This window comes from Mus caroli, unplaced genomic scaffold (genome assembly GCF_978045245.1).
Source record: "Mus caroli unplaced genomic scaffold, Mus_caroli_1 scaffold_15, whole genome shotgun sequence".
In the NCBI taxonomy this organism is placed as follows: Eukaryota; Metazoa; Chordata; class Mammalia; order Rodentia; family Muridae; genus Mus; species Mus caroli.
The window spans coordinates 70,423,902-70,568,080 of NW_028227270.1; the positions used below are offsets into that span (position 1 = coordinate 70,423,902).

Sequence of the window (144,179 nt, forward strand, 5' to 3'; positions counted from 1 at the left end):
CATTGAGGTTGGCTGAGGCAACATAGTAGGTGCTAAAAGGTCCTAGGATCAGTGACAAGAGTGATACATACCCCTACTTCCACTCTTATGAACTAGCCTGCCAAATCCTAAGCCAACAATTGTTACATATATGAATATGACCTAGTGCAGGCCCTTACATATACCAAGATTGCTGCTCCAGTCTCTGTGACCACCCAGTCCACAGCCATGACTAATTGATCCAGAGCTATGCTCTCCTGGTGCCTTTGACCCCGCCCCCTCTCTCATAGTTGCTAACCCACCATTTCCATGGGATTTCCTCAGCTCCAAGGGGAGGAATCTGATGGAAACCTTCAATTTGGGCCATCTCTGTGCCTAATCTTTGGCTGTGGGTCTCTGCATCCTTGCCCAAAGCCTGCAAGGGTCAGCTTCTCTGATGACAATTGAACCAGTCCATGAAAATAGCTGAATATCATTCAGATTCATTTCCCTGATTTGGGGGAGGGGTGTAGTGATATTTTGTTTTACCCTAGGACTCTGGGCTATGCAGCGTCTGGTTCCTGTTCATCTAGAGAGTTTAAGACGTAGGCTGTGATCATGGCATGGAGATTGCCAGGGTAGCCGGTCAGGTAGAACATGATAACTATCAGCATATGCCAATTGACTAAGTGGGTGTATGTCTAGTAAGACCTCATACCTAGCATTGTATGTTAAATGGTGGCCAGAGAGGGAACTGATTCAGCAAGGTCTGGTTCATAAACGGTAAGTGCAGAGGTGGCTTAGGATGACCCTCAGTGCCTATAAATAGCCTGGGATATATGGCAGCAATGTGCTTGTGGGTATCCAGTGGGAGGAACAACAACTAGTGTATTTTGGGCTACAGCAATGGGGGAAGAGAAGTCCAGCACTGCCTGGTACCTAGCAGTATATTTGGGGATTTCATGGCAGGGGGATGGGGCATCTGGCAAATCCTGATATATAGCAGTGTATGAGAGATGGTTGTCTCTCAGGATAGCTCACAACCTGAGGTTGGGTGGTCTCAGGGCTGTGTGTGGTTCCCTGAATATGTTTCTAGAAGCATATTCTGACCTTGAGGACCCCGACTGTCCAGTGCCAATGCCCTCTTCTACCCTGGGTCTGTGGATTGCCAGGGCTACCATGAACTGGACAAGGTTTCTCTGGCCCACACAGCAGGAGGCTGTCTTTGTGATGAAAAGCAGGGGGGCTTTAAACTTCATGCATTCACAACCAAAGTTTTGAACCAAAAAAAATTTCACAGGACCCAAATAATTGTCTATAATTGTAATACAGGTGTGTCAATCAATTATTTATTATTAAATAAACCGTCGATGTATTTTCAATCAATAATGAATGCACATTGCCTTATTATTTGTTAAAGACAAAAACTCTCTTCAGACAAATGAGATGCATATACTTACTCATTTTTACATAAATCACTAAACCTTGGATGAACGTTTGACTTGGATCCTTGATAGCTACAGTTTTACAGATGGTGAGTCTATGAGGGTGTCCGGTCAGGGTCTGATGCTGTGCCAGGCATCAGGGAGGGTTCAAGCAGAGCCTGGTACCTCTAAGTATATAATGGGTGGTAATGAGGGGAGGGATGCTGAGACTTAGGGTCATAAAGTAGGTTGGGAATGTGGTATAAAAGGGCCAGATAGCTTGCATTGTGTGTGGTTTATCACTTGAGGGAGTTTTACAGGAGGCCTGACACTTGTAGATTTGGAAGGGAGGGCAATAGTTCTGAGTCTAGCTAGCATGGCCTACAAAATAAACAGTTGTTGGGTTAGTGTTACAATGATGATGTTCAAGAGGACCTTGTTCCTAGCACAATATGTGGGTAGTGTCCAGTAGGGCAAGAGAACAATGTATGGAGGGTTGACAAATGTTGTCCAGCAGAGCCCAGTTTATAACAATGTGTATGAGGTGGCAGAGATCAGGGGGAAGTATCCAGAAGAACCCGATTCCTAGCAATGTTTGTGTGTGTGTGTGTGTGTGTGTGTGTGTGTGTGTGTGTGTGTGTGTTTGTGTGTGTGTGTATTGCTGTCTTGATACCTACTGTGTCCCTGGAACATGGCAGAGGACTACCTACCAGCGGTGGTAATGCCTAAGAGTAAATGATGTTTAGGGACAGAATCGGATCTGCAACAGGATCTGATACTGAGTACTGGTTGGAGTTTGCAGAGTCCACGGAGGTTGAGCCCAGCAAGGCCCACCAAACATGTGGCTTTGGCTTCAGCAGAAGGTTATATCTTGAAAAGTCTGCTATCTAACAGTGTACATGTGGTAAGCTGACTACATGGCCTGACACCTAGATGTGTGTATGTGGCAATGGCCCCTGTTGTCCAGCTAGGCATGATGCCTAGTGGTCTATGTGCGATGACAGAAGAGGTGAACATGTGTCTAGAAGGCCATGATATCTAGCAATGTATGTGAAATGGCAGCCTGGGCCTGTCCTCCAGCAAAGCCCGGGAGGGCATCAGGAGGGAATCCAGCATGGCTTGAATAAAACCAGTGAAGCTTGAGTGGCAATGAAGAAGGACCATCTACACACATAATATGTGTGTTTGTGGGAGGGTGTAGGTCAGTGGACCTAGCAAATGGTTGTGTGTGTACAGCTCCAGAATATTGTGCAAATTCACACTTAGACCTGGTGGTCCTGGACAGCATGGAGGGATGTCAGGCATGGGATGATTTCTAGTAGGTATTGTGGTGGTGATGGAGGCTGCTAAAGGGACTGACAGCCAGGTGAGTCTGTAATGAGGTAGCATTTTGTGCACTGGGTTAAGTTACTCTCTGTCCTTCATCACCTGCCTAGGGCATTCTCTGATTGGCTTTAAGAAAGCCTATATCTTTGAAGAATACATATGGTGGCACATCTGGACAGAGAAAGGAACAGTAGGAAGAATTCAGAGGTGGAAAGAATTTGCCAGATAGACATGCAGGGAGTCAGATGTACTGAGAGGTTATGGAACCCGTGGGAGATGTCAATTAGAATAAATGGGTTAATGAAGTTAGACATGCTTGTTGTGGGGTAGGAAGCTAAAGCATAAGCTACAATAAATAAATATAAGTCTCCACATCATTATTTAGGAGTTGGGGGGTTGAGACAGTCCCTGGTTCTGTGAAGTATCTCAGGAAATAGCAGTGAGTACAGGCTGCAGGTTTGGTTGCCACAGGACCTGATACATAACAATGCATAGAGAGTGTCTTCAAAAGGGAGATGGTCATCTATGAAGTCCTTATATCTACCAGTACCTGCAGAATGGGTAGAACGACAGTGAGTCTGATACCTAGAATGTTATGTGGGGGTGAGGTGTGTAACATTACTCAATATCCAGCTTTTTTGTGAATTGCAGGGGATGCCCAGCTGGCCCCAATATGTTTCATCCTCTACCACAATATATCCCACACGTACTGCTATGTAACAGGCCCGCATGGATGCTCTCAGACGACTACTGTTTCACTGCACTGCTAAGAGTCCATGCCTGTGCCTTGGAGGCCTGGATCCTACAGGTTGGTATGTGGTACTGATATGGAGGTATCCATCAGAGTCTGATAAAATACCAGACTGCTGGCTGCCCCCAGTGGTGTACATAATAGGTCCTGATTTCTAATAAATTATGTGTGTTGTGGGCTTGTGGAAGCTAGGATAATATATGTAGCAACAAGATGGCAGGGCATACATGGGCAAGATGGTTTGCTATCATATATGGGATGGAAGGAGTTTTGCAGCTAATGAACAGGATGTGGGAAGGGTGTTTTGGAGGGACAGTATGGAATAGTTTCCAATTTTCCCTAGAGAAGCTGTTTTTTGATAGTGTGGAGTCTGTTGTGCATTTTTGCAACTCCCATGTCTCTAGGGTGGGGTCAGCTTCATTTCCCCTACAATTCCCAAGTAGCTGGCCTCCTGGGCAGGTGAATTCAGTTCAGGGAATCAGATTTTATGGAGGTTGCTTTACCAATTATATATCTTTCATTTCATTCTTGAGGGAGGAGTGAAGCTAGCCTCTGCCTCTCTTGTAACATGCAATGAGACTGGACATCATGAAAGGGGAGTTTGGGAGGTGGGAGCTGTCCTTGCTGGATCATTCTACCAAAGATGTGATGTTGGAAATAGCATTTCTGTGACTGTTTACTGAATAGTAAATAAGGAAGGCCAAGAGGTGCTCTAACACATGGTGGGTGCTTTCCTCTGGAGAATATGAGGGAGATGAACCTGCAGACTATCTACCTGAGGATGCATGAAGGGCAGCCAGTACACCCTGCTCTTAGCTGCTCTGGGAGATATGATGACACACAGCTGTTGCATCAGGCTCTGCACTCATGCAAATGCTGATTATTCCTGTCTCCAATTAGTGTCAAAGGCTTTACCTTGATTACCTGCAAGCCTGATTTTATTCTTAACTTTCATGGGAAGAGCAAAGGCCTCAACTTGCCTGTCCCTCATCTTCATGAGCAGAGGCCTGGGAATTCTAGTTGGGAGGCAGCAATGAAGCCAGGCTGTTAGCCATGCAGGAAGTGTGCTAGTGTGGGGATCACCATGCCTCTGGTCAGGGCATCCTGTTTGACCTCTGGACCTGAAATATCACACAGCTCTGTGGAAAACCTAGCTTCCTGCCCTGGGCTGACCAGGCACCCACAGGTCAGTTCTGGGCAGGAGGAATGATGCTCTGGAGGAGTCTGGTTTTCCTTCCTGTGCCACATTTATCAAAAGAAACCAGGTCCAGAGCAGGGGAAGGACCCACCAAGGGTCAGGTCTGTATCTAGCTTGCTGTAGCAGAGTTGTCTCCCCCTGACTTCCTCATCTAAAAGTGTGGCAGTGGATTCCAAACCAGTACTTAGTGCTGCCAATGCCATGGGTGCCAGAGGTCTGATTGCCTGGGCACCAGGAAGTTCTTCCCTCACATGATGCAAATGACAACAACATCAAGGTGGTATTGTTTCCAGGTCCATCTCTCCTGATTCACCAGGCTCCTGCACATTAGCAAAGAGTTCATATTTCTCCTATCTGTTAAAGAAAATGACAGGCAGAACCCAGTCTCATAGTAATTCCCTCCCCCTTCCCAGTGCACACAGTTGAGGCCTACTCTCTGCCCTCACAGAAGTCAGTCTGAGACCGTGATGGTCTGGAGATCCCACACTAGAGCCCCTGACTAAGTGCCAGGTGTGTTAGAGAGTCTTTCCTCAGAGCCCGTAGGCTAAGAGATGCCTGGGAAGGAATTCTATTTATGGATATTGCTGGATTCCTAAAATCTAGGGTTAAACCTATTGAAAACAGACTTGGATTAACTTGTGTCACCCCATTTTTATCAGCAAGTATCTGAAAATCCTGAGGACATAATGACAGTTCCTGCTGCTGCTGATATTGCATACAAATTAACTCAACTGTGTGCCCAGAGCAAAGGGTCATGCAGAAATGTATACCAGCTTGAAGGGAGCTAAAGTTCCATCCAACAATGGGAATACTCCTCTGGTAACTATCATTGCATCTTGTGATCTCAAATTATGCAGTGTGTGTATGTGTGTGTGTGTGTGTGTGTGTGTGTGTGTGTGTGTGTGTGTGTAGCACTTTATGCCCTAGCCAGCACTATTTCAGAGAACAATGTACCTGCCATATTTAATAGCCCTGATGGTGAGGCCTTCTGACCAGCTTTGTTCCATTAAGTTTTTTGATTTTTGTTTTTTGGTCTCTGTTTTTGAGTTTTTCTTTTAGTCTTAGACCTTGCTCTACCCTTTCCCCAAGCAGCAGGTGGCGATAAGTGACAGAGTGACACTAGCCAAAGATGGCAATGAGGTTTAGACCTGGTGCTGACACAAGATGTAAGTAAGGCAATAGAAGGGGAAGAAAAAAAATTGAGAAGAACCTCTAGGGGTGCTGGGGCACGAGCAGAATAAGGCAGACATCTGAGAAGTCTTCTGTAAGGACAGCTCTGCTCCTCTCTAACACTGAGCTGCAGCAAGGAGGGAAGCCTCAGAACATAGTGTGTGAAAATGGAGGGGAGCAACCTCTGTTATAAGATGGATTCCGGGCAGCTGGGGGTGTTTCTCAGTGGAGGAACAGAGTTTGGTTGTCCTGAGGATCATGTGACAGTGTCCAGTACGTTGTGTAACCCAGGGGGAGATGAAAGGACCTCCCAGAGTGAAAGGAAGCTACAAGGAGCTTCCACTGAGGACAGAAGATGAGCATCCACACCAGGCTTCCTAGTGAGGTGAGTCCTTCACCGTGCCTTCTCATCTTGTCTGAATCACTTTGGTTGGGTCATAGGCACTGAGCCTCTCTTCCCACTGACTGGCTACTGTAGTCCTCGGGGCTGTAAGAGTCTGGGTTCTGTACGTGTGTGTCTGTACATGTGAAAGTCAGAGGACAAACTGTGGGGTCAGTTCTATCCTTCCACCATGTGGGCTTGACACATAAAATTTGGGTCATCTGCTCTGGTGGTAAACAGCTCTACCCTCTGAAGCAGCTCTTTTCTGTTTGTCTGGTTTTGTTGACAGGGTTAACAGTGGCTTTGTGTAATTCACTGGGAAGTGTTCCTTCTTTTTTATTTTATGGAATTCTTGTAGGATCATTGGTGTTCTTCAAAACATTTTATCCAGAGTATTTCTTGTCTTAGGAATTTGGTTAATTTGTATTTGTTTATTAATCTTTCAACTTCATGCCTGTTACTGAACATTTTATATGTATTTTAAAATTTGCCCATTTCTCTCTGATTCACAATAGATTTCTGTATAAGTTTCCTATACATATTCCATAGATTATAAGATCTGTTCTAATGGATATCAGAGCCTTGCTGTATCTGCAACAGTGTTTCCTCCAAGTGTCTCTAGTTTTACTCTGTATTTTCTCTTTTGCTTAGTTTTGGGAATGCCTCCTCCGTTTCCTCCAAGGGTCATGTGTTTTGTTTTGTTATGTTTTTTTTTTTTTGCTTTATTCATTGTATGTTATGGTCTGTTTCGTAATGTTCATCTCTCTCCTTCAGTGTGTTTTGTCAGCTACTGCTTTGGGGTTTTGTTGCTGTTATTTTCCATGACCCAGATGCACACAGTGCTACCATCTTACCACTCTCTCACTTTTCCATGTGAGAACTTAGAGCAATAATCTTCCTCTCAGACCTGCTTATCTTGTATGTAATATTATGGTTTTCATCTCAGTGTTTTGTCAGCTGGTGATAGAGAGGAAATTGTCAAGCAACTTGCAGGCAAATGAAGAAGAGCAGGCAACAAGGAAGCTAACACGGAAGCCAGGTCCTTCAAAAGTGTGACCCTTTCAGATCATCTCCTCATCTTCAGGACACTTGACAAAGGCAGCTTTCCAGAGCCGTGCCACCTCAACAAGGAGGTGTAGGCCACTTTCAGAATCCAGGAAAGGGGTGAGAAAAATGACTCAGTCCCAGCACTCAGAAGGCAGAGTCAGGTGGATTTCTGAGTTCGAGGCCAGCCTGGTCTACAAAGTGAGTTTCAGGACATCCAGAGCTACACAGAGAAACCCTGTCTCGTAAAAACAACAACAACAAAAAAAAAAAAACCAAAAAAACCAAAAAAACAAGAATGATAATGGTGCTGGGCAGTGGTCGCACACGCCTTTAATCCTAGCACTTGGGAGGCAAGGCAGGCAGAGTTCTGAGTTCAAGGCCAGCCTGGTCTACAAGTGAGTTCCAGGGCAGCCAGGGCTATACAGAGAAACCTTTCTCAAGAAAGAGTGAGAGAGAGAGAGAGAGAAAGAATGGTAATGGTCATTGTAAATGGCACATATATTTAAAGAAAATGAAAATTCAATATACTATTTTAAGATTCAACATATTGATAGATTTTAAGTTTTTAACTTTTTCCTCCTTGACTTTAACAACTATAAATAATAAAGGGTCAAAATAAACCTATTGTGAGGGATGTACTAGTTAAAATCTTGTGATAAAATGTGAGAACCTATGAGACTGGAGAGGTGGCTCAATACTGCCTTGGACCAGAGTTCAATTGTCAGCACTCACATGGTGGCACTCAGCCTTGTGTAGGTCAATTTCCGGGGGCGGGGGGAACTTTGCATAGCATAATTTCCAGACAAGATGTACAACCACAAAAGGGCTTACACCCAGAATATGTGTTTCTATAAATCTATGAAAAGAAAGGCAGTTCAAAGAGTGGGAGAATAGCTCACTTGCATGAAATGAAAAGAAATATGAGCAAGGACCAAACATACTAAAGTCCTTAACCCCATTGGCTGATACTACAGTTAACTGAAATGAGTGAATTTTGGAAAGGAGGCCTGAAGGGGCCAAACAATTAACCAGTGTCCATGCCAGTGGAAACTCTGTACAGTTAAGCTGGAGCCTCAGAAGCACACAAGTTATTAATCGCAACATGCAGGGAAGAAGTGGGTTCCAGGACAGTCAGAGCAGTTGAACAGGGGAATGTGAACATCTGTCAACTTTGGAATGAGTAGGGAAATCTGGGTACCTTAAAACAACGTGAAACTACTTAATATTAATCATTCAGATATGTTTCTACTGAACAAGTGCTACAATGCTAACTAGAAGATGCCAGACAGAGAAGAGACACAATATGATTGAGTCAGACTGCTAAGTTGAGCAGTACAAGCTCAGGGTATTAGGATTCTACTTAAATGTGAGGAAGAAGTCTCTAAAGCATGGTGACATCCTTGGGGGGGGGCGGAGGAGGTGTGATGACAGAGGAGCACATTGGATTTGAGGGGCTGACAGGACCCTGCATATTCACCCTGGGTCTTGGGCATGTGTTTGTTTTATACTAATGAATTGACATCACATGTTTTGCTATACTTATGTTATTTTACACTAAAAACAAATATATGAAAAAAAGGCAAAAGAAATAGTGGAGATGAGATATGGTGAAGCAGTGGGGGATGAAAAATGGATTGTTTCATTCAGGGCTTGGCAAGCGGGATGAAGAATTGAAAAAAATATGATTTAACTTTGGTACCTGGTATCTGTCTAAAAATTTGTCCATTTCATCCAGGTTTTCCAGTTTTGTTGAGTATAGCCTTTTGTAGAAGGATCTGATGGTGTTTTGGATTTCTTCAGGATCTGTTGTTATGTCTCCCTTTTCATTTCTGATTTTGTTAATTAGGATGTTGTCCCTGTGCCCTCTAGTGAGTCTAGCCAAGGGTTTATCTATCTTGTTGATTTTCTCAAAGAACCAACTCCGCGTTTGGTTAATTGTTAATGATCTAAACAGTCCCATATCCCCTAAAGAAATAGAAGCAGTCATTAATAGACTCCCAGTCAAAAAAAGCCCAGGACCAGATGGGTTTAGTGTAGAGTTCTATCAGACCTTCAAAGAAGTTCTAATTCCAGTTCTGCACAAACTATTCCACAAATTTGTAGTAGAAGGAACTCTACCCAACTCATTCTATGAAGCCACAATTACTCTGATACCTAAACCACAGAAAGATCCAACAAATATAGAGAACTTCAGACCAATTTCCCTTATGAATATAGATGCAAAAATCCTCAATAAAATTCTTGCTAACCGAATCCAAGAACACATTAAAGCAATCATCCATCCTGACCAAGTAGGTTTTATTCCAGGGATGCAGGGATGGTTTAATATACGGAAATCCATCAACGTAAACATTATATAAACAATCTCAAAGACAAAAACCCCATGATCATCTCGTTAGATGCAGAAAAAGCATTTGACAAGATCCAACACCCATTCATGATAAAGGTCTTGGAAAGATCAGGAATTCAAGGCCCATACCTAACCATGATAAAAGCAATCTACAACAAACCAGTAGCCAACATCAAAGTAAATGGTGAGAAGCTTGAAGCAATTCCTCTAACATCAGGGACTAGACAAGGTTGGCCACTTTCCCCATACCTATTCAATATTGTACTTGAAGTCCTAGCCAGAGCAATTCGACAACAAAAGGAGATCAAGGGGATACAAACTGGAAAAGATGAAGTCAAAATATCACTTTTTGCAGATGATATGATAGTATATATAAGTGACCCTAAAAATTCCACCAGAGAACTCCTAAACCTGATAAACAGCTTCGGTGAAGTAGCTGGATATAAAATTAATTCAAACAAGTCAATGGCCTTTCTCTACACAAAGAATAAACAGGCTGAGAAAGAAATTAGGGAAACAACACCCTTCTCAATAGTCACAAATAATATAAAATACCTTGGCGTGAATCTAACTAAGGAAGTGAAAGATCTGTATGATAAAAACTTCAAGCCTCTGAAGAAAGAAATTAAAGAAGATCTCAGAAGATGGAAAGATCTCCCATGCTCATGGATTGGCAGGATCAACATTGTAAAGATGGCTATCTTGCAAAAAGCAATCTACAGATTCAATGCAATCCCCATCAAAATTCCAACTCAATTCTTCAAGGAATTGGAAGGGCAATCTGCAAATTCATCTGGAATAACAAAAAACCTAGGATAGCAAAAACTCTTCTCAAGGATAAAAGAACCTCTGGTGGAATCACCATGCCGGACCTAAAGCTGTATGTACTACAGAGCAATTGTGATAAAAACTGCATGGTACTGGTACAGTGACAGACAAGTAGACCAATGGAATAGAATTGAAGACCCAGAAATGAACCCACACAGCTACGGTCACTTGATCTTCGACAAGGGAGCTAAAACCATCCAGTGGAAGAAAGACAGCATTTTCAACAAATGGTGGTGGCACAACTGGTTGTTATCATGTAGAAGAATGCGAATCGATTCATTCCTATCTCCTTGTACTAAGGTCAAATCTAAGTGGATCAAGGAATTTCACATAAAACCAGAGACACTGAAATTTATAGAGGAGAAAGTGGAAAAAAGCCTTGAAGATATGGGCACAGGGGAAAAATTCCTGAACAGAACAGCAATGGCTTGCACGGTAAGATCAAGAATTGATAAATGGGACCTCATGAAACTGCAAAGCTTCTGCAAGGCAAAAGACACCGTCAATAAGACAAAAAGACCACCAACAGATTGGGAAAGGATCTTTACCTATCCTAAATCAGATAGGGGACTAATATCCAATAAATATAAAGAACTCAAGAAGGTGGACTCCAGAAAATCAAATAACCCCATTAAAAATGGGGCTCAGAACTCAACAAAGAATTCTCACCTGAGGAATACCGAATGGCTGAGAAGCACCTGAAAAAATGTTCCACATCCTTAATCATTAGGGAAATGCAAATCAAAACAACCCTGAGATTCCACCTCACACCAGTCAGAATGGCTAAGATCAAAAATTCAGGTGACAGCAGATGCTAGCGAGGATGTGGAGAAAGAGGAACACTCCTCCATTGTTGGTGGAATTGCAAACCTGTACAACCACTCTGGAAATCAGTCTGGCGGTCCCTCAGAAAATTGGACATAGTACTACCGGAGGATCCAGCAATACCTCTCCTGGGCCTATATCCAGAAGATGTCCCAACCGGTAAGAAGGACACATGCTCCACTATGTTCATAGCAGCCTTATTTATAATAGCCAGAAGCTGGAAAGAACCCAGATGCCCCTCAACAGAGGAATGGATACAGAAAATGTGGTACACTTACACAATGGAGTACTACTCAGCTATTAAAAAGAATGAATTTATGAAATTCCTATGCAAATGGATGGACCTGGAGGGCATCATCCTGAGTGAGGTAACCCAATCACAAAGGAACTCACACAATATGTACTCACTGATAAGTGGATATTAGCCCAAAACTTAGGATACCCAAGATATATAATACAATCTGCTAAACACATGACACTCAAGAAGAATGAAGACCAAAGTGGGGTCACTACACACCTTCTTAGAATTGGGAACAAAACATCCATGGAAGGAGTTACAGAAACAAAGATTGGAGCTGTGACGAAAGGATGGAACATTTAGAGACTGTCATACCCAGGGATCCATCCCATAATCAGCTTCCAAACGCTGACACCATTGCATACACTAGCAAGATTTTGCTGAAAGGACCCTGATATAGCTGTCTCTTGTGAGACTATGCCGGGGCCTAGCAAACACAGAAGTGGATGTTCACAGTCAGCTATTGGATCACAGGGCTCCCAATGGAGGAGCTTGGGAAAGTACCCAAGGAGCTAAAGGGACCTGCAACCCTATAAGTGGTACAACATTATGAACTAACCAGTACCCCGGATCTCTTGACTCCAGCTGCATATGTATCAAAAGATGGCCTAGTCAGCCATCACCGGAAAGAGAGGCCCATTGGACACACAAACTTTATATGCCCCAGTACAGGGGAAAGCCAGGGCAAAAAAAAAAAAAAAAAAAAAAAAGGGAATGGGTGGGTGGGGAAATGGGGGAGAGGGGGGAGGGTATGGGGGACTTTTGGGATAGCATTGGAAATGTAATTGAGGAAAATACATAATAAAATATATTAAAAGAAAAAGAAAAAAATATGGGAGAAAAGAGGCATGGTTAAAGTTTGATAAACAATGGATGCAGACAGTGCCTTTGGTCTCCTCACAGCTTGAAGGATTGTAAGGTAGGAATGTAGATTTCTAATTTACCTGCATAGAAACCTTCCAGGAAACAATCTACAAGCTGTGAGACATTGTCTACACCAGAGTGGCACTGGTACAGCATCATGTGAGCTGTGTGTCCTCATATCAGCAAGGTGATGGCCTGGGCAGGATGGATCCAGGTCTTCAGGGAGGACACTGAGTGGACTCAATGGGATGTCTCTGGTTTCTCTGCAGGCTTTGCTGTGTTACTGGGCAGGCCTGTGTGACATGGCCCTCAGTCTCAGTTACTTTTTTCAGGATGATATTTTCTAGTTCCATTCACTTGCATGCAAAACTCATAAAGTCTTCATTCTTTTTTCTTTTTTGGTTTTTTGAGACAGGGTTTCTCTGTATAACCCTGGCTGTCCTGGAACTCACTTTGTAGACCAGGTTGGCCTCGAACTCAGAAATCCGCCTGCCTCTGCCTCCCAAGTGCTGGGATTAAAGGCGTGCGCCACCACGCCCGGCCTAATGTCCTCATTCTTAATAGCTGAATAATAGTCCATTGTGTAAACGAACCATATTTTCTGTACGTATTTTTCCATTGTGGGACATGTGGGTTGTTTCCAGCTTCTGAATATCACAAACAAGGCTGCTATGAACATAGTGGAACAGGTGTCCCTGTGGCATGATGAGGAATCTTTAGGTATATTCCCAAGTGTGGTATAGCTGGGTCTTCAGGAAGATCTATTTCCAATTCTCTGAGGAGCCTCCAGATTGATTTGCAGACTGGTCTACCAGTTTGCAATCCCAACAGCAATGGTGGAGAGTTTGACTTTCTCCACATTCTCCCCAACATGTGCTGTCACCTGAGTTTATGATCTTAGCCATTCTGATTGGTGTAAGGCAGAATCTCAGGATCATTTTGATTTGCATTTCCCTGATTACTACGGACTTTGAATATTTCTTTACATGCTTCTCGGCTATTCCAGGTTCCTCTGTTGTGAATTCTGTTTAGCTCCATGTCCTATTTTTTGATTAGGTTGTTTGCATTTTTAGAGGTTAGCTTCTTGAGTTCTTTATATATTTTAGATATTAGCCGTCTATCAGATTTGGGGTCAGTGAGGATTTTTTTCCCAATCTGTATGTTGTAAATTTGTTGTATTGGCTATGTCCTTTGCTTTACATAAGCTTTTCAGTTTCATGAGGTTTTGTTTATCAATTTTTGACCTCAGAGTTGTGTTTAGGAAAATTTGCCCCATGCCAATGAATCCAAGGCTCTTTTCCACTTTCTCTTCTATTAGAGTCAGTGTGTCTTGTTTTATGTTGAGGTCCTTGATCCAGTTGGATTTGAGCTTTTTGCAAGATGATAAATATGGATCTGTTATCATTTTTTCTACATATCAGCTGTCACTTAATTTATCACCATTTACTGAAGATGCTTTCTTTTTTCCATTGTATATTTTTGGCTTCTTTGTCAAACATGAAGTATCCATAAGTGTGTGAGTTTATTTCTGTGTCTTCAATTCTATTACTTTGAACCATCTGCCTGTCTCTATTGCGGTTATTCTCACTATTGCTTTGTGGTATAGATTGAGGACAGGGATGGTGATTCCCCTAGACGTTCTTTTATTGTTAAGAATTGTTTAAGTTCGATGACACCATTGCATACACTAGCAAGACTTTGCTGAAAGGACCCTGATATAGCTGTCTCTTGTGAGACTATGCCAGTGCCTGGCAAACACAGAAGTGAATGCTCACAGTCAGCTAGTGGATGGATCACAGGGCCCCCAATGGCGGAGCTGGAGAAAGTACCCAAGGAGCTGAAGGGATCCGCAACCCTATGGGTGGAACAACATTATGAACTAACCAGTACCCCGGAGCTCTTGACTCTAGCTCCATAAGTATCAAAAGCTGGCCTAGTCGGCCATCACTGGAAAGAGAGGCCCATTGGACTTGCAAACTTTATATGCCCCAGTACAGGGAAATGCCAGGGCCAAAAAATATGGGAATGGGTGGGTAGGGAAGTGGGGTCGGGAGGGTATGGGGGACTTTTGGGATAGCATTGGAAATGTAATTTGAGGAAAAGATGTAATAAAAAAATATATAAAAAGAATTGTTTAAGTTATACTTGTTTTTTGTTTTTGTATTTCCATATCAAATTGAGAATTGCTCTTTCCATGTCTGTGAAGAACTGTGTTGGAATATTGATGGCTATTGCATTGAATCTGTGGATTGTTTTTGGTAGAATGGCCATTTTAACTGTTAATCTTACCAGTCCATTAGCATGGAATATCAATCCGTTTTCTGAGGTTTTCTTTGATTTCTTTTTTGAGAGACTTCAAGTTCTTGTCATATAGATATTTCCCCTGTTTGATTAGTGTTACTCCAAGATATTTTATAGTATTTGTGACTATTATAAAGTATGTTGTTTCCCTAATTTCTTTCTCAGTTCTTTTATCATTGGTATAAATGTTAAGTTACTGATTCAAGTTAATTTTATATGCAGCCATTTTGCTGAAGATGTTTCTCAGGTGTAGAAGTTTATTGGTAGAATTTTTTGGGTTGCTTATATATTCTATCTTGTCATCTGCAAATAATGATACCTTGACATTTTCCTTGCCATTTTTTATCCCCTTGATATCCTTTTCTTGTCTTATTACTCTAGCTACAACTTCAAGAACTATATTGAATAGATACAAGGAGAGTGGTCAGCCATGTCTCATTCCTGATTTTAGTGGAATTTCTTCAAGTATCTCTCCATTTAATTTGATGTTGGCTGTTGGTTTGCTGTATATTGATTTTATTATATTTAGGTATAGACCATGCATTTCTGATCTTTCTAGTACTTTTAATATGAAGAGGTATTGTATTTTGTCAAATGCTTTTTCTGCATTGAATTAGATGATAATGTGATTTTTTTCCTTTTGTGTTTGTTTATATAATGGATTACATTAATGGATTTTTGTATATTGAACCAACCTTGCATCTCTAGAATGAAGCCTGTTTGTTTGTGGTGAATGATGGTTCTCATGTGTTCTTGAACTCAGTTTTCTAGAATTATTTGAGTATGTTTGAATCAATATTCATAAGCAAAACTGTTCTCCTTCTTTGTGGGATCTTTGTGTGGTTTGGCTATCATAGTAAATGTGGCTTCATAGAATAAATTAAGTAGTGTTCCTTCGGTTTCTATTTTATGGAAGAGTTGGAGGAGTGTTGGTATGTAGCTCTGCTTGTAAGGTACAGTAAAATTCTCTGCTGAAGCATCTGCGCATTTTAATTTATTAATTTAGGAGGTTTTTAATGACTTGTTCTGTTTCTTTAGGGGATATGGGACTGACTAGGTAGTTTACCTGCTTTTGACTTACTGTGTCGTCATTTTCATTGTACTCTAGGAAGTCTTTCAGTTCTTTCTTTATTTCTTCCCTAACAAGTTATCATTGAGTAGAGAGTTGTTCACTTTCCATGGCTATGTGGGTTTTCTGTGTTTTTATTGTTAATGAGGCCTAGACTTAGTCTGAGGTGATCTGATAGGATGCATTGGATTATTTCAATCTTCTTGTATCTCTTGAGACTTGTTTTGTGAGGGTTTTTATATGGTCAATTTTGGAGAAGGTGCCATGAGGCACTGAGAAGAAGGTATATTTATTATTTCCTGCTGGCAGTTAATATATATGAGTTGGCAATGGGGGAGAAGAAGGCTGAGACTTAGAGCTGCAAATTTGGATGACAGTGGGAATTGAAGTGCATCCTGTAGGGTGTGATAGCTAGCATTGTATGTGGGTTGTCACTTGAGGGATTTGTTCAGGAGGACTGACACCTGTAAGTTTAAAATGAAGAGCAACTGTGCTGAGTCCAGCTAGCATGGCGTAAAGAATAAATATTTTTTTGGGACAGTGTTGCAGGGACCATGTTCAAGAGCACCGTATTCCTAGCACAGTGTGTGGGGTAGTATTCAGTAAATCAAGGTCACAAAGTATGGAGGATGGACAAAATTTGTGCAGTAGAGCTCACTGCATAACAGTGAGTATGTGGTGGCAGAGATCAGGGAAAGGTGTCCAGGAGGACATGATTCCTAGCAGTCTTTGTGGAGTGTGTGTGTCTGTGTGTGCATGCATGCACACATGCACTGTTGGCCTGATATCGTCTAATGTGTACCTGGGACTTGTTGGAGGATTATTAGCAGAGGCTGATACCTAAGAGAGAATGTTGGTTAGGGATAAACATGCAACAGGACCTGATACCAAGTAGTATATTTGAGTACACAGCCTCCAGGGAAGGGGTGCCCAGCAAGTCCTGCCAAACACCTGTGGCATTGGCATAAGCACAGGGGAATATCTTGCAAGGTCTGCTTCTAACAGTATTGTGGAGTAGGAAGACTACATGCCCTGACACCTAGATGTGTGTATGTGGCAATGGCCCTTGTGTGTCCAGCGGCGCATGATGCCTAGTGGTCTTTGTAGGGGGGGGCAGAAGAGAAGACTCTGACATGTAGCATTGTATGTGAAATGTGGGCCTGGGGGTGTAGTCCTGCAAAGCCTGATATGTATAAATTTTAACAGGAGGGCATCACCTACACCACTTTAGTTTAGATGACAATGATGATGGTCTATCAACAAACACAATATGTGTGGTTTAAGAAAGGGGGTAGTTCAGTGGGGCCTGGTACTTAGTTGTGTATGTATGGCTCCAGAAGTTTGTGCAGCCTGACCTTACACTGAGACCCATGATGCTGGACAGTATGGAGGGAGTGTCGGGCTGGGGATGTTTTTTAGCAGGGGTGTTGGTAGTGATGGAGTCTGACACCCAACTAGGTCTCTAATGGGGTAGCATTTTTGCACTGTGGTAGGTTATCTCTGTCCTTCCTCACCTTCTAAAGCTACTCTGATTAGCTTTAAAAAAGACCAACAGGTCTATATCTGTACAGAATATGGAAGATGGGTCTTCTGTTCCAAGAGAAGAACTGTTGGAAGAATTGAGAGATGGGAGAGATTCACCAGCCAGGCATGCAGGAAATAAGATGTACTGAGTATGAGTTTATGAGACACGTAGCAAATGTGAATTAGAACAAAGGGGTTAATGAAGTTATACATGCTTGTTGTGGGGTAGCAAGGTAAGGGCTTAGGGACAATAAATTAAGGTAAGTCATCATGTTATTATTCAGGAGCTGGTGGTTCAAGACATTCCTGCAATAGTTCTGTGAAGTTGTTCAGGAAACAACAGTGAGTATAGTCTGGGGTTGGGTTGCCACAGGCCTGATACATAACAGTGCCTATGGAGTGTCATCAGAGTAGGGGGAGGTTATTTAACAAGACCTGTTATCTCTCTAGCAGTGCCTGCAGAATGGGGAGGACAGAGGGCATGGTACCTAGAAGTTTATGTGCTGGAGAGCTGTGTAACAGTACTCAATAGCCAGCTTCTTTCTGGATTGCAGTGGTGCCCAGCTGGCCCTGCTATGATTCCCGTTCATCCACAGTAAATGCCACATGTGCTGCTGTGGAACAGGCTTTCCAGGATGCCCTCCCAGGGATACTGTTTCATTACACTGGAAGAGTCTGTGCCATGGAGGCCTGCAATCTAAAAGTGGATATGTGGTGCTGACATGCTGGTGTCTGTCAGAGTTTGTTGAATCACTAGGCTGCTGGCTGCCCCCAGTGATGTGTGTAACAGGGCCTGATTTATAGCATGTTATGGGGCATGTACGTATAATATGGTGGATGCAAGTACAGTTAGGCAGGGCATATCAGGGCCAGATTATTTAGTGTGCAGGAAAACAGCAGTTTTGCAGGTAATGATCTAGAAGTGGGAAAGGGGTTTTGGAGGGGCAGGATGGGGTAGTTAGCTGTTTTCCCTAAATAAGCTGTTCTATACAGATTGGGTCTGTTGTCTCTTTTTGCAATAACCAGTTATCTGGGATAGGGTCAGTTGCATTTCTTCTGTAATCCCCAAACATCAGGCTTCCTGGACATGTCAGACCAGTTTAGGGAGTCAGCTTTCATGGAGGTCCATTTAAGAATTACATATCTTTCTTTTCACTAGGGAGGGAGGAATGAAGCTAGCCTCTCCTCTCCCCTAATATGCAGAGAGACCAGACATAGTGAAAGGGGGAGTTTGGGAGTGAGAGCTGCCCTGGCTGAATCATTCTATCATACATCTGACTTGAGAAAAAGCATACTTGTACTAGGTTGTTGACTAGTATCTAACAAAGAACAGGGAGTCTTTGACAAGTGGTGGGTACTTTCCTCGCGAGCATGGCAGGGAGGGGAGCCTGCAGAGAGGTCTTAGCTGTTCTGGGAGATGTGATGGCACAAACAGCTGTTGCAGCAGGCTATGCACTTATCCAAATGCTGATTATTCTCAGCTCCTAGGAGGTGTCAATGCTACATCTCAGGTCCCTGCAAGCCCAATATTTCCTTACATTTCCTGGGAGAAAAAGAGGTCTCAATCTTCCTGTTCTTCATTGTCATGAGCAGAAGGGTGGGAAGTCCAGCTGGGAGGCTGCAGTGGACCCAGGCTGTAACCCATGCTCTTCTGCACTGCAGTGGATGCCTGCTGTAGGCTGTGTCCTCCTGGGCTGCATGGAGCCCTACTCTAAACCAAACCCTCATGGGCTGCAGTGGAGACCACGTGTAAGCCGTGCTGTCCTGGGTTTCACAGGTGTCCCTGCTGGATCCTCCTCCACTGTGAACTGAGCCTAGGACAGCCTAAGGAGAGAGTTTGCTCTCCAGTCTCAGAGGGACCAAGGTCTGCCAACGAGAACAGGAAGAGCATACATTCATGGGGAGAAGATGTCAGTGGGCAATGTTGTTATCCCTCCATCTTCATGGACTTCTCGAATTTATCAGAGTTCCTCTGGAGCCAGGAAGTAGAGCACACCCTGGATTATCACACCTAGAAATTTAGTAACATTTTCCTGACCAACCTCTTTTGTAAATACACTTGTGCTCTTATGAACAAAGGTATGGCCTCTGTGAGTTCATTGTCAATGATGTAGATATCTGTCTTCATGAAGTGAAATATGAAGAAGAGACTTGAAGTGTACTCATGAAGGCAGCACTTTGCCTCTGGTCATACTTATCCTCAGGGAGTCCTGTTTGTCCTTTGGACCTGAAATTTATCATAGCTCTGGGGGAACTCTAGCTCTCTGTTCTGGATTGTCCAGGAGCCCAAAGACCAGTCCTGGTCAAGAACCTGGTCTTCCTAACTTTGCCACATTTATCAAAAGTAACCAAATCTGGAAAAGTACTCACCCCAGGTCTCTTAAATTTCAAGTCTCCTGTAGGAGATTCATCTCACTCCTGAGTTCATGGTGCATTAATGTGGCTGTGGATTCCAAACCAGCATCTAGTGCTGCCAATTTCAGGGGCACCAGAGTTCTGCTTACCATGGCAGCAGGAGCCTCTGCTCTTACATGTTGCAATACTCTGGTATACAGCAACATCCAGGTAGGTCTGCTTCCAGCTCCATCTCTCCTGGTATAACTCAGGTTCCTGCACAGTCACAAAGAGATCATAATCCACCCAACTCTCAATTAAAGGGAAAGACAGGAAGACACAGGACTCCTAGTAATTCCCCTCTTTCCAAAACAAGACACATTGGAGGCATAATCTCTGCTCTGACAGAAGTCACTCCGAGACTGTGATGGTCTGGGGTTCCCATACTCAGAGCACCAGGCTAAGAACCAGGTCTGTTAGAGAGCCTTTCCTTAGAATCCATAGTCTCCAATTTGCCTGGGAAGGAATTCTATATTTGCATCTTCCTGGGTTTCTAAAATTGAGGGGTACACCTATTGAAAGCAGAGTTGGACTTCATGTGTGACCCCAGGCATATAAGCAGTTATCAGCTAATCCTGGAGACAAAGTGACAGCTCCTGCTGCTTTTGATAGTGTATACACATTAACTCCACTCTTTGTCCAGACCTAAGTATCATGCAGAAAGTTATGCCAGCCTGAAGGGTGCTCCAGTCCATCCAAGAACAGGAATGAAATGTATATTGCTCCTTCCTAGTTACTCTCATTGCATCTTGGGATCCTAAAATGTATGGTGTGTGTGTGTGTGTGTGTGTGTGTGTGTGTGTGTGTGTGCAGTGACCCTGGTGATAATGATTTCTGGACAGCTTTGTCCCTTCAAGTGTGGTTTTGTTCTTCTTCCTGTTCTTCATCTCCTTCTCATTATCCTTTTCTTCATACTCCTTTTTCTTATTTTTCTTCTCCTCCGTTTTTGAGATTGTACTACATCCTTCTGTGCATGAAGGGGCTCGAACAGTTAGAGTGACACTAGCCAAAGATGGCAGTGAGATTTAGACCTGGTGACACAAGAAGAATGCAACTAAGGCAAAACAGGATAAAAAAATTGAAAGCAAATTCAAGAAAAACTTTAGGGATACTGGTGAAAGAGTAGGGTATGTTTGAAGCAACCTATCAGAAGTGATTATTTCTGTGATATCATTTCTCCAGGGAGCACCTGGGTGTCCTCACCATAAGCATCATGCACGATATGCAGTTCACTCAAGTGGCAGGAGATGTGTTGAGGGGATTCCTGGGGCAGCTGGTCACTCAGATAAATTGAGGACTTTCCAGGTGCACAAGCAAGTAACACTGGTTGGCATCATGATTCTCTGAATCCTGGTCTGGCTCCATTGCCACACCCACTCCAGTAGAGTGTGCATGACAAGTCCAAAAGCTTGACCTTAGTCCTGAGATAAAAAGTTTTACAGAAACTGGTCTCGTGGAGAGTCTTTGTCATTCCATAACAGGGATGTGGTCCAGATATGTCCTGGCGATAGTCGATGATAGGCTTAGAGTGCTTTCTTTCAGTATTGTTTTATTATAGGTGCCCCCAAGTAATGATTTGACTTATTCAGACAAAATGCCTTCAGTGTTGAAAGAGATAGTGAAACAAATCAGGCATTGCAGTTTACTGGGTAAGAGTAGAAATCTCAGGGCAAGTTCTACAAAGTAAATTTAGAATAACAGCCCAGTCACTCTCATATGCAGGAATTTACAATGGTCTAGGCTTAGGGGGTTGTGGTTTAAGGAGGAATTAGAGTATTGCATTATTCATGAAAAGTTTAGCAAGAGCAGAAGCCCCCTGTTGGTGGCTTATACAATAGACTAGAATTGTGACTAGGTTATGAAATCCTCACCAGGCTCCTAGAATAGCTGACTTTAGATAGGGCCGCTTTTTATCTCAATTGTAATCACAGCCTGGTTCCTGTCAGTCTTTATGTATGCATTACTCTGTTTTGTGTAAGGAAACATTATGCATCAGATGAACTCAATGTATCACGTAACTTCCTTGTTTTCTTCTGTAATATAATTCTGATGCTCACTTTGAAAAATTACGTTCAGTTCCAACACTCTCTGGTGTTCGTGTCTGTTTGTCACTCACCAACTCCTTTCAAACCTGAGTACAAGCAACCGGATTCCTCCAGAGGGCCGAGGACCGGACTGAGCCAGCTTGTGGCACTCCATGACAGGTCAGGGCCCTTCTTTTCTCCAGGCCTTCTGTACAGTACCAAATGATGTTTCCTCATCTGTATTAAGCAATTTCATTTCAGGAATGTCTTGAGATGAATCTGCAGTTTGATGGTAGGGAGCTTGTAGGGAGCCAATCTACAATGGATACCCCATGGAAAGAGCAAGGTAGAAAAGATAATAATCAGAATCCTCATAGTGAGTGGAAAGAGGAATAATGGCTAACTTCCCACCTACCAAGGGGTTGGAGAAAGGAAAGTCTGCACTGACTGCTCAGCCTAAGGTTTACTCTAACTCCAAGTGTAACTTTCTTCTGGATGAGTTTAAGTGCAAACATTCTCCTGAGGTCATCCTGTGTGTGGCATTGCCATATTTTGGCATCACCTTGGTAAGGATGGGTGGTCCATGTGGAAGCTGAAGACTGCTACCCTAAAGAACTCCCAGATCTCCATGGGTTGCAACCTCATCACTGCCTTGTCCGAGCTCCTGGAAAAACTGAGGAGTTACATATACCACCAGGTGGAGTACACTGATAGATAGCACTTGCATTGCTAGTTGACAGGCCTTGCTTTACAACTTGTGCACTGTGTCAAATACATTCCTAAGTACTGGGCCATGAATGACTCCCTACCAATACTTTGCCAGTATTCTCTGCAATCAACAATAGCAGCTTCATTTCTGGGTTCAGGCCTTCCAAGGGTGAGAGATTGTCTTTCTGCTGAGTCTCGACTGACATATGGAGCATGAATCATTTACATAACAGACAATGGAGTCAGGCATCACAGAACAACAAGACTGCTTTAAGAGTTATATATCTGGGAAAGGGTCTTTCAAAGTGTGGGCAAAGCCTTCAATCAAGGCAACATTATCATGTGAAAATCTCTGGATTAAAATTATCCATCACTAAAGCAGTGCAATGAATGATCAGAAAAGGCAGTGGAAAATAACATTTAATTTTGAGACACTTTGAGAGCAAAATCAAGTATGACAAGCCATGACTATTTAATGATAAATCTTTGGAGTTCACTTGTTAATGGTATTAGCACACATGGCATGGCAGGCATTAAGAGCCCCCTCTCTGAGGCAAAGCCCAGTACACACTGTAGACATAGACACTGTTTAAATGTGTCACACTTTTTCTTTTATACTGTGAGTTTTTTGAAAACAGGAATTCCTTCAGTCTTGTTGCCCTCCGGACCCAGTAGGTGATCCCTAGTGAAAGGTAAAGGATCACTGACTGAATACATAACTGAAGGCTTTTGTACTCAGGGATGACCCACAGCTGAGAGTAAACTGAAAATCTGCTCTTCAGAAATAGGTCTGTATTTCGGGACCTGAGAAAGGAAATGCAATAGTGAGCCAGCTCTCCTGTGGCCAGAGGCAATGGGATGGGGAGGTGCATCCTAGCTGGCACAGTCCTGGAAAGGAAGCACAGAGCATGCAAAGCCTCTCTCCTTAACCCTGCTGTAATAAGACTGTCTGCTTGTGGTAGGGACATTTACCTTCTCATGTGCATACAGGAGTCACATGACCTCAGTATGACCAATCAGGAGAGTCCTGGTTCGCTAGCCAGTCTGATTGGCCAAGTTCTGGACATGTGACCAATTAGGTCTTGACCAGGAGTTACAGTTGGTGCGTGGTTGTTGAGACAGTTGCTAACTGACCTGTTCTAACTGAGGTTAAGTTTTCACTCCGGGGTTACAGAGGCAGAGACAGTGTGCTCAAGCATCATTTCAGGAGAGCTGCTCCTGTCTACTCCCCCAGCACCCAGGTACAGCCTAGTTTTTCTTTTTTTTTGTTTTTTTGTTTTGTTTTGTTTTTCGAGACAGGGTTTTTCTGTGTAGCCCTGGCTGTCCTGGAACTCACTCTGTAGACCAGGCTGGCCCCGAACTCAGAAATCCGCCTGCCTCTGCCTCCCGAGTGCTGGGATTAAAGGTGTGTGCCACCAACGCCCGGCTTTTTAAATGTGTAGACCAGGCTGTCCTCGAACTCCAGATCCTCCTGACTCTGCCTCCTTCAGCAAATCCTACCCGCCTGCGCCACCAGTACCGGCTAGTTTTTCTAGTCCTGCTAATGATGTTATTCCCTAACCTGCCTTCTCACCTTGTCAGAACCACTTTGGTTGTGTAGTAGGCACTGAACCTTTCTTTGCACTGCCTGGCTATTGGAGTCCTTGGGGCTGCAGAATATAGATTCTGAACCTCCCAAGACTCTGTGCAGCACTCCCTGGACAGTTCGTGGTGGCTGAGACAAGCAAGCTCCTGTCTAGCACAAATCCTGTGGACCATCACAGGGAAGCAGAGCCTTGCCCCTCTTTCCTGTCCCCCTTTTATGTCCAGGATCCACCAACACGGGCACATTATGAATAGAAATGAGAACAAGCACAGTTGTCTTCAGAGACTTGGCTTGTCACATGAAGCATTATCCTTAGTTCTACCTATTTTGTGGAAACGACACTTTTCATTCTTTCTTTTTGTTTGTTTGTTGGTTTTCAAGAGAGGGTTTACTCTATGTAGTCCTGGTTGTCCTGGAACTCACTCTGTAGGCTGGCCTTGAACTCAGAAATATGCCTGCCTCTGCCTCCCAGGTGCAATCAGATTAAAGACATATGCCACCACACCTGGCTGACACTTTTTATTCTTAAGGCTAGGTCCTTTTTTTATCTCGTACACTCTTCACATGATTTTATTTATGGATTTGTGTATTTCAGACTCACCTTATATTCGTTAATGAACTGACATTCATGAACATGAGCTTATAAATGTGTTGTTTATCGTGAAGTATCACAGACTCTCGTTAAGGTTTGTTACATCTTTTACATGAAAATATTGGTAATAGTGTTTGGTTTACTCTGGTTTTAATTGTTTGTGTGTGTCTGCCCACATGGGAAGGACAGAGGACAAATTGTGAGGCCAGTTCTCTCATTCCACCATGTGGGCTCCAGAAACAAAACTTGGATCATCTGGTCTGGTTGTAAGCAGCTCTATGCATGGAAGCAGCAATCGTTCGGTTTGTCTGGTTTTGGTTACAGGGTAACATTGGCTTTCTGGAACACAGTGGAAAGTGTCCCTTCCCTTTTATTTCATGGAATTATCTTAGGAACATTGGTGTTCTTTAAAAGTCTGATAGAATTCATTTATGAATATGTCAAACCTTGGATTTTGTTGATTTTTTCCAGTTAATGTTTTAATTTTATTGCTTGTTATTGATCTATTCAAGCATTTTATATGTATTTTGAAATTTGCCCATTTATTCATGTTTCAAAATTGGTTGCAGTATAGGTTTCCTATATCTGTTTCAAAGATTTTTAGATATGTTCTAATGGTTCTTTTTTTTTTCTTTTTAATATCTATACATTTTTTTTGTGGTGAGTTAGTACACTGTTGCTGTCCTCAGACACACCAGAAGAGGGCATCAGATCCCATTACAGGTGGTTGTGAGCTACCATGTGGTTGCTGGGAATTAAACTCTGGACCTCTCAAAGATCAGTCAGTGCTCTTAAAGCCCAAGCCATCTCTCCAGCCCTGTTCTAAAGGTTGTTAGAGCCTTGCTGTATCTGCTACTGTATCACAGTCATTTGTCTCTAGTTTTACTCTGTATCTTCTCTCCTTAGATTTGGGAATGCTTCCTCAGTTTCTCTCCTTTCCAAGGACGTGGATGTTTTTTTCAATGTTCATTATTTTCTGTTTAGTAAGTCTCAGCTCTCATTTTCAGCCTGTTTTATCAGCTACTGGTTTGGGGTTGTGTTTGTTGCTCTTTTCCTTTTTTTTTTTTTTTAATCTTAAAAATTTTTATGACTTGAATGTGTTATATACATTAAACATATAAATAATGAGTATTTTAGAGAATCAAATATAAAAATTTTGTTCAACTTTTATATTCATAGCCTTCCTTCCCCTAAAAATATCATTGATGAACATCTAATACTGCCCGTATCTGAGGATCCTATATCTAATGTTGAATACTAAATGGTTTCAAAACATACAAAATATTCCTTAGGAATTAAGCATAGTATAAGAGCATAAAATATGAAAAATGAATCATTAAAAATATATTCAAAAGTCTTTATATGATACCACCTGACATAGGTATTGAAAACACACTATATGTCTGTGTACAGAGTCTAACTATAAGTTTACTTTAAAAAGATTATTAGTGTTTCTAGGAGAGAAATTATTTCATCAGTAAACGTTGTTTAAAAATTTTAAAATGGAAAAAAGACTTTGATGTTAAACATTAAGCAAATGCTAATTTCAAGCACAGTGATCAAAAATTACCAATAATAATTCCATGATGTTTGTAAAACATGATTTTAATATTTCCAACTGTTAATATTCCACAAATAGAATAATTATTTTAAGATATATTTCACTATGTCTCCCTTTTCATTTCTGATTTTATTAATTTGGATTCTGTCTCTGTGCCCTCTGGTTAGTCTGGCTAAGAGTTTATCTATGTTGTTGATTTTTTCAAAGAACCACCTCCTGGTTTCATTGATTGTTGTAAAGTTCTCTTTGTTTCTTTTTGGTTGATTTCAGCCCTGAGTTTGACTATTTTCTGCCATCGACTCCTCTTGGGTGTATTTGCTTCTGTTTGTTCTAGAGCTTTCTGGTGTGCTGTCAAGCTGCTAGTGTAAGCTCTCTCCAGTTTCTTTTGTGAGGCACTCAGAGCGTTGAGTTTTCCTCTTAGGAAAGCTTTCATTGTGTCCTATAAGTTTGGGTATGATGTGTCTTCATTTTCTCTGCATTCTAAAAAGATTTTAATTTTTTCTTTATTTCTTCCTTGACCAAGTTGTTATTGAATTGAGTGTTGTCCATGTGTATGTATGTTTTCCATTGTTTTTGTTGGTAATTAAGACCAATAGGACCTCCTGGGTATACTTAGGACATCAGTCTTGATGGGCTTGCCCTCAAGAGTCTGTGTGTGTACCAAGCCAGCACGCTGTCCGCTAGGCCAAGCTGTGTGGCAGTGTCAATGGGATTTCTAGTAATGTCAGGTAGCTAGCACTGTGTGTGGAGTGGTATCCTCAGGGAAGATGTGTTTAGGAGGGCCTAGACACCTGAATGCTATGTGGGAAGGTGGCTTTAGTTGTCCATCCTTGCCTGAATGGACATCCTTGCCTGTAAATAGCACTGTGTGTGTGGGCACCCAGCATGGAGTGATAAAAGCAGTGTATTTAGGGCTGTGGGAAAGGGGAAAGGCGAGTGCAGCAGGATCTAGGGCCTAGCAGTAGTTTGTGATAGTGGAGGGGATGTCCTAGAGGGCTTCAAACCTCAGTGTGTGTCATGTGGATGGTGGAGAGTGTCCAGAAGGATCTCAATATGGCACTATATGTGGGGCTTCAGCAGGGGACAAGCTGTAGGGCCTGATTGCTTGCTTGTGTTTTTCAGATAGCAGCAGGGAGTTGGTGTGGTCCAGTAGCATCTGACATCTGCTATAGTAAGTGGTGTAGCCACTCTGGTGTGTTGTCCTTTGAGTCCTGACACCTTAAACATCACATGGGTTCTAGATGAGTGTGTCCAATCCTGTCTGAAAATTATCATTGTATTTGGGGCAGCAGCATGGGAGAGTGGATAATATAAACTTCTAGGTATCAATCCTTGTTGACACCTCCCTCACAGATACACCATATACACTGGAAGCTATCAACGTCAGCTGCATATACCTGGATGAATACAACCTTCCATAACTCAGGACCTAATGGGCCCTACCCCCAAAAAACTGGTAGATTGCATGCCCTGCTGACCTACACTTAGAGCCCTATATATACTGTCATAAAACTGATGCTGCTGGAACCCTAGCCGCACTATTGGGTATTGGGTTTTATATCCGATCCTTCTGGACACATTCCCTCCCTGACCCCATCACTCATAAAGATGCTGATATGTTTCAGTCTATGCTGGTAAATCCACTGTACCTCACTCCACATACAATACTAAGTCTTATACCCTGTGAGACCCCCCCTACCTCACATACATTGCTAGGTATCAGACCCTGATGTTCCTAACCTCCTGTGTTCACAGCTAAGATTTGGACTTGTTAGGAATTCAACTACCAAACTCAAGGCACTCTGAAGAATCAGGAGCCTCCTGCCACCACCGTGCTGTGTAAGTGTCAGGTCCTACTGGACATACCCATTACACAAAGTGTGGAGGGACAGGACCTAGGGAGGCATGCTCCACTTTACCCAGTCATTTCCTTCTGCACACATTGTCAAGCCATGGTGGACACTGCCCTGCTGTTTTCCCATAGGAACTCTAGGTATCCAGCCTTTGCCCAGCTGCCCAGCTTGTCCCATGTACACTAGTATATCAGAGCCTATTGGATTCCCTTGATCCCTGTAGCTAACTAACATCCTCTGCCATTTCTCAGAACATACTGGGAATCCTGATGCACACTTCCATCCTCTGCTACTTTACTGTTGTGTTTCAGGATTTGTTATGCATCTTCTGACAAGCCTTCCCTCCTTCTTTCATAGTTCCATTCCTAGCAGCATAGGGGAGCAGCATCCTCATGGTATCATAGCTAGCAGCGTTTGTGTTTGTTTGTGTGTGTGTTGGCAGGTTTACGCTGCTGGTCCTCCATTGCACAATTATTAGGCTGAACAGTCATGTCTTCTCTTTTCCTCCTGAAGCTGCAACAAAATTCCTGAACAGTATGGGAAAGTGTTTCAGCTGAGCCTTGAGAGATGAACGTACCTTGGCACCTGTCCCCTGGATGGGACAACTTGAGGAATGACCATCCATATTCCCGTTCCCTACCCCGGACACTGTTAATGTGCATATGAGGGGAAAGTCCACCACCAACTCTCTATCCCTAAAGGGATTTCACTGTCCTGAAGTAGGCACAACTGAGTAGGCCCAGCAGGTCATGTCACTGATGTAGAAGAAATTTAGAGAGCAGCATGGCAGATGCCTGTTGTGTGGACTACACTGATTGTCTAAATGCAAGACAAACACCAAGGGTCCTCCTGGTAGTGAGTGAAAGAGAAACTAAGCAGAGATGAGACAGAGGAGAGGAGAAAGATTTATTACCTGAAGGGGATGAGGAGAGCATTGGCATCCTATTTGGGAAGCCACATCCTGCTCCAGCAGGATGAGCCTGTGCATATGGGTAGAAGTGTGGGTCTATCCCTGCATATGCTCCCTGCAGGAAGACACTAGTGTCCTGAGCATGCTCAGTATAGGAGTTCACTAAACTCCTAAGCATGCACCACACTCCTGGGCATATTCAATTTATGTTCATGGAGCACATACCCTAAAAACATAAATGACAGACATTACCTTTTAGCAGATTACAGAAGGTGCCTTCCTTGCAGTGTGTCTAAGAATACCACAGACCATAGCTAAGAACACCACAATGAACACTGAGACTTGTTGCCAGTTCCTGGGCACAGGGCACACATGGACCCGTTTGAAGTTTGAAGTTGTTTCTTATAGACTTCATGTTCAAGTAATGTTGGGAATCTATGTACAATTCACTCAGTGTAAGCAGCAGTCACTGATCAAAACACTACAGCATTATATAGTTGCTTGCCCTTTTGGCCTTCTGGCCTCATCTCCTTCCTATAAGCCAGTGGTTTCCAAATTTCCTGACTCTGCAAGATTTTGATACAGTTCCTTATGATATGGTGACACTTCAACCATAAAATTACTTCATTGCAACCTCCAACCTGTAAATATTGTAATGTTATGAATCATCATGTAAATATCTGATATGCAGGATATCTGATCTACAATCTCCAAAGTGGTTATGACCCTCAGGTTAAGAATTACCAGTAAAAGCATCTCTGGCAGGGATATCAGCTTGGCCCTGAAACATGAGAGGGCCTCATGTCTGCCGCAGACCCAGTGCCGCAGACCCTCTGGGTCCCTGTGTCTGTGTGGAAAGAGTCTCTCGAGCAGATGGACAAAGAGTAGGATTTATTGACAAACAGACACACACAGGAGAGGTTGTGTAGAATCTGAATGTAATCTCTATTTGAGCATTAGACTATTTTATATTACAGCGAATTATCAGGAGCTACAAATCACAATAAGACAAGGTACACTGAAATTTACCAGATACAAAAGAAAGGAATTTGCAGGAACTAGATAAATGTTTACAATAGAGATTAACAGCCCTGCCTAGGATCAGCCTAATGCCAGGCAAGAATTTCACACTTTAGTGTTAATAGCACCAGGGGGTTTTAACTCTTGACAGGCCTCAAGAATAATGTAGTGTCACAGACTCCTAAATTCCTAGGCCTTGCTAAATCTTATCTTGTCTTGAGAATCTCCATTATCAGGAGAGTATATCACCTAGCTCTTGCCATGGAATGTAGCCTGTAGTAAAGATTTTTATCTCAGTGAGATTCTCAGGCTCTTTCTGCAGACCAATTTAGCTAATTGCTCTGTCTATTGTAATGCTTAATTAGTTACTGAATAGGTTAAACTCCCTTGCTGTAATCTGGGATCTTGGAACACTAGGAGAGGCTTTAGCTATGTCAGAATTCAATCTTAAAAGGCACCTATAATAAGGTAATACTAAATAGAGAGCACGTGGATCCATACACTACACTAACGCGGGAGTGGAAAATTAATTTTATGGGTTAGGGGGAATGCCAGACTCCAGGAGGGAATTTCCATGAAACTCTTTTCCTTGTGGGCAGCTTCCAAGTTTCTGCTTGTCAAACTGACCCAACTGGAGAGCTGGCTTTCACCAGACTTCAGGAGGGAGCTTCCGTGAAACTCTTTTTTTCCTCATGAGCAGCTTTTAGGCATCCCTGCCTGACAGGCTGACTCGACCGGAGTGCCGTGGCACATGTCCAATGGTTGAGCACATCCCCATGCCTCAAGGCTCCATTCTCTGTGATGAGCCATCTACACTGCTGAAGTGTGTTGGAACAGGGACAATCCCAAGTCTACTTCCTCCTTTTCCCAGGGTGGATCCTCCATTCTTGTGGTGGACAGATTGTGTTTAGAGGACATTAACCAGCCTGTGTACTCAGGCTTTCCTTAGGTAAGACACACTGTTCTTATGTTAGATAGGAGGCTAGTTCCAGGATGGCGCTACAAAAAAGGCCCCTGAATAGAACCTAAATGGAAATAGTTGGGCCTGCTCAGGGCCTTCAGAACAGGACATAAATTAGGGGTTTCAGTCCACTGATGGCCAAGATTGAATGACAGTGCAGTGTTAGACCCCAGGTTCATTAGCTCGTGTCAAAACAGGATGCAAAAAATGGTGATGGACAGCCTCAGTACCCCTCAGGTGCTTTCTGGTTCCCCTTTCCTCCAATGAACTTTTCACCTATGGGTATATTTAGACCCTTGCGCATAGTTTTGTTATCTATCTACATCTATATCTATATCTGTATCTGTATCTGTATCTACATCTACATCTATCTATATCTATCTGGCTCTTTTTTGGGCAGGTCCAGTCAAGAGAAGAGAGGTCCTGGCGCGACACTACAGGGCTGAGGAGGATGGTATGTGTTGATGAACCAAAAGAAACACACACAGCCTTGAGTCTTGTTGAAGCAGACACTCAGTTTAATGATATCAGCCTCTCAGTTATATAACTTCATAACATTGGGGGATTTTTGGTGGGGTAAGATGATGTAGGAGGCAGGGGAAGGATGATGGAGGGTATGGAGTGACTGACAGGGCCAATGGCATAACTCTACATCAACAATGGTAGGCCAGAGGCATCACCAAAGAGGTCTTGCTGAGTCATCACCATATGGAAGTAAGTGAGACAGGTCTCAAAATTCGAGCCAGGCTCGAAGTTTGTCCTCAAGGCCCAAACCAGGACCAAAATGGGGCCTAACAATATATATGACATTATAGAACAGATTTAATTCATGGTAAAATGTGCTTTCAAAAGACGAACACCCCTGTCCTTCATGTGCCCACTCTGAGAAAGGCCCAGGAAAAGGGTACAGTGACAGGAGAGGTGTGAGTTCATTCTGCTAGGCCCACTTGTTTTGTTTTGTTTTGTTTTTTAATTCTTTATTAGATATTTTCTTTATTTACATTTCAAATTTTATCCCCTTTCCTCATTTCCCCTCTGAAAAACCCTCTATCCCCCCCCCACCACCACTAACCCACCCACTCCTGCTTCTCTGTCCTGGCATTACCATACACTGGGGAATCAAGCTGTCATAGGATCAAGGGCCTCTCCTCTCATTGATGTCCCACCAGGCCATCCTCTACTACATATGTAACTGGAGCCATGGGTACCCTTTGGTTGGTGGTTTAGTCCCTGGGAGTTCTGGTGATAGTGGTTGGTTCATATTGTTGTTTCTCCTATGGGGCTGCAAACCCCTTTAGCTCTTTTGGTCCTTTCTCTGGCTCCTCCACTGGGGACCCTATGCTCAGTCCAGTGGATGGCTGTGACCATTCACTTCTTTGTCAGGCACTAGCAGAGCCTCTCAGGAGACAGCTATATCAGGGTCCTGTCAGCAAGCACTCGTTGGAATCCACAATAGTGTCTGGGTTTGGTGACTCTATATGGGATGGATCCCCAATGAGACAGTCTCTGGATGGCCTTTCCTTCAGTTTCTGTTCTCTGCTTTGTCTCAGTATCTCCTCCCACTGGTATTTTGATCCCCTTCTAAGAAGGATTGAAGTATCCACACTTTGGTCTTCCTTGTTTTTGAGCTTCATGTGATCTGTGGATTGTATCTTGGGTGTTCTGAATTCTGGGGTAATATCCACTTATCAGTGAGTGCATACTGTCATGGACCACCCCAGCTGTGTATGGGGGTCCCTGGGATGTGGGTTCTCAAGGCCACATGGGTAAGGATTAGGTGGTGACAAACAGAAACAAACACAGAGGCAGTTTGAATCTGAGCGTACATTGCAGCTCTTTAGCAGGGAATTTTATACATTAAAAACCAAACATTACATCTCTTAGAAACTGTATCGAGTGAAACAATCACAAATACCAAAAAAATAATTTGGAATATTATAGCACAAAAATATCTCTTAGAAACTGTATCCAGTGAAACAATCTCAAACAGAACAAGTAACATCATTATTAATTTTAATCATCAAACTATAACAATTCTAAAAGGATGTATTCAGTGGAGGCAGTCGTCCAAGGCTAGTGGCATATTTCCATGAGCAGGTTAAGAAATCTTTAAAGGTCAGCGCTCTTTACCGCTGAGATAACCTTCCAGCCCTATATTGTCAATTATTATTTAACAACTAACCTCTGAATTTTTATAAACCTTCAACGCATAAATTTAAAATATTTTAATTCTTTCTAATTAAGGCTTTTTTTTTCTTTTTTTTTTTTTTTTTTACCATATACCAAAATCCACCCCTGATGACACATGAGTAGCCATGTGAAATTTTATTGTTGGGAAAGATTTTTTTATTTTTATTTTATTTTTTCTCTTAATTTTTTAAAAAACAATTCATACTGCAAACAGATATTCTCCCATTTTGAGTAGAAATCTAGAGTTTAGATTGACAAAGTATCCAGACACTGAGTCCTGGAACTGCCATAGAGAGGAGGTTTGTAAGAATGATGAACTTCTAAGTTGGATGCTTTACAACCTAGTCATGAACAGTCCAAGAAGAGAAAAGGTATTGGGCAGAATGAGAAGTGATCTATAATAAATAATAATTATTAGGAGAGCTATCAGAACTGAACAATATATGTACATTTTAGAAATCTTGCTTACTGTTATGTACAGTGTATGATAGGATATTGAGTGGAATTTATTTTATATTTTTTATTAGGTATTTTCTTCATTTACATTTCAAATGCTATCCCAAAATTCCCCCATACCACCCACCTCATTCCATAACCCACCGACTCCCACTTCTTTGCCCTGGCGTTCCCCTGTACTTGGGAATATAAAGTTGGCAAGACCAAGGGGCCTCACTTCCCAATGATGGCCGACTAGGTCATCTTCTGCTACATATGCAGCTAGAGACAGGAGGTCTGGGGGTACTGGTTAGTTCATATTGTTGTTCCACCTATAGAGTTGCAGACCCCTTTAGCTCCTTGAGTACATTCTCTAGCTCCTCCATTGGGGGCCCTGTGTTCCATCCAATAACTGACTGTGAGCATTCACTTCTGTGTTTGCCAGGCACTGACATCACCTCACAAGAGACAGCTATATCAGGGTCCTTTCAGCAAAATCTTGCTGGTATATGCAATGGTGTCAGTGTTTGGAGGCTGATTATGGGATGGATCCCTGGGTATGGCAGTTTCTAGATGGTCCAGGCTTTTGTCTCAGCTCCAAACTTTGTCTCTGTAACGCCTTCCATGGGTGTTTTGTTCCCAATTCAAAGAAGGGGCAAAGTGTCCAGACTTTGGTCTTCGTTCTTCTTGAGTTTCATGTGTTTTGCAAATTGTTGTCTTGTATCTTGCGTATTCTAAGATTCTGGGCTAATATCCACTTATCAGTGAGTACATATCATGAGAGTTCTTTTGTGATTGGGTTACCTCACTCAGGATGATGCCCTCCAGGTTCATCCATTTGCCTAGGAATTTCATAAATTCATTGTTTTTAATAGCTGAGTACTACTCCATTGTGTAAATGTACCACATTTTCTGTATCCATTCCTTTGTTGAGGGGCATCTGGGTTCCTTCCAACTTCTGGCTATTATAAATAAGGCTGCTATGAACATAGTGGAGCATGTGTCCTTCTTACCGGTTGGAACATCTTCTGGATATAGGCCCAGGAGAGGTATTGTGGGATCCTCCAGTAGTACTATATCCAATTTTCTGAGGAACTGCCAGACTGATTTCCAGAGTGGTTGTACAAGCTTGCAATCCCACCAACAATGGAGGAGTATTCCTCTTTCTCCACATCCTCACCAGCATCTGCTGTCACCTGAATTTTTTATCTTAGCCATTCTGACTAATATTATTTGGGGATTTGATGTTAGAAGGGTGGGGTATCTAACAAATCCTTATATATGACAGTGTACGAGAGATGGTGGTCTACCAGGATATCTTATAACTTGAGTATGGGTGAGCTCAGGGCTGTGTTTGTCTTCCTGAGACATTTACCTAGTACCATATTCTGACTTTGGGAACCCTGGGACCTCAGTGCCCATGATCTTTTAGTGGTTAGGATCACCCAGGCCATCATGAGATTATCAAGGATTCTCAGTGACCAACACAGCAGGAGGCTGTCAGTCTTTGTGGTGAAGAGCAAGGGTCCTTTAAACTTCATCCATTCATGACCAAAGTTTTCAATTGAGAACATTTTCACAGGAACCAAACTGTGTCTCTATTTGTAATACTGATGTGTCCATCAAATATTTACTTCAAATAATCCTTCATTTGTTTGAAAACAGTATTGTGTGCATATTGCTTTACTATTTGTTAAAGATGAAAACCATCTTCACACAAGTGAGATGCATACTCTGATTCATTTTTACATAAACAATGAAATGTTGGATGAATGTTTGACAAGGATCCTTGATACCTACAAGTTTATAGATGGTGAAGCTATGCTGGTATCCAGTCAGGGTCTGAGGCTGTGCCAGGCATGGTCTGACACCTGTTAGTATATACATTGTAGCAGTGAGTGGCAGCTGAGATTTAGGGTTATATAGTAGGATGGCAGTTGTGGTAGAAGGGTGTCCAGTAGGGCCTGATACCTTGAATTATATGTAGGTTGTCAGTTGACACAGTTGTCTAGGAGGCCTGACACCTGTAATTTTAGAAAGGATGGCAAAAGTGCTAAGTCTAGTTAGTATGGCTTTAAAACAAATATTTTGTTGTCAGTGTTGTAGGGACCATGTTCAAGAAAACCTTGCTCCTATCACAGGATGCTGGGTAGTGTCCAATAGGGCAAGGTAACATTGTATGGAGGGTTGATAAAGGTTGTCCAAGAGAGTCCAGTGCATAACAATGTGTATGTGGTGACAGAGACAGGGGAAGTATCCAGGAGGACCTGATTCCTAGCAGTCTTTGTGTGTGTGTGTGTGTGTACTGTTGTCATGTAACCTAATGTGTACCTGAAACATGGCAGAGGACTGCCATCATGGGAAAACACATAAGAGTAAATGTTGGTTTGGGATGAAGGAGGGAGAGGACCTGATACCAAGAGGTATGTTTGAATTTGCAGAGTCTAGGGATAGTGAGCCCAGCAAGGCCAGCCAAATACATGTGGCTTTGGGTTCAACAGAGGAGGATATCTTGCGAGGTCTGCTTCTAACAGTGTTTTTCGGTAAGAGTACTACATGGCCTGATACCTAGATGTGTATATGTGGCCATAACCCCCATTGTTCAGTTGGGCATGATGCTTAGTGATCTATGTGGGGTGCAAGAAGAACATTTGTGTAGAAGGCTCTAATACCTGTCATTGTATTTGAAATGACAGCCTGGAATTGTTGTCCAACAAAGCCTGATTTCTAACAATTTTGGTTGGATGGCAGTACATGGCTGGCCAGCAGTAGTACATGGGAGGCCAGTGTAGTTTGGGTGGCAATGGTGAGGATCTAACACCAAAGACCATATGTTTTGTTTGTTAGAGGGCATAGATCACTGGAGCCTAGCACATAGTTGTGTATGTCCGGCTCTAGAGTATTGTGCAACCCATCCTTACACTTAGACCCCGTGGTGATGGACAGCATGGAGGGGTTGTCAGGCAGGGGATGATTTCCAGCAGGGGTTGTGGTGGTGATGGGGTCTGCTAGAGGGACTGACACCCTCTTGGGACTTTACTGGAGTAGCATTTCTGTGCACTGAGTGTAGGTTATCTCTGTCCTCCTTACTAGCCTAAGGCATTCTCTGGCTTTAATAAAGTGCTGCAAGGCTATATCTGTGCAGAATACAGATGGTGGAACTTATGGGATGAGAGAGAAACTGTGGGAAGAAATGTGAGGTGGGAGGGATTTTCCAGCCAGAAATGCAGGAAGTCAGATGTACTGAACATGAGCTTATGAGACATGTGAATTAGAATAAATGGGTTAATGAAGTTATACATGCTTGTTGTGGTGTAGCAAGATAAGGCCCAAGCTACAATAAACAAATATAAGTTTCTGTGTCATTATTCATTAGCTAGAGGTTTGAGAGTCCAGTGAGAGTTCTTCGAAGAAGTTCAGCAATTATCAGTGAGTGCAGGATCAGGGGTGGCTTGCCACGCATTAGTGCCAGTCGAGTGTTTTCAAAAGGAATGTGGTTATACCAGAGCTGTTCATTAACAGTGCCTGCAGAATGTGTAGAAGACCAGAGGGTCTGATAGCTAGATGCTTATGTGAGGTGTGAGGTGTGTAACAATACTCTATATCCAGCTTTTTTTTTTTTTTTTGGATTGCAGGGGGGACAAGTTGAACCTCAAATGTTTCATACTCAACGCAGCACATCAATCATATACTGCTATGTAACAGGCCCTCCTGGATGCCATCAGCCTGGCACTGTTTTACTACACTGTAAGAGTCTGTGTCTGTGCCATGGAGGCATGTCAGTATGTGGTACTGATATGGAGGTGTCCATGAGAGTCTGATGAAATACCTGGCTGCTGGCTGCCCCCAGTGGTGTGTGTAATAGGTCCTGATTTCTAATAAATTCTGTGGGTGGGGCGTGTGGATGCTTAGGATAGTATAAGCTGCTACAAGATGGCAGGGCATATAAGACTGAGATGATTTAGCTAGCACACAAAGCAGGAGTTTTGCAGCTAATGTTCATTAATTGGGAAAAGGGTTTTGCAGGGGCAGTATGGGGTAGTTACCAATTTTCTCTAGATAATGTTTTTGAAAGTGTGAGCTCTGTTGTGCATTTTTGCAAACACCAGTTTTCAGTGGTGGGGTCAGCTCTATTTCCCCTGCAATCCTTAAACAGCTGGCTTCCTGGACATGTGAGCTCAGTTTATGGAACCTGCTTTCGTGGAGATTCTTTTAAGAATCATCTACCTTGGCAGGAAGTGTGGCCCAGGCCTTTAATCCCAGCACTTGGGAGGCAGAGGAAGGCAGATTTCTGAATTCAAGGCCAGCCTGGTCTACAGAGTGAGTTCCAGGACAGCCAGGGGTATACAGAGAAACCCTGCCTTGAAAAACAAAACAACAAAAAAGAATCACACACCTTCTTTTTTCTCTCAGGAGAGTGGAATGAAGTCAACCTCTGCTTTACTCTCATATTCTATGAGTCTGGATGTCATGAATGAGGAGGTTGGGAGGTGAGTGCTGGCCTGGCTGGAGCATCTGCCATAGATGGGATTTGGGAAACAGCATTCCTGTGACTTGTTTGCTGACTAGTAACTAAAAAAGACCAGGAGGCTCTTTGATAAGTGGTGGGTGCTGTCCTTGGGTGCGTTCAGGGAGAGGAGCTTGTAGAGAAGTTGTTTATATGGGAAGCATGAAGGACAGCCACTACACCCTGCTGTCAGCTGCTCTGCTAGATGTGGTGGGCTAAACATCTGTTGCAGCAGGCTATGCACTCATCCAAATGCTGATTATTCCTGTCTCTAAGTTGGTGTCAAATAAGAATCCTATTCCCTGCAAGCCCGAGTTTATTGTAACTGGCATGGGAAGAGGACAGGCCTTCTCTTGGCTGTCCCTCATCTTCATGAGCAGAGGCCTGGGAAGTCCAGCTGGGAGGCTGCAGTGGAGCCAGGCTGTCAGCCATGCTTGAAGTGTACTAGTGTAGGGATCACCATGCCTCTGGTCACCCTCATCTCATGTCTTCTGGACCTGAAAGCTGGCATATCTCTGTGTAAACCGCAGCTCTCAGCCCTGGGTTGGCAGGGTCCCACTGTCCTGTGCTTGGCATGATCATCAGTGCTCTGGAAGAGGCTGCTCTTCCTTTCTCTGCCAAATTTATCAAAAGCAACCAGGTTCAGGGAAGGGGAAGCACTCACCCAGGGTCTCTTTAATTCCAGGTCTGTATCTAGCCTCCTGTAGCAGACTCATCTCCCTCCTGACTTCCTCATCTAAAAGTGTGGCTGTGGATTCGAATCCAGCCTTCCGTGCTGGTTATGCCAGGTGTGCCAGAGATTTGCTTGCCAAGGGACCAGGAGGCTCTGCTCTTACATGTTGCAAAATGCTACTATACAACAGCATCCAGGTGCTATTGCTTCCAGGTTCATGTCTCCTGATGAATCCCAGGCTTTTGCACACAAGCAAAGAATTCATATTTCTCTCAACAATTGATTAAAGAGTAGTAGAGGAAGAACCAGGTCTCCTAGTAATCCCCACTTCTCAACATAGACACATTGGACACCTATTCTCTGCTATGAAAGGCAGGCTGACACTGTGATGGTCTGGAGATCCCACACTCAGAGCCCCAGGCTATGAGTCAGGCCTGTTAGAGAGTCTTTCCTCAGAGTCCACAGAGAAGGAGATGCCTGGGTGGGCATTTTATCTAAGTATCTTTCTGGGTACCTAAAAACCAGGGCAAGTCTTTTGAAAACAGTCTTTGATTACCTTGTGTGATCCCAGGTTTATATGTGGATATAAGAAACTCCTGAGGACATAGTGACAGGTCCTGCTGCACTGGTTAGTGCATACACATTAACTCTACTGTGTTCCCAGGCCTGAGGGTCAGACAGAAAGTTATGCCAGCCTGGAGGGAATTCCAGATGCATCCCCCAATAGGAACAAAGTGTTTATTGCTCCTGACTGAGAAGTGCCATTGCATCTTGGTTCTTGAATTATGCAAGGTGCATGTGCGTGTGGTTGTGTGTGTGTGTGTGTGTGTGTGTGTGTGTGTGTGTGTGTGTGTGTGTAAAACACTTTAGCTCTTTCAGAGCATTATCTCAGGGGACAGTGTGTCTGACATTTTCTTTTTTTTTTCTTTATATTTTTTTATTGCGTATTTTCCTCAATTACATTTCCAATGCTATCCCAAAAGCCCCCCATATCCTCCCCCCCCACTTCCCTACCCACCCATTCCCATTTTTTTTTTTTTTGGCCCTGGCGTTCCCCTGTACTGGGGCATACAAAGTTTGTGCGTCCAATGGGCCTCTCTTTCCAGTGATGGCTGACTAGGCCATCTTTTGATACATATGCAGCTAGAGTCAAGAGCTGCGGATGTGAGGGCAATCTGGTTGCAACATCGCCAGGGTTGATTTGGCTGATCTGGCTGGGTAAGCGGGTGTCCTCCTCCACCCTCACAGCTCCATGTGCATCCCTCCCGAAGCTGCACATTCAGTCTAAGAGGACAACCTTCCCCGAATAGAGGAGGACCAGTTTTTGGTCAAGGGTATAGGAGTAGCTGCGCTCCCCTGCTAGAGCCTCCAAACAAGCTCTCAAGGTATCTGACATTTTCAATTACCCTGGTGGTGAGGATTTCTGGAGAGCTTTGTTCTATTCAGTTTTTGGTTTCTGTCCTTTTTTTTTGGTGGGGGAGGGGCTCTAGGGTTGTTCTCAATGGAGGAACAGACTTTGCCCTGAGGTTCATGTGACACTGTCCTTTATGTTCTGTGAACCCACGTGGTGATGGAACAACCTCCCAAAGAGGTGGGCTGAAAGGAGCTACCACTAAGAGGAAAAAAGATGAGCATCCACAACAGGCTTGCTAGTGAGGTGGGTCCCTTACCATGCCTTCTCATCTTGTCTGAATCACTTAGGTTGGGTCCTAGGCACTGACTCTCTCTCCCCACTGTTTGGCTAATGGACGCCTTGGTGCTACAAGAGTCTGGATTCTGAACCTCCCAGGACCCTGTGCAGCACTCCCTGGACAGTGTGTAGTGATTGAGACACACAGACCCCAGGCCAGCACATGCCCTATGGAACACCCTAGAGAAGCAGAACTCTCCCCTCTTTCATGTCCTCTTATTTCCAGGCTCTGCCAAACATGCACATTCTGCATAGGAGAAAAGACACAGCACATTTGTCCTTAGGGACTTGGCTTGTCACATGGAGCAGTATCCGTACTTCCATCTACTTTCTGGAAAAAGACAAAACGACATTCTTAAGGCTACACACTTTTTTTGTCTTGATTATACTTCACATGTTTTTATGTAAGAATCTGTGTATTTAAGCCTCATTCTATATTCATGAATGAAGTGATCTTGATCATGAATATGATTTTTTTAAATGTGTGTTGAACTATCGTGAAGTATCAAGCAGTCCTGTTAGGTTTTCACATTTTTACATGGAAATTTTGACATAGTATTTGGTTATTGTAGTTTTAATTGCATATGTGTGTCTGCACACATGTGAAAATCAGAGGACAAATCGTGAGGCAGATCTCTCAATCCACCATGTGGGCTTGAGAAATAAAACTTGGGTCATCAGGTCTGGTGGTAACCAACTCTATCCATTGAAGGTCCACCTATTTTCACTTTATCTGATCTTGGTTACAGGGTAACATTGGATTTCTGGGACACATTGGGAAGTGTCTCTTCCCTTCCATTTTATGTAATTATTTTAGGAACTTTGGTGTTCTTTAAACACCTGGGAGTTTTCATTCAAGAGTATTTGTGGTCTTGGGCACTTTGTTGATTTGTATTTGTTTATTAATATTTCTTCATTGCCTTTTTCTCATCTATTCAGGCATTTTATATGTAATTGGAAATTTACCCATTTCTCCCTCATTCACAAGGGATTGTGTCATAGGTTTGCTCTATCTATTCTATAGTTTCTTAGATCTGTTCTAATGGTTCTTAGAGCCTTATTGTATCTGCTACAGTATTTCTTCCAAGTATCTATAGTTTTATTCGCTATCATCTCATTTTAGTTGTGGTAATTCTTCCTTAGTTTCACATGATTTTCCAAGGACCATGCATTTTTTCATTGTTCATTTTGGTCTGTTTGGTTAGGTTCTGCTACTGCTTTAGGGTTTTTTGTTTTGTTTTGTTTTGTTTTTGCTGTTATTTTTCTATGACCCTGAAGTGCACCATGGAACCATCTCAACTCCCTCTCACTTTTCCATGTATTTTCGAAATGAGAGCAGTAAATCCTGTTTCGTGACCTGTTTCTCTTGTGAGAAATATCATGGTTTTCATCTCAGTGTTTTGTCAGCTGGTGTTAGGATGGAAATTGTCAAGCAACATTCAGGCAAATATACAGAGCAGGCAACAATGAAGCTAACATGTAGGTCCTCCAAAAGTGTGCCCCTTTCAGATCATCTCATCTTCATGACCCTTGATGAAGGCTACTTTCCTGAGCTGTCGAATCTCAACAAGTAGGTGTAGGCCACTTTCAGAAGACAGGAAGGGGATAAGAAAAATGACTAAGTGAACTTGACTGAGATAGGCATCCAAATATAATGAAGCTGTTCCACATAATCAAAACCAGAAACCATATCTTTATGGTGCTGGAACAGGCTGCCGAGGGAGATCTGCTGAACCACACTGAGAAATAGGCTGTGTACAGGTGGAACAGTCATAGCACTTCCTCGCACCGATGATGTGTTCTGTTCACTAACCAATGAGAAGAGCGTTGCACACAGCAACATCACATTGTGTGAATTTGGCCTGGATATTAAGTGTCCTGTGGAGAGAAGTTCAAGTTCTGTGGTGGGAGAGTGTGGTGTGGTGAGGCCAGGTTACCAGCATATTTTGTGTGGCAGGGAAGAGCTTGCCAGCTGGAATTGATCATAGCTCTCTGTTGGCCGGTGCAGTTGCATGTGAAATACAACAGGGCCTAATAACCGAGATACTTATATATGTATTGAGCATGCACCTCCCTCCCTGTTAACACCCTATAGATATTTGCTAGCTCAAGACATGTAGGACACTCAATAGATTTCTAGATAAAAGTCCTGGCTGGACAGTATCTCTTCTTCTGTGGCATGTACAATGCCAGGTACCAGAACCTGCTAGACAACCCCCTGATGATAGTGTCACCTGAAATACAGGGATAGGTGTCAGGTCCTGCTGGACATTCCTCCTCCTGTAATGACCCACATATCATGGTAGAGTAAGGTCCTGCTGGACACCTCCTGCCCTGACATATTAAAAGAAGTAAAAGTTTACCAGATTAGGTGTCAATAGCATTTCTTCCCCTGGGGAGAATTAATATCTACCCTCCTTCCTCAGCTCCCAGTGACACACGCAGACAGCATCAAGTCTGGGAACCAATGAGTGTATAGGGTTCACTTAAAGAGCTTAGGGTGGTGGTTACCCACAGAGGTGTGGGTGTTTCCTCCTGCAAAACTGCACCAGAAAAGTTAGTACCCAGTGAGTTTGATGTCTTCTACGTACATCTATGTAAGTTGGAGTTCCCCTCCCCTAGTCTTCCCTGGGATATACACTTCAGACCCTCTGCAAGGCCATGTGCAACTAGGAAGGAGTTGCCTACAGCATTAATGGGTGGCAGTAAGGACTTCCTTCCTGGTTTGCACATTCACCTCTTGTATTTGTACACCAATCTGTTAGAGGGAAATAAAGGAAAGGTATACACACACACACACATACACACACACACCACAATACACATACACAAATACACCTATCACACAAATATACACTACACATAGATGACAGAGCACATAGAAGTTCTTCTCTATTTCTATGTACAAGGGTTTTACTGCAATGCTTTTGACCCAGTTTTGTCCCAAAGCCCATATCACACCAGGGAATGGAGTTTCAGTGTGAAGTGGGCTGGAACAGGGATAGCACATGTCCATCCCAATAGCAGATCTTATAGGAAAATTGCGGAGAGGAAATCTCTGAGAAGTGAGCAAAGTAGCTGGTTAGCTGTTCAATATGCAGCAGTCAGTTGTTTTTCTGTATAGCAGAGAGAACTCTTAGTTAATGTTATTTGACCATCTATTTTTACTTTCCAAAGCATTGTTTGTTTTGTTTTGTTTGTAAGTTTTTCATACAATATTTTATTCATATTCTTTCCCTTCCTACTCCTTTTCCCAGAATTCTCCCTCACTACACATTTACTTATATATTTTTACCTTAAGGAACACAAAACAAATCCACATAAATTATAGTGGTCTAGTGGCCATATTTCTAAAATATATCTTGCATTTAGAAAAATATATAATGCAAGTCGGAAACCCTACAAAGTTTTACAATATTATGAAAAGATACATCTAATAGTTCTAAACATAGAGCTAGCATGAGCCAGGCATAGTGGCACACGCCTTTAATCCCAGAACTTGGGAAGCAGAGGCTGGCAGATTTCTGAGTTCGAGGCCAACCTGGCCTACAAAGTGAGTTCCAGGACAACAACAACAACAAAAAAAATACTTTTAAACTTAAAATAGTAGCATCATGTTCATCTTTAAAAAGAATCAAGTTTGGTGCTGGAGAGATGGCTCAGTGGTTAAGAGCACTGACTTCTCTTCCAAAGTTCCTGAGTTAAAATCCCTGCAACCGCATGGTGGCCCACAACCCTCCATGACAAGATCTGATGCCCTCTTTTGGAATGTCTGAAGACAGCTACAGTATACTTACATATAAAAACAGAAATCTTTGAAAAAAAATCAGTTTTGTAGTGATACTGGTTATTGTAAGTGATACACACTGTAATGTAATGAAAACGAGAATTCAATATACTATTAAAAGATTCAAAATAATCATGAAAAATTTAAGTTTTTTTTCTCCTTAGAATTTGACAGCTATGCAAAAATAAAGGGGAAAATGAAATTCTTTTGAGGAATGAACTAGTTAAAGTCATTTCTTACAATATTAGGACATATGGGACTGGAGAGGTGGCTCAGTAGTTAAAAGCACAGGCTGCCTTGGACAGGACCAAGGTTCAATTACCTGCACTCACATGGTGGTACACAGCCACCTGTAACCCAATTTCCAGGGGATAGGATAATTTCCTGCAAAGATATACAACCAATGAAGGGCTCACAGCCAAAATATATGCTCCTCTAAACTGCAGAGAAAGACTGCTGGGAAATTGGGAGAGTGCTCAAGGCTCAGCATATGTAATAAATCACAAATATAAACAGTCCCCAAACATACTAAAAGTTTCTAACCCCACTGGCTAATGCTAGTTACTGAAGTGAGTGGACTTGGGAAAACAGGCTTCAAAGGAACAGAGACTAAGCCCAGCCATGTGCCAGAGGAAGCCCCTGTACTCCTGAGCTGGAGCCCAAGGAGTACACAAGCTATTAATACCAACATGCATGGAGGAACCTTCCCCTGCTCCATCACTGTAGGACAGAAACAGCTCTGCTCAAAAGCAGGAATGTGAACCAGGTGTCATTTCCTTTCTGGGAAGGAGCCATGAGCACAGAAGGATGAGCTCGAGAAAGAAAAAGATTTTTTGTCGGAAAAACCGAAGTTTATTACCAGGAGGCACAGGGGAAACGATGACTGGGCAGATGGGGCATCTTTTAGAACCTTCTGGTGTGTGGAGGCATGGGTGGCCTGAGCCACCTGCTCCTTGACCTTATTCTGGTCTACTGGGTTTCAGAGGCTCTCTGGCCAGCAACACCTGATTGCCACTGGATTCCAGTTCTCCTTGATATTGACTGGATGGTTCTCTTTGGAATTTATACGGCAGCCAACACCCATTCCTTTCATTGTACTTTGAAGTGGGTCAAAGGCTTTATGGGTAAAACCAGCCTCCTCTTTGTCTCCAATTTGTGTGTATCTGAAGGAACGTTGGTGTCCCTCAGGACTTCTATGTGAACAGTGCCCTAATCCAAACTTGATCCTAATTTTGCCAGGTGTACAGGCTCTCTGGACAGCAAGGTCTGGCTTATGCTTGTCTCCAGTTACCCTGTACCTACATGGATTTTCATTCCCTTTGGGAGAAGGTAACAGCTTAAAGGCCATTTCTTTCTTCACTTGCTTTGGATGTTGTTCATAGGCTCTCTGGGCATCAACTCCTGAGTGCACTTTGTCTCTACGTTTCATGTATGTAAATGGACGGTTGTGCTCCTCTGAGCTGGCATGGCCACAGCTCATCCTGCTTGCTGCTCTGTTATGGTGTGTGTTATACAGACTCTCAGAGGTCTGGGATGAGGAACCCAGCTTGGATCTCAGTGATTCCACTTTACCCCACTCTTTTACCTTTGATTGCTTCCCTTCAGTGTTCTCTAAGATCTGGGACAGAATATTTGCTAGGTATGTAATTTCACCTAGCATTTGGTAGATGGACTCTTTTGTTGTTACAACCTTCTGTGTCTGCTCAGTAGCTGGTGGGGAGCTAGAATTCTTCAGAATATCCTGCTGTCCCTTGCATTTTGTGCTAAGGTTTCGACACAGGAAAGCATTACTTAGGATTTTCTTCAGAGAGGTCTTAGACATAGCCTCTCCTTTTTCTGGTATCCAAGTCTTGGCTGTATCCTGGAGCTCGGTGGAGCTCGGGATGGAATGTCTTACTCTCACATGCCTTTCTCCCTGACGTATGCTTGTAGATCTTAGAGTGCTCTGCCTCTCTTCATGGAAGTGAAACCCATTGAGATCTAGCACTTTGTTCTGATCCTTTGGAACACTGATGTTGCTCTTCTGTGTTGCATGCTTGGCCATTTTGGGATCAGTACTTGGCGTCAGACTGCCTTTTCCAATGCCTCGGATGGTCCTGATCTGTTGGGGATTTGCTGCCTGGAAGTAGGAAGTAGGTCTCTGAACACTCAGGTATCTCAGCAATGGATCTGGATGGGACTTTGTGGCCCCATGGCTGGAAGCAGGTGGAGGGGCTCTTTGGTTGTCCTGAGCCTCTGCAGTTGAGTGTATAAACTCACCTCTCTCTACCCTCACAGCAGATCCAGTTTTCATCCTTGTCCCTCCTGGATCCTGGTGATACAACTTTTCCAGGACCCTGGGAGCCTTGGAATCACAGATGGGTGAGGCGGGATACACAACCTGGGGGAGGTTTGAGGCTGGAACTCCAGGTGGGGTCAGATTCCTTGCCACAAGCATCTGCAGATTGGGTCTCCTGTGTTTCAGTGGAAGGTCTGTGATGTGTGATGCTGGCTTAATTTTGGTCTTTGCCTCAAGCAGGGAATAGTGCTCAGCTGGTTTCATGTAGGGCCACTTTTCTGTCCTCAGTGCAGTCAGGTTTCCTGGGTCTCAGCTCCTTCCCAGGGCTGCTTCTTGCAGTGCCAGGCACCTTTTGTGCCCCAACACCAAGGTCCTTTTTGATGGTGTTATGCACATCACATTTTGCTATGTTCTTCTTTAAGGGCAGCCCTGTAGGCACAGGCCCCTTCCATTTCCTGCATTTGTAGGGTTTGGCTTTGAAGATGGAGGGCTGGGCAGTCTGAGAGAGTTGAGGCCTATTCTTGCAGCAATGAACCGTGGTAGATGGGAAATGTCCCTGAACCTTGGTTGGTTTCCTGTAGGGGAGGAATCTGAATGTGGTTCCTTGTTGTTCTTTCCAATTTGTTGCATTTTGGTTACTCCCTCGCTCCTTGTGGTTGCTGAATGCTCCGGCCATGCTCAGGATGGATGGTGGCTGGCCCAATAGCTTTAGAATAGAGAAAGCCCTTGGGCAAGTTCTCAGCGGGCTTGCTAAAAACATTTTAAAGTTTTTGATCATCATAACCTTTGGTGTCTTTTGAATACAGTCCATGTTTTGCAGGCAGGCTTCCAGCTGGTAGGCTTGCCTGTAACCTTTTCTCACTGGTAGGACATGACACTACATCGGCCCTACTTTTGAAACAAGGAGGTGGCTGTTTTGGACTAGATCTTGGGAGGATTTTATTTTCTTGGATTTGTTTCTCACCTACCAAGTTTGGTGTCACAAGTTGGTGAGGTAAGGGCTGATACTGGGAATGCTGTGGAAGTCCTTTAGCCTGGGATGGAGCTTCGTGTGTTTGTTTTGGAGTGGATCTTGGGAGGATTTTGTTTTCTTGGATTGGTTTCTCACCTACCAGGTTTGGTGTCACAAGTTGGTGAGGTAATGGCTGATACTGGGAATGCTGTGGAAGTCCTTTAGCCTGGGATGGAGCTTCGTGTGTTTGTTTTGGAGTGGATCTTGGGAGGATTTTGTTTTCTTGGATTGGTTTCTCACCTCACAAGTTTGGTGTCACAAGTTGGTGAGGTAATGTCTGATACTGGGAATGCTGTGGAAGTCCTTTAGCCTGGGATGGAGCTTCGTGTGTTTGTTTTGGAGTGGATCTTGGGAGGATTTTGTTTTCTGGGATTGGTTTCTCACCTTCCAGGTTTGGTGTCACAAGTTGGTGAGGTAATGGCTGATACTGGGAATGCTGTGGAAGTCCTTTAGCCTGGGATGGAGCTTCGTGTGTTTGTTTTGGAGTGGATCTTGGGAGGATTTTGTTTTCTGGGATTGGTTTCTCACCTTCCAGGTTTGGTGTCACAAGTTGGTGAGGTAATGGCTGATACTGGGAATGCTGTGGAAGTCCTTTAGCCTGGGATGGAGCTTCGTGTGTTTGTTTTGGAGTGGATCTTGGGAGGATTTTGTTTTCTTGGATTGGTTTCTCACCTCCCAAGTTTGGTGTCACAATTTGGTGAGGTAATGGCTGATACTGGGAATGCTGTGGAAGTTCTTTAGCCTGGGATGGAGCTTCCTCAGGGTCACTGTCATCACTAAACCTCACAGATTTACGTCTTCTCAAGGAAGGGCTTCTGAGCTCATGGGCAGTAGCCACAACTGATTCAGAGTCAGTAGAGAAAGTACCCCAGAGAAATGGACTGAGATTGTTTTGTGAAGGATGCTCTAGGACCCTGAGATAAGAGGACAGCTGTGAGAGCGGAAGAGCATCCATGTTCAGTCTGAGGTTCACAAAGGGTTGTGGTGTGACGTCCAGGTAACATTGCTTGTTGGGACTGCCAAAGACAGGAGGCAAAAGCATCAGCCCCAATCAGAGGATCAAGAGGCCCATCCGTCTCTGTAAATATGGCACCTCCATCGCCTACATATCCTATGCCCCTTAGTCTCACATCCAAGAAGATGCCTTCGAATCCCACCCTGCATAGCATATTCAGAATGAAGATGCCCAGACCCTGAGCCCACATCAGGTATGAAAATTCCATAGGACAAAGATTCTTACATTTCCATATGTTGTGATAGAGTCTTGGTCTCTTCCTTCTCTTTTCCTCCATCCGTACAACCTGGAGATAATTAAGTAGGATCAGGATGAGGAATGAGAACACACAGGAGTGAGGCAACCTCTTGTGACTCCCCATGCTAGGACTCTAGTGCTCAAGCACCATAACACAAGGACAGAGAACTGAACCTGAGCAAGGGGAATGGAGGGGCCTCATCTCTCCATGTACACTTTTCTTGCCCCTACCTCAACCTTTATAATTTCACTTACAACATTGTAATAGCCACAGGATCTGAAAGAGAAATGCATTTGAGAGGTTGAAGCTACCTGCTGTCAGGTGAACGTGAGTCCCCCCCATCCAGGGTCACAGCATCACTCTAGTGCCTTGAAAAACACTCCCATGTGTAGCACCCATCCCAGGCCAACCACAGCTCCTTTCTATCCCAAAACCTGGGGGTTCCATGATTTTCCTTTCCAGAAGCCGCCACGTCTTTCTTGCGTACCATGTCCTCTTCACTAAAGGCTAGGCCAGAGGGAATGTCTCTCCTCAGGAAAGCATAAGCCTACCTTTTCTAGGAGCAGTTTTCTTACTGGTCTTCTTCTGCCCCCTCTTCACATCCTGCCAGTTAGAAACAACACACATGAGCTGGAGACCTTTCTTCCTTCTTCTGGTAGACAAGCTTCCTGCTCTCTTTGGTCCTCAAATACATGAAATCTGCATTTTCCAGGAAGTGTTCTCTCATCCATCCTTGACTCACTCATACTGTGCATAAACACATTTCCTTGTCATCTTGTTGGAAAAACAAAATAAGGCACTGTCCATGCCACAGTTACCACAGATGTCCACAGTTAGTGTTCATCCCACAAGCACCTACCCAAGGCTGAGCTCTGCAGCTGTGTCTGGGATGTCAGGTGATACCTGCTTTCTCAGAGCTGAGGAGACTGAAGCCCTGACCTGAGGCCCTTGGTCTCATCACCTGCTTCACATCAGCTCAGTACAATCAAAAGAAGCGCCTGAACAGAGTTCTGATGATCTCCTCTGAGCTTCTCCTGTCCCCCCCCCCCCCAACTCTGAAATGCAGTCTGTTCATGGAGCCTCACTCATCCTTAGTGGCCTCTCTGTCACCATGTACAGGTGGTCTGTCAGCTTCCTGAAGACACCTCAGGACCACTCTCACCTCTGACCTGCCTGTCAATCCCATCAGACTCTTTCTAGAGATTTCCTCTTAATGTCTGTAGCTAAACATAAGCTACTTTCTTTGTCTTTCTTCCAATCTTCTCCACCCTTTTCCTTCCACCCATTCTATCCCCTAACAGTTGATAGTAAAGGGGAGAAAACCATAGAGGGGAAATGGATAGTCATTATTAGAATACTTTCTGCTGATTGTGGGGCGGGGGTTGAGTTCCTTGGGGATATTTCATCTTCACTGTCAATATATCCTATTTCTATTTCTTCTTGTCTTCTGTCCACATAACTGCTGATCAAAGTACAAACACAAGCAAGCAATAAAAACCAACATCAAAGACAACCCACCATGTCTCCCAGGAACTAGCATTTATGTAGTCTCTGAAACATCCCCAGAATCACTAAAGCTACCAGAACAGAGAAACTATCATCTTCTAGCAAAATCGTGCCCTGTCTTGAACATCAGGCAAGTCATACTCAGCTGCTGTGGATATTTTGAAGCAGCCCCATTCTCATATCTGATACTAAAACAAAAGATTATATTCTGTTACTTTTTTTTTTTTTAAATGTCACTAAACCAGCTTTCCTAGAAAACGTGAAAGCAACGGCCATGAACAACAGACTGCTGCTCCAGTGTGTGTGAACTAAGGTTCTCCTCACCTGTGGTTTGTCCCATATATTCTCAGATGCTGGTGACACTGGGTACTCCTTCAGGAAGGGGATAAGTAGGAAAAAGAGCCCAACTCCACACATAAAGCCAATGGTCATGTCCATTGCTATGTCCATGGAGCTGGGGCTCATCCATGAATCAATAATGCTATTCATCAGAGAGAGAAAATTCTCCATCTTCTGAATCGCAATGCAGCTCTCAGGCTACTGAGTCCTTGAGTGCAGTGTGAGATGTGTCAGGATGGCTCAGGGCACATCACACAGGTGTGGCCTCTTCATCACAAAGGGCTGCTGGCAGTAGTGAGGCTGCCACAGCCCCTCCCCAGCCTCCAGGAGAAGGTCACCTCCTGTGTCCTTTTCCTGCTTCCTTTTTCCCAAATCCTGCTGCTGAGTCAGGCATAAATAGACCTCTGGCCATGTTTTGTTCCTTATCCCTGAGTATCAGTGCTCCTCTGTGTAGGCATTTGTTTTGTCCAGCCTACTTTAACAAGGTTTAAATTCCCTCTAGCCCACAAACCACCAGATGAAGTGGGAAAGAGGTTGTTAGGATATGGGGGAAGCAGACCTGTATAGAAATCGTTCTACTGGGCAACTACAAACTTTGTTGGTCTCAGTCCAGTTCCCTAGCAAACACCAAACAGGAGTCAGTTCCTGCAGACCAGACCACTGGGCAGACACCACACAAGAGTCATCGAGGGCAGTTGAATGTAGAAGAATCTGTGAGACTGCCAATGAAGTCTGAGTTCAAGGAAGCAGCAAAATCCTCAGGAATCTCAGTAGAAGTTCTTTGGTGAGTTTCTCTGTAAGAGGACTCCATGGGTGAAGCTCAGCAATTGTAATGTGAACCAATACAAGCTTTACACCTGCAATGAGTAGCAAAATGGAGCGAGGCAAACCAAACCTCAAGCTCCAACTTTCTGTGGGATCATATTAATGATCCATCTAAACATTATTTGTCATTTCATATGTTTCCTATAGGAAACATTCTTTCACCTGTGTCTGCTTCAGCCAAACATTCTTTCAGGTGTATTTCAGGTGTCAACCAGAAAGTTACAGTGTATGTTTGGCTCCTAGAAGATACCTACATGAGTAGATCAGGTTCTTAGTTTTTGAGAAAGTGAGCTTCTCTGTGGAACTTGAGTTGTTTCTTTGATATTGTCACTGTCACGCTGTCTTCTGTCTGCAGAACCCTATCTGTTCATTCTGTGATCACAGATTGTCTCAAGTCCGACACAAAGCTTCCTTTTGTCACTTATTTATTTAGATTTGTTACTATTTAATATAATCAAAACTAATGTACCTTTTTGTCTTCGGGTACAGAATTTTATGAAAATGAAATTCATTTCCTAACCATAAGAATGCATGTGGCTAATTAAGAACCAAACCGCCTATGATAGTTTGAATGCTTAGTAGTGTTTGCATACTTTCCTTTAATATTCAAATTTTCAAATTAGCAAACTCTAATAGAATTTATTTAGGTATTTTTACAATGCCCAATTGTCTTGCCATTGGGAGTAGGACCACAATCACCATGGATGTGCATGGATGTCCTTGGAAGGATGTAGACTGCATCCTTTGAGTCCATGCTCAGAAATATTACACCAGAGCCTATGGTAGTTCTATTTTCAGGAAACTCTGTACCAATATCCACCATGGCTATTCTAGTTTACACACCCAATTGCAGCTTCTGACATGTCCCTTCCCTCATCGTTGCTAAAATTTCTTTTTTTTTTTTTTTAATCTTAGGCGTTGTCATTAAATAAAATGGTATCTCAGTGTTGCCATAATCTTAACTACCTGAAGGCAAAAAATATTGAAGTATTCACTGTTGAGAATTTTCCATTATGCTCTGTACCTTATTATATGATTGGGTTATTTTGTCTGTTGCTATCTAATTTCTTGTATCTTTATATATTCTGAAACTTAATTAACCTGAAAAGCTGAGAATGTTGAAGTATTGGTAGAGTAATTATCATCCCCTGTGTATTACCTTTTAAAAACTATTCTTTAGTCCTTTATTGATTGGTTTAATTTTGATATTTAGTAAACACCATTGTTTGTAGATTCTAAATGTTCAGGCCACACACAGAATTTCATTGGTGGGATGATCTCTGACCATCTATGCCTGAGATGCCAGCTTCTTTTTCTGTACAAGACCTTTCAATTTCATGTTATTCCATTTTCAATTTTTAGGCTCTTTTCTGTGCTATTTGAGTTCCTTTATTCCCATTAAATTTTTACTCACTTTACATCCTGAATGTAATCCCTTCTTCCAGTCCCATTCTCACAGATCGCTCTGCCCATTACTCCCTTTCCTTCTCATCAGAGAGGGCAGACAACCCCCCACCCCCTTGGGTACCAACCAGCCTCAACAATCAACTGGAAGCAGTGCATCCTGTGCCACTGAAGCTCACCTAGGCAGTGCAGCTGAGGGAAGGGAATTCAAAAGAGACAACTCCTGCTCAAATTTTCAGGGACCTGCATGAACTCTAAACTGCACACCTGCTACAAATGTGTAAGGGGCCAATTTCCAAACTCTGCAAGCTCTTTGGTGGTGATACGGTCTCTGTGAGCCCCCATGTGCCCCAGTTAGTTGACTTTGTCAACTAGGTCATCTGGTAGTGTCCTTGACCCTTATTGTTCCCTCAATCCTTACCCCAACTCTTTCACAATACTCCCCAAGCCCTGCCCAATGTTGGGCTATGTGTGTCTGCATCTAGTTGCATCTGCTACTCCTCCAACCCCTCTCCCACCCTGTTGTTTCCTTCCATCTATCTCTGATGTCTATTGTATTACTTCTTCTGAATGTGATTCAATCATCCTCTCTTGGGCCCTCCATGTTCTGTAGTGTCTCTCTGACTGTTAATTGAGGAATTTTATATTTTGTAATTAATGTCCACTTGTTATTAACTACTTACTACGCATGCCTTTCTGAATCTATGTTACATCACTCAGGTTGATATTTTCTAGTTTCATCTATTTGCCTGCAAATGTAATGGTGTCTTTTTTTTATTTATTGTAAGTATTTATTATAAGTATTAGTATTAGTACTTAATCATTTTACAATCCAGTTGTTATCCCCTTCTCAGTCTGCCCTCTGACAGTTCCTCACCCCATTCCTCCTTCCACATCTCCATGAAGATATTGCAACATCCCAGCCCACCCCACTCCATAGGGACTCAAGTGTCTCAGGGTTAGATACATCTTCTTCACTGAGGCCAGACCAGGCAGTCCTCTGTTGTATATGTGTTGGGAAGCTCATATCAGTTAGTGTATGCTGCCTAATTTGTGGCTTGTTGTCTGAGAGATCTTGGGGGCCCAGTTTGTTTGAGACTGCTAGTCTTCCTATGGGGTCACCCTCTTCCTCAGCTTCTTCCAGCCTGTAACCTACCCTCTCCCAGCCTTAATGGTTCTACTGTTTATATGTGGATGGAGCTTGCTGCTCAGTTGTTCTGCCATGCCCACTGCTGGAGCCTACCGCTTTGCTGTTCGGAAGCCATCATGTGGTCACCCTGCTACTGGACCCCAATAGTATTTGGCAAGAATCGGGCCCCTTCCCCTTCCTTCATAACAGAGTGCTGGAATAGTAAAAATTGAACCTTGAGCAGAGAGCTTTGTCTTGATTCCTTCCTTATCTAGCGCAGCCTAGCCCTTCTTTTCCAGGTTTCCAACATGCCTTTCCAGCCTAGGACTCAAAACTTGTGGTCAGCTGGCCAGACACATCACCAGCCTTTCCCTAATTCAACCACAGGGGACCCAGCTTCTGTCCTTTGGTTCACTGTAACTGCATCTGACTCTTTCATTTGCTTGTTGGAGCAGCCATGCTGGCTTCTGTATGCAAGCATACCATAACATCAGTAATAGTGTCAGGCTTCGGAATGTCGCATTCAGTGGTATACTAATTTGGGCTGCTCACTGGACCTCCTTTCCCTCAGCCTTTTCTCCATTTTTGTTCCTTCGTTTCTATTAGACAGGGAGAATTCTGAGACAGAGTATTTGACTGTGGGATGGAAATGCCATTCTTCCACTTGATGCCCTGTATTATACTGGAGGTGGACTCTACAAGTTCCCTCTCTCCACTTTTGACAATTTCATCTAAGGTCCCTCCATCTGAGTCCTGAGTGTCTTTCATCTTCCAGGTCTCTGGTACATTCTGGAGGGTTTCAACCTTGTTGAGTTCTGTGGATTGTAACTTATGCATTTTGTGCTTTTATGGCTAATATCAACCTATTAGTGAGTATATACCATGCATGTCCTTTTGGGTCTGAGTTACTTTTTTCAGGATGATATTTTCTAGTTCCATTCACTTGCATGCAAAACTCATAATGTCATAATTTTTAATAGTTGAATAATAGTCCATTGTGTAAACGAACCATATTTTCTGTATGTATTTTTCCATTGTGGGACATGTGGGTTGTTTCCAGCTTCTGAATATCACAAACAAGGCTGCTATGAACATAGTGGAACAGGTGTCCCTGTGGCATGATGAGGAATCTTTAGGTATATTTCCAAGAGTGGTATAGCTGGGTCTTCAGGAAGATCTATTTCCAATTCTCTGAGGAACCTCCAGATTGATTTCCAGACTGGCCTACCAGTTTGCAATCTCAATAGCAATGGTGGAGAGTTTGACTTTCTCCACATTCTCCCCAACACATGCTTTCACCCGAGTTTATGATCTTAGCCATTCTGATTGGTGTAAGGCAGAATCTCAGGATCATTTTGATTTGCATTTCCCTGATTACTAAGGACTTTGAATATTTCTTTACATGCTTCTCGGCTATTCCAGGTTCCTCTGTTGTGAATTCTGTTTAGCTCCATGTCCTATTTTTTGATTAGGTTGTTTGCGTTTTTAGAGGTTAGCTTCTTGAGTTCTTTATATATTTTAGATATTAGCCGTCTATCAGATTTGGGGTCAGTGAGGATTTTTTTCCCCAATCTGTAGGTTGTAAATTTGTTGTATTGGCTATGTCCTTTGCTTTACATAAGCTTTTCAGTTTCATGAGGTTCTGTTTATCAATTTTTGACCTCAGAGTTGTGTTTAGGAAATTTTGCCCCATGCCAATGAATCCAGGGCTCTTTTCCACTTTCTCTTCTATTAGAGTCAGTGTATCTTGTTTTATGTTGAGGTACTTGATCCAGTTGGATTTGAGCTTTTTGCAAGATGATAAATATGGATTTGTTATTTTTTTCTACATATCAACTGTCACTTAAATTAACACCATTTACTGAAGATGCTTTCTTTTTTCTATTGTATATTTTTGGCTTCTTTGTCAAACATCAAGTATCCATAAGTGTGTGAATTTATTTCTGTGTCTTCAATTCTATTACTTTGATCCATCTGCCTGTCTCTATTGCGGTTATTCTCACTATATTGCTTTGTGGTATAGATTGAGGACAGGGATGGTGATTCGCCTAGACGTTCTTTTATTGTTAAGAATTGTTTAAGTTCGATGACACCATTGCATACACTAGCAAGACTTTGCTGAAAGGACCCTGATATAGCTGTCTCTTGTGAGACTATGCCAGTGCCTGGCAAACACAGAAGTGAATGCTCACAGTCAGCTAGTGGATGGATCACAGGGCCCCCAATGGCGGAGCTGGAGAAAGTACCCAAGGAGCTGAATGGATCCGCAACCCTATGGGTGGAACAACATTATGAACTAACCAGTACCCCGGAGCTCTTGACTCTAGCTGCATATGTATCAAAAGATGGCCTAGTCAGCCATCACTGGAAAGAGAGGCCCATTAGACATGCAAACTTTATATGCCCCAGTACAGGGGAAAGCCAGGGCCAAAAAAAATGGGAATGGGTGGGTAGGGAAGTGGGGCGGGAGGGTATGGGGGACTTTTGGGATAGCATTGGAAATGTAATTGAGGAAAAGATGTAATAAGATGTAATATAAGAATTGTTTAAGTTATACTTGGTTTTTGTTTTTGTTTTGTTTTTTTTATTTTTGTATTTCCATATCAATTTGAGAATTGCTCTTTCCATGTCTATGAAGAACTGTGTTAGAATATTGATGGCTATTGCATTGAATCTGTGGATTGCTTTTGGTAGAATGGCCATTTTGACTGTTAATCTTACCAATCCATTAGCATGGAATGTCAATCCGTTTCCTGAGGTTTTCTTTGATTTCTTTTTTGAGAGACTTGAAGTTCTTGTCATATAGATATTTCCCCTGTTTGATTGGCGTTACTCCAAGATATTTTATAGTATTTGTGACTATTATAAAGTATGTTGTTTCCCTAATTTCTTTCTCAGTTCTTTTATCATTGGTATAAATGCAAGTTACTGATTCAAGTTAATTTTTTATACAGCCATTTTGCTGAAGATGTTTCTCAGGTGTAGAAGTTCATTGGTAGAATTTTTTGGGTTGCTTATGTATCCTATCTTGTCATCTGCAAATAATGATACCTTGACATTTTCCTTGCCATTTTTTACCCGCTTGATATCCTTTTCTTGTCTTATTACTCTAGCTACAACTTCAAGAACTATATTGAATAGATACAAGGAGAGTGGTCAGCCATGTCTCATTCCTGATTTTAGTGGAATTTCTTCAAGTATCTCTCCATTTAATTTGATGTTGGCTGTTGGTTAGCTGTATATTGCTTTTATTATATTTAGGTATGGACCATGCATTCCTGATCTTTCTAGTACTTTTAATATGAAGAGGTATTGTATTTTGTCAAATGCTTTTTCTGCACTGAATTAGATGATCATGTGATTTTTTTCCTTTTGTGTTTGTTTATATAATGGATTACATTAATGGATTTTTGTATATTGAACCAACCTTGCATCTCTAGAATGAAGCCTGTTTGTTTGTGGTGAATGATGGTTCTCATGTGTTCTTGAACTCAGTTTTCTAGAATTATTTGAGTATGTTTGAATCAATATTCATAAGCAAAACTGTTCTCCTTCTTTGTGGGATCTTTGTGTGGTTTGGCTATCATAGTAAATGTGGCTTCATAGAATAAATTAAGTAGCGTTCCTTCTGTGTCTATTTTATGGAAGAGTTGGAGGAGTGTTGGTATGTAGCTCTGCTAGTAAGGTACAGTAAAATTCTCTGCTGAAGCATCTGCGCATTTTAATTTATTAATTTAGGAGGTTTTTAATGACTTGTTCTGTTTCTTTAGGGGATATGGGACTGACTAGGTAGTTTACCTGCTTTTGACTTACTGTGTCGTCATTTTCATTGTACTCTAGGAAGTCTTTCAGTTCTTTCTTTATTTCTTCCCTAACAAGTTATCATTGAGTAGAGAGTTGTTCACTTTCCATGGCTATGTGGGTTTTCTGTGTTTTTATTGTTAATGAGGCCTAGACTTAGTCTGAGGTGATCTGATAGGATGCATTGGATTATTTCAGTCTTCTTGTATCTCTTGAGACTTGTTTTGTGAGTGTTTTAATATGGTCAATTTTGGAGAAGGTGCCATGAGGCACTGAGAAGAAGGTATATTTATTATTTCCTGCTGGCAGTTAATATATATGAGTTGGCAATGGGGGAGAAGAAGGCTGAGACTTAGAGCTGCAAATTTGGATGACAGTGGGAATTGAAGTGCATCCTGTAGGGTGTGATAGCTAGCATTGTATGTGGGTTGTCACTTGAGGGATTTGTTCAGGAGGACTGACACCTGTAAGTTTAAAATGAAGAGCAACTGTGCTGAGTCCAGCTAGCATGGCGTAAAGAATAAATATTTTTTTGGGACAGTGTTGCAGGGACCATGTTCAAGAGCACCGTATTCCTAGCACAGTGTGTGGGGTAGTATTCAGTAAATCAAGGTCACAAAGTATGGAGGATGGACAAAATTTGTGCAGTAGAGCTCACTGCATAACAGTGAGTATGTGGTGGCAGAGATCAGGGAAAGGTGTCCAGGAGGACATGATTCCTAGCAGTCTTTGTGGAGTGTGTGTGTCTGTGTGTGCATGCATGCACACATGCACTGTTGGCCTGATATCCTCTAATGTGTACCTGGGACTTGTTGGAGGATTATTAGCAGAGGCTGATACCTAAGAGAGAATGTTGGTTAGGGATAAACATGCAACAGGACCTGATACCAAGTAGTATATTTGAGTACACAGCCTCCAGGGAAGGGGTGCCCAGCAAGTCCTGCCAAACACCTGTGGCATTGGCATAAGCACAGGGGAATATCTTGCAAGGTCTGCTTCTAACAGTATTGTGGAGTAGGAAGACTACATGCCCTGACACCTAGATGTGTGTATGTGGCAATGGCCCTTGTGTGTCCAGCGGCGCATGATGCCTAGTGGTCTTTGTAGGGGGGGGGCAGAAGAGAAGACTCTGACATGTAGCATTGTATGTGAAATGTGGGCCTGGGGGTGTAGTCCTGCAAAGCCTGATATGTATAAATTTTAACAGGAGGGCATCACCTACACCACTTTAGTTTAGATGACAATGATGATGGTCTATCAACAAACACAATATGTGTGGTTTAAGAAAGGGGGTAGTTCAGTGGGGCCTGGTACTTAGTTGTGTATGTATGGCTCCAGAAGTTTGTGCAGCCTGACCTTACACTGAGACCCATGATGCTGGACAGTATGGAGGGAGTGTCGGGCTGGGGATGTTTTTTAGCAGGGGTGTTGGTAGTGATGGAGTCTGACACCCAACTAGGTCTCTAATGGGGTAGCATTTTTGCACTGTGGTAGGTTATCTCTGTCCTTCCTCACCTTCTAAAGCTACTCTGATTAGCTTTAAAAAAGACCAACAGGTCTATATCTGTACAGAATATGGAAGATGGGTCTTCTGTTCCAAGAGAAGAACTGTTGGAAGAATTGAGAGATGGGAGAGATTCACCAGCCAGGCATGCAGGAAATAAGATGTACTGAGTATGAGTTTATGAGACACGTAGCAAATGTGAATTAGAACAAAGGGGTTAATGAAGTTATACATGCTTGTTGTGGGGTAGCAAGGTAAGGGCTTAGGGACAATAAATTAAGGTAAGTCATCATGTTATTATTCAGGAGCTGGTGGTTCAAGACATTCCTGCAATAGTTCTGTGAAGTTGTTCAGGAAACAACAGTGAGTATAGTCTGGGGTTGGGTTGCCACAGGCCTGATACATAACAGTGCCTATGGAGTGTCATCAGAGTAGGGGGAGGTTATTTAACAAGACCTGTTATCTCTCTAGCAGTGCCTGCAGAATGGGGAGGACAGAGGGCATGGTACCTAGAAGTTTATGTGCTGGAGAGCTGTGTAACAGTACTCAATAGCCAGCTTCTTTCTGGATTGCAGTGGTGCCCAGCTGGCCCTGCTATGATTCCCGTTCATCCACAGTAAATGCCACATGTGCTGCTGTGGAACAGGCTTTCCAGGATGCCCTCCCAGGGATACTGTTTCATTACACTGGAAGAGTCTGTGCCATGGAGGCCTGCAATCTAAAAGTGGATATGTGGTGCTGACATGCTGGTGTCTGTCAGAGTTTGTTGAATCACTAGGCTGCTGGCTGCCCCCAGTGATGTGTGTAACAGGGCCTGATTTATAGCATGTTATGGGGCATGTACGTATAATATGGTGGATGCAAGTACAGTTAGGCAGGGCATATCAGGGCCAGATTATTTAGTGTGCAGGAAAACAGCAGTTTTGCAGGTAATGATCTAGAAGTGGGAAAGGGGTTTTGGAGGGGCAGGATGGGGTAGTTAGCTGTTTTCCCTAAATAAGCTGTTCTATACAGATTGGGTCTGTTGTCTCTTTTTGCAATAACCAGTTATCTGGGATAGGGTCAGTTGCATTTCTTCTGTAATCCCCAAACATCAGGCTTCCTGGACATGTCAGACCAGTTTAGGGAGTCAGCTTTCATGGAGGTCCATTTAAGAATTACATATCTTTCTTTTCACTAGGGAGGGAGGAATGAAGCTAGCCTCTCCTCTCCCCTAATATGCAGAGAGACCAGACATAGTGAAAGGGGGAGTTTGGGAGTGAGAGCTGCCCTGGCTGAATCATTCTATCATACATGTGACTTGGGAAAAAGCATACTTGTACTAGGTTGTTGACTAGTATCTAACAAAGGGAGTCTTTGACAACAAGTGGTGGGTACTTTCCTCGGGAGCATGGCAGGGAGGGGAGCCTGCAGAGAGCTCTTAGCTGTTCCGGGAGATTTGATGGCACAAACAGCTGTTGCAGCAGGCTATGCACTTATCCAAATGCTGATTATTCTCAGCTCCTAGGAGCTGTCAAGGCTACATCTCAGGTCCCTGCAAGCCCAATATTTCCTTACATTTCCTGGGAGAAAAAGAGGTCTCAATCTTCCTGTTCTTCATTGTCATGAGCAGAAGGGTGGGAAGTCCAGCTGGGAGGCTGCAGTGGACCCAGGCTGTAACCCATGCTCTTCTGCACTGCAGTGGATGCCTGCTGTAGGCTGTGTCCTCCTGGGCTGCATGGAGCCCTACTCTAAACCAAACCCTCATGGGCTGCAGTGGAGACCACGTGTAAGCCGTGCTGTCCTGGGTTTCACAGGTGTCCCTGCTGGATCCTCCTCCACTGTGAACTGAGCCTAGGACAGCCTAAGGAGAGAGTTTGCTCTCCAGTCTCAGAGGGACCAAGGTCTGCCAACGAGAACAGGAAGAGCATACATTCATGGGGAGAAGATGTCAGTGGGCAATGTTGTTATCCCTCCATCTTCATGGACTTCTCGAATTTATCAGAGTTCCTCTGGAGCCAGGAAGTAGAGCACACCCTGGATTATCACACCTAGAAATTTAGTAACATTTTCCTGACCAACCTCTTTTGTAAATACACTTGTGCTCTTATGAACAAAGGTATGGCCTCTGTGAGTTCATTGTCAATGATGTAGATATCTGTCTTCATGAAGTGAAATATGAAGAAGAGACTTGAAGTGTACTCATGAAGGCAGCACTTTGCCTCTGGTCATACTTATCCTCAGGGAGTCCTGTTTGTCCTTTGGACCTGAAATTTATCATAGCTCTGGGGGAACTCTAGCTCTCTGTTCTGGATTGTCCAGGAGCCCAAAGACCAGTCCTGGTCAAGAACCTGGTCTTCCTAACTTTGCCACATTTATCAAAAGTAACCAAATCTGGAAAAGTACTCACCCCAGGTCTCTTAAATTTCAAGTCTCCTGTAGGAGATTCATCTCACTCCTGAGTTCATGGTGCATTAATGTGGCTGTGGATTCCAAACCAGCATCTAGTGCTGCCAATTTCAGGGGCACCAGAGTTCTGCTTACCATGGCAGCAGGAGCCTCTGCTCTTACATGTTGCAATACTCTGGTATACAGCAACATCCAGGTAGGTCTGCTTCCAGCTCCATCTCTCCTGGTATAACTCAGGTTCCTGCACAGTCACAAAGAGATCATAATCCACCCAACTCTCAATTAAAGGGAAAGACAGGAAGACACAGGACTCCTAGTAATTCCCCTCTTTCCAAAACAAGACACATTGGAGGCATAATCTCTGCTCTGACAGAAGTCACTCCGAGACTGTGATGGTCTGGGGTTCCCATACTCAGAGCACCAGGCTAAGAACCAGGTCTGTTAGAGAGCCTTTCCTTAGAATCCATAGTCTCCAATTTGCCTGGGAAGGAATTCTATATTTGCATCTTCCTGGGTTTCTAAAATTGAGGGGTACACCTATTGAAAGCAGAGTTGGACTTCATGTGTGACCCCAGGCATATAAGCAGTTATCAGCTAATCCTGGAGACAAAGTGACAGCTCCTGCTGCTTTTGATAGTGTATACACATTAACTCCACTCTTTGTCCAGACCTAAGTATCATGCAGAAAGTTATGCCAGCCTGAAGGGTGCTCCAGTCCATCCAAGAACAGGAATGAAATGTATATTGCTCCTTCCTAGTTACTCTCATTGCATCTTGGGATCCTAAAATGTATGGTGTGTGTGTGTGTGTGTGTGTGTGTGTGTGTGTGTGTGCAGTGACCCTGGTGATAATGATTTCTGGACAGCTTTGTCCCTTCAAGTGTGGTTTTGTTCTTCTTCCTGTTCTTCATCTCCTTCTCATTATCCTTTTCTTCATACTCCTTTTTCTTATTTTTCTTCTCCTCCGTTTTTGAGATTGTACTACATCCTTCTGTGCATGAAGGGGCTCGAACAGTTAGAGTGACACTAGCCAAAGATGGCAGTGAGATTTAGACCTGGTGACACAAGAAGAATGCAACTAAGGCAAAACAGGATAAAAAAATTGAAAGCAAATTCAAGAAAAACTTTAGGGATACTGGTGAAAGAGTAGGGTATGTTTGAAGCAACCTATCAGAAGTGATTATTTCTGTGATATCATTTCTCCAGGGAGCACCTGGGTGTCCTCACCATAAGCATCATGCACGATATGCAGTTCACTCAAGTGGCAGGAGATGTGTTGAGGGGATTCCTGGGGCAGCTGGTCACTCAGATAAATTGAGGACTTTCCAGGTGCACAAGCAAGTAACACTGGTTGGCATCATGATTCTCTGAATCCTGGTCTGGCTCCATTGCCACACCCACTCCAGTAGAGTGTGCATGACAAGTCCAAAAGCTTGACCTTAGTCCTGAGATAAAAAGTTTTACAGAAACTGGTCTCGTGGAGAGTCTTTGTCATTCCATAACAGGGATGTGGTCCAGATATGTCCTGGCGATAGTCGATGATAGGCTTAGAGTGCTTTCTTTCAGTATTGTTTTATTATAGGTGCCCCCAAGTAATGATTTGACTTATTCAGACAAAATGCCTTCAGTGTTGAAAGAGATAGTGAAACAAATCAGGCATTGCAGTTTACTGGGTAAGAGTAGAAATCTCAGGGCAAGTTCTACAAAGTAAATTTAGAATAACAGCCCAGTCACTCTCATATGCAGGAATTTACAATGGTCTAGGCTTAGGGGGTTGTGGTTTAAGGAGGAATTAGAGTATTGCATTATTCATGAAAAGTTTAGCAAGAGCAGAAGCCCCCTGTTGGTGGCTTATACAATAGACTAGAATTGTGACTAGGTTATGAAATCCTCACCAGGCTCCTAGAATAGCTGACTTTAGATAGGGCCGCTTTTTATCTCAATTGTAATCACAGCCTGGTTCCTGTCAGTCTTTATGTATGCATTACTCTGTTTTGTGTAAGGAAACATTATGCATCAGATGAACTCAATGTATCACGTAACTTCCTTGTTTTCTTCTGTAATATAATTCTGATGCTCACTTTGAAAAATTACGTTCAGTTCCAACACTCTCTGGTGTTCGTGTCTGTTTGTCACTCACCAACTCCTTTCAAACCTGAGTACAAGCAACCGGATTCCTCCAGAGGGCCGAGGACCGGACTGAGCCAGCTTGTGGCACTCCATGACAGGTCAGGGCCCTTCTTTTCTCCAGGCCTTCTGTACAGTACCAAATGATGTTTCCTCATCTGTATTAAGCAATTTCATTTCAGGAATGTCTTGAGATGAATCTGCAGTTTGATGGTAGGGAGCTTGTAGGGAGCCAATCTACAATGGATACCCCATGGAAAGAGCAAGGTAGAAAAGATAATAATCAGAATCCTCATAGTGAGTGGAAAGAGGAATAATGGCTAACTTCCCACCTACCAAGGGGTTGGAGAAAGGAAAGTCTGCACTGACTGCTCAGCCTAAGGTTTACTCTAACTCCAAGTGTAACTTTCTTCTGGATGAGTTTAAGTGCAAACATTCTCCTGAGGTCATCCTGTGTGTGGCATTGCCATATTTTGGCATCACCTTGGTAAGGATGGGTGGTCCATGTGGAAGCTGAAGACTGCTACCCTAAAGAACTCCCAGATCTCCATGGGTTGCAACCTCATCACTGCCTTGTCCGAGCTCCTGGAAAAACTGAGGAGTTACATATACCACCAGGTGGAGTACACTGATAGATAGCACTTGCATTGCTAGTTGACAGGCCTTGCTTTACAACTTGTGCACTGTGTCAAATACATTCCTAAGTACTGGGCCATGAATGACTCCCTACCAATACTTTGCCAGTATTCTCTGCAATCAACAATAGCAGCTTCATTTCTGGGTTCAGGCCTTCCAAGGGTGAGAGATTGTCTTTCTGCTGAGTCTCGACTGACATATGGAGCATGAATCATTTACAAAACAGACAATGGAGTCAGGCATCACAGAACAACAAGACTGCTTTAAGAGTTATATATCTGGGAAAGGGTCTTTCAAAGTGTGGGCAAAGCCTTCAATCAAGGAAACATTATCATGTGAAAATCTCTGGATTAAAATTATCCATCACTAAAGCAGTGCAATGAATGATCAGAAAAGGCAGTGGAAAATAACATTTAATTTTGAGACACTTTGAGAGCAAAATCAAGTATGACAAGCCATGACTATTTTATGATAAATCTTTGGAGTTCACATGTTAATGGTATTAGCACACATGGCATGGCAGGTATTAAGAGCCCCCTCTCTGAGGCAAAGCACAGTACACACTGTAGACAAAGACACTGTTTAAATGTGTCGCACTTTTTCTTTTATACTGTGAGTTTTTTGAAAACAGGAATTCCTTCAGTCTTGTTGCCCTCCGGACCCAGTAGGTGATCCCTAGTGAAAGGTAAAGGATCACTGACTAAATACATAACTGAAGGCTTTTGTACTCAGCGATGACCCACAGCTGAGAGCAAACTGAAAATCTGCTCTTCAGAAATAGGTCTGTATTTCGGGACCTGAGAAAGGAAGTGCAATAGTGAGCGAGCTCTCCTGTGGACATAGGTAATGGGATGGGGAGGTCTACCCTAGCTGGCACAGTCCTGGAAAGGAAGCACAGAGCATGCAAAGCCTCTCTCCTTAACCCTGCTGTAATAAGACTGTCTGCTTGTGGTAGGGACATTTACCTTCTCATGTGCATATAGGAGTCACATGACCTCAGTATGACCAATCAGGAGAGTCCTGGTTCGCTAGCCAGTCTGATTGGCCAAGTTCTGGACATGTGACCAATTAGGTCTTGACCAGGAGTTACAGTTGGTGTGAGGTTGCTGAGACAGTTGGTAACTGACCTGTTCTAACTGAGGTTAAGTTTTCACTCCGGGGATACAGAGGCAGAGACAGTCTGCTCAAGCATGATTTCAGGAGAGCTGCTCCTGTCTACTCCCCCAGCACCCAGGTACAGCCTAGTTTTTCTTTTTTTTTTTTTTTTTTTTTTGGTTTTTCGAGACAGGGTTTCTCTGTGTAGCCCTGGCTGTCCTGGACCTCACTCTGTAGACCAGGCTGGCCTCGAACTCAGAAATCTGCCTTCCTCTGCCTCCCAAGTGCTGGGATTAAAGGTGTGTGCCACCAACGCCCGGCTTTTTAAATGTGTAGACCAGGCTGTCCTCGAACTCCAGATCCTCCTGCCTCTGCCTCCTTCAGCAAATCCGACCGGCCTGCGCCACCAGTACCTGCTAGTTTTTCTAGTCCTGCTGATGATGTTATTCCCTAACCTGCCTTCTCACCTTGTCAGAACCACTTTGGTTGTGTAGTAGGCACTGAACCTTTCTTCGCACTGCCTGGCTATTGGAGGCCTTGGGGCTGCAGAATATAGATTCTGAACCTCCCAGGACTCTGTGCAGCACTCCCTGGACAGTTCGTGGTGGCTGAGACAAGCAGGCTCCTGCCTAGTACAAGCCCTGTGGACCGTCACAGGGAAGCAGAGCCTTGCCCCTCTTTCCTGTCCCCCTTTTATGTCCAGGATCCTCCAACACGGGCACATTATGAATAGAAATGAGAACAAGCACAGTTGTCTTCAGAGACTTGGCTTGTCACATGAAGCATTATCCTTAGTTCCACCTATTTTCTGGAAACGACACTTTTCATTCTTTGTTTTTGTTTGTTGGTTTTCAAGAGAGGGTTTACTCTATGTAGTCCTGGTTGTCCTGGAACTCACTCTGTAGGCTGGCCTCGAACTCAGAAATATGCCTGACTCCCAGGTGCTAAGATTAAAGACATATGCCACCACACCTGGCTGACACTTTTTATTCTTAAAGCTAGGTCCTTTTTCATCTCGTACACTCTTCACATGATTTTATTTATGGATTTGTGTATTTCAGACTCACCTTATATTCGTGAGTGAACTGACGTTCATGAACATGAGCTTATAAATGTGTTGTTTATCGTGAAGTATCACAGACTCTCGTTAAGGTTTGTTACATCTTTTACATGAAAATATTGGTAATAGTGTTTGGTTTACTCTGGTTTTAATTGTTTGTGTGTGTCTGCCCACATGGGAAGGACAGAGGATAAATTGTGAGGCCAGTTCTCTCATTCCACCATGTGGGCTCCAGAAACAAAACTTGGATCATCTGGTCTGGTTGTAAGCAGCTCTATCCTCAGAATCAGCAAGCGTTCTGTTTGTCTGGTTTTGGTTACAGGGTAACGTTGGCTTTCTGGAACACAGTGGAAAGTGTCCCTTCCCTTTTATTTCATGGAATTATCTTAGGAACATTGGTGTTCTTTAAAAGTCTGGTAGAATTCATTTATGAATATGTCAAACCTTGGACTTTTGTTGATTTTTTCCAGTTAATGTTTTAATTTTATTGCTTGTTATTGATCTATTCAAGCATTTTATATGTATTTTGAAATTTGCCCATTTCTTCCTGTTTCAAAATTGGTTGCAGTATAGGTTTCCTATAGCTCTGTTTCAAAGATTTTTAGATATGTTCTAATGGTTCTTTTTTTTTTTTCTTTTTAAGATCTATACATTTTTTTTTTGTGGTGAGTTAGTACACTGTTGCTGTCCTCAGACACACCAGAAGAGGGCATCAGATCCCATTACAGGTGGTTGTGAGCTACCATGTGGTTGCTGCGAATTAAACTCTGGACCTCTGAAAGATCAGTCAGTGTTCTTAAAGCCCAAGCCATCTCTCCAGCCCTGTTCTAAAGGTTGTTAGAGCCTTGCTGTATCTGCTACTGTATCACAGTCATTTGTCTCTAGTTTTACTCTGTATCTTCTCATATTCTTAGATTTGGGAATGCTTCTTCAGTTTCTCTCCTTTCCAAGGAGGTGGATGTTTTTTTCAATGTTCATTATTTTCTGTTTAGTAAGTCTCAGCTCTCACTTTCAGTCTGTTTTATCAGCTACTGGTTTGGGGTTGTGTTTATTGCTCTTTTCCTTTTCTTTTTTTTAATCTTAAAAATTTTTATGACTTGAATGCGTTATATATATCAAACATATTAATAATGAGTATTTTAGAGAATCAAATATAAAAATTTTGTTCAACTTTTATATTCATATCCTTCCTTCCCCTAAAAATATCATTGATGAACATCTAATACTGCCCGTATCTGAGGATCCTATATCTAATGTTGAATACTAAATGGTTTCAAAACATACAAAATATTCTTTAGGAATTAAGCATAGTATAAGAGCATAAAATATGAAAAATGAATCATTAAAAAATATATTCAAAAGTCTTTATATGATACCACCTGACATAGGTATTGAAAACACACTATATGTCTGTGTACAGGGTCTAACTATAAGTTTGCTTAAAAAAGATTATTAGTGTTTCTAGGAGAGAAATTATTTCATCAGTAAATGTTGTTTAAAAATTTTAAAATGGAAAAAACTCTTTGATGTTAAACATTAAGAAAATGCTAATTTCAAGCACAGTGATCAAAAATTACCAATAATTATTCCATGATGTTTGTAAAACATGATTTTAATATTTCTAACTGTTAATATTCCACAAATAGAATAATTATTTTAAGATATATTTCATTATGTCTCCCTTTTCATTTCTGATTTTATTAATTTGGATTCTGTCTCTGTGCCCTCTGGGTAGTCTGGCTAAGAGTTTATCTATGTTGTTGATTTTTTCAAAGAACCACTTCCTGGTTTTGTTGATTGTTGTACAGTTCTCTTTGTTTCTTTTTGGTTGATTTCAGCCCTGAGTTTGACTATTTTCTGCCATCGACTCCTCTTGGGTGTATTTGCTTCTGTTTGTTCTAGAGCTTTCTGGGGTGCTGTCAAGCTGCTAGTGTAAGCTCTCTCCAGTTTCTTTTGTGAGGCACTCAGAGCTTTGAGTTTTCCTCTTAGCAAAGCTTTCATTGTGTCCTATAAGTTTGGGTATGATGTGTCTTCATTTTCTCTGCATTCTAAGAAGTTTTTAATTTTTTATTTATTTCTTCCTTGACCAAGTTGTTATTGAATTGAGTGTTGTCCATGTGTATGTATGTTTTCCATTGTTTTTGTTGGTATTTAAGACCAGCCTTAGTCTGTGGTAATCAGATAGGGTGCATGGGATTATTTAAATCTTCTTGTATGTATTGAGGTCTGTTTTGTGATTGATTATATGGTCAATTTAGGCGAAGGTACCATGAGGCCCGAGAAGAAAGTATATTCTTTTGCTTTAGGATGAAATGGTCTATAAATATCTGTTAGATCCATTTGGCTCATAACTTGTTAGCTTCACTGTGTCTCTGTTTAGTTTGTTTCAATGATATGTCCATTGCTGAGAGTTGAGTGTTAAAGTCTCCCACTATTACTGTAAGGGGTACAATGTGTGTTTTAAGCTTTAGTAAAGTTTCTTTTATGAATGTGAGTGGCCTTGCATTTGGACCATAGATGTTAAGAATTGAGAGTTCATCTTGGTAGATTTTTCCTTTGACCAGTATGAAGTGTTCTTCCTTATCTTTTTTGATAACTTTTGGTTGAAAGTTGATTTTATTTGATATGAGAATGGCTACTCCATCTTGTTTCTTGGAAACATTTGCTTGGAAAATTGTTTTCCAACATTTTACTCTGAGGTCTTGTCTATCTTTGCCACTGAGATGGATTTCCTGTGTGCAGGAAAATGCTGAGTTCTGTTTACATATCCAGTCCATTATCCTATGTCTTTTTATTGGGGAATTGAGTCCATTGGTGTTAAGAGATATTAAGGAAAGTTGATTCTCACTTCTTGTTATTTTTGTATTTAGAGGTCGAATTATGGTTCTGTGGCTATCTTCTTTTAAGTTTGTTGAAAGATTGCTTTCTTGCTTTTTTTCTAGGGTGTAGTTTCCCTCCTTGTGTTGGTGTTTTCCATCTGTTATCCTTTGTAAGGCCGTATTTATGGAAAGATATTGTGTAAAATTTGGTTTTGTCAGGGAACATCTTGTTTTCTCCAGCTATGATAATTGACAGTTTTGCTGGATGTAGTAGCCTGGGCTGGAATTTGTGATTTCTTAGGGTCTGTATGACATCTGCCCAGGATCCTCTAGCTTTCATAGTCTCTGGTGAGAAGTCTGGTGTAATTCTGATAGGTCTGCACTTGACCTTTTTCCTTATTGCTTTTAATATTCTTTCTTTGTTTAGTGCATTTGGTGTTTTGATTATTATGTGACAGGAGGAATTCCTTTCTTGGCCCAGTCTATTTGGGGTTCTGTAGGCTTCTTGTATGTCCATGGGCATATCTTTCTTTAGGTTAGGGAAGTTTTTTTCTACAATTTTGTTGAAGATTTTTGATGGCCCTTTAAGTTGGGAATCTTCTGCTTTGCTCTATACCTATTATCCTTAGGTTTGGTCTTCTTATTGTGTCCTGGATTTCCTGGATATTTTGGGTTAGGATCTTTCTGAATTTTGCATTTTCTTTGACTGTTGTGTCAATGTTTTCTATGGTATCTTCTGCACCTGAGATTCTCTCTTCTTGTATTCTGCTGGTGATGCTTGCATCTATGACTCTTGATATCTCTCCTAGGTTTTCTAACCCCCAGGTTTGTCACCCTTTGTGCTTTCTTTATTGTTTCTATTTCCATTTTTAGATCTTCATGGTTTTGAAAATTTCCTTCACCTGTTTGATTGTGTTTTCCTGTACTTTAAGGGATTTTTGTGTTTCATCTTTAAGGGTTTTTAGCTGTTTACCTGTGTTCTGCTATACTTCAAAGGAGTTATTTATATCCTTCTTAAAGTTTTCTATCATTATCATGAAAAGTGATTTTAGATTCAAATCTTGCTTTTCTGATGTGATGATGGACTTGATCTGTTGGGAGAATTGGGTTCTGATGCTACCAAGTAACCTTGGTTTCTGTTGCTTATGTTCTTGTGATTGCCTACCGCCATATGGTTATCTCTAGTGCTACCTACCCTGGCTATGTCTGACTGGAGCCTGTCCTTCCTGTGATCCTGGTTGTCAGAACTACTCAGAGTTCTGCTGTCTCTGGGATCCTGTGATTGTGAAATCCTGTGATTCTGGGATCCTGTGATTGTGAGATCCTGGGTGTGTCAGAGCTTCTGGGAGTCAAGCTGCCTCTGGGATCCTGTGATCCTGCAATCTTGCAATCCTGATATCCTGTGATTCTGCAAAACTGCAATCATGGGATTGTTAGAGAGCTTTGGAGTGGAGCTTCCTCTGGGTGTTGTGGGACTGACTGTGGATTTTATGCTCAAGGTCTGCTCAGGGCACGGATGCAGACCAGAAGGAACCTATGACACTGGTCACGTGGAGTTCCTGGGTGTCTAGATCCCCTTGGTCCCAGTAACTTCCAGAGTTGTGTTGTTGGTTTTCTATGACACAGAAGTGCACTATGGGACCATCTTACCTATCTCTTAGTTTTCTATGTGGGAATTGAGAATAGTCAGGCTTCTTCCAAACCTGCTTCTCTTGTTTGTAATTCCATGGTTTTCATCTCATTGTTTGCCAGCTTATATTAGGGTGGAAATTGTCAAGCGGCTTGCAGGGAAGTGAAGAGAGCAGGCTGGACCTGGAGGTCAGGCCCTCTGAAAGTGTGACCCTGTTGGGTCACCTCAGGAACCTCAGTAAAGGCAGCTTTACATGGTCCTGTCACCTCCACAAAGAGTTGTGGTCTGCTGTCAGAATCTTCTGAAAGGGGTGGGAAAAATGACACAGAAAACAGGGATGAAATTGACAAATTTAGCTTCTGGATCATCCAAACATCATGAAGCTGCTCCACATCAGAAAACGCATCTTTATGGTGATAGAATGTACAGCAGAGGGAGATGTTTTGAGCCACAGAAGGTTGACAGTTTTCAGGAGGAACAGGCTTAGCACATCCACACGCAGATTATGTGTTCATTTCACTATGACATGAGAACACCTTCACACAGGGACATGAAATTGTATGTATTTTCCTGGCCATCAAAGGTCCTTATGGGCAATAGTTCAAGGGTGGTAGTGGTATAGTGTGTGGTGTGGTGACACCAGATTCCCAACATATTATGTGTGGCAGAGAGGGACTCTCTACTGGATCTGATCATAGCACTGTATGTCAGGTAGTATGGGGTGGGGTGAGCAACAGGACTTGATCTCCTACAGCCTTACATTAACACCCTATATACTACATTGTTACTTCAAGTACCTGAAGTACAATCACCATATAGATTTCTGGACATCAGTCCTGGCTAGAGAGCAGCTGTTTTGCTGTCTCATATACAATGCCAGGTGCCAGAACCTGTTAGGCATTCCCCTAACCACATTGCCACCAGAGATACAGGGACAGGTATTAGGGCTTGCTTGTCATTCCACCCCCTGCCATTAACCAACATATACTGCTAGATTCACATCTTTCAGGACACCTCCTCTCCTGGCGTATACCCTAGGTGTAATGCACTGTTAAATAGCACTTGTACTTGTAGGCACCAGGAATTACTGTACAACCTCCCCAGTGCCTTGAATACATTGCTAAGTATTGGGCCATGCACGACTTCCCACCAAACTCCACACTAACTGCTTGGTATTGAAGCATGCTGAACAGGTCACCAACATATGCATCACATTAGTTCTGTGTATCCGGTCTTGATCCCTGAAAAACCTCATATTGACTGATAGTCATCAGGCTTTGATGGATACTCCCTGACACTGTACCATCAACTCACGGCTTTGTCCTGGGCCATGCTTGACAGCCTCACATTAATGAAGCTCACATGTCCTTCTCGGTGTCAGGACCCTCTTAGACATCAGCCCCAATCAGTTCCTACTACAACATTAGTTATCAGGCCCTGATGGAGACTCCTGTACTCCTGTCACAGACTATAATCTACTATGTCATAGGACCTCCTGGATAAACTTAAGACATCAGTCTTGATGGGCTTACCCTCAAGAGTCTGTGTGTGTACCAAGCCAGCACGCTGTCCCCTAGGCCAAGCTGTGTGGCAGTGTCAGTGGGATTTCTAGTAATGTCAGGTACGTAGCACTGTGAGTGGAGTGGTATCCTCAAGGAAGAGGTGTTTAGGAGGGCCGAGACACCTGAATGCTATGTAGGTACGTGGCTTTAGTTGTCCATCCTTGCCTGAATGGACAGCCTTGCCTGAAAATAGCACTGTGTGTGTGGGCACCCAGCATGGAGTGATAAAAGCAGTGTATTTAGGGCTGTGGGAAAGGGGAAAGGCAAGTGCAGCAGGATCTAGGGCCGTGCAGTAGTTTGTGATAGTGGAGGGGATGTTCTAGAGAACTTCAAACCTCAGTGTGTGTCATGTGGATGTTGGAGAGTGTCCAGAAGGTTCTCAATATGGCACTATATGTGGGGCTTCATCAGGGGACAATCTAAAGGGACTGATTGCTTGCTTGTGTTTTTCAGATAGCAGCAGGGAGTTGGTGTGGTCCAGTAGCATCTGACATCTGCTATAGTAAGTGGTGTAGCCACTCTGGTGTGTTGTCCTTTGAGTCCTGACACCTTAAACATCACATTAGTTCTAGATGAGTGTGTCCAATCCTGTCTGAAAATTATCATTGTATTTGGGGCAGCAGCATGGGAGAGTGGATAATATAAACTTCTAGGTATCAGTCCTTGTTGACACCTCCCTCACAGATACACCATATACACTGGAAGCTATCAATGTCAGCTGCATATACCTGGATGAATACAACCTTCCTTAACTCAGGACCTAATGGACCCTACCCTAAATAAACTGGTAGATTGCATGCGCTGCTGACCTACACTTAAAGCCCTATATATACTGTCATAAAACTGATGCTGCTGGAACCCTAGCTGCACTATTGGGTATTGGGTTTTTATCCGATCCTGCTGTACACATTCCCTCCCTGACCCCATCACTCATAAAGATGCTGCTATGTTTCAGTCTATGCTGGTAAATCCACTGTACCTCACTCCACATACAATACTAAGTCTTATACCCTGTGAGACCCCCCTACCTCACATACATTGCTAGGTATCAGACCCTGATGTTCCTAACCTCCTGTGTTCACTGCTAAGATTTGGACTTGTTAGGAATTCAACTACCAAACTCAAGGCACTCTGAAGAATCAAGAGCCCCTCCTCCTGCCACCAGTGTGCTGTGTAAGTGTCAGGTCCTACTGGACATACCCATTACACAAAGTGTGGAGGGACAGGACCTAGGGAGTCATGCTCCACTTTACCCAGTCATTTCCTTCTTCACAGATTGTCAAGCCATGGTGGACACTGCCCTGCTGTTTTCCCATAGGAACTCTAGGTATCCAGCCTTTGCCCAGCTGCCCAGCTTGTCCCATGTACACTAGTATATCAGAGCCTATTGGATTCCCTTGATCCCTGTAGCTAACTCACATCCTCTGCCAGTTCTCAGAACATACTGGGAAGCCTGATGCACACTTCCATCCTCTGCTACTTTACTGTTGTGTTTCAGGATTTGTTATGCATCTTCTGACAAGCCTTCCCTCCTTCTTTCATAGTTCCATTCCTAGCAGCATAGGGGAGCAGCAGCATCATGGTATCATAGCTAGCAGCGTTTGTGTTTGTTTGTGTGTGTATATGTGTGTGTGTTGCCAGGTTTATCCTGCTTGTCCTCCATTGCACAATTATTAGGCTGAACAGTCATGTCTTCTTTTTTCCTCCTGAAGCTGCAACAAAATTCCTGAACAGGATGCGAAAGTGTTTCAGCTGAGCCTTGAGAGATGAACGTACCTTGGCACCTGTCCCCTGGATGGGACAACTTGAGGAAGGGCCATCCATATTCCCGTTCCCTACCCCGGACACTGTTAATGTGCATGTGAGGGGTAAGTCCACCACCAACTCTCTATCCCTAAAGGGCTTTCACTGTCCTGAAGTAGTGTGAAGTAGAACTGTGTAGGCCCAGCAGGTCATGTCACTGATGTAGAAGAAATTTAGAGAGCAGCATGGCAGATGCCTGCTGTGTGGACTACACTGATTGTCTAAATGCAAGACAAACACCAAGGGTCCTCCTGGCAGTGAGTGAAAGAGAAACTAAGCAGAGATGAGTCAAAAGAGAGGAGAAAGGTTTATTACCTGAAGGGGATGAGGAGAGCATTGGCATCCTATTTGGGAAGCCACATCCTGTTCCAGCAAGTAAACCATGGGCACTTCATCCCATGAGCCTGTGTATATGGGTAGAAGTGTGGGTCTATCCCTGCACATGCTCCATGCAGGAAGACACTAGTGCCCTGAGCATGCTCAGTATAGGAGTTCACTAAACTCCTAAGCATGCACCCCACTCCTGGGCATATTCAATTTATGTTCATGGAGCACATACCCTAATAACATAAATGACAGACATTACCTTTTAGCAGATTACAGAAGGTGCCTTCCTTGCAGTGTGTCTAAGACTACCACAGACCATAGCTAAGAACACCACAATGAACACTGAGACTTGTTGCCAGTTCCTGGGCACAGGGCACATATGGACCCGTTTGAAGTTTGAAGCGGTTTCTTATAGACTTCATGTTCAAGTAGTGTTGGGAATCTATGTACAATTCACTCAGTGTAAGCAGCAGTCACTGATCAAAACACTATAGCATTATATAGTTGCTTCCCCTTTTGGCCTTCTGGCCTCATCTCCTTCCTATAAGCCAGTGGTTTCCAAATTTCCTGACTCTGCAAGTTTTTGATACAGTTCCTTATGATATGGTGACACTTCAACCATAAAATTACTTCATTGCTACCTCCAACCTGTAAATATCGTACTGTTATGAATCATCATGTAAATATCTGATATGCAGGATATCTGATCTACAACCTCCAAAGTGGTTATGACCCTCAGGTTGAGAATTACCACTATAAGCATCTCTGGCAGGGATATCAGCTTGGCCCTGAAACCTGAGAGGGCCTCGTGTCTGCCGCAGACCCAGTGCCGCAGACCCTCTGGGTCCCTGTGTCTGTGTGGAATGAGTCTCTCGAGCAGATGGACAAAGAGTAGGATTAATTGACAAACAGACACACACAGGAGAGGTTTTGTAGAATCTGAATGTAATCTCTATTCGAGCATTAGACTATTTTATATTACAGCGAATTATCAGGAGCTACAAATCACAATAAGACAAGGTACACTGAAATTTACCAGATACAAAAGAAAGGAATTTGCAGGAACTAGATAAATGTTTACAATAGAGATTAACAGCCCTGCCTTGATCACCCTAATGCCAGGCAAGAATTTCACACTTTAGTGTTAATAGCACCAGGGGATTTTAACTCTTGACAGGCCTCAAGAATAATGTAGTGTCACAGACTCCTAAATTCCTAGGCCTTGCTAAATCTTATCTTTTCTTGAGAATCTTCATTATCAGGAGAGTATATCAACTAGCTCTTGCCATGGAATGTAGCCTGTAGTAAAGATTTTTATCTCAGTGAGATTCTCAGGCTCTTTCTGCAGACCAATTGAGCTAATGGCTCTGTCTATTGTAATGCTTAATTAGTTACTGAATAGGTTAAACTCCCTTGCTGTAATCTGGGATCTTGGAACACTAGGAGAGGCTTTAGCTATGTCAGAATTCAATCTTAAAAGGCACTTATAATAAGGTAATACTAAATAGAGAGCACGTGGATCCATACACTAGACTAACTCGGGAGTGGAACATTAATTTTATGGGTTAGGGGGAACACCAGACTCCAGGAGGGAATTTCCATGAAACACTTTTCCTTGTGGGCAGCTTCCAAGCTTCTGCTTGTCAAACTGACCCAACTGGAGAGCTGGCTTTCACCAGACTTCAGGAGGGAGCTTCCGTGAAACTCTTTTTTTCCTCATGAGCAGCTTTTAGGCATTCCTGCCTGACAGGCTGACTCGACCGGAGTGCCGTGGCACATGTCCAATGGTTGAGCACATCTCCATGCCACAAGGCTCCATTCTCTGTGATGAGCCATCTACACTGCTGAAGTGTGATGGTGCAGGGACAATCCCAAGTCTACTTCCTCCTTTTCCCAGGGTGGATCCTCCATTCTTGTGGTGGACAGATTGTGTTTAGAGGACATTAACCAGCCTGTGTACTCAGGCTTTCCTTAGGTAAGACACACTGTTCTTGTGTTAGATAGGAGGCTAGTTCCAGGATGGCGCTACAAACAAGGCCCCTGAATAGAACCTAAATGGAAATAGTTGGGCCTGCTCAGGGCCTTCAGAACAGGACATAAATTAGGGGTTTCAGTCCACTGATGGCCAAGATTGAATGGCAGTGCAGTGTCAGACCCCAGGTTCATTAGCTCGTGTCTAAACAGGATGCAAAAAATGGTGATGGACAGCCTCAGTACCCCTCAGGTGCTTTCTGGTTCCCCTTTCCTCCAATGAACTCTTCACCTATGGGTATATTTAGACCCTTGCGCATAGTTTTGTTATCTATCTACATCTATATCTATATCTGTATCTGTATCTACATCTACATCTATCTATATCTATCTGGCTCCTTTTGGGCAGGTCCAGTCAAGAGAAGAGAGGTCCTGCCGTGACACTACAGGGCTGAGGAGGATGGTATGTGTTGATGAACCAAAAGAAACACACACAGCCTTGAGTCTTGTTGAAGCAGACACTCAATTTAATGATATCAGCCTCTCAGTTATATAACTTCATAACATTGGGAGATTTTTGGTGGGGTAAGATGATGTAGGAGGCAGGGGAAGGGTGATGGAGGGTATGGAGTGACTGACAGGGCCAATGGCATAACTCTACATCAACAGTGGTAGGCCAGAGAGGCAACACCAAAGAGGTCTTGCTGAGTCATCACCATATGGAAGTGTGTGAGACAGGTCTCAAAATTCGAGCCAGGCTCGAGGTTGGTCCTCAAGGCCCAAACCAGGACCAAAATGGAGCCTAACAATATAGATGACATTATAGAACAGATTTAATTCATGGTAAAATGTGCTTTCAAGAGACGAACACCCCTGTCCTTCATGTGCCCACTCTGAGAAAGGCCCAGGAAAAGGGTAAAGTGACAGGAGAGGTGTGAGTTCATTCTGCTAGGCCCACTTGTTTTGTTTTGTTTTTTAATTCTTTATTAGATATTTTCTTTATTTACATTTCAAATTTTATCCCCTTTCCTCATTTCCCCTCTGAAAAACCCTCTATCCTCTACCCCCGCCCCCCCCCACCACTAACCCACCCACTCCTGCTTCTCTGTCCTGGCATTACCATACACTGGGGAATCAAGCTGTCATAGGATCAAGGGCCTCTCCTCTCATTGATGTCCCACCAGGCCATCCTCTACTACATATGTAACTGGAGCCATGGGTACCCTTTGGTTGGTGGTTTAGTCCCTGGGAGTTCTGGTGATAGTGGTTGGTTCATATTGTTGTTTCTCCTATGGGGCTGCAAACCCCTTTAGCTCTTTTGGTCCTTTCTCTGGCTCCTCCACTGGGGACCCTGTGCTCAGTCCAGTGGATGGCTGTGACCATTCACTTCTTTGTCAGGCACTAGCAGAGCCTCTCAGGAGACAGCTATATCAGGGTCCTGTCAGCAAGCACTCGTTGGAATCCACAATAGTGTCTGGGTTTGGTGACTCTATATGGGATGGATCCCCAATGAGACAGTCTCTGGATGGCCTTTCCTTCAGTTTCTGTTCTCTGCTTTGTCTCAGTATCTCCTCCCACTGGTATTTTGATCCCCTTCTAAGAAGGATTGAAGTATCCACACTTTGGTCTTCCTTGTTTTTGAGCTTCATGTGATCTGTGGATTGTATCTTGGGTGTTCTGAATTCTGGGGTAATATCCACTTATCAGTGAGTGCATACTGTCATGGACCACCCCAGCTGTGTATGGGGGTCCCTGGGATGTGGGTTCTCAAGGCCACATGGGTAAGGATTAGGTGGTGACAAACAGAAACAAACACAGAGGCAGTTTGAATCTGAGCGTACATTGCAGCTCTTTAGCAGGGAATTTTATACATTAAAAACCAAACATTACATCTCTTAGAAACTGTATCGAGTGAAACAATCACAAATACCAAAAAAATAATTTGGAATATTATAGCACAAAAATATCTCTTAGAAACTGTATCCAGTGAAACAATCTCAAACAGAACAAGTAACATCATTATTAATTTTAATCATCAAACTATAACAATTCTAAAAGGATGTATTCAGTGGAGGCAGTCGTCCAAGGCTAGTGGCATATTTCCATGAGCAGGTTAAGAAATCTTTAAAGGTCAGCGCTCTTTACCGCTGAGATAACCTTCCAGCCCTATATTGTCAATTATTATTTAACAACTAACCTCTGAATTTTTATAAACCTTCAACGCATAAATTTAAAATATTTTAATTCTTTCTAATTAAGGCTTTTTTTTTTCTTTTTTTTTTTTTTTTTTTTTTTACCATATACCAAAATCCACCCCTGATGACACATGAGTAGCCATGTGAAATTTTATTGTTGGGAAAGATTTTTTTATTTTTATTTTATTTTTTCTCTTAATTTTTTAAAAAACAATTCATATTGCAAACAGATATTCTCCCATTTTGAGTAGAAATCTAGAGTTTAGATTAACAAATAATCCAGACACTGAGTCCTGGAACTGCCATAGAGAGGAGGTTTGTAAGAATGATTAGCTTCTAAGTTGGATGCTTTACAACCTAGTCATGAACAGTCCAAGAAGAGAAAAGCTATTTGGCAGAATGAGAAGTGATCTATAATAAATGATAATTATTAGGAGAGCTATCAGAACTGAACAATATATATACATTTTAGAAATCTTGCTTACTGTTATGTACAGTGTATGATAGGATATTGAGTGGAATTTATTTTATATTTTTTATTAGGTATTTTCTTCATTTACATTTCAAATGCTATCCCAAAAGTCCCCCATACCACCCACCTCACTCCATAACCCACCGACTCCCACTTCTTGGCCCTGGCGTTCCCCTGTACTTGGGAATATAAAGGTGGCAAGACCAAGGGGCCTCACTTCCCAATGATGGCCGACAAGGTCATCTTCTGCTACATATGCAGCTACAGACAAAAGCTCCGGGGTACTGGTTAGTTCATATTGTTGTTCCACCTATAGAGTTGCAGACCCCTTTAGCTCCTTGAGTACTTCCTCTAGCTCCTCCATTGGGGGCCCTGTGTTCCATCCAATAACTGACTGTGAGCATCCACTTCTGTGTTTGCCAGGCACTGACATCACCTCACAAGAGACAGCTATATCAGGGTCCTTTCAGCAAAATCTTGCTGGTGTATGCAATGGTGTCAGCGTTTGGAGGCTGATTATTGGATGGATCCCTGGGTATGGCAGTCTCTAGATGGTCCAGGCTTTTGTCTCAGCTCCAAACTTTGTCTCTGTAACGCCTTCCATGTTTGTTTTGTTCCCAATTCTAAGAAGGGGCAAAGTGTCCAGACTTTGGTCTTTGTTCTTCTTGAGTTTCATGTGTTTTGCAAATTGTTGTCTTGAATCTTGGGTATTCTAAGATTCTGGACTAATATCCACTTATCAGTGAGTACATATCATGAGAGTTCTTTTGTGATTGGGTTACCTCACTCAGGATGATGCCCTCCAGGTCCATTGATTTGCCTAGGAATTTCATAAATTCATTGTTTTTAATAGCTGAGTAGTACTTCATTGTATAAATGTACCACATTTTCTGTATCCATTCCTCTGTTGAGGGGCATCTGGGTTCCTTCCAACTTCTGGCTATTATAAATAAGGCTGCTATGAACATAGTGGAGCATGTGTCCTTCTTACCGGTTGGAACATCTTCTGGATATAGGACCAGGAGAGGTATTGTGGGATCCTCCAGTAGTACTATATCCAATTTTCTGAGGAACTGCCAGACTGATTTCCAGAGTGGTTGTACAAGCTTGCAATCCCACCAACAATGGAGGAGTGTTCCTCTTTCTCCACATCCTCGCCAGCATCTGCTGTCACCTGAATTTTTTATCTTAGCCATTCTGACTAATATTATTTGGGGATTTGATGTTAGAAGGGTGGGGTATCTTACAAATCCTTATATATGACAGTGTACGAGAGATGGTGGTCTACCAGGATATCTTATAACTTGAGTATGGGTGAGCTCAGGGCTGTGTTTGTCTTCCTGAGACATTTACCTAGTACCATATTCTGACTTTGGGAACCCTGGGACCTCTGTGCCCATGATCTTTTAGTGGTTAGGATCACCCAGGCCATCATGAGATTATCAAGGTTTCTCTGTGACCCACACAGCAGGAGGCTGTCAGGCTTTGTGGTGAAGAGCAAGGGTCCTTTAAACTTCATCCATTCATGACCAAAGTTTTCAATTGAGAACATTTTCAGAGGAACTAAACTGTGTCTCTATTTGTAATACTGATGAGTCCATCAAATATTTACTTCAAATAATCCTTCATTTGTTTGAAAACAGTATTGTGTGAATATTGCTGTAGTATTTCTTAAAGATGAAAACCATCTTCACACAAGTGAGATGCATACTCTGATTCATTTTTACATAAACAATGAAATGTTGGATGAATGTTTGACAAGGATCCTTGATACCTACAAGTTTATAGATGGTGAAGCTATGCTGGTATCCAGTCAGGGTCTGAGGCTGCGCCAGGCATGCTCTGACACCTGTTAGTATATACATGGTAGCAGTGAGTGGCAGCTGAGATTTAGGGTTATATAGTAGGATGGCAGTTGTGGTAGAAGGGTGTCCAGTAGGGTCTGATATCTTGAATTCTATGTAGGTTGTCAGTTGACCTAGTTGTCTAGGAGGCCTGACACCTGTAATTTTAGAAAGGATGGCAAAAGTGCTAAGTCTAGTTAGTATGGCTTTAAAATAAATATTTTGCTGTCCGTGTTGTAGGGACCATGTTCAAGAAAACCTTGCTCCTATCACAGGATGCTGGGTAGTGTCCAATAGGGCAAGGTAACATTGTATGGAGGGTTGATGAAGGTAGTCCAAGAGAGTCCAGTGCATAACAATGTGTATGTGGTGGCAGAGACAGGGGAAGTATCCAGGAGGACCTGATTCCTAGCAGTCTTTGTGTGTTTGTGTGTGTGTGTGTATACTGTTGTCATGTAACCTAATGTGTACCTGAAACATGGCAGAGGACTACCATCATGGGAAAACACATAAGAGTAAGTGTTGGTTTGGGATGAAGGAGGGTGAGGACCTGATACCAAGAGGTATGTTTGAATTTGAAGAGTCTAGGGATAGTGAGCCCAGCAAGGCCAGCCAAACACATGTGGCTTTGGGTTCAACAGAGGTGCATATCTTGCGAGGTCTGCTTCTAACAGTGTTTTTCGGTAAGATACCTAGATGTGTATATGTGGCCATAACCCCCATTGTTCAGTTGGGCATGGATGCTTAGTGATCTATGTGGGGTGCAAGAAGAACATTTGTGTAGAAGGCTCTAATACCTGTCATTGTATTTGAAATGACAGCCTGGAAGTGTTGTCCAACAAAGCCTGATTTCTAAAAATTTTGGTTGGAGGGCAGTACATGGCAGGCCAGCAGTAGTACAAGGGAGGCCAGTGTAGTTTGGGTGGCAATGGTGAGGAGATAACACCAAAGACCATATGTTTGGTTTGGGAGAGGGCATAGATCACTGGAGCCTAGCACATAGTTGTGTAGGTACGGCTCTAGAGTATTGTGCAACCCATTCTTACACTTACACACCGTTGTGATGGACAGCATGGAGGTGGTGTCAGTCAGGGATGATTTCCAGCAGGGGTTGTGGTGGTGATGGGGTGTGTTAGAGGGACTGACACCCTGCTGGGTCTTTACTAGAGTAGCATTTCTGTGCACTGAGTGTACTTTATCTCTGTCCTCCTTACTAGCCTAAGGCATTCTCTGGCTTTAATAAAGAGCTGCAAGCCTATATCTGTGCAGAATACAGAAGGTGGAACTTATGGGATGAGAGAGGAACTGTGGGAAGAAATCTGAGGTGGGAGGGATTTTCCAGCCAGAAATGCAGGAAGTCAGATGTACTGAACATGAGGTTATGAGACATGTGAGAAATGTGAATTAGAATAAATGGGTTAATGAAGTTATACATGCTTGTTGTGGGGTAGTAAGCTAAGGCCCAAGCTACAATAAACAAATATACGTTTCTGTGTCATTATTCATTACCTAGAGGTTTGAGAGTCCAGTGATAGTAATGCGAAGAAATTCAGGAATTTTCAGTGAGTACAGGCTTGGGGGTGGCTTGCCACGCATCAGTGCCTCTTGAGTGTTTTAAAAAGAAATGTGGTTATACCAGGGTTGTTCATTAGCAGTGCCTGCACAATGTGTAGAAGACCAGGGGGTCTGATAGCTAGATGCTTATGTAAGGTGTGAGGTGTGTAACAATACTCGATATCTAGCTTTTTTTTTTTTTTTTTTTGGATTGCAGGAGGGACATACTGAACCTGATATGTTTCATACTCAACGCAGCACATCAATCATATACTGCCATGTAAGAGGCCCTCCTGGATGCCGTCAGCCTGGCACTGTTTTACTACACTGTAAGAGTCTGTGTCTGTGCCATGGAGGCATGTCAGTACGTTGTACTGATATGGAGGTGTCCATGAGAGTCTGATGAAACACCTGGCTGCTGGCTGCCCCCAGTGGTGTGTGTAATAGGTCCTGATTTCTAATAAATTCTGTGGGTGGGGCGTGTGGATGCTAAGGATAGTGTATGCTGCTACAAGATGGCAGGGCACATAAGACTGAGATGATTTAGCCTGCACACAAAGCAGGAGTTTTGCAGCTAATGTTCATTAATTGGGAAAGGGGTTTTGCAGGGGCAGTATGGGGTAGTTAGCAATTTTCTCTAGATATGTTTTTGAAAGTGTGAGCTCTGTTGTGCATTTTTGCAAACACCAGTTTTCAGTGGTGGGGTCAGCTGTATTTCCCCTGCAATCCTTAAACAGCTGGCTTCCTGGACATGTGAGCTCAGTTTATGGAACCTGCTTTTGTGGAGATTCTTTTAAGAATCATCTACCTTGCCAGGAAGTGTGGCCCAGGCCTTTAATCCCAGAACTTGGGAGGCAGAGAAAGGCAGATTTCTGAATTCAAGGCCAGCCTGGTCTATAGAGTGAGTTCCAGGACAGCCAGGGCTATACAGAGAAACTTTGCCTTGAAAAACAAATCAACAAAAAGAATCATATACCTTCTTTTTTCTCTCAGGAGAGTGGAATGAAGTTAACCTCTGCTTTATTCTCACAATCTATGAGTCTGGACATCATGAATGAGGAGGTGGGAGGTGAGTGCTGGCCTGGCTTGAGCATTCTGCCATAGATGTGATTTGGGAAACAGCATTCCTGTGACTTGTTTGCTGACTAGTAACTAAAAAAGACCAGGAGGGTCTTTGATAAGTGGTGGGTGCTGTCCTTGGGTGGGTTCAGGGAGAGGAGCATGCAGAGAGGATGTCTGCTTGGGAAGCATGAAGGACAGCCACTACACCCTGCTTTCAGGTGCTTTGGGAGATGTGGTGGCCTAAACAGCTGTTGCAGCAGGCTATGCACTCATCCAAATGCTGATTATTCCTGTCTCCAAGTTGGTGTCAAATAAGAATCCTATTCCCTGCAAGCCCGAGTTTATTGTAACTGGCATGGGAAGAGGACAGGCCTTCACTTGGCTGTCCCTCATCTTCATGAGCAGAGGCCTGGGAAGTCCAGCTGGGAGGCTGCAGTGGAGCCAGGCTGTCAGCCATGCTTGAAGTGTACTAGTGTAGGGATCCCCATGCCTCTGGTCACCCTCATCTCATGTCTTCTGGACCTGAAAGCTGGCATATCTCTGTGTAAACAGCAGCTCTCAGCCCTGGGTTGGCAGGGTCCCACTGTCCTGTGCTTGGCATGAGCATCAATGCTCTGGAAGAGGCTGCTCTTCCTTCCTCTGCCATATTTTTCAAAAGCAACCAGGTTCAGGGAGGGGAAGCACTCACCCAGGGTCTCTTAAATTCCAGGTCTGTATCTAGCCTCCTGTAGCAGACTCATCTCCCTCCTGACTTCCTCATCTAAAAGTGTGGCTGTGGATTCGAATCCAGTCTTCTGAGTTGGTGATGCCAGGTGTGCCAGAGATTTGCTTGCCATGGGACCAGGAGGCTCTGCTCTTACATGTTGCAAAATACTACTATACAACAGCATCCAGGTGCTATTGCTTCCAGGTTCATGTCTCCTGATGAATCCCAGGCTTTTGCACACAAGCAAAGAATTCATATTTCTCTCAACAATTAATTAAAGAGTAGTAGAGGGAGAACCAGGTCTCCTAGTAATCCCCACTTCTCAACATAGACACATTGGACACCTATTCTCAGCTATGAAAGAAGGCAGGCTGACACTGTGATGGTCTGGAGATCCCACACTCAGAGCCCCAGGCTATGAGTCAGGCCTGTTAGAGACTCTTTCCTCAGAGTCCACAGACAAAGAGATGCCTGGGTGGGCATGTTATGTAAGTATCTTTCTGTATACCTAAAACCCAGGGCAAGTCTTTTGAAAACAGTCTTTGATTACCTTGTGTGATCCCATGTTTATATGTAGGTATAAGAAACTCCTGAGGACATAGTGACAGGTCCTGCTGCACTGATTAGTGCATACACATATACTCTACAGTGTATGCAGGCTTGAGGGTCAGACAGAAAGTTATGCCAGAATGAAAGGCGTTCCAGATGCATCCCACAATAGGAACAAAATGTTTATTTCTCCAGACTGAGAAGTGCCATAGAATCTTGTAATCTTGAATTATGCAGTGTGTGTGTGTGTGTGTGTGCATGCGGGGGGCGGGGTGTATGTGTGTGTCCGTGTGTGTGTCCGTGTGTGTGTGTGTAACACTTTATGTCCTTCACAGCATTATCTCAGTGGACAGTTTGTCAGACATTTTCAATTACCCTGGTGGTGAGGCTTTCTGGAGAGCTTTGTTCTGTTCATATTTTTGATTTCTGTCCATTTTTGGTGGGGGGAGGGGGCTCTAGGGTTGTTTTCAATGGAGGAACAGACTTTGTTTGCTCTGAGGTTCTTGTGACACTCTCCTTTATGTTCTCTGAACCCATATGGTGATGGAACAACCTCCCAAAGAGGTGGGCTGAAAGGAGTTAACACTGAGAGGATAAAAGATGAACATCCACACCAGGCTTGCTAGTGAGGTGGGTCTCTCACCATGCCTTCTCATCTTGTCTGAATCACTTAGGTTGGGTCCTAGGCACTGAGCCTCTCTCCCCACTGTCTGTCTAATGGACGCCTTGGGGCTGCAAGAGTCTGGATTCTGAACCTCCCAGAACCCTGTGCAGCACTCCTGGACAGTGTGTAGTGATTGAGACACCCAGACCCCAGGCCAGCACATGCCCTATGGAACACCCTAGAGAAGCAGAACTCTCCCCTCTTTCATGTCCTCTTATTTCCAGGCTCTGCCAAACGTGCACATTCTGCATAGGAGAGAAAACACAGCACATTTGTCTTTAGGGACTTGGCTTATTACATGGAGCATTATCCCTACTTCCACCTACTTTCTGGAAAAGGACCAAATGTCATTCTTTTTTTTTTTTTCTTGCTTATTCCCTTTAATAGACCAGAGTTAACAGCCATGGCTAATGGGATATCAAACCAATAAAAGGAATGAATGAAACATGTCGACCATTTTTCAAATGAGAACATGTCAGTAAGTGAGCAATTAATATTGTAAAATGCCGTGTTAGAAGGGGCTTTAAAGACTAATTGTTATTCATTCCCAAATACCAACATTTAAGAAAGCCTCTCCTTTTTTTTTTTAAATCATGATTTAAAAGGACAAAATGTCATTCTTAAGGCTACACACTTTTTTGTCTTGTTTATACTTTACATTTTTAATTTAAGGATGTGTGTATTTAAGGCTCATTCCATATTCATGAAGGAAGTGATCTTGATCATGAATCTGATGTTTAAAATGTGTGTTGAACTATCGTGAAGTATCAAGCCATCTTGTTAGGTTTTCACATTTTTACATGGCAATTTTGACATAATATCTGGGTAATGTAGTTTTAATTGCATATGTGTGTCTGCATACATGTGAAAATCAGAGGACAAATTGTGAGGCAGATCTCTAAATCCACTATTTGGGCTTGAGAAATTAAACTTGGGTCATCAGGTCTGGTGGTAACCAACTCTATCCATTGAAGGTCCACCTATTTTCACTTTATCTGATTTTGGTTATAGGGTAATATTGGCTTTCTAAGACACATTGGGAAGTGTCCCTTCCCTTCCATTTTATGGAATTATTTTAGGAACTTTGGTGTTCTTTAAACTTCTGGAAGTTTTCATTCAAGAATATTTGTGGTCTTGAGCACTTTGTTGATTTGTATTTGTTTATTAATATTTCTTCATTGCCTTTTACTGATCTATTCAGGCAATTTATATGTAATTGGAAATTTACCCATTTCTCCCTCATTCATAATGGATTGTGTCATAGGTTTCCTATATCTATTCTACAGATTCTGAGATCTCTTATAATGGTTCTTAGAGCCTTATTGTATCTGCTATAGTATTTCTGTATCTATAGTTTTATTCTATATCTTCTCATTTGTTTAGTTGTGGTAATTCTTCCTCAGTTTCACCTGATTTTCCAAGGACAACACATTTTTTTCATTGTTCATTATCGTCTGTTTGGTTAGGTTCTGCTACTGCTTTAGGGTTTTTTTGTTGTCGTTGTTGTAGTGTTTTTTTTTTAATGTTATTTTTCTATGACCCTGAAGTGTACCGTGGAACCATCTTAACTCCCTCTCACTTTTCCATGTGTGAAACGAGAGCAGTAAATCTGTTTCCTGACCTGTTTCTCTTGTGTGAAATATCATGGTTTTCATCTCAGTGTTTTGTCAGCTGATGTTAGGATGGAAATTGTCAAGCAACATTCAGGCAAATATACAGAGCAGGCCACAATGAAGCTAACATGTAGACCAGGTCCTCCAAAATTGTGCCCCTTTCAGATCATCTCATCTTCATGACCCTTGACAAAGGCTGCTTTCCTGAGCTGTACCATCTCAACAAGGAGGTGTAGGCCACTTTCAGAAGACAGGAAAGGGGTAAGAAAAATGACTAAGTGAACCTGATTGAGATAGGCATCCAAATATAACGAAGCTGTTCCATGTGATCAAAACCAAAAACCATATCTTTACGGTGCTGGAACAGGCTGCCGAGGGAGATCTGGTGAACCACACTGAGAAATAGGCTGTGTACAGGTGGAACAGTCATAGCATGTCCTCACACAGATGATGTGTTCTGTTCACTAACCAATGAGAACAGCATTGCACACAGCAACATCACATTGTGTGAATTTGGCCTGGCTATTAAGTGTCCTGCAGAGAGAAGTTCAAGTTCTGTGGTGGGAGAGTGTGGTGTGGTGAGGCCAGGTTACCAGCATATTTTGTGTGGCAGGGAAGAGCTTGCCAGCTGGAACTAATCATAGCTCTCTGTTGGCAGGTGGAGTTGCACGTGGTATGCAACAGGGCCTAATAACCCAGAGACTTATGTATGTACTGAGCATGCACCTCCCTCCCTGTTAACACCCTCTAGATATTTGCTAGCTCAAGACATGTAGGACACTCAATAGATTTCTAGATATCAGTCCTGCCTTGACAGCATCTCTTCTACTGTGGCATGTACAATGCCAGGTACCAGAACCTGCTAGACAACCTACTGATGACAGTGTCACCTGAGATACAGAGATAGGTATCCTGTCCTGCTGGACATTCCTCCTCCTGTAATGACACACATATCATGGTAGAGTAAGGTCCTGCTGGACACCTCCTGCCCTGACATATTAAAAGAAGTAAAAGTTTATCAGATTAAGTGTCAATAGCATTTCTTCCCCTGGGGATGCTAAATATCTCTCCTTCTTCCTCAGCTTCCAGTGACACACGCAGACAGGATCTACTCTGGGAACCAATGAGTGTATAGGGTTCACTTAATGAGCTTAGGGTGGTGATTACCCACAGAGGTGTGGGTGTTTCTCCCTGCAATGCTGCACCAGAAAAGGTAGTACCCAGTAGTTTGATTTCTTCTATATACATCTATGTAAGTTGGAGTTCCCCTGCCCTAGTCTTCCCTGGGATATACACTTCAGACCCTCTGCAAGGCCATGTGCAACTAGGAAGGAGTTGCCTACAACATGAATGGGTGGCAGTAAGGACTTCCTTCCTGGTTTGCACATTCACCTCTTGTATTTGTACACCAATCTGTTAGAAGGAAATAAAGGAAAAGTTTACACACACACACACTCCACACACAACACACATACACACAAATACACATATCTCACAAATATATACTACACATAGATGACAGAGCGCATAGAAGTTCTTCTCTATTTCTATGTACAAGGGTTTCACTGCAATGCTTATGACCCAGTTATGTCCCAAAGTCCATATCCAGGGACATATCCAGGGAAGGGAGTTTCAGTGTGAAGTGGGCTGGAACAGGGATAGCACATGTCCATCCCAATAGCAGATCTTATAGGAAAATTGCAGAGAGGAAAGCTCTGTGAAGTGAGCAAAGTAGCTGGTTAGCTGTTCAATATGCAGCAGTCAGTTGTTTTTCTGTATATCAGAGAGAACTTTAAGTTAATGTTATTTGACCGGGTGTAATAGTACATCTATTTTTACTTTCCAAAGCATTTTTTTTTGTTTTGTTGGTAAGTTTTTCATACAATATTTTATTCATATTCTTTCACTTCCTACTCCTTTTCCCAGAATTCTCCCTCACGACACATTTACTTATATATTTTTACGTTAAGGAGCACAAAACAAATCCACATAAATTATAGTGGTCGAGTGGCCATAATTTTAAAACATGACTTGCATTTACAAAAATATATAATGCAAGTTGGAATCCCTAGAAAGTTTTACAATATTATGTAAAGATACATTTAATAGTTCTAAACTTAAAATATTAGCATCATGTTTTTCTTTAAAAAGAATCAATTTTGGTGGTGGATAGATGGCTCAGTGGTTAACAGCACTGACTTCTCTTCCAAAGGTCCTGAGTTAAAATCCCTGTGTGGGGGCTCACAACCCTCCATGACAACATCTGATACCCTCCTCTGGAGCGTCTGAAGACAGCTACAGAATACTTACATATAAAAAAAGAAATCTTTGAAAAAAATCAGTTTTGTAGTGATACTGGTTCTGGTAAGTGATACACACTCTAATGTAATGAAAATGAGAATTCAATATACTATTAAATGATTTTAAATAATCATGATAACATTTAAGGTTTCTCTTTTTCTCCTTAGAATTTGACAGCTATACAAAAATAAAGGGGAAAATGAAATTATTTTGAGGAATGAACTAGTTAAAGTCATTTCTTACAATGTTAGGACATATGGGACAGGAGAGGTGGCTCAGTAGTTCAAAGCACAGGCTGCCTTGGACAGGACTAATGTTCAATTACCTGCACTAACATGGTGGTACACAGCCACCTGTAACTCAATTTCCAGGGGAAAGTTCTTTGAATAGGATAATTTCTTGCCAGGATATACAACCAATGAAGGGCTCACAGCCAAAATATATGCTCCTCTAAATTGCAGAGAAAGACTGCTAGTAAAGTGGGAGAGTGCTCAAGGCTCAGCATATGTAATAAATCACAAATATAAAGTCACCAAACATACTAAAAGTTTCTAACCCCACTGGCAAATACTAGTTACTGAAGTGAGTGGACTTGGGAAAATATGCTTCAAAGGACCAGAGACAAAGCCCAGCCATGTGCCAGAGGAAGCCCCTGTACTCCTGAGCTGGAGCCCAAGGAGTACACAAGCTTTTAATACCAACATGCATGGAGGAACCTTCCCCTGCTCAATCACTGTAGGACAGAAACAGCTCTGCTCAAAAGCAGGAATGTGAACCAGGGATCACTTCCTTTCTGGGATGGAGCCATGAGCACAGAAGGATGAGCTCGAGAAAGGAAAAGATTCTTTATAGGAAAAACTCAAGTTTATTACCAGGAGGCACAGGGGAAACAATGACTGGGCAGATGGGACATCTTTTAGAAACTCCTGGTGTGTGAAGGCATGGGTGGCCTGAGCCACCTGCTCCTTGATCTACTCTGGTCTACTGGGTGTCAGAGGTTCTTTGGCCAGCAACACCTGAGTGCCACTGGATTCCAGTTCTCCTTGATATTGACTGGATGGTTCTCTTTGGAACTAATAGGGCAGCCAACACCCATTCCTTTCATTGTACTTTGATGTGGGTCAAAGGCTTTATGGGTAAAACCAGGCTCCTCTTTGTCTCCAATTTGTGTGTATCTGAAGGAACGGTGGCAGCCCCTCAGGACTTCTAGGTGGACAGTGCCCCAATCCAAACTTGATCCTAATTTTGCCAGGTGTACAGGATCTCTGGACAGCAAGGACTGGCTTGTGCTTGTCTCTAGTTACCCTGTAATTACATGGATTTTCATTCCCCTTGGTTTAGGTAACAGCTTAATGCCCATTTCTTTTTTCACTTGCTTTGTATGTTGTTCACAGGCTCTCTGGGCATCAACTCCTGAGTGCAGTTTGTCTCCACTTCCATTGTATGTAAATGGACTGTTGTGCTCCTCTGGGCTGTCCTGGCCACAGCTCATCCTGCTTTGTGCTCTGCTATGGTAGTGTCATACAGACCTCAGAGGTGTGGTTTGAGGTACCCAGCTTGGATCTCAGTGATTCTACTTTGTACAACTCTTTTACCTTTGATTGGTCCCCTTCAGTGTTCTCTAAGATCTGTAACAGAATATTCGCTAGGCATGTATTTTCATCTAGCATATGGTAGATGGCCTCTTTTATTGTTACAACCTTCTGTATCTGCTCAGTAGCTGGTAGAGAGCTAGAATTCTTTAGAATATCCTGCTGATCCTTGCATTTTGTGCTAAGGTTTCCACAATGAAAAGAATTACTTAGGATGTTCTCCCAAGAGGACTTATAAGTAGCCTCTCCCTTTTCTGGTATCCAAGTCTTGGCTGTATCCTTGAGCTCGATGGAGCTCGGGATGGAATCACTTACTCTCACATGCCTTTCTCCCTGACTTATGCTTGTAGATCTTAGAGTGCTCTGCCTCTCTTCATGAAGGTGAAATCGGTTGAGATCCAACATTTTGATTTGATCCTTTGGAACACTGATGTTGTTAGTTTCCACCCTTTCCTGTCTCTTCAGGAATACATCACATAAGCCCTGGGAACTCTTGGTGTTTTTGCAACTAGCCTGGAAGCTGGGCAGAGTCCTGCCAGGGCAGGCTGACCTTGGCAGGGTGGACTCTACTGGGGCCAACTGGATGGTGACTCACAGGCCAAGCTCTTGACTGCAGTTTTGAATTCAAAATATTCTGACTTGAGTCCTGCGAGTATTGTCAGGTAGGTATTTGTAGATTTGCTGGGAATCTGTTGGCCCCTAAAGACCCAAAGACCCTGAGACTGATATTGATGTCCTGGCACTTGTGACTCTCACTGGATTCCAGACTTACTCTCCATGCACGAGGTAGCTCTTCTTTCACCTCCACTGTAGTTTGTTTGGCATCTGAATGTCTGACTCTTTCTCCAAGGCCTTCCATTGTCATAACCCTGGGGTGATGTCTTAAGTCCACCACCTGAAAGCTCTCCTGTGTTGCATGCTTGGCCATTTTGCGATTGGTACTTGGCTTCTGACTGCCTTTTCCAGTGCCTCGGATGGTCCTGACCTGTTGGGGATTTGCTGCCAGGAAGTAGGAAGCAGGTCTCTGAACACTCAGGTATCTCAGCAATGGATCTGGATGGGACTTTGTGGCCCCATGGCTGGAAGCAGGTGGAGGGGCTCTTTGGGTCTCCTGAGCCTCTGCAGTTGAGTGTATAAACTCACCTCTCTCTACTCTCACAGCAGATCCAGTTTTCATCCTTGTCCTCCTGGATCCTGTGATGGAAATTTTTCAGGACCCTGGCAACCTTGAAATCACAGATGTGTGAGGAGGGATCCACAACCTGGGGGATGTTTGAGGCTGGAACTCCAGGTGGGGTCAGATGCCTTGCCACAAGCATCTGCAGATTGGGTCTCCCGTGTTTCACTGGAAGCTCTGTGATGTGTGATGCTGGCTTCCTTTCTGTCTTTGCCTCAAGCAGGCAATAGTGCTCACCGGGTTTCATGTAGGGCCACTTTTCTGTTTTCAATGCAGGTTTACTAGGACCAGCTCATTCCCAGGTCTGCTGCTTGCTGTACCAGGCACCTTTTGTGTACCAACACCAAGGTCCTTCTTGGTGGTGTTATGCACATCAAACTTTGCTATGTCCTTCTTTAAGGGAAGCCCTGTAGGCACAGACCCCTTCCATTTGCTGGATTTGTAGGGTTTGGCTTTGAAGATGGAGGGCTGGGCAGTCTGGGAGAGTTGAGGCCTGTTCTTGCAATAATGAACATTGTTTTCTATGAAATGTCCCTGAACCTGGGTTGGTTTCGTGAAGTGGAGGAATCTGAATATGGTTCCTTGTTGTTCTTCCATATTTGTTGCATATTGGTTATTCTCTGGCTCCTTGTGGTGCTGAATGCTCCGGCCATGCTCAGGTTGGATGGTGGCTGGCCCGATACCTTTAGAATATATGATGCCCAGGGAAAGTTCTCAGTGGGCTTGCTAATAGCTTTGATGTTTTTGCTCATCATAAGCTTTGGTGTCTTTTGAATACCATTCATGTTTCCCAGGCAGGCTTTCAGCTGATAAGCATGCCTGTATCCCTTTCTCACTGGTAGCACATGACACTACATAGGCCCTACTTTTCAAACAAGGAGGTGTTTGTTTTGGGGTAGATCTTGGGAGGATTTTGTTTTCTTGGACTTGTTTCTCACCTACCTACTTTTGTGTTACAAGTTGAAAAGGTACTGGCTGATCCTGGGAATGCTGTGGAAGTCCTTTAGCCTAGGAGGGAGCTTCGTCAGGGCCACAGGCATCAATAAACCTCACAGATTTATGTTTTCCCAAGGAAGGGCTTCTGAGCTTATGCTCAATAGCCACAACTGATTGAGAGATAATAGAAAATGTATCCCAGAAAAATCGACTAAGATTCTTTTGGATAAGATCCTCCAGGACCCTGAGGTAAGAAAACAGCTGAGAGAGATGATGATGATCCATTTTCTGTCTGAAGTTCTAAAGGGTTTGGTGTGAAGCCCAGGTAAAGTTGTTGTTGGTCTGCCAAAGACAGGAGGCAAAAACATCAGCCCCAATCAGAGGATCAAGAGGCCCATCCGTCTGTGTAAATATGACACCTCCATCGCCTACATATCCTATGCTCCTTAGTCTCACATCCAACTAAGATGCCTTCAAATCCCACCCTGCATAGCATATCCAGAATGAATATGCCCAGAGCCTGAGCCAACATTCTGGCATGAAAATTCCATAGGACAAAGATGTCTTACATTCCCATAGTTTGTGGTGGAGTCTTGGTCTCTTCTGCATTTTTCCCTCCATCTATACAAACTGGAGTTAGTTAAGTAGTATCAGGATGTGGAATGAGAACACACAGGAGTGAGGCATCCTCTGACAGTCTGCCCTCTGACAGTTCCTTACCCCATTCCTCCTTCCACATCTCCATGAAGATATTGCAACATCCCTCCCCACCCCACTCCATGGGGACTCAAGTGTCTCCGGGTTAGATACATCTTCTTCACTGAGGCCAGACCAGGCAATACTCTGCTGTATGTGTTGGAAGCTCATATCAGTTAGTGTATGCTGCCTAATTTGTGGCTCATTGCCTGAGAGATCTTGGGGGCCCAGTTTGTTTGAGATTGCCGGTGTTCCTAGGGGGTCACCCTCTTCCTCAGCTTCTTCCAGCCTTTCCCTAATTCAACCACAGGGGCCCCAGCTTCTGTCCTTTGGTTCACTCTAACTGCATCTGCCTCTTTCAATTGCTTGTTGGGCCTCTCAGAGGGCAGCCATGCTGGCTTCTGTGTGTAAGCACACCATAACATCAGTAATAGTGTCAGGCTTTGGAATGTCCCCTTCAGATGGATACCAATTTGGGCTGGTCACCTGACCTCCTTTTCCTCCGTCTGTTCCCGTTTCTTGAGAATAGACATTGTTTAGATCTGGAAATCCCCTACTCTCCCCCTTCTCCTTTCCCCCCTGATAGCCTACAAAAACTGGGACCTCTTTCCCCTTGAGGTCGACTCCTCTACCCCTGCATGGGATATGAGACTGCCGATGTTCCTATGGGGTCACCCTCTTCCTCAGCTTCTTCCAGCCTTTCCCTAATTCAACCACAGGGGCCCCAGCTTCTGTACTTTGGTTCTCTCTAACTGCATCTGCCTCTTTCAATTGCTTGTTGGGCCTCTCAGAGGGCAGCCATGCTGGCTTCTGTGTGTAAGCATACTATAACATCAGTAATAGTGTCAGGCTTTGGAATGTCCCCTTCAGATGGATACCAATTTGGGCTGGTCACTGGACCTCTTTTCCCTCAGTCTATTCTCCATTTTTGTTCCTTCATTTCCTTTAGACAAGGAGAATTCTGAAACACAGTTTTTGACTGTGGAATGGCAACCCCATTCCTCCACTTGATGCCCTGTCATACATCAAGCTTGGTCTATCATGAGTCCTTGGGGGTTCGCTATTGTCCTGAGGCCTGAACAAGGGGCTCCTCTTGGAGTCTTTCATCTGGGGGCTCGTCCTGGGATTGGCGTGACCACCCACATCTCCGTAGACCCACTTGGAAGTGCAATTTTTTTGTCTAAAAACATTTCTGTGAGCCGGTGAGATTCAGTGCTGAAATTTGCAGCAGCTACATTTCGTGAGAAAGGGAGACCTTTGCCTTCGGGATGAGCCACTGAGTGTGAACAGCAGATGTGCTGGAATCACTGGCTGCTGCTCACTTGGGGGACGCCCTGAGCGAGGGGAAGGACTCCAAGAGTGAAGAGTTGGTAGTCTTCCTAGATTGGAAGACTTAAGCACTTCCCCGACTTTTTTACATTTCTTAGTTGGTTTTTGTTTGTCCATTAAAAGATGGGCATTTGTCAGTGTGTGTTTGTTTTTTGTGTCTGTTTTCAGGTATTTGTCAGTGTGTGTGTGTGTGTGTGTGTGTGTGTGAGTGTGTTTTGTGTCTGTTTTCCTTGATATTGGACGGACTGTAACGACCCCCCCCCCCCACCAAGTTTGACTTTAGACCACTGGACTGAAGTTAGATCAAGGGCCCATAATCTTTCAGTAGAAATTAAGAAGGAACCTTGGCAGACTTTTAATGTAAAATGGTCACTGGAGGGGACTTTTGGTTTGACTGTTATCTTTGAAGTTAAAGCCATTGTTTTTCAGAGCGGACCTGGGTCCCACTGGGATCAACAGCCTTACCTCATCCAGAATTCACTGCCATAAATCAAACCATAGATTCCCTGCATGTCTCGGAGCCCTCCCCCAGCTGCTTCCATGTGCGTGGGTGGGTCAGCACAGCACCCTCACTTTCTGCCCTAAGAAGCAGTAAGCACAGAGGTGGTGGCAGGGCAGTGAGGACCCTGCCTGGTCCAGTGCACTTTCTGGCCTGGTGAATAGAAGGCGAGGAGCTCCTCCTCCAGCTGATCCCACCCCTGGGCAAGAGCGCAGCCCCCAGGCCTGAACAGAAATGAAACCACAGGCTCCACCGAAACAGAGCCTCCTCTTCAACCCACAGCTCCCCCCAAGATCTATCCTGAAATTGAAGTGGCCAGAGTCCCCTCCCCCTCTGCCCTATCTACTGCCTCTGCAGGTCCCTGCGCCCTGCTCTGGGATTGCTGATGGCAGTCAGTAGACCAAGGACCCGGAGCAGAGAAGCCCAGAGTCCCAGAGCAGATAGAGCTCCTGACACCACTTCCACCTTTTCCTTTGTGAGCTGTAGGTGACCCGCCCACAGACCCAGAATCTCTGCAGACACTCCAATATTAGTCTTTTGTCATCAGCTGATCTGTATAATTGGAATGCTGGGTTCCCTCTGGCCAGTTTAGAACTACAACAAGGCTCAAGGTAGGGAGAGGTTGACAGTTTACCAACCGGGCTCTAGTCTAAAGGGAGCGATGAGATGCCACACCAATTTGGCTCAGGTAAGAGAAGTGGTGCAGGGACCTACAGAGCCCCTGTCTGTTTTTCTAGAAAGATTGATAGAAGCTTATAGATACTATACTCCTTTTAACCCGATCTCTGAGGGTCAACAAGCCGCAGTTGCTATGGCTTTTAAAGATTACATGCCATGGCTTTACAAGATTTAGTTAAGGAGGCAGAAAAGGTATATCACGAGAGAGAAACAGAGGAAGAGAAGAGAGAGATGGAAAAGCGAGAAGAAGAAGAGAGGGAGAATAAAGGGGAAAAAGACAGGAGAGGAATTTAAGCAGGATTTTGGCCGCAGTAGTAGGGGAACGAGAAGGAAGGAACAGGCCAGGGAATAGACAGACAGGGTACCTGGGCAACAAGGAACCCAGACCTGAAGGAAAAAGATCTGTCCAGAAGATTTTAGAGAAGGACCAATGTGCCTATTGCAAGGAAAAAATACATTGGGCACGAGAATGCCCAAAGAAAAGGGGAAGGGCCCCAAGGTCCTGACTCTGAAAGATGATGAATAGGGGAGACAGGGCTCGGACCCCCTCCCGAAGCCTAGGGTAACCCTGATGGTGGAAGAGACTCCCATGTACTTTTTAATTGACACAGAGGCAGAACATTCTGTGTTGAAACATCCACTGGGAAAATTAAAAAATAAAAGAACCATATTGATTGGAGCCACTGGTCAGAAACAATACCCCTGGACCACTGCGCACTCTGAGATCTGGGGAAAGGCCAAGTGAGTCATTCCTTCTTGGTCATTCCTGAGTGTCCCACACTGCTTCTAGGAAGAGATCTTCTGACTAAATTAAAGGCCCAGATTAGATTTACTCAAGAAGGGCCGAGAGTAAGTTGGGAATCTCCCAACTCCATAGGCTTAGCCCTGCAGCTTGAGGAAGAATACAGATTGCATGAAGGCATAAAGCAAACGGAGGTGCCAGACCTAAAAGATTGGTTGACTGCTTTCCCTAGAGCATGGGCAGAGCTACTGGAGGCATGGGAATGGCTGCCAGAGTTCCCCCTGTGGTTGTGGGACTGAAAACGGATGCAACCCCTATAGGAGTGTGACAATACCCAATGATCCGTGAAGCAAGAGATGGAATCAGGCCACATATTCAGAGACTATTACAATTAGGTATTTTGGTACCTTGCCAGTCACCCTGGAATACTCCTCTACTGCCTGTAAAGAAACCTGGCACAAGTGACTATCGACCAGTCCAAGACCTGAGAGAGGTCAATGAGAGGGTCCAAGATATTCACCCAACTGTTCCTAGTCTCTATAACCTCCTCAGCTCATTCCCTCCGGAGCAAAAATAGTACACAGTACTCGATTTAAAAGAAGCTTTCTTTTGCCTGAAGTTACATCCCTCCAGCCAGCCCATATTCGCCTTTGAGTGGAGAGATCCTGACACTGGACAAACAGGACAATTGACCTGGATGCGGTTACCCCAGGGATTCAAAAACTCCCCCACCCTTTTTGATGAGGCTCTACATCGAGATTTAGCCTCCTTCCGAGCTGAAAACTCCCAGATAACTCTGCTTCAATATGTTGATGACTTGCTCCTTGCTGCAACCACGGAGAGAGAATGCTGGCAGGGGACCAAGAGATTGCAAGCAGAACTGGGTGAGTTGGGTTACCAGGCCTCTGCTAAAAAAGCCCAGCTATGTCAGATGGAAGTAGTCTACTTGGGATATACCCTCTGGGATGGAAAACGGTGGCTGACAGAGGCTAGAAAAAGGACTGTGACTCAAATACCAACACCGGCTACTCCAAGACAGGTGAGAGAATTCTTGGGCACCGCTGGGTTCTGCAGACTTTGGATACCTGGGTTTGTAACACTGGCCGCCCCCCTGTACCCCCTGACCAAGGAAAGTGCAGAATTCAGATGGACATCAGAACATCAGAAAGCCTTTGAAAAATATTAAGGAGACCCTGCTGACAGCACCAGCCTTGGCATTGCCAGATCTAACCAAGCCCTTCGTCCTCTATGTTGATGAGAGGGCGGGGGTGGCCAGAGGAGTTCTTACTCAGGCTCTAGGGCCGTGGAAGAGGCCAGTGGCATATTTGTCTAAGAAGCTGGACCCAGTGGCCAGCGGATGGGCCACATGTTTAAAGGCCGTTGCTGCAGTAGCCCTACTCATTAACGATGCTGACAAATTAACTCTGGGACAGCAAATAACTGTGGTAGCCCCCCACTCTCTTGAAAGCGTTATCTGCCAGCCCCCAGACCGATGGATGACAAATGCCCAGATGACTCACTACCAGAGTCTGATGGTGACTGAATGGGTCGTGTTTGTTTCTCCTGCTATTCTCAACCCTGCCACCTTCCTGCCTGATTCCTCGCCTGTTCATTGCTGTGCAGACATCCTTGCAGAGGAAATTGAGATTGGAAGTGATATATGTGATCAGCCGTGGCCAGGTGTTCCAAACTGGTACACAGACGGAAGCAGTTTCCTAGTGGAAGATAAGAGGATGGCAGGGGCAGCGGTTGTAGATGGTAAGTGGTCGTGTGGGCTGGCAGCCTGCCAGAAGGTATGTCAGCTCAAAAAGCTGAATTAATTGGCCTGACCCAGGCCCTTTGGATGGCTGAGGGGCAGTCCATCAACATTTGCACCAATAGCAGGTATGCTTTTGCTACAGCCCACATCCATGGTGCCATCTATAGACAAAGAGGGTTGCTGACGTTAGCAGGCAAGGACATACAAAATAAAGAGGAGATTCTGAGCCTCCTTGAGGCTATTCATCTGCCTACCAAAGTGACCATTATACATTGTCCTGGACATTAAAACGGACACGATGCTGTGTCAAGGGGGAATAACATGGCTGATGTTAAAGCTAAACAGGCTGCACTCGGCCCTAAGATACTGCCCTTCAGGACTCAACAGATAGAACCTCTCCACAAAGTTGCTCTGCCAGAACTGGATCTGTGCAGCCAGAGTTTTGAGTATATCCCTGAAGATATAAAACTAATGGACAATTTATGGTTTACTGCAAAAAAAAAAAATTCACAGGGCTAACAAGCAGTCAGTAATGGTAAAATAATATAATCACAAAAAGAAGGGAAAAGATTTATTGAAAATATACATCTGCTGTCCCACCTGGGAGTCAAACCCAGCAAACACTGGTCAAGGCATCTACTTTTTATGTTTTAAGACTCTCTGATGTTGCAGAAGCAGTAGTTAAGAACTGTGTACTGTGTGCCATGATTAATGCAGGACATTCAAGATATCCTCCAGGGAGAAGACTATGAGGAGATCACCCTGGAGCCTATTGGGAAGTAGATTTTACTGAAGTATAGCCAGCTAAGTATGGTAATAAATATCTTTTAGTTTTTATAGATACCTTTTCAGGATGGGTGGAGGCCTACCGGACAAAAAAAGAAACTGCCAATGTTGTGGTTAAGAAAATCCTAGAAGAAAATTTTCCACGGTTTCGAATACCTAAGGTAATAGGGTCTGACAATGGACCCACCATTGTTGCCCAGGTAAGTCAGGGACTGGCCATCCAACTGGGGATTGATTGAAAATTACATTGTGTTTATAGACCCCAGAGTTCAGGCTAGGTAGAAAGGAAAAAAAAAAAAAAACTTGACTAAATTGACCTTAGAGACCGGTAAGAATAACTGGACAGCCCTCCTTCCCTTTGCCTTGTTCTGCGTCAGGAACACACTGGGAACATTTAAGCTCACTCCATATGAAATCCTGTATGGGGGGGGGACCTCCCCCGCTCACTGAAGTGGGGAGAGTGTTTGATCCTTTAAATTTTAACCTTGTTGCTTCATTGTTTACACACATGAAAGCCCTAGAAGTGGTCAGAAACACTGCCTGAGAGCAGCTCAAGGAGGCCTACGAACCAAGAGATTTGATGGTACCATACCAGCTCCAGGTTGGAGATGCAGTTCTCGTCTGATGACATCAAGCTGAGAATCTAAAACCTTGTTAGAAAGGCCCTTGCATCATGCTGTTGACCACCCCCACTGCTGTCAAAGTAGAAAGCATCTCTGCTTAGATTCATGCCTGTCACGTAAAGTGAGCTCCTGAAGAATAAATCCCCTTGGTTGACCCTCATTTCTACTCTGATAGACCCTCTAATAATTTTGTTCTTACTGCTGACATGTGGCCCAATAGTTCTTAATAAATTGGTGACCTTTATTAGAGAGAAGATTGGTGCCGTCCAGCTGTTAGTACTAAGACAACAATACCAGTCACTGCAGAACCTTAAAGAAGAGATTGCAGTTTAGTTCTAAGAGTAGAACTAGTAACTAGAAGAAGTGGGGAATGAAAGATCCTGACAGAATGTAAAAGGTCACAGAAGCCCTGAAATTGGCAAGATAGATGTCACTGTTAGCAGAACTAGCTTCCCTGATTTGGAAAAATAGAGGTGCACAATGCTCTGGCCACTCCTTGAACCTGTGTGTCTGCCAATGTTTTGACCATTCCTTGAACCCATGTGTGTGCCCACTGATGAAGCCCATTGCCAGGTGTTTGTAATATTGGTTGCTGAGAAAGAGTCAGAAAATCTCCCCAACCACAGCCTGGCCAATCCTGAGTTGCTACACCTGCACCAGACTCTTTCCTTTTACCCCTCCCATACCCATTTCTTCAGAATAGACATTGTTTAGATCTGGAAATCCCCTACTCTCCCCCTTCTCCTTTCCCTCCTGATAGCCTATAAAAACTGGGACCTCTTTCCCCTTGAGGTCGACTCCTCTACCCCTGCGTGGGATATGAGTTGTGCCCAGAGCTCTGGCTTTCCCCGAATAAAGCCTCATGTGATTTACATCAAGCTTGGTCTATCGTGAGTTCTTGGGTGTCCGCTATTGTCCTGAGGCCTGAGCGAGGGTCTCCTCTTGGAGTCTTTCACTTTATTTAGGATGATATATTCTAGTTCCATCCACTTGCATGCAAAACTCATGATGTCCTCATTCTTAATAGCTGAATAATAGTCCATTGTGTAAATGAACCATATTTTCTGTATGTATTTTTCCATTGTGAGACCTTTAGGTTGTTTCCAGCTTCTGATTATCACAAACAAGGCTGCTATGAACATAGTGGAACAGGTGTCCCTGTGGCATGATGGGGAGTCTTTAGGTATATTCCCAAGTGTGGTATAGCTGGGTCTTCAGGAAGATCTATTTCCAATTCTCTGAGGAGCCTCCAGATTGATTTCCAGACTGGTCTACCAGTTTGCAATCCCAACAGCAATGGTGGAGAGTTTGACTTTCTCCACATTCTCCCCAACACGTGCTGTCACTCGAGTTTATGATCTTAGCCATTCTGATTGGTGTAAGGCAGAATCTCAGGATCATTTTGATTTGCATTTCCCTGATTACTAAGGACTTTGAATATTTCTTTACATGCTTCTCGGCTATTCCAGGTTCCTCTGTTGTGAATTCTGTTTAGCTCCATACCCCATTTTTTGATTAGGTTGTTTGAGTTTTTAGAGGTTAGCTTCTTGAGTTCTTTATATATTTTAGATATTAGCCGTCTATCAGATTTGGGGTTAGTGAGGATTTTTTTTCCCAATCTGTTGGTTGTAAATTTGTTGTATTGGCTATGTCCTTTGCTTTACATAAGCTTTTCAGTTTCATGAGGCTCCGTTTGTCAATTTTTGACCTCAGAGTTGTGTTTAGGAAATTTTGCCCCATGCCAATGAGTCCAGGGCTCTTTTCCACTTTCTCTTCTAATAGATTCAGTGTATCTTGTTTTCTGTTGAGTTCCTTGATCCAGGTGCATATGTGCTGTGTACAACATGACAAATATGGATCTGTTTTCATTTTTCTACATTCTGACTACCACGTAACCTAGCACCATTTACTGCAGGTGCTTTTTTTTTTCCATTGTATATTTTTGGCTTCTTTGTCAAAGATCAAAAATCCATAAGTGTGTGAATTTATTTCTGTATCTTCAATTCTATTACATTGATACATCTGCCTGTCTCTGTACCAATACAATGCTGAGAGAGCACAGAATTCTACCAGACTTTCACAAAGAGATAGTGCCAATACTTCTCAAACTATTCCACAAAATATAAACAGAAGGAATAGTGCCAAACTCTATGAGGCCACAGTCACCCCAATACCTAAAACATATAAAGAATCAGCAAAGCAAATTTCAGACACATTTCCCTAATGACCACTATGCAACATTATTCAAGAAAATACTTGCAAACGGAATCCAAGAAAACATCAAAGAAAGCAACCACCATGATCAAGTAGGCTTTTCCCTAAGTATATAGGTGTGGTTAAATATATGAAAATCCTTCAATACATTGTAATCCACTAAATAAACAAACTGAAAGGAAAAAACCCACATGATTATCTGCCTAGATGTCTAAAAAACATCTGACAAACCAACACCCCTCCATGATAAAAGGCTTGGAGAGAGCAGGAGAGAGGCCCAGAGGCCCAGGAGAATGAATGGAAATACACAGCTGCTGGGCCGGGATAGGGTTTGGGAGAGAGTTCTCTAGGAAGCTCCAGAGACCTGGAATAAGGGAGGCACCCAGGAGTCAGTGTAGGTGACCTTAGCAGGAATTCCCCAAAGTAGGAATATGGAACCTGAAGCAACCACCTCCAGTAGCCAGACGGGACCCTCAGTGGAAGGTTGGGGACATCAACCCACTTGTAAAACGTTTGACCCCCAAATTGGTCCTATCTAAAAGAAATGCAGGGACAGAGATGGAGAAGAGACTGAAGGAATGACTGACCAGTGACCTGCCTATTTTTGGACCCATCCTATGGTCAGGCACACTATTAGTGATGCTACAAGGTGCTTGCAGACAGGAGTCTTTCCTAGCAGCTCTTCTGAGAGGCTCTTCCCAGCACCTGACTGAGATAGATGCAGACACTCACAAAACACTGGAAAACCTTGGATGGAGGTTGGGAATCCCTGTAGAAGAGTTAGGGGAAGGACTGAAGGATCTTAATGAGATGGCAACCCCACAGGAAGACAAACAGTGTCAACCAACTTGGACCCCTAGAAACTCCCAGAAGACTGAGCCACCAGCCAGAGTATACAGGGGCTGGTTCAAGGCCCCCAGTTTATATGTATCAAAGGGCTGCAGTGTCTGGTCTCAGTGGGAGAGGGTGGGCCTAATCCTGCACAGACTACAGGGGTGAGGGGATATTGGGGCTTGGGGAAGAGTGCCGCTGCCTCAGAGGCTAAAGGGGGGGGATGGGAGAGGAACTCTGTGAGGGATGATGGGGGCAGCATTTGGTACATAAATAACTAAAAATAAAAAAAGTCTTTAGTGTACTTGGGTGGATCTCTCTGATCTATAGGGTGTTCCAAGACAGCCAGAATTATACAGAGAAACACTGTTTGGGGTCAGGAGGGAGGATCAGTTGTTGTATAAACACACTGGCAAGTAAGCTGCAGTATGAAAAAAGTCATATGACTCTACCTCAGTCTTCTTTCTCATCCATCAGCCTGGCCTGGTGCAGCTTCCCTGACTGGCCTAGGCCCTTAAGTACCCCACTCAAAGGCCGCCCACACAGGTTCCGGCGCCCTGGACACAGGCCCTGGGGCAGCAGAGTGAGCATTGCTGAGCTGCACTGTCAGTGGCAGCAACTAAGTGGGCAGCAGGAAGAAACTGCTGCTCCAAAGTCTGTGACCACTGGACTCAACAACCAACTGCTGCACAGGAGATCAACTGCTTGAAGACCTAGAACCCTTTCACCTGAGGCTCCAACTTCACAGTCTGACCCTGCCTCTACAGAATCACCTTCACAGTCCTGCCCCCTGCTCTCAGCCCCAACCCAAATAAGAAAGCTCCGACCACTTGCTCAGTTCTTAAACTCTGGGATCCTGTGAAGGGGTGGGGATCACTAGCCAGGGCAGTGAAGGCTCTGTGAAGGGTCTGCCTCCCAGGGACTGTCTCCTACTGGAGGCTGACTAGCAATGTACAACTGAAGCTGCACTCCTGCAGGATCCAGTTCTCCAGATCCCCAGATCTCAGCTGACAGGTAAGTTCAGGCCTGGTGGTCCCAGGAGTCATTCGCCTAGCTGCTTACCCGACAACTAAAACACATTGGCATCGACATTTAAAAGCTAGCTTTAACCTGTGAATCTCTAGGCAGAATCTGCAGCACTCTCTGTTTATTAATCTCCAACTGCAACAGGTCAACTGCTTAAACCACTACAGACAATTATTCAGACAGCAGCTTAGCCTCATATATACATAAAAAATTTGAAATATACTTCTTTTCTTTACCACTGAAATATGGGACAGTGGTTTACATAGGTATTTACACACACAGGTGTATATGGAAGCATCTATACATATATGTATATATATATATTTTTGGTAGACAGCACTAAGCAAATTTGTAACTCTGGAATCATGTTCCCAAGTAGGAAGGGTTTTTGTTTTTGTTTTTGTTTGTTTGTCTGAAGTGTCGCATAGTAAATTCCCATTTGGGAGGAATGCCAAAGAAATGACATCTCCACGGAGTATGCGTTAAACACTCATTGGAGTAAACTGATTGGCTGATTTTTTTCTCTATCTAAAACAGCCATACAAAGTATACATTTATCAGAAACAACCTAAATAGAATACAAACAGCATAATTGTCTTTTGGGGACACACACATATATACAGTTATACATATATACACGACCGACAGGAATGTTCTTAAATTTTACCACTTTGACTGTATCAGCCCGCTGCCTTCTGGCCTCCCAAATTCCTGATGGCAGGAGGATACGCTCATCATTTTGAGTTGAGATTTGTCTTCTCTTGATGTTCTCTTGGGTGTAGGCATTCATGCCTGTGTTTCCAAGCATTAGGGAGACTAAGTCAGGATTGCAGCAAGTCTACCCTGCGCTAATAGCAAGTAAATGTCTCAAAACAACATCAAACAATTCTTTTTTATTCTCCTCTTTCAAAGTTTGATTTTAGAGAGTGTCAAGGTAGTGTTAATCCCACAGATGGGAGGAGAAAGACCTTTGACCCAAATCATCATGGTTAAATTAATCAAAGCAGGCAATGGATTGGCCTGTGGATCACTAAGATGCCTGTTGCCAGGTGGTCTGCAGGAATGAGCACCTCTCAGTCAGTCACCCTGCAGTGAGGAGTCCATCTGCAGCCTGTGAGCAGTGGGGCTCACAAGCTGCTGAGCTGTCTCTGAGGCCTGACAGTCAAACTGAGCAGCTTTGCTCCCTGTGCCTCAGAGAGCATTCTGAGGAAGAATGAATGTCAGCAATATTGTCTGCCTGTATCTCTTAGGACTCTCCTTAATTATTGAACAAAGAGTTGCTCTTCTTTCCCACCAAATCGTGCCTTTATAGTCAGAATGACAAAGAAGGTATCCCTACGGGTGCTGGGCTAACCTGGCACTGTGAACTGTGAACTTTGTAAGGAATCCTTAAGATTCCTTTCAATCCTGGTAGACAGTGGCAGGGCCCATCAATGCCCATACTTGAGTGACCTGGAAGGATGAAAGAAATGGGACTGTTGAACTCTACTTTGGACAAAATCCGTATAATGACCAATGAGGTTTGTCCAGTGTGCTCACCATACAGAGACCTGTAACCTCATTTCCTATATGAACCAAGGGTAGGTTAATCTTGTAAAAAAGCAACCGAGAGTCAGCCAATCACAGCAAAGAAATTCCAGCCAATCACAGAAATGGATTCAATTACAGGCTGCCAGTCGATCACATGGTGCCTGCTGCACATGATGCCTACAGCCAATCAGGATGTATCTGAAAGATTTGCTGCTCTTCAGCTGTTTAACTACAGGGTGTGCAGTGATGCTGGAGTAGAACAGATCTGGACCTTGTTAATGTCTCCGCTGGAAGCTTTCCTGTAAGGATCCCTACCCAGGAACCAACAGAGAACCTGTGTCCCCCAGGGCTTTTGGGGGAATTCAGAGGTACTGGGGGCGGCTCGGCCTTGACTGGGGAGCTGACATGCCTGGCAATATTGAAACCATAGCATCTGGGGCACTGTAGCCCGGCCTGAGATTCCTGTAGAGTCTGGCATGGAGGAGACAAGGCAGTCTCAGAGCAGGTCCTTGGAGAGTAGAAAGGGGAGGCAATTTCTAGGGGAGTGCTGGAGGAATGTTTGGAAGAGGGAGGGGAAGTGGGAGGAGCCCCTGGGAACTCAGGCCCTATACTGCCCCCTGTGGGCTACAGAAAAGATGGAGGCCTCCAACTTCTCTTCCTCTTCATCCCAAGGGAACTGTCTGGAGGAAGAAGGAACTGCACCAGCCCAGGAAATGGAGCACGGTTTCATATCAGAAGCCTCCACAGGTGTTGCAGGTGTGTAACGCACATGTAATCAGACAGACAGACATGCACGCATTTGCACCTAAATTAGGGGAAAGGTGACCTGATTTCTCATAGTGAGAATCTCTGGAAGGCTTTAGAGCAGCAAAACAGGCTGCTCCTCTGTTTTGATGCATCTTTATGCCCAAGTGGATGGACCCTGGGACTTGAAGCTTGCCTGAGCTGAGTGCTGCCTAGCCTGGACCCTTCCAGGCCTGCTCAGTGCCCAGGTAATTCCTGCACTTTGAACAAGCCCCTTCCTTTGTGTGAGCCAGTCCTGTAGGATAGCCTGGGCTCCAGCTGGTCTCACGGGACAGCAAGTGCTAGAAGCCCAGAAGGACTTACTGTATGATCCCAGGTCATGCTCTTGATAATATTAGGTACCCTCCTCTGCCCTGAGTGTAGTGTTAGTGCTTTGTGTATGTATAAAGGTCACCGGTACAGAATTCTTAGGTCTGGCTTTCCCATCAATCAGCAACTCAAGCTTTCTGGAGTTAAAAAGGCTCTTCGGAAATACTATTTTCTGATTAAAGGCTCTGCTTGCTTTCAGAAGTCTGTGATGGAGCTGAGGTTTCTCAGGCTTGTGGTTTAGGCCAAGAGCAAGGGTCACTGGGATGGTGTTAGAGAGAGGATTCTTACAGCCAACGGTCCCATCACTAGAGTTGGTGCTATGTCCTGTGAGGGCAGAGGCTTCTTGCCCATGGACACCACGACTTCACACATAGGCTTGAGAAGATGGAAAGCAGGAGAGCCCTGGTCAGAGTGACATATCTCTCAAATGCCATTCGTAGTCACCACACATTGCAGGGATACAGGTTCCGTGTGGCATCTCCAAAGGGTTTTGGGAGGAGGGGGCAAATAATGACTACTGTTTTAGTTAGTGACATCATGGCAAAGCTTATAAAAGAAAACATTTAATTGGAGCCAGCTTACAGTTGAGAGGTTTAGTTCATTATCCTGACAAGAAGCATAGCAGCATTCAGGCAGAAATGGTGCTGGAATGGTACCTGAGAATTCTACATCTGGGTCTGCAGGCAGCAGGAAGGAAGACTGAGTCACTAGGCCTAGCTTGAGCCTATGAGACATCAAAGCCCACCTCCACAGTGACACATTTCCTCTACCAAGGCCACACCTACTCCAACAAGGACATCCCTCCTCTCCCTATGGGCCTTTGGGAGCCATTTTTATTCAAACCACAACTGAGGAGGACAACACTATTTTGTCACCTGGGCAAGCTGAGGGGATGCCAGGCTCGGGTCCCACAGGCTTCATCATGGAGGACTGGCTTCTTTCCTGGGGATTTCCTTTCTCTCCAAGAAGCCCATGGCACAGGAAACTAGCACAGCCCCAGCATTCCTGAGCCCTCCTTGTGATGTGTGAGATGCTGGGCCTTCTTATGCCTCTGAGTACCTATACCTACACCTGCACAAATGTAGAACCTAGCCAGAGGGTCACGCTGAGCAAGTCCCTGAGGGGTCCCTGGAGGGATGGTGTTTCTCCTCATATGTGAAGTCTTTTTCTCTGGTACTGGGATGGAGAGTCTCACAGTACAGCTAGGGAATATGGGTGAGTGTGAGTGTCAGTGTTGTTGTCACTTCTCTGTGTGCCCTTTCCTTCTAGAAGCTTCTTCAAAGATGACCAAATGCTTACCCAGCCTTGTTCCCAGCTCAGTGTACAGAGAAGTCACTACACTGAGAGAGAAACAACACCAGGTAGCAGTCCCTGCCCTGAGAAGAAGCAGCCATTAGTACACAGAGGGTATGCTCACATAAGAAGTAAAGCTTTCCTTTGTGGGACATATATTTATTGAAAAATATTTCTTCTGTTAACATGCATGAGAAACATTGTGTTGATCAGATGTGCCACCTTACTGATGTATGCCTGAGGGACATGGGAAAGGTGACCCAGACTCCTGTCTCCTGTGGACTATGTGGGAAGAGTCTCCTGGACACAGACTTTCTGGGCAGCAAGGCCTGATTGCGGTCCCTGTTTGTGATCACCTTGTTTTTCACTGGATGTCTGTGGCTTCTATTGCTGATATGATTGATGGCCATGGCTTATGTCTCTCATCACTCTGCTTTGTTCTAGGTTATAGCGACCCCCGCTGTTGATAGGAGTAACTGCCCTCAGAGGGCTGGGCATTCCTCAGCATGGCATCTTCATTATGATGGACCTCTTTGTGTCTGAGGCTATCTTTTGCACTAGGCTGTCTCTAAGGATGTCATGAGCATCCTACTGTCCCATGTATAGGAAGAGATTCTTTTGGACTTAGATCCAGCTCTGGACAGTAGCTGCAGGGAAATTACACTAACCTAAAATATTCCATTTCCTAGACAATATTATTCACATACTTCAGAACATTTCCAATCCTTCCCTTAAAATGCCTTTCTTGGGGAGACTATCCCTTCTCTGATGGGCAGAGGGAAGACGTGCTCCCAACAGTGCCCACCTAGTTTCGTGAGCTGAGCATGGGCTCATCTCACCAGCTTGGGTGACCCTCATCCCTGCAAGCCTTTTCCTTGCTGTTCTACTCTGGGCCTTCTGTGGCCACCTCTCCTGGTTGTAGAAGTATCCTGCTGGGACTCCTTCTGAAACCTTCTCTTTGGCAACATGTTCCTTCTGCTCTCTGCTGTACCTCAAGCGCATTCAGAGAGCAGAGTCGCCAAAGTCTCCATATCTCCATGTTGCTTCTAGATGATCTAGTAAATGCTAAGAGAGAGAGAGAGAGAGAGAGAGAGAGAGAGAGAGAGAGAGAGAGAGAGAGAGAGAGAGAGAGAGAGAGGAGAGAGAGAGCAGGCTTGCTGAGGTGGGGAGTGTGGCACAGTGAGTTGGTGGAGGACCAGGGGACCATTCTGGAGACTGTTTGGTTAAGTGTATAACTCTCACTATTGTGCTTTCAGGCCCACATGCCTGCATTGTAGAGTAGAGGAAAGGTTTTTACAGGACTCAAGCCTGACTTGGCCAGATTCATTGATAATTCAGGCAGTGACACCAGGCTGCCAGAGAGGCTCAATTAGCACTCAGCAGTGACCTCACTGCTGCAATTCCAGTGACTCCACAGTCATGGTGGTTTCATCATTGCTGACTAGAATCCTATTTCAGTCTTCATGATAGTCTCACGTCTTCTGTGTCTTCTGAGGCCACCCACCTACCCACCTGCTGTGTGTCACCTGTCATTTATGCAAGGATTGGGCTTGACTACATGCTGAGTCTCTGGGCTCCCAGGACAGCCTTGCTCTGGCAGGTTCTAACCAGGAGAGAGCAAGCATGGTCCGCACAAGGCAGGCAGTGCCTCTGTGCAGTTGTATGGCCCAAGCAGAAGCACATAGGGTCCTGCTTTGAGGCCCCTGAAGCCCTGCAGATAACCAGGAAGAGAGAGGATTCTGTAACATGGCAGTTGACTTGAAACTTTTGATGAAGTTTTTCCAGGAGCATGGGAACATTAGCAAGAGACACAGATGGTAGAAGTTGGAAAGCAGCCCAGGGAAGGGATGAGGCTGGACTGTCCCTCAGCATGGCATCCCCTGGCTCCAGAACCTGCAGGTTTGGAGCCTGACATCACAAGATGTCAGGTGTCTTACTTTCTGACTTAGGTGAGACCTCAGGTCAAGGAAGTTAGGCTCCTGGCGGTGGGCATTCTCATGGGATGTTCAACCCTTCTAGGATGCTGGCTTTATGGGCTGAGGAAGCAGGGCTTTGGGCAATCATGGTTGACAGCAGTCCATGATCAGCACACACAGAGATCATCCTGTGTGTCTTGCTCCGACTTCCTGCAATGATTGACTTGCAAGTTGTTCTAGAAATGTTTCTTGCTTGAGTCACTAGAAAAGGGATTTCTGGAGTGGCACTTGCCAGGCCTCAGTGTGTGGGTGATACTTCAATTTCAGGTAGCTCTTCTCTTCCACCCATTTTCCTCTAGTCTCTTCCTTCCATCTTTTAGTTTCACCGCTTGGCCCATCTTAGCGGGCCTTTCAGAGCTAAAGGACCCCATCATCTACACAGCCTTTCTGCCTTCACAAGCAACTGTGAACTTTTCTGTCCATAGCATTGACATGTCTTTGAGAATTTACCCTTCCCACATCAGACTTTCCCCATGAGAAATGCGAGCCTTGGTGCTGTTCATGTCTGGTGTCTTCTCCTGGCTGTGTTGTTCCTTCACTGGTGATGATGCAGTCTACATGAATGAAAGAGATTGACATGGAGGTCTGGGTGGCCTGGTTTCCCAGGGAAAAGTTGAGAGTCGGCTCACTAATTATGCCTTGATACTCCTGGAGGAGAAATTCTACCTTTGCTCATTTCAGTCACTCCAGGAAGGACAGTTCATTTAATTGGCACTTCTGCTGAGATAGAAGTCCGTTCTTACAGTCTAGTCAAAGATTTAGAAGGATCTGGTTTATGCTGAGTATATAGGAATTTGGCCTGGGTCTGTACCTTAGCCACAGGTCCTAAGTTGGGGCTAGGTCTCATTGCGAGGTAGCACGAGGCCTGGGAGCAGAATTGAGGACACGGAGCCTGATGTCAAGGTGGGAAAGAATGAGAGATTGTGGAATGAAGCAGCTTAGGGTGGGCAGAGGAAGAGTTTCCAGAGACCAGGCAGGAGCCAGCAGAGACTCACTGAGCAGGGAGCACATTCCATAGCAGTACCTGCTGCATCTCTGCTCCAACTTACCCTCCAAGCTCTTGGGGGAGATGGTTGCTGAGAACTGAGGAGTCGCTGTTCCATTTTATGCTGCAGAAGAGGGAAGAGTGAACTCATCGTGGTTCAGATAAGAACTCTTGTGGTGGCTACAGGAGGCATGGAGGTGCAGTCTGCAGCCCAGGTTGGATGAGGTCAAGAGGCCTGGTAGGCAGAGTAGGGTCAGCCCTTATTGTCCATGGGCCCACAACTGCCCTGACCTCAGATATCCTTCCTATTTCATGCACCATTGATGCTTGATCCCTGCTTTGATTTTTCCTACAATATAAGGCCCAGGCCTTGGGGTCACTTTGGAGATACTGGTAAGCATTATGCAGAGGTGTGGCAAGTTCCTTGTAGTTTCTGAGTCTGTTCTACTACCAGCTATCTCTACAGGCTATACTTAGAGATTAGACAGAGGATGGGCCCAGTGACTGCCAGGTGGAGCCCAGGAAAGCGAAACCCCAACACCGGTGTTCCTGGACTCAGGCTAGTGACAGTGGCTGCAAAGAAAGTTTCATTGGGCCCTATCATTTATACAGTGCTTCTTCTACCAAATTCTGTGGTTTTCAAACCTACGGTATGAGTGAGAAAGAAGGAATCCTTTCAAAGAAGACTATGTCTATGGGAAGTGAAACAGTTTGTCCACAGATGGGCCCAGAGATAATCCTCCAAATCTGGATAGCACAGTTCTACTCCCCATATGCTCCCCTCTATGAGCATTTTATGTGGATAGCTTCATTTTACGTTTAGAGCCTACAATGTATCCACAGTTTTGATTGTTTCCCTGTCACGGTTCTGCAACTCACATCCTCGGACACATAGCTCTCCTTACTGAGGAACCGGGCCAGCAAAGTCACCTTTGTAGAGAAAGGGCAGAGCCTAACTTTCATAGTACATTTTTCTTCATACTTTTGCTCTGTCCCTGATAGACACTAAAAGGGTCGGGGTTCCATTCCCTCCCTTGTCCCTGAGGGAGTTTCTTCCTCCCATTATTCCTGGGCAGTTCAACTTTCTATGTTGCCAGGATGATCTATGTGTCTTTCTTTTCCTTTTGCTTCTTTGTTACGTGGGTAAATAGTCCCACAAGTTTCAGAAGCTCACTCCTTGTCCAGAGACTTCCAGTTTCAGCTAGGCACCTCTGCTTCATCCCATATTCTGAAGCTTTGTGTAGACCACATGGGCCCACTCCCTTCCTTGTCCCTATTAACATTTCCCAGGAGTGACACTCTGTTTTCTGAAAATTTCACAACTGGCCCCTGATTTTGAAAGTGAAAATGTCAATAGAAGGGAAGAAGAACCTTGTTTTCCCCCCGATTACCCTGAATATTTCTCAGAATTTTCCTTTTTCTAGGTAATAGTGAAGCTTCATCTATTCTAAAGTTTAGCACGGTCTCCACTGATCCAGTAGGTGGCACTAAGGCTCACTCACCCATGGAGAATAAGGTCTGGTAGTGTGCAGAGCCTGTGATAGGTGGAGTACTGCCTATGCCTGCCTGTGACACTCAATGTCCTCCATAGAGTCCTGTTAGATGGGCCACTCAGCCTGAGGCTGAGAGAGCAGACCTTGCTCTGTATTAGTGACATGTGGATTCACAACATCAAGGCCTCACCAACAGCTTATTGACCCTCTTGGGGCTGCTGTTGGGCTCATTTAATCTATGAAAATGCCTCACCATCTCTGGTGGCTACCCAGCATCGGTGACTCCAGAGGCTTGAGGGAAGGCAGCACATACCTGACAGATTTGACAAACAGAAGACTCTAGCAAACAACCCAAGTATCTTGTACACTCCTGTATTACAGTCTGTCTTTCAGTCAAGCAGGCCTGACACAGGAAATTGGCAATGCAAGGGTGGATTTTGACCATATGACTTCTTGTATCTCTAAAACATGGCTGCTGGATGGTTTTACTAATACCTGGGCTAAGTACTCAGGCGTACATGTGTGGAAGAGAATATTGTTCTCTAATTACGGATAGATAGTCTATCTGAGTAACCACACTGGCAATTTTTGTGGTCATCTCACTGACCCTAGCTAGTGTGTTGATTCATAACTACATCACCTGCTTGAAAGTTGGAGATGGCTTTACTGATGCACAGGAGGGGGTAGCCATGGCACAGGCAGCAGACCTGGTGCTGTGGATATGTAGAAAGTTATATTGAAAGTGTTAAAATGGGGTAAAGCAGAAACAACTGGGTAGGATTGTCCTTAAAATACCATGACTCTGTGGTGGTCACAACCCAGTGACAGGTATATTCCTACCTCTTGCCCTATCATGTGACCTACATGAGCAGCAGTACATGAGTGTGGGACTGTTACACATTCTCCTTTGTGAAGCAACTGTAAGCTGAGTAGGCACAGCCACTGGCTGCAGCAAGCTTTCCTTAGTGAGGGAGGTTCTCAATGTCTACCTTGTAAAGTTGTGAGCAATTCATGTGATGCACAGCCACCTAACCAGGTTATCAATGACCAGGGCACTCATTTCCCAGAACATGCTTATATTCCTGGGAACACGATGAGGCAGGACACTCATCTGCTGTATAACCCCCAGGCAGTAAGGTTGGTACCCAACTTGGCTAGTTGGACTGGCCAAGCATTGAACCACCCCACATGACTGTCCCTTATGCAGACCAGGGAACTCTGGCAGTTTCCCCAAAGACTGACCCTGTCCAAGTTGCACCCAGATTATCCACTGCCAGAGCTGATGGGTGAGCAGAGCATTTCCGTAGTATACAGAACGCCTCAGGTCCCAGGTAGTAGGCTTCCCATGTTTTCGTATGCTATGTCACCCAGCATTTACGTTCAAGGCTATTCTTGTTCACTGGCTGTATTTTAGATTTTCCATAAATTTTAATTGTGTTGACACTGTTCTTGTGTCCTAGGCATGGTTATTTTTGGAATCTAGTTTTTGTTTTGCTCTTGAGTGTGTCTGGGAGGATTTCTGTCTGAGAAGTATCCTGGACTTTCATAAGTCATCACTGTTACTTTGTTTTCACTGGTGAATTATACTTTTCCATATCAGAACATATTAGTGAGTGATGGGGGTCACCACCCAGGGGGTAGAGGTGCTTCTAGGAGTGAGGCTTACTGGGGATACATGAATAAATGACTTGCAGCCTGTGTAATTTTTATCAGTATCCTGTAGCTGGGGAGGTAATAGTGTGTATTCTTTGCCTACATTAATTTTTAAAATAATCTCTCATTTTCCTGGAATCAAACACTTAGTTTTGATCTTAATAGACTTATCCATGTCTTCAATTCAACAATTAGAATCCAGGCATCACTCTATTCCTCAATACAGTGTCCCCCATGATCCAGGGCTTGATGTTATGGGCGTTATTTACCTACTGTGTGTTACATTTTGTCAATAATTTTGCTTGTTCCTCTATGCTTTGGGCCTCTAGCTATTTTATGTTAAGTAGCCCCAGACTCAGAATTATTGCCATCGATCTTTTGTAGGTCTTTGAATTGTCTTACTTCCCCAGGTTTGTGTTACACATCTGCCATCTGCTCAGGGATGGAAAGGAATCTCAAGGCTTGGAGTAAAGGTTACCATGGAAGCAGAGCCAGCAGGAAACTACATTAGGGCTCCACAGGGATGAGTGTTAGTGCCTCAGGGATACCACAATGCAAACAGCAGAGGTGAAAGCAGTGGTGGGTGCCTTAACTCACCAGCACATCCAGGTCTCTGCCCACACAAAGGCTTTCCACATGAAGTGAGTGCTGCTGTGATCTTTTGTGGTGACTAGTTAAAAGATGTGGTGCCAATTTTTACTATTATTTTCAAACTCAATGAGAGAAGAAATATAATATATTCTACCAGAAATGTCCACTGTCTTAGTTAGGGTTTTACTGCTGTGAACAGACACCATGACCAAGGCAAGTCTTATAAGAAACAACATTTAATTGGAGTTGGCTTACAGGTTCAGAGGTTCAATCCATTATCATCAAGGTGGGAGCATGGCAGCATCTAGGCAGGCATGGCACAGGCAGAGCTGAGAGTTTTACATCTTCATTAAAGGCTCCTAGTGGAAGACTGACTTCCAGGCATCTAGGGTGATGATCTTATGCCCACAGCCACAGTGACTCACCTACTCCAAAAAAGCCAAACCACCAAATGGTGCAACTCCCTGGCTCAAGAAAATATAAACCATCATATATACCTTTTTTTTTTTTTTTTTTTTTTGGTTTTTGGAGGCAGGGTTTCTCTGTGGAGTCCTGCCTGACTCTGCCTCTGCCTCCCAAGTGCTGGGATTACAGGCTTGTGCCACAACTGCCTGGTGTCATAATTTTTTTTAATATATATTTTTTTAATTTTTAATATTTTTATTACATATTTTCCTCAGTTACATTTCCAATGCTATCCCAAAAGTTCCCCCATAGCGCCCCCCAGTTCCCTACCCACTCATTCCCATTCTTTTGGCCCTGGCATTCCCCTATATTGGGGCATATAAAGTTTGCAAGTCCAGTGGGCCTCTCTTTCCAATGATGGCCAACTAGGCCATCTTTCGATACATATGCAGCTAGAGACAAGAGCTCCAGGGTTCTGGTTAGTACATCATGTTGTTCCGACAGTAGGGTTGCAGATCCCTTTAGCTCCTTGGGTACGTTCTCTAGCTTCTCCATTGGGAGCCCTGTGATACATCCAATAGCTGACTGTGAACATCCACTCCTGTGTTTGCTAGGCCCCGGCATCGTCTCACAAGAGACAGCTATATTTGGGTCCTTTCAGCAAAATCTTGCTAGTGTATGCAATGGTGTCAGCGTTTAGAAGCTGCTTGTGGGAAGGATCCCTGGATACGGCAGCCTCTAAATGGTCCATCCTTTCATCACAGCTACGAACTTTGTCTCTGTAACTCCTTCCCTGTGTGTTTTGTTCCCAATTCTAAGAAGGGGCACAGTGTCCACACTTTGGTCTTCATTCTTCTTGAGTTTCATGCGTTTAGTAAATTGTATCTTATATCTTGGGTATCCTAAGTTTTGGGCTAATAGCCAATTATCAGTGAATACATATTGTGTGAGTTCTTTTGTGATTGTGTTACTTCACTCAAGATGATGCCCTCCAGGTCCATCCATTTGGCTAGGAATTTCATAAATTCATTCTTTTTAATAGCTGAGTAGTACTCCATTGTGTAAATGTACCATAATTTCTGTATCCATTCCTCTGTTGAGGGACATTGGGTTCTTTCCAGCTTCTGGCTATTATAAATAGGGCTGCTATGAACATAGTGGAGCATGTGTCCTTTTTACCGGTTGGGACATCTTCTGGATATATGCCCAGGAGAGGTATTGCTGGATCCTCCGGTAGTACTATGTCCAATTTTCTGAGGAACCGCCAGACTGATTTCCAGAGTGGTTGTACAAGCTTGCAATCCCACCAACAATGGAGGAGTGTTCCTCTTTCTCCACATCCTCGCCAGCATCTGCTGTCACCTGAATTTTTGATCTTAGCCACTCTGGCTGGTGTGAGGTGGAATCTCAGGGTTGTTTTGATTTGCATTTCCCTGATGATTAAGGATGTTGAACATTTTTTCAGGTGTTTCTCTGCCATTCGGTATTCCTCAGGTGAGAATTCTTTGTTCAGTTCTGAGCCCCATTTTTTAATGGGGTTATTTGACTTTCTGGAGTCCACCTTCTTGAGTTCTTTATATATATTGGATATTAGTCCCTTATCTGATTTAGGATAGGTGAAGATCCGTTCCCAATCTGTTGGTGTTTTTTTTTTTTTTTGTCTTATTGATGGTGTCTTTAGCCTTGCAGAAGCTTTGCAGTTTCATGAGGTCCCACTTGTCAATTCTCGATCTTACAGCACAAGCCATTACTGTTCTATTCAAGAATTTTTCCCCTGTGCCCATATCTTCAAGGCTTTTCCCCACTTTCTCCTCTATAAGTTTCAGTGTCTCTGGTTTTATGTGAAGTTCCTTGATCCACTTAGACTTGACCTTAGTACAAGGAGATAGGAATGGATTGATTCGCATACTTCTACATGTTAACAACCAGTTGTGCCAGCACAATTTGTTGAAAATGCTGTCTTTCTTCCACTGGATGTTTTTAGCTCCCTTATCGAAGATCAAGTGACCGTAGGTGTGTGGGTTCATTTCTGGGTCTTCAATTCTATTCCATTGGTCTATTTGTCTGTCACTATACCAGTACCATGCAGTTTTTATCACAATTGCTCTGTAGTAAAGCTTTAGGTCCGGCATGGTGATTCCACCAGAGGTTCTTTTATCCTTGAGAAGAGTTTTTGCTATCCTAGGTTTTTTGTTATTCCAGATGAATTTGCAGATTGCACTTTCTAATTCGTTGAAGAATTGATTTGGAATTTTGATGGGGATTGCATTGAATCTGTAGATTGCTTTTGGCAAGATAGCCATTTTTACAATGTGGATCCTGCCAATCCATGAGCATGGGAGATCTTTCCATCTTCTGAGATCTTCTATAATTTCTTTCTTCAGAGACTTGAAGTTTTTATTATACAGATCTTTCACTTCCTTAGTTAGAGTCACACCAAGATATTTTATATTATTTGTGACTATTGAGAAGGGTGTTGTTTCCCTAATTTCTTTCTCAGCCTGTTTATTCTTTGTGTAGAGAAAGGCCATTGATTTGTATGAGTTAATTTTATATCCAGCTACTTCACCGAAGCTGTTTATCAGGCTTAGGAGTTCTCTGGTGGAATTTTTAGGGTCACTTATATATACTATCATATCATCTGCAAAAAGTGATATTTTGACTTCATCTTTTCCAATTTGTATCCCTTTGATCTCCTTTTGTTGTCGAATTGCTCTGGCTAGGACTTCAAGTACACTGTTGAATAGGTATGGAGAAAGTGGACAGCCTTGTCTAGTCCCTGATTTTAGAGGGATTGCTTCAAGCTTCTCACCATTTACTTTGATGTTGGCTACTGGTTTGCTGTAGATTGTTTTTTATCATGTTTAGGTATGGGCCTTGAATTCCTGATCTTTCCAAGACTTTTATCATGAATGGGTGTTGGATCTTGTCAAATGCTTTTTCTGCATCTAATGAGATGACCATGTGGTTTTTGTCTTTGAGTTTGTTTATATACTGGATTACGTTGATGGATTTCCGTATATTGAACCATCCCTGCATCCCTGGGATGGAACCTACTTGGTCAGGATGGATGATTGTTTTGATGTGTTCTTGGATTCGGTTAGCAAGAACTTTATTGAGGATTTTTGCATCAATATTCATAAGGGATATTGGTCTGAAGTTTTCTATCTTTGTTGGGTCTTTTTGTGGTTTAGGTATCAGAGTAATTGTGGCTTCATAGAATGAGATGGGTAGAGTACCTTCTGTTTCCATTTTGTGGAATAGTTTGTGAAGAACTGGGATTAGATCTTCTTTGAAGGTCTGATAGAACTCTGCACTAAACCCATCTGGTCCTGGGCTTTTTTTAGTTGGGAGACTATTAATAACTGCTTCTATTTCTTTGGGGGATATAGGGCTGTTTAGATCATTAACCTGATCTTGATTCAACTTTGGTACCTGGTATCTGTCTAGGAACTTGTCCATTTCATCCAGGTTCTCCAGTTTTGTTGAGTATAGCCTTTGGTAGAAGGATCTGATGGTGTTTTGGATGTCTTCAGGATCTGTTGTTATGTCTCCTTTTTCATTTCTGATTTTGTTAATTAGAATGCTTTCCCTGTGCCCTCTAGTGAGTCTGGCTAAGGGTTTATCTATCTTGTTGATTTTCTCAAAGAACCAACTCCTTGATTGGTTGATTCTTTGAATAGTTCTTCTTGTTTCCACTTGGTTGATTTCGCCCCTGAGTTTGATTATTTCCTGCCGTCTACTCCTCTTAGGTGAATTTGCTTCCTTTTGTTCTAGTGCTTTTAGGTATGTTGTCAAGCTGCTAATGTGTGCTCTCTCTAGTTTCCTTTTGGAGGCACTCAGAGCTATGAGTTTTCCTCTTAGAAATGCTTTCATTGCGTCCCATAAGTTTGGGTATGTTGTGGCTTCATTTTCATTGAACTCTAAAAAGTCCTTAATTTCTTTCTTTATTCCTTCCTTGACCAAGGTATCATTGAGAAGAGTGTTGTTCAGTTTCCACGTGAAGGTTGGCTTTCTATTATTTATTTTTGTTATTGAAGATCATCCTTAGTCCATGGTGATCTGATAGGATGCATGGGACAATTTCAATATTTTTGTATCTGTTGAGGCCTGTTTTGTGACCAATTATGTGGTCAATTTTGGAGAAGGTACCATGAGGTGCTGAGAAGAAGGTATATCCTTTTGTTTTAGGATAGAATGTTCTGTAGATATCTGCCAGATCCATTTGATTCATAATTTCTGTTAGTTTCACTGTGTCCCTGTTTAGTTTCTGTTTCCATGATCTGTCCATTGGTGAAAGTGGTGTGTTGAAGTCTCCCACTCTTATTGTATGAGGTGCAATATGTGCTTTGAGATTTACTAAAGTTTCTTTAATGAATGTGGCTGCCTTTGTATTTGGAGCATAGATATTCAGGATTGATAGTTTCTCTTGGAGGATTTTACCTTTGATGAGTATGAAGTTTCCCTCCCTGTCTTTTTTAATGACTTTGGGTTGGAAGTCAATCTTATCAGATATTAGAATGGCTACTCCAGCTTGTTTCTTCATACCATTTGCTTGGAAAATTGTTTTTCAGCCTTTCATTCTGAGGTAGTGTCTATCATTTTCTCTGAGATGAGTTTCCTGTAAGCAGCAAAATATTGGGTCTTGTTTGTGTAGCCAGTTTGTTATTCTATGTCTTTTTATCGGGGAGTTGAGTCCATTGATATTAAGAGATATTAAGGAAAAGTAATTGTTGTTTCCTGTTATTTTTGTTGTTAAAGTTGGCATTCTGTTCTTGTGGCTGTCTTCTTTTAGGTTTGTTGAGGGATTACCTTCTTGTTGTTTCTAGGGCGTGGTTCCTGTCCTTGGATTGGTTTTTTTCTGTTATTATCCTTTGAAGGGCTGGATTCGTGGAGAGATAATGTGTGATTTGGTTTTGTCGTGGAATACTTTGGTTTCTCCATCTATGTTAATTGAGAGTTTGGCTGGGTATAGTAGCCTGGGCTGGAGTTTGTGTTCTTTTAGTGTCTGTATAACATCCGTCCAGGATCTTCTGGCTTTCATAGTCTCTGGTGAGAAATCTGGTGTAATTCTGATAGGCTTGCATTTATATGTTACTTGGCCTTTTTCTCTTACTGCTTTTAGTATTCTGTCTTTATTTAGAGCATTTGTTGTTCTGATTATTATGTGTTGGGAGGTATTTCTTTTCTGGTCCAGTCTATTTGGAGTTCTGTAGGCTTCTTGTATGTTCATGGGCATCTCTTTCTTTAGATTTGGGAAGTTTTCTTCTATAATTTTGTTGAAGATGTTTGCTGGTCCTTTGAGTTGAAAATCTTCATTCTCATCCACTCCTATTATCCGTAGGTTTGGTCTTCTCATTGTGTCCTGTATTTCTTGGATGTTTTGAGTTAGGATCTTTTTGCATTTTACATTTTCCTTGATTGTTGTGCCGATGTTCTCTATGGAATCTCTGCACCTGAGATTCTCTCTTCCATCTCTTGTATTCTGTTGCTGATGCTCGTATCTATGGTTCCAGATTTCTTTCCTAGGGTTTCTATCTCCAGTGTTGCCTCATTTTGGGTTTTCTTTATTGTGTCTACTTCCCTTTTTAGGTCTAGTATGGTTTTTTTCAATTCCATCATCTGTTTGGATGTGTTTTCCTGTTTTTCTGTAAGGACTTCTACCTGTTTGATTATGTTATCCTGTTTTTCTTTAAGGATTTGTAACTCTTTAGCAGTGTTCTCCTGCAATTCTTTAAGGGATTTTTGTGCTTCCTCTTTACTGTCTTATACCTGTTTACCAGTGTTCCTTTGTATTTCTTTAAGTGTGCTATTAAAGTCCTTCTTGAAGTCCTCTACCATCATCATGAGATATGCTTTTAGATCCGTGTCTAGCTTTTCCGGTGTGTTGGGGTGCCCTGGACTGGGCGAAGTGGGAGTGCTGGGTTCTGATGATGGTGAGTGGTCTTGGTTTCTGTTAGTAAGATTATTACGTTTACCTTTCGCCATCTGGTAATCTCTGGGGTTAGTTGTTGTCGTTGTCACTGTTTAAAGATTGGAGCAGAAGCTGTGTTCCACTCACCAGCAGTGCTGGTCCGGCCGGAAGAGGCCTGTGGTCCTACTCCAATTCCTGTTATTTTGACTTTGGTGATGGTGATGGCAGGCACACACACACACACACACACACACACAATCACATACTTTCCTTCCTGTAGTTTGCTTCTTTTGTGTTATTATTTCCTATGCTTTCTTGGGTGTAGTTAGGCTCCTTGGGTTAGACTTTTCTTTCTCATATCTTCCATATGGCTCTATTTGTGGATTGATATTGTTTAAATTTGGTTGTTTCATGGAATATCTTGTTTTCTTTTTCTAAGTTGATTGAAAGTTTTTCTGACCATTGTACTCTGGGAAGAAGTCTTTGCTATTTTAAAATTTGCAAGACATCTTCCAAGGCTCAATGGCCTTTAAATTCTCTGTTGAGAAATTTGGTATAATTGTGATAAGACACACATTTTATGATACTTGGAATTTTTCTCTTGAAACTTCTAGTACTCTTTTTTTGGTTGTTCTGTACATTTTAGTGCTTTGATTATTGTGTGGTAGGAGAATGTTCTTTTCTGGTCCAATCTATTTTGTGTTCTGTATGCTTCCTGTATGTTGATAGGCATAGCTTTCGTTAGGTTGGTGAAATTTTCTTCTATGATTTTGTTGAAAGTATTTCCTGGGTCTTATAGCTGGGAATCTTCTCCTTCTTCTGTTCCTGGAATTTTTGTTTGTTTGTTTGTTTGGTTTGGTTTTTTTTTTTTTTATGTTTGGTCCTTTTGTCATGTCCCAGATTTTTTCAATGTTTTGTGTCATGAACTTTTTAGATCTAGCATTTTCTTTCATCCATTGATTTCTTCATATCATATATTCTATACCTGAATTCTCACTTCCATCTCTTATATTCTGTGATGTTGGTGATGCTTCCATATGTAGTTCCTATTTTTTTCCCTTTCTTTTCAAGATCCATGATTCACTCAGTTTTTTTTTTCTTTATTACTTCTGTTTCCATTTTCAGATCTTGAGCAATTTTAAGCATTTCTTTCACATGCTTGATTGTGCTTTTTTACATTTCTTAATTGATTTATTAATTTCTTTTCTAAAGACCTGTATCCCCTGCATATATTTAGATTTAAAGTCATTGCTTTGTCCTTTGGCTCTTAGTGGATAAGAATGCAGAGAGCAGACATCCTTGTCTCACTGCAAATTTTAAGGGACATACTCTCAGTTTTGCTGTGTTTGATATAATGTAGGCACTATGTCTATCATATAAAGCCTTTATTTCATTCAACAATGTTCTGTCAATTCAGAATTTGTTAGGAATTCTCATCATTTAGTCATGTTGAACTATGTGTATCTATGTGGCTGTGTGAGTATGTATGTGTGTGTGTGGAAACACACAGAGTCTAGAAGGGATAACTGGTGTCCTTCCTGCTGGAATCACAGGCAATTGAGAGCTGTTTGACGTGGGTGATAGAATCTGGGTGTTATACAAGAACAGGAAGTGTAAGTAGTCTTAACCACTGAAATATCTCTCCAGTCTTTTTCTTTTTTATCGGACAGGATTTCACTGTGGAACATCGGAGGACTGTTTGGTTTGGAACTCACTATGTAAACCAGGATGTGGTCACATTCACAGAGACTGGCCTTGTTTGCATTTGAACTACTACTGATATTTAAGGCATGTTCCACCATTCTTGATTCCTAATTATTTTGATATGTCATAGTGGATTTTCTATTTATTCCACATTCTAAAATTACTTTCCTATATGTGTCTTCAACAAATCCCCACCCCCAATAATCCTCTAGATTGCATCAGAATCTGTTATAGCATCTATCCTGTCATCTCTAATTTTGTTGTCTGGGACTCTACATCTTTGATTACTTTGAGTAGGTTTTCAATCCTATGTATTTTCCAAAGAACTAACTATTGTTTAGCTTAATGTTTATAATATTCATTTAGTATCTATTACATTTGTTTCTGCCCCAGTCTCTATTGTTTCTTGCCATGTACCACTTGTAGAGGGTGGCAGCTTGCTTTGTTTTTCTAAGAACTTAGGATGCATCATTAGGTCATTTGTTTGAGATTGTGCTGGGTTTTTCCTTTTTGTTGTTTTTGTTGTTGTTGCTGTTAATGCATGCACACATTGCTACAAAATTTCCCTTTGGAAGTGGCTTAGCTATATACCAAAGGTTCTTATAAACTGTCTTTACTTTCCTTTGGTTATAGAATTTTAAAATTGTGCCCGTAAGATTTTTGTCCATAGCTTTCTGGTCATTGAAGAGTGTCATGGTCATTCTCTACTAACTTGTGTAATTTCTCCTGTTACTGGTTCTGCTTTGATTCTTCTGTTCTTTGGTATGATACATGAAATTACTTTCCTTTCTTCCTAATTATTAAGGCTTTAGTGTGGCCTAGAATATGACTCTTATAGAGATACCGAGGGCTGTTTTAGGAATGTTTACCTTTGTCTTGTTTTGTTGTTCTTTATCGTTTTTTATTAGATATTTTCTTTATTTATATTTCAAATGTTTTCATCCTTCTTGGTCTCCCCAAAAGAAACCCAATATCCCATCCTCCCCCGGTTCTATGAGGGTTCTCCCCCCCCCCCTACCCACTCACTCCCATCTTCCCGCCCTGGCATTCCTTTACATTGGTTCCTCAAACATCCTCAGGCACAGGGGCATCTCCACCCACTGATGCCAACAAGGCCATCATCTGCCTTGTATAGATTGCATCGGCTATTTAGAGTAATGTGTCCCTTTGTCTTATTAATAGACTAATCTGTACACATCTATTATGTCCTTTGTAACTTTTAGTATACTTTATGTGTAAAGTTTGTTAATTCTTCATTTGAGTGCCCAGTTTACCAATGATGTTGTAATATTGAAGCCATCTTGTTTCTTTTTGTTTATAGTATAGATGTTTATTCATTTGTATTTTTTAAAAAATTATGTATTCTTCTATTATACAATACATTCTCACCTCAGCTTCCCCTCCTTGCACTCCTCTCAGTACCCTCTTAGGTCCTTTGTCCCACAGGTTAATCCACCAAGTCCCCCCAGAAAAGAAGAGGCCCCCCAGGGTTATCAACCAAACACACCACAGTAAGATTCAATAAGACCAGCCACAAACCATCCCATCGAGGTTGGCTGAGGCAACATAGTAGGTGCTAAAAGGTCCTAGGATCAGTGACAAGAGTGATACGTACCCCTACTTCCACTCTTATGAACTAGCCTGCCAAATCCTAAGCCAACAATTGTTACATATATGAATATGACCTAGTGCAGGCCCTTACATATACCAAAATTGCTGCTCCAGTCTCTGTGACCACCCAGTCCACAGCCATGACTAATTGATCCAGAGCTATGCTCTCCTGGTGCCTTTGACCCCACCCCCTCTCACATAATTGCTAACCCACCATTTCCATGGGATTTCCTCAGCTCCAAGGGGAGGAATCTGATGGAAACCTTCAATTTGGGCCATCTCTGTGCCTAATCTTTGGCTGTGGGTCTCTGCATCCTTGCCCAAAGCCTGCAAGGGTCAGCTTCTCTGATGACAATTGAACCAGTCCATGAAAATAGCTGAATATCATTCAGATTCATTTCCCTGATTTGGGGGAGGGGTGTAGTGATATTTTGTTTTACCCTAGCACTCTGGGCTATGCAGCGTCTGGTTCCTGTTCATCTAGAGAGTTTAAGACGTAGGCTGTGATCATGGCATGGGGATTGCCAGGGTAGCCTGTCAGGTAGAACATGATAACTATCAGCATATGCCAATTGACTAAGTGGGTGTATGTCTACTAAGACTTCATACCTAGCATTGAATGTTAAATGGTGGCCAGAGAGGGAACTGATTCAGCAAGGTCTGGTTCATAAACAGTAAGTGCAGAGGTGGCTTAGGATGACCCTCAGTGCCTATAAATAGTCTGGGATATATGGCAGCAATGTGCTTGTGGGTATCCAGTGGGAAGAACAACAACTAGTGTACTTTGGGCTACAGCAATGGGGGAAGAGAAGTCCAGCACTGCCTGGTACCTAGCAGTATATTTGGGGATTTCATGGCAGGGGGATGAGGCATCTGGCAAATCCTGATATATAGCAGTGTGTGAGAGATGGTTGTCTCTCAGGATAGCTCACAACCTGAGGTTGGGTGGTCTCAGGGCTGTGTGTGTTTCCCTGAATATGTTCCTAGAAGCATATTCTGACCTTGAGGACCCCGACTGTCCAGTGCCAATGCCCTCTTCTACCCTGGGTCTGTGGATTGCCAGGGCTACCATGAACTGGACAAGGTTTCTCTGTCCCACACAGCAGGAGGCTGTGTTTGTGATGAAAAGCAGGGGGGGCTTTAAACTTCATGCATTCACAACCAAAGTTTTGAACCAAAAAAAAAATTTCACAGGACCCAAAGTGTGTCTATAATTGTAATACAGGTGTGTCAATCAAATATTTATTATTAAATAAACCGTCGATGTATTTTCAATCAATAATGAATGCACATTGCCTTATTATTTGTTAAAGACAAAAACTATCTTCAGACAAATGAGATGCATATACTTACTCATTTTTACAAAAATCACTAAACCTTGGATGAACGTTTGACTTGGATCCTTGATAGCTACAGTTTTACAGATGGTGAGTCTATGAGGGTGTCCGGTCAGTGTCTGATGCTGTGCCAGGCATCAGGGAGGGTTCAAGCAGAGCCTGGTACCTGTAAGTATATAATGGGTGGTAATGAGGGGAGGGATGCTGAGACTTAGGGCCATAAAGTAGGTTGGGAATGTGGTATACAAGGGCCAGATAGCTTGCATTGTGTGTGGTTTATCACTTGAGGGAGTTGTCCAGGAGGCCTGACACTTGTAGATTTAGAAGGGAGGGCAATAGTTCTGAGTCTAGCTAGCGTGGCCTACAAAATAAACAGTTGTTGTGTTAGTGTTACAATGATGATGTTCAAGAGGACCTTGTTCCTAGCACAATATGTGGGTAGTGTCCAGTAGGGCAAGAGAACAATGTATGGAGGGTTGACAAATGTTGTCCAGCAGAGCCTAGTTTATAACAATGTGTATGAGGTGGCAGAGATCAGGGGGAAGTATCCAGAAGAACCTGATTCCTAGCAATGTTTGTGTGTGTGTGTGTGTGTGTGTGTGTATTGCTGTCTTGATACCTACTGTGTCCCTGGAACATGGCAGAGGACTACCTACCAGCGGTGGTAATGCCTAAGAGTAAATGATGTTTAGGGACAGAATCGGATCTGCAACAGGATCTGATACGGAGTACTGGTTGGAGTTTGCAGAGTCCACGGAGGTTGAGCCCAGCAAGGCCCACCAAACATGTGGCTTTGGCTTCAGCAGAAGGTTATATCTTGAAAAGTCTGGTATCTAACAGTGTACATGTGGTAAGCTGACTACATGGCCTGACACCTAAATGTGTGTATGTGGCAATGGCCCCTGTTGTCCAGCTAGGCATGATGCCTAGTGGTCTATGTGTGATGACAGAAGAGGTGAACATGTGTCTAGAAGGCCATGATATCTAGCAATGTATGTGAAATGGCAGCCTGGGCCTGTCCTCCAGCAAAGCCCGGGAGGGCATCAGGAGGGAATCCAGCATAGCTTGAATAAAACCAGTGAAGCTTGAGTGGCATCTACACACATAATATGTGTGGTTGGTGGGAGGGGGTAAGTCAGTGGACCTAGCAAATGGTTGTGTATGTACAGCTCCAGAATATTGTGCAAATTCACACTTAGCCTATGTGGTCCTGGACAGCATGGAGGGATGTCAGGCATGGGATGATTTCTAGTAGGTATTGTGGTGGTGATGGAGGCTGCTAAAGGGACTGACAGCCAGGTGAGTCTGTAATGAGGTAGCATTTTGTGCACTGGGTTAAGTTACTCTCTGTCCTTCATCACCTTCCTAGGGCATTCTCTGATTGGCTTTAAGAAAGCCTATATCTTTGAAGAATACATATGGTGGCACATCTGGACAGAGAAAGGAACAGTAGGAAGAATTCAGAGGTGGAAAGAATTTGCCAGATAGACATGCAGGGAGTCAGATGTACTGAGAGGTTATGGAACCCGTGGGAGATGTCAATTAGAATAAATGGGTTAATGAAGTTATACATGCTTGTTGTGGGGTAGGAAGCTAAAGCATAAGCTACAATAAATAAATATAAGTCTCCACATCATTATTCAGGAGTTGGGGGGTTGAGACAGTCCCTGGTTCTGTGAAGTATCTCAGGAAATAGCAGTGAGTACAGGCTGCAGGTTTGGTTGCCACAGGAACTGATACATAACAGTTCATAGAGAGTGTCTGCAAAAGGGAGATGGTCATCTATGAAGTCCTTATATCTACCAGTACCTGCAGAATGGGTAGACGGACAGTGAGTCTGATACCTAGAATGATATGTGGGGGTGAGGTGTGTAACATTACTCAATATCCAGCTTTTTTGTGAATTGCAGGGGATGCCCAGCTGGCCCCAATATGTTTCATCCTCTACCACAATATATCCCACACGTACTGCTATGTAACAGGCCCGCATGGATGCTCTCAGACGACTACTGTTTCACTGCACTGCTAAGAGTCCATGCCTGTGCCTTGGAGGCCTGGATCCTACAGGTTGGTATGTGGTACTGATATGAAGATATCCATCAGAGTCTGATAAAATACCAGACTGCTGGCTGCCCCCAGTGGTGTGCATAATAGGTCCTGATTTCTAATAAATTATGTGTGTTGTGGGCTTGTGGAAGCTAGGATAATATATGTAGCAACAAGATGGCAGGGCATACATGGGCAAGATGGTTTGCTATCATATATGGGATGGAAGGAGTTTTGCAGCTAATGAACAGGATGTGGGAAAGGTGTTTTGGAGGGACAGTATGGAATAGTTTCCAATTTTCCCTAGAGAAGCTGTTTTTTGATAGTGTGGAGTCTGTTGTGCATTTTTGCAACTCCCATGTCTCTAGGGTGGGGTCAGCTTCATTTCCCCTACAATTCCCAAGTAGCTGGCCTCCTGGGCAGGTGAGTTCAGTTCAGGGAATCAGATTTTATGGAGGTTGCTTTACCAATTATATATCTTTCATTTCATTCTTGAGGGAGGAGTGAAGCTAGCCTCTGCCTCTCTTGTAACATGCAATGAGACTGGACATCATGAAAGGGGAGTTTGGGAGGTGGGAGCTGTCCTTGCTGGATCATTCTACCAAAGATGTGATGTTGGAAATAGCATTTCTGTGACTGTTTACTGAATAGTAAATAACGAAGGCCAAGAGGTGCTCTAACACATGGTGGGTGCTTTCCTCTGGAGAATATGAGGGAGATGAACCTGCAGACTATCTACCTGAGGATGCATGAAGGGCAGCCAGTACACCCTGCTCTTAGCTGCTCTGGGAGATATGATGACACACAGCTGTTGCATCAGGCTCTGCACTCATGCAAATGCTGATTATTCCTGTCTCCAATTAGTGTCAAAGGCTTTACCTTGATTACCTGCAAGCCTCATTTTATTCTTAACTTTCATGGGAAGAGCACAGGCCTCAACTTGCCTGTCCCTCATCTTCATGAGCAGAGGCCTGGGAATTCTAGTTGGGAGGCAGCAATGAAGCCAGGCTGTTAGCCATGCAGGAAGTGTGCTAGTGGGGGGATCACCATGCCTCTGGTCAGGGCATCCTGTTTGACCTCTGGACCTGAAATATCGCACAGCTCTGTGGAGAACCTAGCTTCCTGCCCTGGGCTGACCAGGCACCCACAGGTCAGTTCTGGGCAGGAGGAATGATGCTCTGGAGGAGTCTGGTCTTCCTTCCTGTGCCACATTTATCAAAAGAAAGCAGGTCCAGAGCAGGGGAAGGACCCACCAAGGGTCAGGTCCGTATCTAGCTTGCTGTAGCAGAGTTGTCTCCCCCTGACTTCCTCATCTAAAAGTGTGGCAGTGGATTCCAAACCAGTACTTAGTGCTGCCAATGCCACGGTTGCCAGAGGTCTGATTGCCTGGGCACCAGGAAGTTCTTCCCTCACATGATGCAAATGACAACAACATCAAGGTGGTATTGTTTCCAGGCCCATCTCTCCTGATCCACCAGGCTTCTGCACATTAGCAAAGAGTTCATATTTCTCCTATCTGTTAAAGAAAATGACAGGCAGAACCCAGTCTCATAGTAATTCCCTCCCCCTTCCCAGTGCACACAGTTGAGACCTACTCTCTGCCCTCACAGAAGTCAGTCTGAGACCGTGATGGTCTGGAGATCCCACATTTAGAGCCCCTGACTAAGTGCCAGGCGTGTTAGAGAGTCTTTCCTCAGAGCCCGTAGGCTAAGAGATGCCTGGGAAGGAATTCTATTTATGGATATTGCTGGATTCCTAAAATCTAGGGTTAAACCTATTGAAAACAGACTTGGATTAATTTGTGTGACCCCATTTTTATCAGCAAGTATCTGAAAATCCTGAGGACATAATGACAGTTCCTGCTGCTGCTAATATTGCATACACATTAACTCAACTGTGTGCCCAGAGCAAAGGGTCATGCAGAAATGTATACCAGCTTGAAGGGAGCTAAAGTTCCATCCAACAATGGGAATACTCCTCTGGTAACTATCATTGCATCTTGTGATCTCAAATTATTCAGTGTGTGTGTGTGTGTGTGTGTGTGTGTGTGTGTGTGTGTGTGTGTAGCACTTTATGCCCTAGCCAGCACTATTTCAGAGAACAATGTACCTGCCATATTTAATAGCCCTGATGGTGAGGCCTTCTGACCAGCTTTGTTCCATTAAGTTTTTTGATTTTTGTTTTTTGGTCTCTGTTTTTGAGTTTTTCTTTTAGTCTTAGACCTTGCTCTACCCCTTCCCCAAGCAGCAGGTGGTGATAAGAGACAGAGTGACACTAGCCAAAGATGGCAATGAGGTTTAGACCTGGTGCTGACACAAGATGCAAGTAAGGCAATAGAAGGGGAAGAAAAAAAGTTGAGAAGAACCTCTAGGGGTGCTGGGGCACGAGCAGAATAAGGCAGACATCTGAGAAGTCTTCTGTAAGGACAGCTCTGCTCCTCTGAAACACTGAGCTGCAGCAAGGAGGGAAGCCTCAGAACATAGTGTATGAAAATGGAGGGGAGCAACCTCTGTTATAAGATGGATTCCGTGCACCTGGGGGTGTTTCTCAATGGAGGAACAGAGTTTGGTTGTCCTGAGGATCATGTGACATGTACATTGTGTAACCCAGGGGGAGATGAAAGGACCTCCCAAAGTGAAAGGAAGCTACAAGGAGCTTCCACTGAGGACAGAAGATGAGCATCCTCACCAGGCTTCCTAGTGAGGTGAGTCCTTCACCGGGCCTTCTCATCTTGTCTGAATCACTTTGGTTGGGTCATAGGCACTGAGCCTCTCTTCCCACTGACTGGCTACTGTAGTCCTCGGGGCTGTAAGAGTCTGGGTTCTGTACGTGTGTGTCTGTACATGTGAAAGTCAGAGGACAAATTGTGGGGTCAGTTCTATCCTTCCACCATGTGGGCTTGACACATAAAATTTGGGTCATCTGCTCTGGTAGTAAACAGCTCTACCCTCTGAAGCAGCTCTTTTCTGTTTGTCTGGTTTTGTTGACAGGGTTAACAGTGGCTTTGTGTAATTCACTGGGAAGTATTCCTTCTTTTTTATTTTATGGAATTCTTGTCGGATCATTGGTGTTCTTCAAAACATTTTATCCAGAGTATTTCTTGTCTTAGGAATTTGGTTGATTTGTATTTGTTTATTAATCTTTCAACTTCATGCCTGTTACTGGACATTTTATATGTATTTTAAAATTTGCCCATTTCTCTCTGATTCACAATAGATTTCTGTATAAGTTTCCTTATAGATTCTAAGATCTGTTCTAATGGATATCAGAGCCTTGCTGTATCTGCAACAGTGTTTCCTCCAAGTGTCTCTAGTTTTACTCTGTATTTTCTCCTTTGCTTAGTTTTAGGAATGCCTCCTCTGTTTCCTCCAAGGGTCATTCGTTTTGTTTTGTTATGTTTTGGTTTTTTTTTTTTTTTTTGCTTTATTCATTGTATGTTATGGTCTGTTTGGTAATGTTCATCTCTCTCCTTCAGTGTGTTTTGTCAGCTACTGCTTTGGGGTTTTGTTGCTGTTATTTTCTATGACCCTGATGCACACAGTGCTACCATCTTACCACTCTCTCACTTTTCCATGTGAGAACTGAGAGCAATAATCTTCCTCTCAGACCTGCTTATCTTGTGTGTAATATCATGGTTTTCATCTCAGTGTTTTGTCAGCTGGTGTTACAGAGGAAATTGTCAAGCAACTTGCAGGCAAATGAACAAGAGCAGGCAACAAGGAAGCTAACATGGATGCCAGGTTCTCCAAAAGTGTGACCCTTTCAGATCATCTCCTCATCTTCAGGACACATGACAAAGGCAGCTTTCCAGAGCCGTGCCACCTCAACAAGGAGGTGTAGGCCACTTTCAGAATCCAGGAAAGGGGTGAGAAAAATGACTCAGTCAATGTGACTGAGATTGACATCATTAAGCATCTGGACCACCCAAACATCATGAAGTTGTTCCACATCACCCCAACCAGAAAACACATCTTTATCGTGCTGGAATGTGCTGCTGAGGGAGGTCTGGGGAGCCACATTGAGAAGCCCAGCTGTCTACAGATGGAACAGGCTCAGCATTTCCTCACACAGATGGTGTCTTCTGTTCACTAAGCAATGAGAACAGCATTGCATGCAGCAACATCAAACTGTGAATTTGGCCTGGCCATCAAGTCACCTCTAGAGAGAAGTTCAAGTGGTGGTGCAGTGTATGGTGAGGCCAGATTCCCAACCTATTATGTGTGGCAGGGAGGGGCTCTCCAGCTGGAACTCTTCATAGCACTATATTGTCAGGTGCAATTGGACATGGTATTCAACAAGTTCTGATAAACTACAGTCTTATATATATGTGCCGAGCATGCATCTCCCACTCTGTTATCATCATATAGACATTGTTAGCTTAGAGACATTTGCAGCACCCAAAATGTAGATGTCTAGATATCATTCCTGCCTTGACAGCATCTCTTCTTCTGTGGCCTATACAATGCCAGGTACCAGACCTGCTAGACAACCCCCTGACGTCAGTGTCACCTGAAATACGAGATAGATATCCTGTCTTGTTGGACATCCCACCTCCTGTCATTGACTCACATAATCTGCTAGATGCAGATCTTGCTGGACACCTCCTGCCCTGACATAAGAAAGCAAGTAAAATCTTTCAGCTTTTTTCCACCATACTTTTATCTTAAGAAAAACAAAACAAATAAAAACCATAAAATTTTAGATGTCCAATGGATATTATTTACAAACATTTCTTGCATTTCAAAAAATATCTAATACAAGTAGGAAAACCTTGAAGGTAAAGTTTTACAAAATTATAAAATGGTACATTTAATAGTCCTAAACTTAAAATAGTAATATCATCTTCATAGTTTAAAAGAATAGTTTAAGAATGATAATGGTGAGCCGGGAGTGGTGATGAACACCTTTAATCCCAGCACTCAGAAGGCAGAGTCAGGTGGATTTCTGAGTTTGAGGCCAGCCTGGTCTACAAAGTGAGTTTCAGGACATCCAGAGCTACACAGAGAAACCCTGTCTCATAAAAACAAAAAGCAAAAAAACAAAAACCAAAAAACAAGAATGACAATGGTGCTGGGCAGTGGTGGCACACGCCTTTAATCCCAGGACTTGGGAGGCAAGGCAGGCATAGTTCTGAGTTCAAGGCCAGCCTGGTCTACAGAGTGAGTTCCAGGGCAGCAAGGGCTATACAGAGAAACCTTTCTCAAGAAAGAGGGAGAGAGAGAGAGAGAGAGAGAGAGAGAGAGAGAGAGAGAGAGAGAGAGAGAGAGAGAGAGAGAGAGAGAGAGAGAGAGAATGGTAATGGTTATTGTAAATGGCACATATATTTAAAGAAAATTAAAATTCAATATAGTATTTTAAGATTCAACATATTGATAGATTTTAAGTTTTTAACTTTTTCCTCCTTGACTTTGACAACTATAAATAATAAAGGGTCAAAATAAACTTATTGTGAGGGATGTACTAGTTAAAATCTTGTGATAAAATGTGAGAACCTATGAGACTGGAAAGGTGGCTCAATACTGCCTTGGACCAGAGTTCAATTGTCAGCACTCACATGGTGGCACTCAGCCTTGTGTAGGTCAATTTCCGGGGGGGGGGGGGGGACTTTGCATAGAATAATTTCCAGTCAAGATGTACAACCAAAAAAGGGCTTACACCCAGAATATGTTTTCCTATAAATCTATGAAAAGAAAGGCAGTTCAAAGAGTGGGAGAATAGCTCACTTGCATGAAATTAAAAGAAATATGAGCAAGGAACAAACATACTAAAGTCCTTAACCCCATTGGCTGATACTACAGTTAACTGAAATGAGTGAATTTTGGAAAGGAGGCCTGAAGTGGCCAAAAAATTAACCAGTGTCCATGCCAGTGGAAACTCTGTACAGTTAAGCTGGAGCCTCAGAAGCACACAAGTTATTAATCTCAACATGCAGGGAAGAAGTGGGTTCCAGGACAGTCAGAGCAGTTGAACAGGGGAATGTGAACATCTGTCAACTTTGGAATGAGTAGGGAAATCTGGGTACCTTAAAACAATGTGAAAGTACTTAATATTAATCATTCAGATATGTTTCTACTGAACAAGTGCTACAATGCTAACTAGAAGATGCCAGACAGAGAAGAGACACTATATGATTGAGTCAGACGGCTAAGTTGAGCAGTACAAGCTCAGGGTATTAGGATTCTACTTAAATGTGAGGAAGAAGTCTCTAAAGCATGGTGACATCCTTGGGGGGGGGGGCGGAGGAGGTGTGATGACCAAGGAGCACATGGGATTTGAGGGGCTGACAGGACCCTGCATATTCACCCTGGGTCTTTGGGCATGTATTTTTTTTATACTAATAAATTGACATCACATGTTTTGCTATACTTATGTTATTTTACACTAAAAACAAATATATGAAAAAAGGCAAAAGAAATAGTGGAGATGAGATATGGTGAAGCAGTGGGGGATGAAAAATGGATTGTTTCATTCAGGGCTTGGCAAGAGGGATGCAGAATTGAAAAAAAATATGATTTAACGTTGGTACCTGGTATCTGTCTAGAAATTTGTCCATTTCGTCCAGGTTTTCCAGTTTTGTTGGGTATGGCCTTTTGTAGAAGGATCTGATGGTGTTTTGGATTTCTTCAGGATCTGTTGTTATGTCTCCCTTTTCATTTCTGATTTTGTTAATTAGGATGTTGTCCCTGTGCCCTCTAGTGAGTCTAGCTAAGGGTTTATCTATCTTGTTGATTTTCTCAAAGAACCAACTCTGCGTTTGGTTAATTGTTAACAATCTAAACAGTCCCATATCCCCTAAAGAAATAGAAGCAGTCATTAATAGTCTCCCAGTCAAAAAAAGCCCAGGACCAGATGGGTTTAGTGCAGAGTTCTATCAGACCTTCAAAGAAGATCTAATTCCAGTTCTGCACAAACTATTCCACAAAGTTGAAGTAGAAGGAACTCTACCCAACTCATTCTATGAAGCCACAATTACTCTGATACCTAAACCACAGAAAGATCCAACAAAGATAGAGAACTTCAGACCAATTTCCCTTATGAATATAGATGCAAAAATCCTCAATAAAATTCTTGCTAACCGAATCCAAGAACACATTAAAGCAATCATCCATCCTGACCAAGTAGGTTTTATTCCAGGGATGCAGGGATGGTTTAATATACGGAAATCCATTAACGTAATCCATTATATAAACAAACTCAAAGACAAAAACCACATGATCATCTCGTTAGATTCGGAAAAAGCATTCGACAAGATCCAACACCCATTCATGATAAAAGTCTTGGAAAGATCAGGAATCCAAGGCCCATACCTAACCATGATAAAAGCAATCTACAACAAACCAGTAGCCAACATCAAAGTAAATGGTCAGAAGCTTGAAGCAATCCCTCTAAAATCAGGGACTAGACAAGGCTGTCCACTTTCTCCATACCTATTCAACAGTGTACTTGAAGTCCTAGCCAGAGCAATTCGACAACAAAAGGAGATCAAGGGGATACAAATTGGAAAAGATGAAGTCAAAATATCACTTTTTGCAGATGATATGATAGTATATATAAGTGACCCTAAAAATTCCACCAGAGAACTCCTAAACCTGATAAACAGCTTCGGTGAAGTAGCTGGATATAAAATTAACTCAAACAAATCAATGGCCTTTCTCTACACAAAGAATAAACAGGCTGAGAAAGAAATTAGGGAAACAACACCCTTCTCAATAGTCACAAATAATATAAAATATCTTGCCGTGAATCTAGCTAAGGAAGTGAAAGATCTGTATGATAAAAACTTCAAGCCTCTGAAGAAAGAAATTAAAGAAGATCTCAGAAGATGGAAAGATCCCCATGCTCATGGATTGGCAGGATCAACATTGTAAAGATGGCTACCTTGCCAAAAGCAATCTACAGATTCAATGCAATCCCCATCAAAATTCCTACTAAATTCTTCAAGGAATAGAAAGAGCAATCTGCAAATTCATCTGGAATAACAAAAAACCTAGGATAGCAAAAACTCTTTTCAAGGATAAAAGAACCTCTGGTGGAATCACCATGCCTGACCTAAAGTTTTACTACAGAGCAATTGTGATAAAAACTGCATGGTACTGGTACAGTGACGGACAATTAGACCAATGGAATAGAATTGAAGTCCCAGAAATGAACCCACACAGCTACGGTCACTTGATCTTCAACAAGGGAGCTAAAACCATCCAGTGGAAGAAAGACAGCATTTTCAACAAATGGTGCTGGCACAACTGGTTGTTATCATGTAGAAGTATGCGAATCGATCCATTCCTATCTCCTTGTACTAAGGTCAAATCTAAGTGGATCAAGGAACTTCACATAAAACCAGAGACACTGAAACTTATAGGGGAGAAAGTGGGGAAAAGCCTTGAAGATATGGGCACAGGGGAAAAATTCTTGAATAGAACAGCAATGGATTGCACAGTAAGATCAAGAATCGATAAATGGGACCTCATGAAACTGCAAAGCTTCTGCAAGGCAAAAGACACCGTCAATGAGAGAAAAAGACCACCAACAGATTGGGAAAGGATCTTTACCTATCCTAAATCAGATAGGGGACTAATATCCAATATATATAAAGAACTCAAGATGGTGGACTCCAGAAAATCAAATAACTCCATTAAAAAATGGGGCTCAGAACTGAACAAAGAATTCTCACCTGAGGAATACCGAATGGCTGAGAAGCACCTGAAAAAAATGTTCAACATCCTTAATCATTAGGGAAATGCAAATCAAAACAATCCTGAGATTCCACATCACACCAGTCAGAATGGCTAAGATCAAAAATTCAGGTGACAGCAGATGCTGGTGAGGATGTGGAGAAAGAGGAACACTCCTCCATTGTTGGTGGGATTGCAAACTTGTACAACCACTCTGGAAATCAGTCTGGCGTTTCCTTAGAAAATTGGACATAGAACTACTGGAGGATCCAGCAATACCTCTCCTGGGCCTATATCCAGAAGATGTCCCAACCGGTAAGAAGGACACATGCTCCACTATGTTCATAGCAGCCTTATTTATAATAGCCAGAAGCTGGAAAGAACCCAGATGCCCCTCAACAGAGGAATGGATACAGAAAATGTGGTACACTTACACAATGGAGTACTACTCAGCTATTAAAAAGAATAAATTTATGAAATTCCTAGACAAATGGATGGACCTGGAGGGCATCATCCTGAGTGAGGTAACCCAATCACAAAGGAACTCACCAATATGTACTCACTGATAAGTGGATATTAGCCCAAAACAGGATACCCAAGATATATAATACAATCTGCTCAACACATGAAACTCAAGAAGAATGAAGACCAAAGTGGGGTCACTGTAACCTTCTTAGAGTTGGGAACAAAACATCCATGGAAGGAGTTACAGAGACAAAGTTTGGAGCTGTGATGAAAGGATGGACCATCTAGAGACTGCCATATCCAGGGATCCATCCCATAATCAGCTTCTAAACGCTGACACCATTGCATACACTAGCAAGATTTTGCTGAAAGGACCCTGATATAGCTGTCTCTTGTGAGACTATGCCGGGGCCTAGCAAACACAGAAGTGGATGCTCACAGTCAGCTATTGGATGGATCACAGGGCTCCCAATGGAGGAGCTGGAGAAAGTACCCATGGAGCTAAAGGGACCTGCAACCCTATAAGTGGTACAATATTATGAACTAACCAGTACCCCGGAGTTCTTGACTCTAACTGCACATGTATCAAAAGATGGCCTAGTCAGCCATCACTGGAAAGAGAGGCCCATTGGACACACAAACTTTATATGCCCCAGTACAGGGGAACGCCAGGGCCAAAAAAAAAAAAAAAAAAAAAAAAAAAAATGGGAATGGTGGGTGGGGAAATGGGGGAGAGGGGGGAAGGTATGGGGGACTTTTGGGATAGCATTGGAAATGTAATTGAGGAAAATACGTAATAAAATATTTTAAAAAAAAGAAAAAAAATATGGGAGAAAAGAGGCATGGTTAAACTTTGATAAACAATGGATGCAGACAGTGCCTTTGGTCTCCTCAGAGCTTGAAGGATTGTAAGGTAGGAATGTAGATTTCTAGTTTACCTGCATAGAAACCTTCCAGGAAACAATCTACAAGCTGTGAGACATTGTCTACACCAGAGTGGCACTGGTACAGCATCATGTGAGCTGCGTGTCCTCATATCAGTAAGGTGATGGCCTGGGCAGGATGGATCCAGGTCTTCAGGGAGGACACTGAGTGGACTCAATGGGATGTCTCTGGTTTCTCTGCAGGCTTTGCTGTGTTACTGGGCAGGCCTGTGTGACATGGCCCTCAGTAACCACCCATGGTCCAACACTGCAGGATCTACTCTGGATCCTGCTCTTGTCAGAGAGAAAGGCAGACTATGGGGATCTACTCTGGACCCTGCTCTCATCAGAGAGGAAGGCAGACTATGGACAGTCACTGCCCTATCACCCAGGCTTAGGTAAGTGTTGATAAGGGCTCAGGTTGCTTCAAGTTGAGTAGGGTCTCCTGGGATAGGTATTCTCTGTTCCTGTCCTACTCATGCAGATAGATATTCTCTTATCTTGCAACTGGGGATTAAACTTTGTGATTGTTGTCTCTGCACATCATTCTGTACAGTGACAAATATATCAAGGTGGGACAGCAAAGAGAAAACATTGGGCCACAGACCTGGGTGGATATCTCAGACAGTTGGGTCATCCAGGAAAACATGTAGCCTCTGTTATGACAGAAAGATTAATACTAACTGCACAGTGATGGGACAGTATGAGGATGATGCCTGTAAGTGACTGTGCCTTCCCACCTACTGTGTCTCTCTCTAAAGTGCATGGAGGCTGACGCTATGCTGACCTTCCTCTGCTCCATCACTGTAGGACAGAAACTATAGTGCTAAACGACAATAGCAGGAAGAAAGAAGCAGCTCCTGTCCGGGAAGGAGTCATGAGCAGGCAAGGAAGAGCTCCAGAAAGAAAGAGTTTCCTTGTAGGGAGAAAACCAAGTTTATTACCAGGACAATGGCTGGCAAGATGGGACATCTTCTAGAAGATCCTGGTGTGGGAAGGCATGGATGGCCTGAGCCACCTGCTCCTTAACCTATTCTGGTAAGGTATACCTGGAGTCAGAGGCTTGCTGGGCAGCAAGACCTGGCTCCTGTTTGGCTCCAATTCTCCTGTACTCAAATGGAAATTCTTTCCCTTGGGCATGTGGAGCTGGTCAAAGCACATCCCTCTCTTCTCTTGGTTCATATATGGGTCACAGGCTCTTTGGGCTTTAAGCCGTGACTTCAGTTTGTCTCCCATTCCTCTATATGTGAAAGAATAGTTATGCACCTCAGGGCTGGAATGACCACAGCTCCTCCTGCTTGCCAGTCTGCTATAGTTTGTGTCATACAGACTCTCAGAAGAGTGGGATGTCAGCTGGGGTGTCAGTGATTCCACTTCACACCCTTGTACCTCTGATGGGTCCCCTTCAGTGTCCTCCAAGATCTGGAACAGAACATCCACAAGGGATTTCAGTGCAGATATCATCCTGTGGATGACCATTTTAATTGTTAATCCTTTTGTCTGCTCAGCAGCTGGTGTGGGGTGATCAATCCTTAAAGAATCCCCTTGACCACTGTCTTTTTTGCTGAGGTTTCTTTCTGGTAAGTCATTAAATAAGGTGTTCTTCCAATAGCTTTTAGAAGTAGCCTCACTTTTTTCTGCTATCCTAGACTTGGATGTATCCTTGAGCTTTATTGAGTTCAGGATCCAAGGCCTTACTTCTTCAAGCCTTTCTGCCAGGCGAATGGCCCTAGATTTTATACTCTGGCTCTCTACATGGGGATGAACCCCATCATGATCCCAAAGTTTGATCTTATCAGCTAGGACCCTGTTCTCTTGAATATCACCCCTCTGGTGTCTCCTCATGAAGCCTGTATTCTGGAAGCTGGGCAGAGAGTCTGTTGAAGGCAAGTTGATATCAGCAGGGTGGGCTCTACTGGGGCCAACTGGATGGTGACTCACAGGCCAGGCTCTTGACGGCTGATTTGTACTGAAAATATTTGGACTTGAGTCCTGCGAGTGTTGTGAGGTAGGTATTTTTACATGGGCTGGGAGTCTGTTGGCCCCCAAAGACCCAAAGTCTCTGGGTCTGATATTGATGTCCTTGCCATTGTGACTCTCACTGGATCCCAGACTCACTCTCCATGCACGAGGTGGCTCATCTTTCACCTCCACTGTAGTTTGTTTGGCTGCTGAAGTTCGAACCCTTTCTCCAGGGCCTTCCATTGTCATACACCAGGGGCGATGTCTTGATTCCACCTCCTGAAAGGTCTTCTGTGGTGCATGCTTGGACATTTTGGGATTGCTACTTGGCTTCAGACTGGCTTTTCCAGTGCCCCAGAGAGTCCTGATCTCTTGGGGATTTGCTGCCTGGAAGTAGCAAGCAGGTCTCTGAACACATAGGTATCTTGGCAATGGATCTAGATGAGACTTTATGGCCCCATGGCTGGCAGCAGGTGGAGGGGCTCTGTGGGTCTCCTGAGCCTCTGGAAGTGAGTGTATAAATTCACCTCTCTCTAGCCTTGAAGCTGACGCACTTTGCATTCTTGTCCCTCCTGGATCCTGGTGATGCAAATTTTCCAAGACCCTGGCAGCCTTGGAATTGCTGATGGGTGAGGAGGGATACACAACCTGGGGGAGGTTTGAGGCTGGAACTCCAGGTGTTTTCAAATCCCTTGCCTCAAGGATCTGCAGATATGGTCTCCTGTGTTTCACTGGAAGCTCTGTGAAATTTGATGCTGTCTTTGACTCAGGCAGGGAATAGTGCTCAGCAGGTTTCATGGAGGATACCTTCTCTGTCCTCAGTACAGGTTTGATGGGTCTTACCTCCTTCCCAGGGCTGCTGCTTGCAGTGCCAGGTACCTTTTGTGCCCCAATACCAAGGTCCTTCTTGATGGTGTTATGCATATCAGACTTTGCTATGTCCTTCTTTAAGGGCACCCCTGTAGGCACAGACCCCTTCCATTTATTACATTTGTAGGGTTTGGAATTGAGGATGGAGGGCTGGGCAGGCTGGGAGAGTTGAGACCTATTCTTAAAATGATGAACATTTTTTGCTGGGAAATGTTCCTGTACCTGGGTCGGTTTCCTGTAGGGGAGGAATCTGAATGGGGTTCCTTGTTGTTCTCTGACTCTAGTTGTCTTTTCATTATTCTCTGGCTCTTTATGGAGCTGGAGCCTCCGGCTATGCTCAGGATGGATGGTGGCTGGCCTGATAGCTTTAGAAAACAGGGTGCCCCTGGGAAAGTTGACAGTGGGCTTGCTAATAGTTTTTTGTTGTTTTTGCTCATCATAACCTTTGGTTTCTTTTGAATATGGTCCATGTTTCCCAGGCAGGCTTCCAGCTGGTAGTGATGCCTGTATCCTTCTCTCAGTGGTGGGATATGGCACCACATAGGCCCTGCTTTTGAAACAAGGAGGTGTTTGTTTTGGGGTAGATCTTGTGAGGATTTTGTTTTCTTGGATTGGTTTCTCATCTACCAAGTTTAGTGTCACAAGGTGGTGAGGTAATGGCTGATACTGGGAACGCTTTGGAAGTCCTTTAGCCTGGGATGGAGCTTCCTCAGGGTCATTGTCATCAGTAAACCTCACAGATTTACATCTTCCCAAGGAAGGGCTTCTGAGCTCATGGGCAGTAGCCACAACTGCTTCAGAGTTAATAGAGAATGTACCCCAGAAAAATCGACTAAGATTGTTGTAACATTGCTTGTTGGGGCTGCAAAAGACAGGAGGCAAAAGCATCAGCCCCAATCAGAGGATCAAGAGGCCCATCCAACTGTGTAAATATGGCACCTCCATCGCCTACATATCCTATGCCCCTTAGCCTCACATCCAACTAAAATTCCTTTGAATCCCACCCTGCATAGCATATCCAGAATGAAGATGCACAGACCCTGAGCCCACATCCTGGTATGAAAATTCGATTAGACAAAGATTTCTTACATTTCCATAGGTTGTGCTGGTGTGTCGGTCCCTTCTGCATTTTTTCCTGCATCTGTACAACCTGGAGGTAGTTAAATAGGATCAGGATGAGGAATGAGAACATACAGGAGTGAGGCATCCACTTTTGACTCCCTGTGCTAGGACTCTAATGCTCAAGCACCTTAGTGCAAGGACGGAGCACTGAACGTGAGCAAGGGGAATGGACGGGCCTCATCTCTCCATGTACACTTTTCTTTCCCCTACCTCAACCTTTATAATACCAATTACAACATGGTAATGGCGCAGGATCTGAAAGAGAAATGCACTTGAGAGACTGAAGCTACCTGCTGTCAGGTGAACCTGGGTGCCCACGCCCCCATCTAGGGTCACAGCATCACTCCAGTGCCTTGAACAACACTCCCAGGTGTAGCACCCATCCCAGGCCAACCACAGCTCCTTTCCATCCCATTACCTGGGGATTTCATAATTCTAATTTCATTTCCACACGCCCCCACTTCTTTCTTATATACCATGTCCTCTTCACTAAAGGCTAGGCTAGAGGGATTTTCTCTCCACAGGAAAGCAGAAGCCTACCTTTTCCAGTAGCAGTTTTCTTCCTGGTCTTCCTCTGCCACCTCTTCACATCCTGCCAGTTAGAAACAACACAAATGAGCTGGAGACCTTTCTTCCTTTCTCTGGTAGACAAGCATCCTGGTCTCTTTGGTCCTCAAATACATGAAATCTACATTTTCTAAAAAGTGTTCTCTCATCCATCCTCTACTCACTCATATTGTGTATAAACACATTTCCCTTGTCACCTTGTTAGGAAAAACAGGAGAAGGCACTGTCTATGCCACAGTTACCACAGATGCCTCAGTCTGTGCTTCTCAGATGGGATCCTACCCAAGGCTGAGCTCTGCAGCTGCCTCTGGGCTGTCAGGTGATACCTGCTTCCTCAGAGCAGAGGAGGCTCAAGCCCTTATCTGAGGCTCATGTTCTCATCACCTTTTTCATATCAGCTCAGCCCAGACATAAACAAGCGCCTGAACAGAGGACAGATGATCTCCTCTGAGCTTCTCCTGTGTCGCCACCAACTCAGAAATGTATGTCCATGGAGCCTCACTGATCCTTACTGGCCTCTCTGCCACCATGGACTGATGGTCTGTGAGCTTCATGCAGACACCTCAGGACCACTTTCCCCTCTGCCCTGCCTGTCAAACCCTTCAGACTCTTTCTAGAGATTAGCACTTACTGTCTGTAGTAGACATAAGCTACTTTGTATGTTCGTCTTTCTTACAACCTTCTCCACCCTTTTCTTCCACCCATTCTGTCCCCTAACAGTTGTTAGGAGTGGGGAGAAAGGCACACAGGGGAAATGGAGAGTCGTTAGTATTAGTGTACTTCCTGCTGATTGGGGGCGTTGAGTGCCTTGGGGATATTTCATCTTCACTCTCAATATATCTTATTTCGTTTTCCTCTGTCTTCAATGCACAAAACTACTGATCAAAGCTCAAACACAAGCAAGCGATAAAAACCAACATCAAAGGACAACCCACCATGTCTTCCAGGGAACTAGCATTTATGTATTCTCTGAAATATCCCCAGAATTCCCAAAGCTACCAGAACAAACTCTCAACTGCTAGCAAAATCATTCCCTGTCTTGAACATGAGGCAATTCATACTCAGCTGCTGTGAACATTTTGAGGCAGCCACATATCTCATACCTGAGACTAAAACAATAGATTATATTCTTATGTTACCTTTTTGTTAAAAAAATACCAAAATTGTCACAAAACCAGTGTTCCTAGAAAATGTGAAAGCAACAGCCATGAACAACAGACTCCTGCCCCATTGTGTGTAAACCAAGGCTCTCCTCACCTGTGCTTTTTCCCATTCATTCTCAGATGCTGGTGACACTGGGTACTCCTTCAGGAAGGGGATAAGTAGGAAAAAGAGCCCAACTCCACACATAAAGCCAATGGTCATGTCCATTGCTATGTCCATGGAGCTGGGGCTCATCCATGAATCAATAATGCTATTCATCAGA

At 43.4% G+C, this 144,179-nt stretch overlaps 2 protein-coding genes, 1 long non-coding RNA gene and 1 pseudogene across 6 annotated transcripts in view; 1 reads left to right on the forward strand and 3 right to left on the reverse strand.

The window, feature by feature from the left end:
- The first annotated feature begins 23,586 nt into the window (after positions 1-23,586).
- On the forward strand, positions 23,587-86,172 carry LOC147000987 (uncharacterized). Of its 4 annotated transcripts, XR_015045330.1 has the most exons (11): positions 23,587-23,682; positions 24,622-24,712; positions 27,302-27,350; positions 27,935-28,018; positions 31,324-31,377; positions 73,026-73,074; positions 74,285-74,440; positions 77,083-77,136; positions 82,956-83,172; positions 83,732-83,807; positions 84,510-86,172. It is a non-coding gene; the product is annotated as an uncharacterized LOC147000987 (long non-coding RNA). The 4 variants fall into 4 exon arrangements; XR_015045329.1 differs by lacking the exon at positions 77,083-77,136; XR_015045331.1 differs by lacking the exon at positions 77,083-77,136 and having other exon boundaries at positions 82,956-83,067.
- On the reverse strand, positions 45,185-50,778 carry LOC147000988 (uncharacterized). The gene is given in 8 exon segments (XM_085831323.1): positions 45,185-46,774; positions 46,776-47,138; positions 47,140-47,517; positions 48,238-48,399; positions 48,487-48,511; positions 48,736-48,796; positions 49,300-49,351; positions 50,579-50,778. Coding segments are annotated over 8 exon segments (2,817 nt in total). The 5' UTR covers positions 50,765-50,778.
- A 4,761-nt stretch (positions 86,173-90,933) lies between the features above and the next one.
- Positions 90,934-94,077, reverse strand: LOC147000989 (uncharacterized; annotated as a pseudogene).
- Positions 94,078-139,154: 45,077 nt separating this feature from the next.
- Positions 139,155-144,179, reverse strand: part of LOC147000990 (uncharacterized) — a 5,052-nt gene continuing 27 nt past the window's right edge. Inside the window, 6 exon segments of the mRNA XM_085831093.1 lie at positions 139,155-139,270; positions 139,272-139,366; positions 139,369-141,926; positions 142,154-142,214; positions 142,727-142,778; positions 144,011-144,179. The exon segment at positions 144,011-144,179 is cut by the window's right edge and continues 27 nt beyond it. Coding sequence (XP_085687219.1) covers positions 139,208-139,270; positions 139,272-139,366; positions 139,369-141,926; positions 142,154-142,214; positions 142,727-142,778; positions 144,011-144,179 — 2,998 coding nt within the window. The 3' untranslated portion in view covers positions 139,155-139,207.